Source organism: Solea solea, chromosome 9 (genome assembly GCF_958295425.1).
Source record: "Solea solea chromosome 9, fSolSol10.1, whole genome shotgun sequence".
Classification (NCBI taxonomy): Eukaryota; Metazoa; Chordata; class Actinopteri; order Pleuronectiformes; family Soleidae; genus Solea; species Solea solea.
In genome coordinates this window covers 19,624,274-19,746,169 of record NC_081142.1, presented here as the reverse complement: position 1 = coordinate 19,746,169, position 121,896 = coordinate 19,624,274, and the positions used below count along the sequence as shown (strand labels likewise).

The following is a 121,896-nucleotide window of genomic DNA, read 5'->3' as shown; positions in this document are numbered from 1 at the left end:
TATTTCAGGGATATATACAGAAGTGTACTGAATCCTGAGAGCTCCTTGTCTGATGTTTTGAGGTAGCAAAATTTCCCCCAAAACTCCCCTAAAAAATCTTGGAAAGTCAGACCCAGTCAGAAAAAAAAGTCTTTGTTTTTTTAATTTTAAGTGAATGCAATGCACTTTTTTCATTCAGTCTGTGAGTTTTATTGTATTTTAATATTTTTAAATTATGTGGTAACTGTGGACTGCATTTGGGACAAATACTGGGTTATGTTAGCGTAATCAGTGAGAAGTGACTCAATCATCAGGTCAGCGAAGAAAACAGAAGTTTGTAGTTGATTAGCTGATCAATCACATGAGCTGTGCATTTGTCTTATCAGCCTTCTTAACTGATTTCCCCCATAAGTGACCTCTGGAGGAAAAAAAAAATGTGAAATGTTTTAAGTCCAAAGATGTTGCTAAACCAATCAGAGCTTCTGAACTGTCCACCTCTGCAGTCACAGCCGGACTGGTGGACTGTGAGCCAATCAGAGCTTTGGACTCTGATCGATCTCACCTTGAGGAAATAAGACCTCAGATGTTTGGAAGGCCACCAACAGCCAAGAAGAACTTACAGGTTTGCCTGTTTTGTAAGGGGGCCTAAGGGAAGAAATGGACAGCAGGCAAGGAGACAACCAAGAAGCACAAGAAGACTGAGACCAAGGAGATAAATTAAAAATAAGAGAGGGTGAAAAAATAAAGGAAAGAGTCCAGAAAAGGTTGGGAGCTAAAAGTGAGAAGGCGATTGAGTTTTGACGCGACTGAACAACAAACCGAAAGCTGTCTTAATCTGAGAGGATGAAGTTGGGCGAGAGGAAGGCAACATTGCGGGCCATCAGAGATAACATTGAGATGGAGCTGTTCTCTTCAGAGGAACTCTGTGTGGTGATCCCAGTGCAGGAGGAGGTGGAGGAGCACATGTTTTACCAGGTGTGGCTTCTACACTATGTGACTGTTAGTCTCACACACACACACACACACACACACACACACAAATACACACTGAAAACAAGGAAGCATCACTGATCCTGAAAGTGTTTGTTGTTAAAACACACAGAGGAAAGTTAAGTTTGTGCTCAAATCTCAGAAAGAATGTGACACATGACCACAGGAATACACAGTTGAATTCATATTTTAGATTATATCTTAAAGTCTTTTCAAATCGCATATATATTTATTCCTGTAGTGGTACGATTGAGCCATGCTGACACTGAAAGAGATTCTTATTTTCTGCAGGTGAAAATAGTGTTTGAGCTTTAGCACCATGAGCTAAATTACATGGACCTCATTTGTTACAGATTTTGCCATCAGAATGATGTCAAAATCCAATAAGAAGCAGCTGGTGGATCCCAATTTGGGGCGATACATGTCCACAAATCTTGGACTAGCAATTATAGAGATATGTTTCCACATATGGGGGACATTTGAAATTGCCTAGAAATCAAAGATTCACATGAAAAACAATGAAAAGAAAATAATCTTTAGGTTAAACTGTTTTTTTTTTTTTCACCCAGTGTTTGGTTTTCAGTGGTTACGGAACAAAAATGCAAAGATCCACAGATAAGTTTTAGTGTGTGTGCATGCATGTGACATGCATCGCAAACATTCATCCATACATCAATTTGTTTCCACACACAAGTAGCCACTGTTGAGATTGTGGTGTTAGTCTAATTTATTCTTCTTCTTGATCTCAGAGACACCTGGAGCATCCTCTGTTCCCAGACCCAGAGAAGGAATCAGAGTCTGAGTCTGAGTCTGAGGTTCAGACCAGAACTAGAACTAGGCCCAGCCCAGAGCTTCCTGCAGGTGAAGTGACAAAGCACTACACCCCGATCCCAGGCTTCATGGAGGAAATAGAGATAGAAATGGAGGTTAGTGATAACAATAGGTGGAATGTGAGTGAGTTAAGAATGTAGGCTACGTAAACAAATAGCGCCACAGTCTGTCACAGTGACACATGCTTGTGATTGATTTATGGAATCTTAACTGTCAATGCTGCTTTCCTTGTATTTTCACAGGTCTTTCCTCCCTTCAAAGTCTCAAAGAGTGAACGAGTGAAGGTAAAGTTCCACCGTTCTTCCACCATGACCTCTGTTTGTAATAATGCTGAATAATTAGTTACAGCCGCATACTTCTAAATGATTTGTATCCATGCTTCTGTTTCCTTGTTCCCTGGTCTGACGTTGACCTCAGACTGCGATCGTATCATTTATATCAAACATGAAATAAATCCTAACGTGTGTTGCAGGCATCACAGCCAGACACTATGAGCCTTCTCAAATGGAGGAGAGCGACTCCGCAGAGGAGAGGCCTGGTGGTCAGGGACGTCGTCTGTCTGCCCGCGGCTCACGACCTGGCTCAGCCACAGCGGTGAGAGTTCTATTGTAACACGAGATAATCTGATAAACCCATTTCTCCCTCGTGAGAAACTGCTGTCCGTGCTTGTCTTCAGTTAAGATATCTTAAGTACTCGCCACACTGGTATGACATCTGATATTGTCCCTTATTACCACCTGTTTTTCACGACGTCCTCTTCTTTAAAACTCCATCACTATCAAGATGTAACTGACAGAATGCCGTCGAGTTCGCTGCAGACATTATCAGTTTCCCCCACTCAGTGATGGCCCCCTTTATTTTGGAAAGTAGGGACATTTCTCCTGTGCTACCACTGAGACAAAGAATGTCAACTTGTCCTTCTGTGATGTCACATTTAAGCGCAGACATGCACAGATAAACCTGACGTGGTGCTCAATCGCCTGTCCCTTTGCCCTCTGTGCAGAAAGCTCTCCTTGTCACTAATTTTATATACGTATTTTATAAATGTGCCCAAAAGTTGCATTTGAATTCCTATTTCTACACCTCACACCTCACTACACAAGGTAATTTGGTGATTCCAAATCACACGTGAAGCTACTAAGGTTTCTTTTCTACTAATGTTGCCCTTTGGCTACATAAACATTATCTATCCATCCATCCATCCATTTTTTTTACTGCTTTATCCTCCACAGAAGGGTCGTGGTGGGTGCTGTGCCAATCTCAGATGACTTGGGGCAATAGGCGGGGTACACCCTGGAGAGTTCGCCAGTCCATCGCAGGGCCACATATAGAGACAAACAACCATTCAACCATTCACACCTATGGTCATTTTAGAGTGACCCATCTACCTAACCCCTATATTGTTTGTTTGTGGGCTGTGGGAGGAAGCCAGAAAACCCACGCACACACGGGGAGAACATGCAAACTCCATGCAAAAAGGCCCTTGTTCCAACCGGGGCTCGAACCCACATATACGTTATGTCCTATTCGTTTCTTTTATTTACATTATGTATTTTAAATGTGGCTCGTGCCGTCAATTCCTAATTAAATCAAATATATCAAAAATCACATAATCAAGTATGAAACTGCTCGAGCTGAATGTTATTTTCTACTCACCTGATATAAGTTGGATTATGGAAACATTGTCTATTAACTCTGTCTGCAAATAATAATGAAAATAAACCTAACTGTGCAATAATGTATAGACGTTGGGCCCTAACACTTACAGTATAATCCTGTGAATCTGCAGTTGTAATGCACTGACTCTGTTGCCAAGCAGTCACTTAAAAACATCTCGTTTTACTGTTGCCGTGAAAACGTCAGGACAATGGAGCTGTGAGCTGTGTTGTGTGTCCATGTTGTCACAGACGAAGCAGAAATATCATGTTCAGTCAGTTGCAGAAAAAGGAGGGGGGATGATCCTCTATTTTCCTCCAAATAATTATGAAGGTGCCCTTGTTATTCACTTGAGCACTCCCCCCCCCCCCCTCCCCGCAATGTCTGTGTGTGCCACTGCATTTACCTTGAACATGATCGTAGTTTCTAAAAAAAACTTGAGCTGCATATTTTTATCCATGATCTCAAGTGACATAATCAGGAATTCTGATTTACTGTTTAAGATAAGATAAACTTTATTTATTCCTCATCGTGGGGGAATTCACCTGTTACAGCAGCAAAAACAGACAACACACAGTAAGGGAAAGTAAGGGATTACAGATGGGTAAAACAGAAAGGTCTTTGTACGTTATGTACAAGAATGAAGGCTATAGAAATATTGCATGTTGCAGGTACATGCGTAAATAAATATAGTGTACAGGCAGTTAACTGATATTCAGCATCAGCAAGGTAAATATTTTATATACAGACAGATTGTTCCACACGATGACGAAGGAGCTTCTCCAGGAACCGCGGCGATAACTGCTCGCATCACCATCGACGACGGCTGGTCAATCAGTCAGATGGAGAGTCGGCTGGCCATGCTTTTCAGAGGGAAGTTTGTAAGACGACCAGGACAAAGGTTCTCCTTCACATATCTGCAGGTGTGTGTAATTTCACATCACTATGTTCATATTTGAAATGTTCTTTGTTCTTTCTGGAAGTAAATGCTAGAATACATTTGCTGCACAATTTTGCTGTTTGACATCTACATTTGGGTTTATCTGTTTTTGGTGGTGTGTGTGTGTGTGTGTGTGCGAGTTATTGTTGTTGTTTCCAGTGTCTGCAGGGCTCCAGGGTTCTGTTTGTCCCAGATCCCCCCGCAGAGGGCTGGACGACAGAGCAGGTGCTCAGTATTTCCCAGCACGGCCCTTTGTATGTCTTTGCTCACCTGGAGGTTCCTCAGGTGAAACACACTCATCTTGATTCCATTATTGCTGTGTTATTATGGGATGGTTTTGTCATTTCAGCCAGTATGATTGCTGAAAATAATGTGTTTCATGACTTTTCCATATTAAATAGTTTTTTTCCTTTTCAAATCAAATCTTCCTTTAACATTTAACTTATCCATTATTGTAACATATTCGCTTTCTGAAGAGTGAAGTAGAGTTTTAATTCCAGTTGTGTGGATACTAACCGTCACTGTTGTGTGTGGTGTAAGTGTTGGATTCAGGACTGTATGTTGCTTAAAGTTCCTTTGTGTAAGGATGTGTGACATCAATGGCACCTGGTCAGTAGGGGTGGGCGATATGAGTGTCTAGTGTTAATGATGTAACTACATATAATTCACAGTAAAAAATGTGTGATGCAAAATAAATCTCTAAAAAAACGGCATGAATTCTGAGAAAGTCTGAGTTTAAAGATTCAGAGAGAAAAGTCAGAATTCTGAGATTAAAGAAAAAGTTAGAATTCTGACTTTCTTTAATCTCTGAATTCTGTATTCTGCCTGTGCTAAGGCTCTTTATGTTTGTGCAGTTATACTCTTATACAGACATACCTATGGGCAATATATTCAATTTCTAAATATTACAAACTGGACCTTTTCAAAGGCTAGATAAACGATAGCTACATCAGTGTTTGATTGTTCTTCTAAAATCTTAATTTTTATATTTCCTCAACAGGCAGAATGTGAGAGGCCTTCGAGTGTGACACCTGCGCTCAACAGGTTTGTTGGCACGAACGACTCCTTGCAGGAGATCTTGGAAACCTTTTTTGATCATAACCAAATGGTGAACCATGTGACTGAATTACACAAAGTTATGATTGTTGTCTCTTTTCAGGGAGGAGTTTTGTCTCCAGTCCAACACAGATGAAGACAATCAGCCAGGAGAAGAGACGCAGCCTGACTGTGGCAGGACCACAGAGGAGGTGAAATGATTTCACTGTTTCCTGCATGGTGAAAGCAGGGTTCCCACGGGTCCTTTTTAATCCTTGAAAGATTGTGAATTTGAACAAGTGAAGTTGATATTTAGGCAAATGTCTCCCTTGTTTGTTACGATAACACCGACTGTTTCATGCCTGATATTCGTAGACTTGTCCTACACAGGACAAGTCATAATTACTAGCTGTCTCTCAGCCGTTGAGGTCAGATTCCATGCAGAACAATGAGCGAGTTCCAGAGAGAGTGAGTGACGACATGATGCCTGAGAAATGCAAATTCCAAGATCTCTGTCGCACCGAAGAAAATTACAAAGACTGACTGTGACCAAGCTCCCAAGGACAGTCGCTTGTCCAGATGCAGAGTGTGCTGCAAATCAATAAAAGTGGACGTCATGGGTGACTCTTGCCCTCCCATTTTAAGCTGTGTCGGCACATTTCGTCCTTGAATTTGATGTCGACCAAGGTGTGGGAACCCTGTAAAAAGGGGCCGTCATGTCTGTCTTTGATTATTTATTTATTAATGTTTTTTAGTTAACGCTCGACCTGGACACTGTCCTGAGGCTGTTCAGGCAGGAGAACGTGGATGGAGACGTAGAAACCCACGTCCAGGTGAGGAGGACAGAGCTGCTGCACAGCGCTCTGGAGTGGCTGAGGAACCCAGCCTTCTGCTTCAGGGCGACGCCCATCATCTCCTTCAGCGGAGAGGAGACCAACGGCCATGAGGGGCCTCTCAGAGAATTCTTCAGGTTTTTTTTATTATTCATATTATATTTTACCTGAAGTCAACAGTATATAGAATGTGTTTGTCAAATGTCCTTGTCTTCAGAAAAGCATTTCCCAAGTGGAAGCTGTAGTGCGTAACTTTTCAATGTAAACGAACGCCTGTTACATTCAAACCAATCATCTCCACACAACTGGACGGCAACATTGCGCTCGTAAAGCGATGCCTGCTGACAGGTTGGAGTATGAATGGAAACACAACGAAACGGAAGTGAATTCTACTGCTCACACAGACACTCGGTGTCGATTGACCGAGCCCATGTTCAGCTAGGGATGGGGATCACAGGGTGCCATACGATACACGGTCCACGATCCCAATAATATCACGCTACAATGATTCTGTGAGAATCAATATATTATAAGATAATCTATAGTGATACATCACAATATCTGTCTAAGTCAGTGGTCTGCAACCTGCGGCTCTAATGACTGTATTTAAATGTTTGTCTTTCAAAGTAAACACATCTTATTTTGAGATCAAGGCGATGAATGAAAGTGTTTTTAATATTTCGTCAAGTAAAAATATGCATCGCATCCTATGTCTATGTTTTAAAAACCTCTCAGAGAATTCTTCCCACGGAAACTCAAACTCAACAAACCTGTGTTTGAAACATTAAATTAAATATAATTTGGGAAGCCACTCCCAACACTTGAATTAAGTCATGTGTATGTGAAGCAAGTGCTTATTTGGATCCACATGTTTTCTCTATTTATTTCAAAGTGGGTCACTTTTTATTTTAGCAATTTTCCACAACTCTGGCTGGAGAGGTCACAGTAAGATTCCGTGAAGAACAAAAACAAAACGTCGGTGAAAAGTTATAAAGTGCAGGGTTTCTCTGTTTATTCACAACATATAGAGAACAAAGTGCATAAATAAAGTAGTTTTCCTGCTGTAAACTCCCTCTTCTTTGAGCCGGGTAACTTCCACCTTAGTTTCCCCCATTCATTTGAGCAGCGCTGCCATGAGGAGACATGAAGTAGTGATGCCCGGCGAGTGAAACTGCCAGGGTGGGCCCATTTACTTTAGAATGCCTTAATTTGTGAATTAAAATGTATTTATTTATATAATATTATTGTATTGCACGAGGAACGCCGACGATATATCACCAACTTCATATATTGACCCACCCTTGATTAAAATACTGCAAAATTGGACTGAAATCACCCACTGAAGCTTTAAAGCACATGTGTCAAACTGGTGGCCCGGGGGCCACATGTGGCCCTCCAATCGATTACATGCGGCCCGCCCACCACTGTGCAAGGCGATTGAATAGAGACAGAATATAAGACTAAATGTATTTGTAATATAATAGTATAATAGTAATAAGACATTTGGTTGTAATCATTGCTTTATTAATTGTATTACACTCAACATGAAATCACATATATTTAAGCTGTTTTAATCACAATTATCTTCGTCATTATTTACTAAATTTTAAATGTAATTCTCCGTTTTTGTGCATCATAAATGTGTTTTTATTGTGAATAATTTTATATCAAAACAAGCACTTTTACTTTGCAATTCTTTTTAATATCATAATGAATATCTTATATTGCCCACCGGCTACTAAATAGTTGTTTTTTCCTCTATGTCGGCCCCTGCTTGACCAGACTATATGCTCATTGGCCCCCAGGTCATTTGAGTTTGACACTCCTGCTTTAAAGGAATCCTTGTATTACTAGAATAGGGATTGTGTAATATAAAAGTAGTATAATACAAAGCTAAATGCAAATCGGTGAAGTATTCCTTTAACTTTGTAAACCGCTCATTCTCCAAAGTACTCCAAAGTACATGCTGGCAAGCACCAGCACAGTTCTGGTTCCAGTGGGGAACCTTGGTTAAGTGAACCAACCAGTGTTCACACCAGTTAGGCGAAACCAAAGTTCCACTGCTGAGCTTCTCCTTCCTTCTTCCTCTCCACCACAGTTTATTGACACCCACTGATGACAGCTGGCATGGAGAAATGAACTATTTTGTAATTTTCACAGATAACCAACCTTTCAAATTCCAAATGGAATCGTTTTCAGCGTGAAGACACAGTTCTGTTTTGGTTCCCAGGCTGTTGATGTCTCACTATCTTTAAGCACCCAAATGTCTGTCATGTCAAGAGATTTAATATCTTGTCTCGCAGGTTGACTCTCCTCGAGCTGCAGCAAAGTTCTGTCTTCGAGGGTCATCCAGGACGCCTGTTTTTGACCTACGACCTTGCCGCACTTGAAGGTGGGAAGTATGCCGAAGCAGGCATTCTCATCAGCTGGTCTTTGGCTCAGGGTGGACCTGGACCTAGCTGTCTACACCCTGTCCTCTTCCAGGTTGTGCGCATGTTTTTGTTTTTTGTTGTTTTTGTTTGTGTGGCATTGCTACTGACTGGATATTCTTGTTTTCTTCAACTGACGCAGCAAGTCTCAATGGTTTAATGTTCTCTGCACTTCAATTTCAATTGTTTATATTGATATTCAGATTGTAGGTCGTCCTATTTCATGTCTGTTTATTCAAAACACTGGGCCTCAAGCAACATGATGTCAAGAGAAACTGGTTAGCAGAATGGCAGTGAATGCAATAATTTGCTGTTAATAACTGTAAGACTTTTTTTACTTTACGCCAACATGCAAACACGCTAGACCCAAATTCAGAAATGTACCTTCATTATTTAACATGGCTTTCTATTGAAATGCTCACTGATTTAAGTTATCGGTCAGTCACTACTGTGACGAGACCACTTACACGGCAACGACAAAAACTAACCCATGATATTGTAATTGTTTTATATTATTCGGCTGGTAATAACTTCACTCTTTATCTCTTGAGATAAAGCCGCCTTGTCTGATTTACTGATTTTTTTCAGTAGAGGGCATTTGAAACAAGCTCATTCATTCCTTTATTGAGAGCTCCATTTAATGGTAACAACATGGACGCCGTGTTTAGTTTGATCAAGTTTTACTTTGATCTGAGCCAGTATCAAGAGACTGGGAGATATTCCTGTCTTTAAGTCACATAAATGGCATTACCATTAGTTTGTCGACTTTACACAGGCACCTGAGGACTTTCAGAAGGTTGTTCAGAAGGAAAGCCCATTCAGATCTGCTAGCAATACATAGCAATGTTTCTCCAGGATCAGTTGGACAGATATGGCATGCTCCACGGAGGCAAGACGATGCATTTGAAATGTGTTCAGGCTCGCTACATGGTGACTCAAGAGATGTACAGTATGTGCGGGCAGGAGTCACCTTGGGTCCGTGCAGTCACTTGCAGATTGGAGGGTCTTGGGAGAGTTTAAAATGACCACGAAATACAGAAAAAAAATTACTTGGAAAAACGGAACGAAAAAAATTACCACAAAAAAAGAATTACTCAGAAAAATAGGAAAAAAATATATAAATTTTTTTGTGCTTCCATACTTTATAGAGTGCACTATATCACTGTAATGTATTGTGTGTATATACTCTGTGTACTGACAGCTGATGTGTGGCCACAATCCATCATTGGAAGATTTTACATGGAGAGACATTACTGACACTAAAGTGCAGAGCCGACTGCAACAGGTAACACACACACACACACACACACACACACACACGGAGTGCAGACATTTTGTGAAAGTGAGGACATTAAAGATGGCCCTCACATTCTGTCACCCCTTAAAAGAGGCTTTTTGAGGGTGAAGACTTGGTTTTAGCGTTAGTCACTAAGAATGCGGCACAGACACGAGATGAGTGTGACTGACTTGTATTTGTTACCTCTTCTTCAGGACCTTTTCTGGCATAAACACTGACCTTGTGGGTCGAGTGGGTGTCATGGAGACCAAAACCTGGTCCGAAAACCTCACTTTAGGGCACAGCCATCAAAACTAAATATCTAACCCTAACCAGTTAATGTCTAACCACAATTCATATCGTAGCCCTAAACTTAAACCAGTTCCTTAGAGATGATGATGATGATATACTTTACTGTCAGACAATTAAGTCTGAAATGCATTTGCATAACGACAAAGACAAGACGGAACAATCAGCGAGGACAGAAGAGGTCTTCAGTACACCCGATCTGGGATTAAGCTCCATGGTTAGTTTTAGAATTGACTGATGCACAAAAGAGTTCTTTCATCCGATCCGTTGAATCGTGGATAACCATGTATCTCCAGTGTCATGGTTCAGGACATGATCAGGGTTGGAGCGTTGTTGTTATTATTCATAATATTGTTAGCTAACTTTAACATGTTACTGAGATGGGCTGATTCAGTTTCTACAGCGGTTGACCTGCAATCTTTGACCAGGTTCTGCCACATTAGGACCAGCTTTTGGTCTCCATGACGACGACAAGGTCAAAACATGGATACATATAGATTTGTTTATTTGTCAAATGTAGGTTATGCATAAGCAGAACTGGTCAATTAAAAAACACAGTAAATGTACCAGAATATAGGAAAATATGATCATTAGATATATTAAAATAACTTGAAGAGCTAAAAATAACTACTGCTTCTCTTCCAGCTGCAAAGTTACACAGACGTGAAGCTGCTGTCTCCTGCTATGTGTGAGTGGGTGTCGAGCTGTGGGATCCCTGGCATCTATTCTGACTATTCTGATGAAATATCAGACCTCTATATCCGCCTTGTCAAACACTACATCTTCCACAGGTAGGCCATGAAGTGGTTTAGTGAGTTCTATTTAACCTATTGAACTGCCTTTCTTTTTGCCTTCTGATTTATTATTCCCATATGTTATCGTCGTTGTTGTTGTTGTTGTTAATAATGATAATATTATTTTAAGACCCACGTGTCCTCCTGCTGTCTGTCAGGGTTGCCAGTATGATCTCCCAGTTCAAGGCGGGCATGAACAGTTGCGGTGGCTTGTGGGATATAGTCATGTTGAACTGGAGGGTGTTTGTGCCGGCGATGACGAGCGCACACCAGACACCTCTGTCCCTCTTTGGCGTCTGCTACAGCCGTCAAGGCTGTGAGCTGAGGGCAGCAGAGGAGACAACAGTTAACCACTGGGAAACGGTCCTCGACATCATCAGCAGTAAGCAAGGAGGGTGTATTTCAGCAAATGATACAATTAACCGAGTGACTGACAATTTTTTTATTTTCCTCCAGGCGAGTGTTCTCACAAATGCTCTTTCAGATGTTTGTTTTGTAATTCCCTGTTCACATTTAGATGGCCAGGCAGATTTTTCTGTCAAAGACGTCCTCACCTTCATCACTGGGGCCGATCACCTGCCTCCTCATGGGTTCCCCAGGGTAATCTCCCTGCGTTTCTACACAGGGGTTAGTATTTCTCAGATTAGTATGAGACTTGTCAGTGTCCTCTTTTTAATGTCCTCTACTTTCATGGGATAAAGAAATCGTACGATTATTCGAATAATCTATGACTAAATCAATCGTCAACTATTTTGATTAATCAATTTGAGTGTTTGTTTTCAGATCATTTAGCTTCTTAAATATTGACGCGCGAATATTTTCTGATGTATTTGCTCCATATAAGAAAGAAATCGTTTCCACTGCATTATTTTGGTTGGCAGACAAAACAAGACATTTCAGAACAGAACGTCATCATTTCCAGGTTTGGGAAACACTGATCGACGTTGTTTCAACATTTTCTGAGCAAACAAGTACTCGATTAATCAAGAAAATGATCCGCCAGTAGATCAGCAGTTTTCTGCTGCCAACCACGCTACAGTCAGCGTCACTTAAGTCACTTTTCTTCCTCATGCTGATGCTTGGTGTGCTTTTCAGCCACGTATTTTGATCATAACCAAATGCCTAAATTCTTTAAGTTCCTGCCATGTGACTGGCCGAATAGATTTGTCTGTTAAGAGAGGAAATGTCCAGTAAATGTAACACGCCAGTTCGATCCAATGTTACTGACAAAGCTGCTACAATTCAATAATGGAATGTAAGTCTCTGGAGGAAATGACATTGCCATAATATCCATTCTGTCATTTGAGTGTGTTGATTCCTGATGGCATGTGTCTTTCCTTCTTTTTTCAAATCTATTCAAACATCACATTTTCAGGATGGTCTGCCCTATGCCTCCACCTGTGCTCTGGAGCTCTTCCTGCCGAGGTCAGTGGTGCGGGCTGTGGATCTCTTGGCGCTGCTGAGCAGAGCCGTACACAAGGCTCTGGGGTTTTCACGCGTCCAGAGAGGGGGAGACTGAGCCGATTACTCCACACGAGATGACAAGTCTGGGAACGGGAGGGTCTCCTGAAAACATTTCCCCCTCTAGCTGACTCTAAGTAGCACCGTACCTGTCTGAGCAGCTATTTGCTATTTACATTAGTCACTTGATGAGACGTGTCGGCCAGGTTTTATGTGTCATTGTTTTTGGAGGTGGCTGTGTAACAGCAGCTTTGCATGATTTCTTTTGTGTCAGGGAAACAATGTGTTTTAGAGCAGCTGGGAATGCTGACTGACTGTGATCATAGCAAAGGACAAGGTGTGGATCAGATGAGATGTCTTGACAGGATGTTTCAACACCCTGCACATGTTTTCCATTGTGTTACTTTACGTCACTCTGTTTTGTACTTATTTTAATTATTTACTGCAAAAAAGTATTAATTCTTAAGTCATGGACCTCCAATATATTTTCATACTTGGCTATCTAACAGAATAGGTTGTTTTATTATACGTCATTACATTTAACATTCTGTTATTTTCTAAATATTTTATGGGAGAAAAACATTTTTTATTAATGTATATGCTTTAAAATCAAATGCTGAATAAAGGTCATTTAAAAAAAACAAATGAAGACAATAGTATTAATAGACACAAACACAGATTTCTTTATTTGTCTTTCAAAGTGATATAAAGCTTAATAAACTAAAATCATTTTGTCACACAAACCTACTGGTAGGAAATCAAATGTTCAACATTTTGGTTCTACAGTTCAAGTGTCAGACATGTCAAACTTAATCTGGTTGTGCATTAAGTATTTAAGTACAAAAATAATTTGAGAAAATTGAAGACAGTACAAAACATTTTGACTGCAGGTAGAAAAATACTTGGAAGGTAATAATAAAAAAAAATAATCCTTTGCATTGAAATGGGGTTCTACGCACCTTGTGCTCGAACCCTAATAATATGCTCTAATCTCACAAGGTCTGTCATACTTAACATATTTTACACTTCACACACAAATGATACACATTCATTAATATGTGCCGTGAGCCAAAACCTTTAAAAGGTTTGCATGCACACGTGGAAACAAATGCAATATAAACACTTGTTGTTAATGGTCATTTCCAGAGAGAAATCAAGAGTTTTGTCTAATTTCACAAGGAGGGCTAATAATTTTGGCCTCAACTGTACATCTTTTATAAAGTGCAGGTGTTTTTCCCAACACAAAGCCAACCAGGAAACATGCTTTGGTACATGAAAGCATGTTCACTTGTAAAAACAAGTCTCATCGTGCTATTGATAATTCTTTAGGTACTTTAATTAGACTGGGAAACTGCGTTTTTCCAGGAATACACTGTCACTTCCTTGTCTTGTCATACACTTGGTATACGGAAGTCATCCAGGCATATTTGTTAAACAGGTTTTGACAATGTGCAGTCAAAGGGTAGGACTGAGGTGCAATAAGTTGAAGTGTTTCCTGGTAACTAGGCTTATCAGCAGATGAGCAGTTTCTCCAGTTACAAAGCATGTGCATAAACCACATACAACCTACTCCTTTGTCAGATCAGATTTCTTGGTTTTTACTTACTGTTTTGATGTGCAAATAACACTTAATTCCAATGTGCCTGTCAACAATGAATGTTTTAGATTTTATTTAAGTGCTAAATGATAAATTGATCCTTTCAAAATACCATTTCCTACAGTGGTTTACTAATGGCTCTTGGATAAAAACATTGATAAAACTAACGTAATATATGCTTATGTAGTCCATTGTCTACAGTTTGTGTCCAGGTGGTGTTTCTATGGTGCAACGACAACCCTTTGAATTTTTCTCACGTTGACCGTGTGGGCTGTGCCGTTTAGGAGATGGTCTCTCAAAAACTAAATGGGGAGAGAACAAAATAGAGGGTCAGTCCGACACTTAAATTGCATTCCATTAGTTGTCATTACTCATGATGAGCTTTGCCCAGGGTTGATGAGCTTTGCCCAGACAGTTATTTCAATTTTTGAGTTACGTACCTCTTTGACAAGCTCGACTATGGTTCCGTTGCTGAGCTCACCAGAAGAAGTTAGCTTAATCTCTAGACCTAGTATGATCACGGGGCCTGTGGGGATTAAGAACATGTCATAATTGATTAACAAATACCGTAAATAAGAATTATGTCAATGTTAAAAGACTCTTTGCCCGTGAGATCCCATTATTGGTACATACATTGTTTTCCAAGGCGTTAGAAATAGCAGTAATATTTAAAAGAACTTAAACAATTTAAATTAAAGCAGAATACATTTTCAAATCAAATAGCTGACTAGATTTTGTTTTTACCCTCCATGTCTGCTAGTTGGAAATCCACTAGGCTGATACGTATTAGAGTCACCTGTAACTGCATTGATGCTTAGCTCTTTTAAGAAAACTTTTATTGTTTGCTAATTTATCCTTCAAAGAGGTCTTTTACTATCAAGGTTATTTAACTTTTTTCATAAATTGTGTTCTGGTTTTACTTTTTCAGTATGCATGCTTTTATGGTTCAAAATATCTCCCCTATTGGATTTGAGCTATCCATTTGATAGAAACTAAAACCTCACCTTGGATTGTTGTAGAAGGAGTTGTGGATGGAGTGGTTGTGGTTGTGGCTGGAGTTGTGGTGGTTGGAGCAGTAGTTGTAGAGGTCGGTGCAGTAGTTGTTGTGGGTGGAGTAGTAGTTGTGGGTGGAGTAGTAGTAGTAGTAGTTGTGGTTGGTGCAGTACTTGTTGTGGTTGGTGCAGTGGTAGTTGTGGTTGGAGCAGTAGTTGTTGTGGTTGTGGTCGGAAGAGTAGAAGTTGTGGTTGGAGCAGTAGTTGTGGTTGGAGGAGTAGTTGTGGTTGGAGCAGTAGTAGTTGTGGTTGGAGCAGTAGTTGTTGTGGTTGTGGTCGGAAGAGTAGAAGTTGTGGTTGGAGCAGTAGTTGTGGTTGGAGCAGTAGTTGTTGTTGGAGCAGTAGTTGTTGTGGTTGGTGCAGTAGTTGTTGTTGGTGCAGTAGTAGTTGTGGTTGGAGCAGTAGTAGTTGTGGTTGAAGCAGTAGTTGTTGTTGCAGTAGTTGTTGTGGTTGATGCAGTAGTAGTTGTGGTTGGTGCAGTAGTAGTTGTGGTTCGTGCAGTAGTTGTGGTTGGAGCAGTAGTTGTTGTGGTTGTGGTCGGAAGAGTAGAAGTTGTGGTTGGAGCAGTAGTTGTTGTTGGAGCAGTAGTTGTTGTGGTTGGTGCAGTAGTTGTTGTTGGTGCAGTAGTAGTTGTGGTTGGAGCAGTAGTTGTTGTTGTTGGAGCAGTAGTAGTTGTGGTTGGTGCAGTAGTTGTTGTGGTTGGTGCAGTAGTTGTTGTTGGAGCAGTAGTAGTTGTGGTTGGTGCAGTAGTAGTTGTGGTTGGAGCAGTAGTAGTTGTGGTTGAAGCAGTAGTTGTTGTTGCAGTAGTTGTTGTGGTTGGTGCAGTAGTAGTTGTGGTTGGAGCAGTAGTTGTTGTGGTTGGTGCAGTAGTAGTACTGGTTGGAGCAGTAGTTGTTGTGGTTGGTGCAGTAGTAGTTGTGGTTCGTGCAGTAGTTGTTGTTGGAGCAGTAGTAGTTGTGGTTGGAGCAGTAGTTGTTGTGGTTGTGGTCGGAAGAGTAGAAGTTGTGGTTGGAGCAGTAGTTGTTGGAGCAGTGGTTGGTGCAGTAGTTGTTGTTGGTGCAGTAGTAGTTGTGGTTGGAGCAGTAGTAGTTGTGGTTGGTGCAGTAGTAGTTGTGGTTGGAGCAGTAGTAGTTGTGGTTGGAGCAGTAGTTGTTGTGGTTGGTGCAGTAGTTGTTGTTGGAGCAGTAGTAGTTGTGGTTGGTGCAGTAGTAGTTGTGGTTGGAGCAGTAGTAGTTGTGGTTGAAGCAGTAGTTGTTGTGGTTGGTGCAGTAGTAGTTGTGGTTGGAGCAGTAGTTGTTGTGGTTGGTGCAGTAGTAGTTGTGGTTGAAACAGTAGTTGTTGTTGCAGTAGTTGTTGTGGTTGGTGCAGTAGTAGTTGTGGTTGGAGCAGTAGTTGTTGTGGTTGGTGCAGTAGTTGTTGTGGTTGGTGCAGTAGTAGTTGTGGTTGGTGCAGTAGTAGTTGTGGTTGGAGCAGTAGTTGTTGTGGTTGGTGCAGTAGTTGTTGTGATTGGTGCAGTAGTAGTTGTGGTTGGTGCAGTAGTAGTTGTGGTTGGTGCAGTAGTAGTTGTGGTTGGAGCAGTAGTTGTTGTGGTTGGAGCAGTAGTTGTTGTGGTTGGTGCAGTAGTAGTTGTGGTTGGTGCAGTAGTAGTTGTGGTTGAAGCAGTAGTTGTTGTGGTTGGTGCAGTAGTTGTTGTTGTTGGAGCAGTAGTAGTTGTGGTTGGTGCAGTAGTAGTTGTTGTTGGAACAGTAGTTGTGGTTGGTGCAGTAGTTGTTGTGGTTGGTGCAGTAGTTGTTGTTGGAGCAGTAGTAGTTGTGGTTGGTACAGTAGTTGTTGTGGTTGGAGCAGTAGTAGTGGTTGGTGCAGTAGTTGTAGTCGTTGGTGCAGTAGTAGTTGTGGTTGGAGCAGTAGTTGTTGTGGTTGAAGCAGTAGTTGTAGTGGTTGGTGCAGTGGTTGTTGTGGTTTGAACAGTAGTAGTTGTGGTTGAAGCAGCAGTAGATGTTATTGGAGCAGTAGTTGTGGTTGGTGCAGTTGTGGTGGGTGCAGTAGTAGTTGTGGTTGGAGCAGTAGTTGTTGTGGTTGGTGCAGTAGTAGTTGTTGTTGGAGCAGTAGTAGTTGTGGTTGGAGCAGTAGTAGTTGTGGTTGGAGCAGTAGTTGTTGTGGTTGGTGCAGTAGTTGTTGTTGGAGCAGTAGTAGTTGTGGTTGGAGCAGTAGTTGTTGTGGTTGGTGCAGTAGTTGTTGTTGGAGCAGTAGTAGTTGTGGTTGGAGCAGTAGTTGTTGTGGTTGGTGCAGTAGTTGTTGTTGGAGCAGTAGTTGTTGTTGGAGCAGTAGTAGTTGTGGGTGGGGCAGTAGTTGTAGTGGTTGGTGCAGTAGTTGTGGTGGTTGGAGCAGTAGTTGTGGTTGGAGCAGTAGTTGTAGTGGTTGGTGCAGTAGTTGTTGGAGCAGTAGTAGTTGTGGTTGCTGCAATAGTTGTTGTGGTTGGAGCAATAGTAGTTGTGGTTGGAGCAGTAGTTGTAGTGGTTGGTGCAGTAGTTGTTAGAGCAGTAGTAGTTGTTGGAGCAGTAGTAGTTATGGTTGGTGCAGTAGTTGTTGTGGTTGGAGCAGTAGTAGTTGTGGTTGGGGCAGTAGTTATAGAGGTTGGGGCAGTAGTTGTTGTGGTTGGAGAAGTAGGAGTTGTGGTTGGTGCAGTAGATATAGAGGTTGGGGCAGTAGTTATAGAGGTTGGTGCAGTAGTTACAGAGGTTGGTGCAGTAGTTGTTGTGGTTGGAGCAGTAGTAGTTGTGGTTGGAGCAGTAGTTATAGAGGTTGGTGCAGTAGTTATAGAGGTTGGTGCAGTAGTTGTGGTTGGAGCAGTAGTAGTTGTGGTTGGAGCAGTAGTTATAGAGGTTGGTGCAGTAGTTATAGAGGTTGGGGCAGTAGTTATAGAGGTTGGTGCAGTAGTTACAGAGGTTGGTGCAGTAGTTGTTGTGGTTGGAGCAGTAGTAGTTGTGGTTGGAGCAGTAGTTATAGAGGTTGGTGCAGTAGTTGTGGTTGGAGCAGTAGTAGTTGTGGTTGGAGCAGTAGTTATAGAGGTTGGGACAGTAGTTATAGAGGTTGGTGCAGCAGTTGTTGTGGTTGGAGCGGTAGTAGTTGTGGTTGGAGCAGTAGTTATAGAGGTTGGAGCAGTAGTAGTTGTGGTTGGAGCAGTAGTTATAGAGGTTGGAGCAGTAGTTATAGAGGTTGGTGCAGTAGTTGTTGTGGTTGGAGCAGTAGTAGTTGTGGTTGGAGCAGTAGTTATAGAGGTTGGGGCGGTAGTTATAGAGGTTGGTGCAGTAGTTGTTGTGGTTGGAGCAGTAGTAGTTGTGGTTGGAGCAGTAGTAGTTGTGGTTGGAGCAGTAGTTATAGAGGTTGGAGCAGTAGTAGTGGTTGGAGCAGTATTAGTTGTGGTTGGAGAAGTAGGAGTGGTTGGAGCTGTAGTAGTCGTGGTTGGTGCAGTTGTGGTTGAAGCAGTAGTAGTTGTGGTTGGAGCAGTAGTAGTTGTGGTTGGAGCATTAGTAGTTGTGGTTGGTGCAGTAGTGGTTGTGGGTGGAGTCGTTGTGGTTGTAGCTGGAGTGGTCATGGTTGTGGCTGGAGTTGTGGTGGTTGTAGATGGAGTTGTTGTGGTTGTAGCTGGAGTTGTAGTTGTGCTTGTAGCTGTAGTTGTGGTTGTGGTTGGAGGTGTCATGGTAGTTGTAGGTGGAGTTGGGGTGGTTGTTCCTGCAAATGTCATGGTAGGAGACGGAGTTGAGAAGTGAGAGACAGTATTTGTAAATTGTATTTTTTGTCTAAAAACATTAACAATTTGGTAACAAATATGTAGCCCATTTAAATAGCTCCATCAATGCTACCACTGTAATTTCATCCTGGCTTAATCCGTTGAATGAACATCAAACAAGGATCAGAAGGCATTGTTTAGTTAAGCCAGGTATAACTTATCCTTGTAAATGAACATTCATGTCTCTTTGAAGTAGACCCTGAGGTCGATCACAGATGTACTAATGCAGAAATGGAGGAGACATTTGTCTCCAAGTGAGAAACTCTTGAAAAACTTGACGCGAGCCACGAGACGGGTGCTGCGCTCCCACTGCAAAATAAAACACCGTGCTTTCGATCAGCCTTCATTTGCAATCACCAGCAGTTGATCTTCTTCTTGCGACCCTGACATGTGACCGAGGCAAGCATCTTGACATGCTTCAAGAGTGAGTCATAGACAGATATGGCGGAGAGAATCCGGTAATTTTCCAAAATAAAACATCGTTCAGCATTAGATAATAAATAAAACGGAAATAATGTAAGTTATGTTAACTTTCTGTGCGTCTCGGTACCAATCGACCCACGGACCGGTACCGGTCCACTGGCATAGATGACTGTGTGCCAGTTCAGTGTGGGCTCTTCTTTATGATTCTCCATTGTCCGTGACAGTGAGAATTTCAAGCACCATGCCACATTGATAGTACACCAAATCATGTCAATAATCCTAAGTGAACGTAATTTTTGTCTTTTTAATTATACAGTTTTCATTTTTGTAATTATTTGATAATCATTTTAAAAATAATTGTAAAAAATATCATAACTGATAACTGTCTAACTGTTATTTGGTCTTGTTTGTTGGTGTTCACTAAAGGGAACATTTTGAATTTATGTCATTTACATTTTTTTAATAAGACATTCATAACAGCCAACAACCAAAGCCAAAAATTAAATATGAAAATTAAATGAATATTGACCTTGTCCACGGGATGCACAAAAATATCCAAGCAAAACGATCCAATAAAGACTTTTGCAGTCCATGATGAGTGGTGTTACTCAGTCCTCACTGCTGTAGGTACTGACATAATTTTGCACATCATGCTTGGATTTTGAATTGCTCCTCCTTCACTTACAGAGGGAGGTGACAGAGGGAGAGGCCCCTTTCATATAACCTGAAAAACCAGGTAAGTTTACAGTCGTGCTTGTTTACAAAATAAATTATACTACATAACTAAATAAAGAAACACATGTTTTTCATCAGAGAAACTATATATTCTCAAAGTATGTTCATATTTTAAGTTATAACAAACATGTGAAAAGTATGTTTTTTCACACATTGGCTGTTGGTTACTGTATTTCTTACTTTGTGTTCAAACTAGGGTTGATGGTGTTTTGTTTGATTCATCACAGATGAAAGATATTGAAAACTGATTTTAGCACCAATCTGAAACCATAATCTTTAATGTCACTGATGTATGAAGGCAGTGGATATCATGCATATTTCTATCCTGTAGACTATAATTAATGATACTTGTTTTGTAAATGCTCAGTAGAGTTGCTGCAGTTAAAACACAGTGGAAGACACATCAACATCAGCATAGAGGAATTTCCCACTACACACTGGAAACCCCAATTGTCATACAACCTGTATGACAACTGGAGACAGCACAACTCCCTGGGGTTCAAAGCAGGGATGAGCAAATATCTGATAATTTTAATGTTAACAGTTGTTTATGTTGTTTCCACATGTTTAACCTATAATGTGTTTTTTATGGTGAATGATGATTGTAGACAGGTAAACCAGCAAAGCATTGCATATGGTCATATTTATTACTTCACCCCACGGAGTGGGATTGAAGTATTGTTTTTGGTGGCTCTGTGTGTCTGTCTGCCTGTGCTTCCGCAGTTGCCAATATGAGCAACAGAGGCCTGTTAGAATTTGTGACACACCAGGCACATGTTTATACGCCACAGAGTCTGTTACACATTAAGGCCGACAGAGGCTTGTTGCATGAATGAGGTGAACTCTGCCACAATTGTCTATCACTTTATCCTCCACATGAGCTTGTGGGGCTGCTAGTGTCAATCCCAGTTTACACAGGGTGAAAGGCAGTGTACACTCTGGACAGGGTCGCTGGTCCTTTGCAGGCGCCAACAAATAAAGACTAACAATTATTCACTCACACAGTCACATTTACGGGCAATGTAGAGTGTTCAATCAACCCCTGCATGATTTTACACATGTGGAACACACACACACACACACAGGAAGAACATGCAAACTCCACATAGAAAGGCCCAGACTGGGACTCTTCTTATGTAGACTATTCTCCACATGGGCCTTGGACATGTAACTATTATGAATCTGCTTTTAAATTGTGTTGTGTTAATAGTAATTCAAGTAAGAGTCGACTGAATTTCTGTTTGGATGCTGTTTTCAGTCAGCATAACTCTCCAATAGAGTTCACAATCGCATCAGCATCCCTTACCTTGTATAGTTGTGGTTGTTGTAGGTGGAGTTGTGGTTGTAGCTGGAGTTGTAGTGGTTGGTGCAGTAATAGTTGTGGTTTGGGCAGTAGTTGCAGTTGGTGCAGTAGTTGTTGTGGTTGGAGCAGTAGTAATGGTTGGTGCAGTAGTTGTTGTTGTTGGAGCAGTAGTAGTTGTGGTTGGAGCAGTAGTAGTTGTGGTTGGTGCAGTAGTAGATGTGGTTGGAGCAGTAGTTGTGGTTGGAGCAGTAGTAATGGTTGGTGCAATAGTTGTTGTGGTTGGTGCAGTAGTTGTTGTGGTTGGAGCAGTAGTAGTTGTGGTTGGAGCAGTAGTAGTGGTTGGTGCAGTAGTTGTTGTGGTTGGAGCAGTAGTAATTGTGGTTGAAGCAGTAGCAGTGGTTGGAGCAGTAGTAGTTGTGGTTGGTGTAGTTGTAGTGGTTGGAGCATTAGTTGTGGTTGGGGCAGTAGTTGTTGTGGTTGGAGCAGCAGTAGTAGTTGTGGTTGGGGCAGTAGTTGTTGTGGTTGAAGCAGTAGTTATAGAGGTTGGTCCAGTTGTGGTTGGAGCAGTAATAGTTGTGGTTGGTGCAGTAGTAGTTGTGGTTGAAGCAGTAGTTGTAGTGGTTGGTGCAGTAGTTGTTGTGGTTGGAGCAGTAGTAGTTGTGGTTGGGGCAGTAGTTGTAGTGGTTGGTGCAGTAGTAGTTGTGGTTGGGGCAGTAGTTGTAGTGGTTGGTGCAGTAGTAGTTGTGGTTGGAACAGTAGTTATAGAGGTTGGTGTAGTTGTTGTGGTTGGAGCAGTAGTAGTTGTGGTTGGAACAGTAGTTGTAGAGGTTGGTGCAGTAGTAGTTGTGGTTGGAGCAGTAGTAGTGGTTGGTCCAGTAGTTGTTGTGGTTGGATCAGTAGTAGTTGTTGGGGCAGTAGTTATTGTGGTTGGTGCAGTAGTTGTTGTGGTTGGAGCAGTAGTAGTTGTGGTTGGAACAGTAGTTGTAGAGGTTGGTGCAGTAGTAGTTGTGGTTGGAGCAGTAGTAGTGGTTGGTCCAGTAGTTGTTGTGGTTGGAGCAGTAGTAGTTGTGGTCGGAGCAGTAGTAGTTGTGGTTGGTGCAGTAGTTGTTGTGGTTGGAGCAGTAGTAGTTGTGGTTGGAGCAGTAGTTGTAGTGGTTAGTGCAGTAGTAGTTGTGGTTGGAGCAGTAGTAGTGGATGGTGCAGTAGTTGTTGTGGTTGGAGCAGTAGTAGTTGTGGTTGGTGCAGTAGTTGTAGTGGTTGGTGCAGTAGTTGTGGTTGGAGCAGTAGCGGTTGTGGTTGGGGCAGTAGTTGTAGTGGGTGGTGCAGTTGTTGTGGTTGGAGCAGTAGTAGTTGTGGTTGGAACAGTAGTTGTAGAGGTTGGTGCAGTAGTAGTTGTGGTTGGAGCAGTAGTAGTGGTTGGTGCAGTAGTTGTTGTGGTTGGAGCAGTAGTAGTTGTGGTTGGAACAGTAGTTGTAGAGGTTGGTGCAGTAGTAGTTGTGGTTGGAGCAGTAGTAGTGGTTGGTCCAGTAGTTGTTGTGGTTGGAGCAGTAGTAGTTGTTGGGGCAGTAGTTATTGTGGTTGGTGCAGTAGTTGTTGTGGTTGGAGCAGTAGTAGTTGTGGTTGGAACAGTAGTTGTAGAGGTTGGAGCAGTAGTAGTTGTGGTTGGAGCAGTAGTTGTAGCGGTTAGTGCAGTAGAAGTTGTGGTTGGAGAAGTAGTAGTGGATGGTGCAGTAGTTGTTGTGGTTGGAGCAGTAGTAGTTGTGGTTGGTGCAGTAGTTGTTGTGGTTGGAGCAGTAGTAGTTGTGGTTGGAGCAGTAGTTGTAGTGGTTAGTGCAGTAGTAGTTGTGGTTGGAGAAGTAGTAGTGGATGGTGCAGTAGTTGTGGTTGGAGCAGTAGTAGTTGTGGTTGGTGCAGTAGTTGTAGTGGTTGGTGCAGTAGTTGTGGTTGGAGCAGTAGTAGTTGTGGTTTGGGCAGTAGTTGTAGTGGGTGGTGCAGTTGTTGTGGTTGGAGCAGTAGTAGTTGTGGTTGGAACAGTAGTTGTAGAGGTTGGTGCAGTAGTAGTTGTGGTTGGAGCAGTAGTAGTGGTTGGTGCAGTAGTTGTTGTGGTTGGAGCAGTAGTAGTTGTGGTCAGAACAGTAGTTGTAGTGGTTGGTGCAGTAGTTGTTGTGGTTGGAGCAGTAGTAGTTGTGGTTGGGGCAGTAGTTGTAGTGGTTGGTGCAGTAGTAGTTGTGGTTGGGGCAGTAGTTGTAGTGGTTGGTGCAGTAGTAGTTGTGGTTGGAACAGTAGTTATAGAGGTTGGAGCAGTAGTAGTTGTGGTTGGAACAGTAGTTGTAGAGGTTGGTGCAGTAGTAGTTGTGGTTGGAGCAGTAGTAGTGGTTGGTCCAGTAGTTGTTGTGGTTGGAGCAGTAGTAGTTGTGGTCGGAGCAGTAGTAGTTGTGGTTGGTGCAGTAGTTGTTGTGGTTGGAGCAGTAGTAGTTGTGGTTGGAACAGTAGTTGTAGAGGTTGGTGCAGTAGTAGTTGTGGTTGGAGCAGTAGTAGTGGTTGGTCCAGTAGTTGTTGTGGTTGGAGCAGTAGTAGTTGTGGTCGGAGCAGTAGTAGTTGTGGTTGGTGCAGTAGTTGTTGTGGTTGGAGCAGTAGTAGTTGTGGTTGGAGCAGAAGTTGTAGTGGTTAGTGCAGTAGTAGTTGTGGTTGGAGCAGTAGTAGTGGATGGTGCAGTAGTTGTTGTGGTTGGAGCAGTAGTAGTTGTGGTTGGTGCAGTAGTTGTAGTGGTTGGAGCAGTAGTTGTGGTTGGAGCAGTAGTAGTTGTGGTTGGGGCAGTAGTTGTAGTGGGTGGTGCAGTAGTAGTTGTGGTTGGAGCAGTAGTAGTGGTTGGTGCAGTAGTTGTTGTGGTTGGAGCAGTAGTAGTTGTGGTCAGAACAGTAGTTGTAGTGGTTGGTGCAGTAGTTGTTGTGGTTGGAGCAGTAGTAGTTGTGGTTGGGGCAGTAGTTGTAGTGGTTGGTGCAGTAGTAGTTGTGGTTGGGGCAGTAGTTGTAGTGGTTGGTGCAGTAGTAGTTGTGGTTGGAACAGTAGTTATAGAGGTTGGTGTAGTTGTTGTGGTTGGAGCAGTAGTAGTTGTGGTTGGAACAGTAGTTGTAGAGGTTGGTGCAGTAGTAGTTGTGGTTGGAGCAGTAGTAGTGGTTGGTCCAGTAGTTGTTGTGGTTGGAGCAGTAGTAGTTGTGGTCGGAGCAGTAGTAGTTGTGGTTGGTGCAGTAGTTGTTGTGGTTGGAGCAGTAGTAGTTGTGGTTGGAACAGTAGTTGTAGAGGTTGGTGCAGTAGTAGTTGTGGTTGGAGCAGTAGTAGTGGTTGGTCCAGTAGTTGTTGTGGTTGGAGCAGTAGTAGTTGTGGTCGGAGCAGTAGTAGTTGTGGTTGGTGCAGTAGTTGTTGTGGTTGGAGCAGTAGTAGTTGTGGTTGGAGCAGTAGTTGTAGTGGTTAGTGCAGTAGTAGTTGTGGTTGGAGCAGTAGTAGTGGATGGTGCAGTAGTTGTTGTGGTTGGAGCAGTAGTTGTAGTGGTTGGGGCAGTAGTTGTAGTGGTTGGTGCAGTAGTTGTGGTTGGAGCAGTAGTAGTTGTGGTCAGGGCAGTAGTTGTTGTGGTTGGAGCAGTAGTAGTTGTGGTTGGGGCAGTAGTTGTAGTGGTTGGTGCAGTAGTAGTTGTGGTTGGGGCAGTAGTTGTAGTGGTTGGTGCAGTAGTAGTTGTGGTTGGAACAGTAGTTATAGAGGTTGGTGTAGTTGTTGTGGTTGGAGCAGTAGTAGTTGTGGTTGGAACAGTAGTTGTAGAGGTTGGTGCAGTAGTAGTTGTGGTTGGAGCAGTAGTAGTGGTTGGTCCAGTAGTTGTTGTGGTTGGAGCAGTAGTAGTTGTGGTCGGAGCAGTAGTAGTTGTGGTTGGTGCAGTAGTTGTTGTGGTTGGAGCAGTAGTAGTTGTGGTTGGAACAGTAGTTGTAGAGGTTGGTGCAGTAGTAGTTGTGGTTGGAGCAGTAGTAGTGGTTGGTCCAGTAGTTGTTGTGGTTGGAGCAGTAGTAGTTGTGGTCGGAGCAGTAGTAGTTGTGGTTGGTGCAGTAGTTGTTGTGGTTGGAGCAGTAGTAGTTGTGGTTGGAGCAGTAGTTGTAGTGGTTAGTGCAGTAGTAGTTGTGGTTGGAGCAGTAGTAGTGGATGGTGCAGTAGTTGTTGTGGTTGGAGCAGTAGTAGTTGTGGTTGGTGCAGTAGTTGTAGTGGTTGGTGCAGTAGTTGTGGTTGTAGCAGTAGTAGTTGTGGTTGGGGCAGTAGTTGTAGTGGGTGGTGCAGTTGTTGTGGTTGGAGCAGTAGTAGTTGTGGTTGGAACAGTAGTTGTAGAGGTTGGTGCAGTAGTAGTTGTGGTTGGAGCAGTAGTAGTGGTTGGTGCAGTAGTTGTTGTGGTTGGAGCAGTAGTAGTTGTGGTCGGAACAGTAGTTGTAGTGGTTGGTGCAGTAGTTGTGGTTGGAGTAGTAGTTATAGAGGTTGATGCAGTAGTTGTAGTGGTTGGTGCAGTAGTTGTGGTTGGAGCAGTAGTTATAGAGGTTGGTGCAGTAGTTGTGGTTGGAACAGTAGTTGTAGAGGTTGGTGCATTAATAGTTGTGGTTGGAGCAGTAGTAGTGGTTGGTGCAGTAGTTGTTGTGGTTGGAGCAGTAGTAGTTGTGGTCGGAGCAGTTGTGGTTGGTTCAGTAGTTGTTGTGGTTGGAGCAGTAGTAGTGGTTGGTGCAGTAGTAGTTGTGGTCGGAGCAGTAGTAGTTGTGGTTGGAGCAGTAGTAGTGGTTGGTGCAGTAGTTGTTGTGGTTGGAGCAGTAGTAGTTGTGGTCGGAGCAGTAGTAGTTGTGGTTGGTGTAGTTGTAGTGGTTGGAGCAGTAGTTGTGGTTGGAGCAGCAGTAGTAGTTGTGGTTGGGGCAGTAGTTGTTGTGGTTGGAGCAGTAGTTATAGAGGTTGGTACAGTTGTTGTGGTTGGAGCAGTAGTAGTTGTGGTTGGGGCAGTAGTTGTAGTGGTTGGTGCAGTAGTAGTTGTGGTTAGAGCAGTAGAAGTTGTGGTTGGAGCTGTAGTAGTGGTTGGAGCAGTAGTAGTTGTGGTCGTAGCAGTCGTAGTTGTGGTTGGTGCAGTAGTTGTGGTTGGAGCAGTAATAGTTGTGGTTGGAGCAGTAGTAGTGCTTGGTGCAGTAGTTGTGGTTGGAGCAGTAGTTGTAGTGGTTGGTGCAGTAGTTGTTGTGGTTGGAGCAGTAGTTGTAGTGGTTGGGGCAGTAGTTGTAGTGGTTGGTGCAGTAGTTGTGGTTGGAGCAGTAGTAGTTGTGGTTGGAGCAGTAGTAGTTGTGGTTGGAGCAGTAGTTGTGGTTGGAGCAGTAGTAGTTGTGGTTGGAGCAGTAGTAGTGGTTGGTGCAGTGGTTGTTGTGGTTGGAGCAGTAGTAGTTGTGGTCGTAGCAGTAGTAGTTATGGTTGGTGCAGAAGTTGTTGTGGTTGGAGCAGTAGTAGTTGTGGTTGGAACAGTAGTTGTTGTGGTTGGAGCAGTAGTAGTTGTGGTTGGGGCAGTAGTTGTAGTGGTTGGTGCAGTAGTAGTTGTGGTTGGGGCAGTAGTTGTAGTGGTTGGTGCAGTAGTAGTTGTGGTTGGAACAGTAGTTATAGAGGTTGGTGTAGTTGTTGTGGTTGGAGCAGTAGTAGTTGTGGTTGGAACAGTAGTTGTAGAGGTTGGTGCAGAAGTAGTTGTGGTTGGAGCAGTAGTAGTGGTTGGTCCAGTAGTTGTTGTGGTTGGAGCAGTAGTAGTTGTGGTCGGAGCAGTAGTAGTTGTGGTTGGTGCAGTAGTTGTTGTGGTTGGAGCAGTAGTAGTTGTGGTTGGAACAGTAGTTGTAGAGGTTGGTGCAGTAGTAGTTGTGGTTGGAGCAGTAGTAGTGGTTGGTCCAGTAGTTGTTGTGGTTGGAGCAGTAGTAGTTGTGGTCGGAGCAGTAGTAGTTGTGGTTGGTGCAGTAGTTGTTGTGGTTGGAGCAGTAGTAGTTGTGGTTGGAGCAGTAGTTGTAGTGGTTAGTGCAGTAGTAGTTGTGGTTGGAGCAGTAGTAGTGGATGGTGCAGTAGTTGTTGTGGTTGGAGCAGTAGTTGTAGTGGTTGGGGCAGTAGTTGTAGTGGTTGGTGCAGTAGTTGTGGTTGGAGCAGTAGTAGTTGTGGTCAGGGCAGTAGTTGTAGTGGTTGGTGCAGTAGTTGTTGTGGTTGGAGCAGTAGTAGTTGTGGTTGGGGCAGTAGTTGTAGTGGTTGGTGCAGTAGTAGTTGTGGTTGGGGCAGTAGTTGTAGTGGTTGGTGCAGTAGTAGTTGTGGTTGGAACAGTAGTTATAGAGGTTGGTGTAGTTGTTGTGGTTGGAGCAGTAGTAGTTGTGGTTGGAACAGTAGTTGTAGAGGTTGGTGCAGTAGTAGTTGTGGTTGGAGCAGTAGTAGTGGTTGGTCCAGTAGTTGTTGTGGTTGGAGCAGTAGTAGTTGTGGTCGGAGCAGTAGTAGTTGTGGTTGGTGCAGTAGTTGTTGTGGTTGGAGCAGTAGTAGTTGTGGTTGGAACAGTAGTTGTAGAGGTTGGTGCAGTAGTAGTTGTGGTTGGAGCAGTAGTAGTGGTTGGTCCAGTAGTTGTTGTGGTTGGAGCAGTAGTAGTTGTGGTCGGAGCAGTAGTAGTTGTGGTTGGTGCAGTAGTTGTTGTGGTTGGAGCAGTAGTAGTTGTGGTTGGAGCAGTAGTTGTAGTGGTTAGTGCAGTAGTAGTTGTGGTTGGAGCAGTAGTAGTGGATGGTGCAGTAGTTGTTGTGGTTGGAGCAGTAGTAGTTGTGGTTGGTGCAGTAGTTGTAGTGGTTGGTGCAGTAGTTGTGGTTGTAGCAGTAGTAGTTGTGGTTGGGGCAGTAGTTGTAGTGGGTGGTGCAGTTGTTGTGGTTGGAGCAGTAGTAGTTGTGGTTGGAACAGTAGTTGTAGAGGTTGGTGCAGTAGTAGTTGTGGTTGGAGCAGTAGTAGTGGTTGGTGCAGTAGTTGTTGTGGTTGGAGCAGTAGTAGTTGTGGTCGGAACAGTAGTTGTAGTGGTTGTTGCAGTAGTTGTGGTTGGAGTAGTAGTTATAGAGGTTGATGCAGTAGTTGTAGTGGTTGGTGCAGTAGTTGTGGTTGGAGCAGTAGTTATAGAGGTTGGTGCAGTAGTTGTGGTTGGAGCAGTAGTAGTTGTGGTTGGAACAGTAGTTGTAGTGGTTGGTGCAGTAGTAGATGTGGTTGGAGCAGCAGTAGTAGTTGTGGTTGAAGCAGTAGTAGTGGTTGGGGCAGTAGTTGTTGTGGTTGGAGCAGTAGTAGTTGTTGGGGCAGTAGTTATTGTGGTTGGAGCAGTTGTAGTGGTTGGTGCGGTAGTTGTTGTGGTTGGAGCAGTAGTAGTAGTGGTTGGTGCAGTTGTGGTTGGAGCAGTAGTAATTGTGGCTGGAACAGTATTTGTAGTGGTTGGTGCAGTAGTTGTTGTGGTTGGAGCAGTAGTAGTGGTTGGTGCAGTAGTTGTGGTTGGAGCAGTAGTAGTTGTGGTTGGAGCAGTTGTGGTTGGTTCAGTAGTTGTAGTGGTTGGTGCAGTAGTAGTTGTGGTTGGAACAGTAGTTATAGAGGTTGGTGTAGTTGTTGTGGTTGGAGCAGTAGTAGTTGTGGTTGGAACAGTAGTTGTAGAGGTTGGTGCAGTAGTAGTTGTGGTTGGAGCAGTAGTAGTGGTTGGTCCAGTAGTTGTTGTGGTTGGAGCAGTAGTAGTTGTGGTCGGAGCAGTAGTAGTTGTGGTTGGTGCAGTAGTTGTTGTGGTTGGAGCAGTAGTAGTTGTGGTTGGAACAGTAGTTGTAGAGGTTGGTGCAGTAGTAGTTGTGGTTGGAGCAGTAGTAGTGGTTGGTCCAGTAGTTGTTGTGGTTGGAGCAGTAGTAGTTGTGGTCGGAGCAGTAGTAGTTGTGGTTGGTGCAGTAGTTGTTGTGGTTGGAGCAGTAGTAGTTGTGGTTGGAGCAGTAGTTGTAGTGGTTAGTGCAGTAGTAGTTGTGGTTGGAGCAGTAGTAGTGGATGGTGCAGTAGTTGTTGTGGTTGGAGCAGTAGTAGTTGTGGTTGGAACAGTAGTTGTAGAGGTTGGTGCAGTAGTAGTTGTGGTTGGAGCAGTAGTAGTGGTTGGTGCAGTAGTTGTTGTGGTTGGAGCAGTAGTAGTTGTGGTCGGAACAGTAGTTGTAGTGGTTGGTGCAGTAGTTGTGGTTGGAGTAGTAGTTATAGAGGTTGATGCAGTAGTTGTAGTGGTTGGTGCAGTAGTTGTGGTTGGAGCAGTAGTTATAGAGGTTGGTGCAGTAGTTGTGGTTGGAGCAGTAGTAGTTGTGGTTGGAACAGTAGTTGTAGTGGTTGGTGCAGTAGTAGATGTGGTTGGAGCAGCAGTAGTAGTTGTGGTTGAAGCAGTAGTAGTGGTTGGGGCAGTAGTTGTTGTGGTTGGAGCAGTAGTAGTTGTTGGGGCAGTAGTTATTGTGGTTGGATTAGTAGTTGTTGTGGTTGGAGCAGTAGTAGCTGTGGTTGGAGCAGTTGTAGTGGTTGGTGCGGTAGTTGTTGTGGTTGGAGCAGTAGTAGTAGTGGTTGGTTCAGTTGTGGTTGGAGCAGTAGTAATTGTGGCTGGAACAGTATTTGTAGTGGTTGGTGCAGTAGTTGTTGTGGTTGGAGCAGTAGTAGTGGTTGGTGCAGTAGTAGTTGTGGTCGGAGCAGTAGTAGTTGTGGTTGGAACAGTAGTTGTAGTGGTTGATGCAGTAGTAGTTGTGGTTGGAGCAGTAGTAGTGGTTGGTGCAGTAGTTGTTGTGGTTGGAGCAGTAGTAGTTGTGGTCGGAGCAGTAGTAGTTGTGGTTGGTGTAGTTGTAGTGGTTGGAGCAGTAGTTGTGGTTGGAGCAGCAGTAGTAGTTGTGGTTGGGGCAGTAGTTGTTGTGGTTGGAGCAGTAGTTATAGAGGTTGGTCCAGTTGTTGTGGTTGGAGCAGTAGTAGTTGTGGTTGGGGCAGTAGTTGTAGTGGTTGGTGCAGTAGTAGTTGTGGTTGGAGCAGTAGAAGTTGTGGTTGGAGCAGTAGTAGTGGTTGGAGCAGTAGTAGTTGTGGTCGGAGCAGTCGTAGTTGTGGTTGGTGCAGTAGTTGTGGTTGGAGCAGTAATAGTTGTGGTTGGAGCAGTAGTTGTGGTTGGAGCAGTAGTAGTTGTGGTTGGAGCAGTAATAGTTGTGGTTGGAGCAGTAGTAGTTGTGGTTGGAGCAGTAGTAGTGGTTGGTGCAGTGGTTGTTGTGGTTGGAGCAGTAGTAGTTGTGGTCGTAGCAGTAGTAGTTATGGTTGGTGCAGAAGTTGTTGTGGTTGGAGCAGTAGTAGTAGTGGTTGGAACAGTAGTTGTAGTGGTTGGTGCAGTAGTAGTTGTGGTTGGAGCAGTAGTAGTTGTGGTTGGTGCAGTAGTAGTTGTGGTTGGAGCAGTAGTAGTTGTGGTTGGTGCAGTAGTTGTGGTTGGATCAGTAGTAGTAGTGGTTGGTGCAGTAGTTGTTGTGGTTGGAGCAGTAGTAGTTGTGGTCGGAGCAGTAGTAGTTGTGGTTGGTGCAGTAGTTGTTGTGGTGGTTGGAGCAGTAGTAGTTGTGGTTGGAACAGTAGTTGTAGTGGTTGGTGCAGTAGTAGATGTGGTTGAAGCAGCAGTAGTAGTTGTGGTTGGAGCAGTAGTAGTGGTTGGGGCAGTAGTTGTTGTGGTTGGAGCAGTAGTTATTGTGGTTGGATTAGTAGTTGTGGTTGGAGCAGTAGTAGCTGTGGTTGGAGCAGTTGTAGTGGTTGGTGCGGTAGTTGTTGTGGTTGGAGCAGTAGTAGCTGTGGTTGGAGCAGTTGTAGTGGTTGGTGCGGTAGTTGTTGTGGTTGGAGCAGTAGTAGTAGTGGTTGGTGCAGTTGTGGTTGGAGCAGTAGTAATTGTGGCTGGAACAGTATTTGTAGTGGTTGGTGCAGTAGTTGTTGTGGTTGGAGCAGTAGTAGTTGTGGTCGTAGCAGTAGTTGTAAAGGTTGGTGCAGTTGTTGTGGTTGGAGCAATAGTAGTTGTGGTTGGAACAGTAGTTGTAGTGGTTGGTGCAGTAGTTGTTGTGGTTGGAGCAGTAGTAGTTGTGGTCGGAGCAGTAGTTGTAGAGGTTGGTGCAGATGTTGCTGTGGTTGGAACAATAGTTGTAGTCGTTGGTGCAGTAGTAGTTGTGATTGGAGCAGTAGTAGTTGTGATTGGAGCAGTAGTAGTGGTTGGTGCAGTAGTTGTTGTGGTTGGAGCAGTATTAGATGTGGTTGGAGTAGTAGTTGTGGTTGGTGCAGTAGTTGTTGTGATTGGAGCAGTAGTAGTGGTTGGAGCAGTAGTTGTGGTTGGAGCAGTAGTAGTTGTCGTTGGAGCAGTAGTTGTTGTGGTTGGAGCAGTAGTAGTTGTGGTTGGAACAGTAGTTGTAGAGGTTGGTGCAGTAGTAGTTGTGGTCGGAGCAGTAGTTGTCGTGGTCGGAGCAGTAGTAATGATTGGTGCAGTAGTTGTTGTGGTTAGAATGGTTGTGGTTGTGGCTGGAGTTGTCGTGGTGGTTGTAGATGTAGTTGTTGTGGTTGTAGCAGGAGTTGTGGTTGGAGTTGTCGTGGTTGTTGTGGAAGGAGTTGTTATGGTTGTAGCTGGAGTTGTGGTTGTGGGTAGAGGTGTTGTGGTTGTTGTAGATGGAGTTGTTGTGGTTGTGGCTGGAGTTGTGATTGGGATTGGAGTTGTTGTGGTTATTGTAGATGGAGTTGTTGTGGTTGTAGCTGGAGTTATGGTTGTGGTTGTGGTTGGAGGTGTCGTGGTTGTGGCTGGAGTGGTCATGGTTGTGGCTGGAGTTGTTGTGGTTGTTGTAGATGGAGTTGTTGTGGTTGTCGCTGGAGTTGTGATTGGGATTGGAGTTGTTGTGGTTGTTGTGGAAGGAGTTGTTGTGGTTATTGTAGAAGGAGTTGTGGTTAGAATGGTTGTGGTTGTCGCTGGAGTTATGGTTGTGGTTGTGGTTGGAGGTGTCGTGGTTGTGGCTGGAGTGGTCATGGTTGTGGCTGGAGTTGTCGTGGTGGTTGTAGATGGAGTTGTTGTGGTTGTTGTGGAAGGAGTTGTTGTGGTTATTGTAGAAGGAGTTGTGGTTAGAATGGTTGTGGTTGTCGCTGGAGTTGTGGTTGTGGTTAGAGGTGTCGTGGTTGTGGCTGGAGTGGTCATGGTTGTGGCTGGAGTTGTCGTGGTGGTTGTAGATGGAGTTGTTGTGGTTGTAGCTGGAGTTGTGGTTGGAGATGTCGTGGTTGTTGTGGAAGGAGTTGTTATGGTTGTAGCTGGAGTTGTGGTTGTGGGTGGAGTTGTTGTGGTTGTTGTAGATGGAGTTGTTGTGGTTGTGGCTGGAGTTGTGATTGGGATTGGAGTTGTTGTGGTTGTTGTGGAAGGAGTTGTGGTTATTGTAGAAGGAGTTGTGGTTAGAATGGTTGTGGTTGTTGCTGGAGTTGTCGTGGTGGTTGTAGATGGAGTTGTTGTGGTTGTAGCTGGAGTTGTGGTTGTAGTTGGAGGTGTCATGGTAGTTGTAGGTGGAGTTGGAGACAGAGTTGAGAAGTGAGAGACAGTATTTGTAAATTGTATTTTTTGTCTAATTATGTTAACAATTTGGTAACAAATATATAGCCCATTTAAATAGCTCTATCAGTGATACCACTGTCATTTCATCCTGGTTTAATCCATTGAATGAACATCAAACAAGGATGAGAAGGCATTGTTTAGTTAAGCCAGGTATAACTTATCCTGGTAAATGAACATTCATGTCTCTTTGAAGTAGACCCTGAGGTCGATCACAGATGTACTGATGCAGAAATGGATGAGACATTTGTCTCCAAGTGAGAAACTCTTGAAAGACTTGATACATATAAAGTTCAGAGACAAATCCTGGCAGATAATTGTGAATTAATGCACAAGCAGGCCAATATAAATATTTACAGAGCTCAGAGTGACAGCTGACTCAATGGACTGAGCAGCAGGAACTATGGTAAGCCTGGTCCGGACCGCACAGAATAAATTGCCATGGTAAATTATGAGCCACTGCTTTCGAGCGATTGGAGGAGCATTTATCATTGAAAATTCTTGTAAATATTTGTCAAAACTTCAATTTCAGATAGCTTAGTCCTAAGCTAAGTTAAAGAACAAAAGTGACCACACACCTGACATTGCTCTGAGAAAAAGAAATGACTGACCACATGACACAAGGACATTTTTTATGGGGGCAACAACAGGTGTGCAGGCACTTTGTCTAGTTTACGCTTTCTGATGCTCTTTGTCCAAATGTGGTTTGTATTGCTTTAATATATAACATTGAACTTTACTTGTTTTATGTCATGAGAAAACAATCATACATTTTTAATGAAACTTTCATCGCAGGCAAAAAGATGTTGCATTATTAGTGTAAGTCATCTGTATAGTGCATTAAAACACATGTACTTTGTATCTGGAAATACTCTGTCCTGATTCAAAATGCATCTAATGAAATATAAACAACCAAAGCCATAAAAGTATCACTTAAAATTATAAAATGTGTCATGAATACTGACCTTGTAGAGGAGATGGACAAATAGACCCAAGCAAAATTATCCAACAAAAGATTCTTCTCTCCATGATGAGAGGTGTACAGGTACAGAGAGTTCTTTCTTTCTGTGATCTCACATTATGCTTGGATTTTGAATTGCTCCTCCCTTAAGTTAAAGAGGTTGGTAACTATAATTTGGTGAGAGAGGCTCCTTTCATATAACCTGAAAAACCAGATGCGTACATAGTTAGGCCACTACAAACTAAATCAAGTGACATGTCATACTTTAAAAGACTGCAGTTGGTTAAAAAATTGATGGTGATTATTATTAAAATGTTGTGAATAGGACTGCAGCATCCTCAAACAATGGGTCTTTTTTTTAATGTTTTGAATGGCTGTGATGTGGTCATATAGGCATGAGTATCATGAATATCACGCCGGGTGTGATGTTGCTTTTAAACTTGTATTGCTTTTATTAGTTGAAAATTAGAAGATGCAACAGATTAAGATTTTTTAATTGTTTTTATTTCACCAGTTTAATGTGCCAACAAAAACAGTTCCCCAACCTGTTCAAAACAACCATATCCTACACAGGTTATGTTAATGTCCACTATTTTGACTCATCTGCATTTATTTGTTCATCTCAATTAATTCTGCAACCACAAAAGAAAGGTGGTTGTAGAGGTTGGTGCAGTAGTAGTTGTGGTTGGAGCAGTAGTAGTGGTTGGTCCAGTAGTTGTTGTGGTTGGAGCAGTAGTAGTTGTGGTCGGAGCAGTAGTAGTTGTGGTTGGTGCAGTAGTTGTTGTGGTTGGAGCAGTAGTAGTTGTGGTTGGAGCAGTAGTTGTAGTGGTTAGTGCAGTAGTAGTTGTGGTTGGAGCAGTAGTAGTGGATGGTGCAGTAGTTGTTGTGGTTGGAGCAGTAGTTGTAGTGGTTGGGGCAGTAGTTGTAGTGGTTGGTGCAGTAGTTGTGGTTGGAGCAGTAGTAGTTGTGGTCAGGGCAGTAGTTGTTGTGGTTGGAGCAGTAGTAGTTGTGGTTGGGGCAGTAGTTGTAGTGGTTGGTGCAGTAGTAGTTGTGGTTGGGGCAGTAGTTGTAGTGGTTGGTGCAGTAGTAGTTGTGGTTGGAACAGTAGTTATAGAGGTTGGTGTAGTTGTTGTGGTTGGAGCAGTAGTAGTTGTGGTTGGAACAGTAGTTGTAGAGGTTGGTGCAGTAGTAGTTGTGGTTGGAGCAGTAGTAGTGGTTGGTCCAGTAGTTGTTGTGGTTGGAGCAGTAGTAGTTGTGGTCGGAGCAGTAGTAGTTGTGGTTGGTGCAGTAGTTGTTGTGGTTGGAGCAGTAGTAGTTGTGGTTGGAACAGTAGTTGTAGAGGTTGGTGCAGTAGTAGTTGTGGTTGGAGCAGTAGTAGTGGTTGGTCCAGTAGTTGTTGTGGTTGGAGCAGTAGTAGTTGTGGTCGGAGCAGTAGTAGTTGTGGTTGGTGCAGTAGTTGTTGTGGTTGGAGCAGTAGTAGTTGTGGTTGGAGCAGTAGTTGTAGTGGTTAGTGCAGTAGTAGTTGTGGTTGGAGCAGTAGTAGTGGATGGTGCAGTAGTTGTTGTGGTTGGAGCAGTAGTAGTTGTGGTTGGTGCAGTAGTTGTAGTGGTTGGTGCAGTAGTTGTGGTTGTAGCAGTAGTAGTTGTGGTTGGGGCAGTAGTTGTAGTGGGTGGTGCAGTTGTTGTGGTTGGAGCAGTAGTAGTTGTGGTTGGAACAGTAGTTGTAGAGGTTGGTGCAGTAGTAGTTGTGGTTGGAGCAGTAGTAGTGGTTGGTGCAGTAGTTGTTGTGGTTGGAGCAGTAGTAGTTGTGGTCGGAACAGTAGTTGTAGTGGTTGGTGCAGTAGTTGTGGTTGGAGTAGTAGTTATAGAGGTTGATGCAGTAGTTGTAGTGGTTGGTGCAGTAGTTGTGGTTGGAGCAGTAGTTATAGAGGTTGGTGCAGTAGTTGTGGTTGGAACAGTAGTTGTAGAGGTTGGTGCATTAATAGTTGTGGTTGGAGCAGTAGTAGTGGTTGGTGCAGTAGTTGTTGTGGTTGGAGCAGTAGTAGTTGTGGTCGGAGCAGTTGTGGTTGGTTCAGTAGTTGTTGTGGTTGGAGCAGTAGTAGTGGTTGGTGCAGTAGTAGTTGTGGTCGGAGCAGTAGTAGTTGTGGTTGGAGCAGTAGTAGTGGTTGGTGCAGTAGTTGTTGTGGTTGGAGCAGTAGTAGTTGTGGTCGGAGCAGTAGTAGTTGTGGTTGGTGTAGTTGTAGTGGTTGGAGCAGTAGTTGTGGTTGGAGCAGCAGTAGTAGTTGTGGTTGGGGCAGTAGTTGTTGTGGTTGGAGCAGTAGTTATAGAGGTTGGTACAGTTGTTGTGGTTGGAGCAGTAGTAGTTGTGGTTGGGGCAGTAGTTGTAGTGGTTGGTGCAGTAGTAGTTGTGGTTAGAGCAGTAGAAGTTGTGGTTGGAGCTGTAGTAGTGGTTGGAGCAGTAGTAGTTGTGGTCGTAGCAGTCGTAGTTGTGGTTGGTGCAGTAGTTGTGGTTGGAGCAGTAATAGTTGTGGTTGGAGCAGTAGTAGTGCTTGGTGCAGTAGTTGTGGTTGGAGCAGTAGTTGTAGTGGTTGGTGCAGTAGTTGTTGTGGTTGGAGCAGTAGTTGTAGTGGTTGGGGCAGTAGTTGTAGTGGTTGGTGCAGTAGTTGTGGTTGGAGCAGTAGTAGTTGTGGTTGGAGCAGTAGTAGTTGTGGTTGGAGCAGTAGTTGTGGTTGGAGCAGTAGTAGTTGTGGTTGGAGCAGTAGTAGTGGTTGGTGCAGTGGTTGTTGTGGTTGGAGCAGTAGTAGTTGTGGTCGTAGCAGTAGTAGTTATGGTTGGTGCAGAAGTTGTTGTGGTTGGAGCAGTAGTAGTTGTGGTTGGAACAGTAGTTGTTGTGGTTGGAGCAGTAGTAGTTGTGGTTGGGGCAGTAGTTGTAGTGGTTGGTGCAGTAGTAGTTGTGGTTGGGGCAGTAGTTGTAGTGGTTGGTGCAGTAGTAGTTGTGGTTGGAACAGTAGTTATAGAGGTTGGTGTAGTTGTTGTGGTTGGAGCAGTAGTAGTTGTGGTTGGAACAGTAGTTGTAGAGGTTGGTGCAGAAGTAGTTGTGGTTGGAGCAGTAGTAGTGGTTGGTCCAGTAGTTGTTGTGGTTGGAGCAGTAGTAGTTGTGGTCGGAGCAGTAGTAGTTGTGGTTGGTGCAGTAGTTGTTGTGGTTGGAGCAGTAGTAGTTGTGGTTGGAACAGTAGTTGTAGAGGTTGGTGCAGTAGTAGTTGTGGTTGGAGCAGTAGTAGTGGTTGGTCCAGTAGTTGTTGTGGTTGGAGCAGTAGTAGTTGTGGTCGGAGCAGTAGTAGTTGTGGTTGGTGCAGTAGTTGTTGTGGTTGGAGCAGTAGTAGTTGTGGTTGGAGCAGTAGTTGTAGTGGTTAGTGCAGTAGTAGTTGTGGTTGGAGCAGTAGTAGTGGATGGTGCAGTAGTTGTTGTGGTTGGAGCAGTAGTTGTAGTGGTTGGGGCAGTAGTTGTAGTGGTTGGTGCAGTAGTTGTGGTTGGAGCAGTAGTAGTTGTGGTCAGGGCAGTAGTTGTAGTGGTTGGTGCAGTAGTTGTTGTGGTTGGAGCAGTAGTAGTTGTGGTTGGGGCAGTAGTTGTAGTGGTTGGTGCAGTAGTAGTTGTGGTTGGGGCAGTAGTTGTAGTGGTTGGTGCAGTAGTAGTTGTGGTTGGAACAGTAGTTATAGAGGTTGGTGTAGTTGTTGTGGTTGGAGCAGTAGTAGTTGTGGTTGGAACAGTAGTTGTAGAGGTTGGTGCAGTAGTAGTTGTGGTTGGAGCAGTAGTAGTGGTTGGTCCAGTAGTTGTTGTGGTTGGAGCAGTAGTAGTTGTGGTCGGAGCAGTAGTAGTTGTGGTTGGTGCAGTAGTTGTTGTGGTTGGAGCAGTAGTAGTTGTGGTTGGAACAGTAGTTGTAGAGGTTGGTGCAGTAGTAGTTGTGGTTGGAGCAGTAGTAGTGGTTGGTCCAGTAGTTGTTGTGGTTGGAGCAGTAGTAGTTGTGGTCGGAGCAGTAGTAGTTGTGGTTGGTGCAGTAGTTGTTGTGGTTGGAGCAGTAGTAGTTGTGGTTGGAGCAGTAGTTGTAGTGGTTAGTGCAGTAGTAGTTGTGGTTGGAGCAGTAGTAGTGGATGGTGCAGTAGTTGTTGTGGTTGGAGCAGTAGTAGTTGTGGTTGGTGCAGTAGTTGTAGTGGTTGGTGCAGTAGTTGTGGTTGTAGCAGTAGTAGTTGTGGTTGGGGCAGTAGTTGTAGTGGGTGGTGCAGTTGTTGTGGTTGGAGCAGTAGTAGTTGTGGTTGGAACAGTAGTTGTAGAGGTTGGTGCAGTAGTAGTTGTGGTTGGAGCAGTAGTAGTGGTTGGTGCAGTAGTTGTTGTGGTTGGAGCAGTAGTAGTTGTGGTCGGAACAGTAGTTGTAGTGGTTGTTGCAGTAGTTGTGGTTGGAGTAGTAGTTATAGAGGTTGATGCAGTAGTTGTAGTGGTTGGTGCAGTAGTTGTGGTTGGAGCAGTAGTTATAGAGGTTGGTGCAGTAGTTGTGGTTGGAGCAGTAGTAGTTGTGGTTGGAACAGTAGTTGTAGTGGTTGGTGCAGTAGTAGATGTGGTTGGAGCAGCAGTAGTAGTTGTGGTTGAAGCAGTAGTAGTGGTTGGGGCAGTAGTTGTTGTGGTTGGAGCAGTAGTAGTTGTTGGGGCAGTAGTTATTGTGGTTGGAGCAGTTGTAGTGGTTGGTGCGGTAGTTGTTGTGGTTGGAGCAGTAGTAGTAGTGGTTGGTGCAGTTGTGGTTGGAGCAGTAGTAATTGTGGCTGGAACAGTATTTGTAGTGGTTGGTGCAGTAGTTGTTGTGGTTGGAGCAGTAGTAGTGGTTGGTGCAGTAGTTGTGGTTGGAGCAGTAGTAGTTGTGGTTGGAGCAGTTGTGGTTGGTTCAGTAGTTGTAGTGGTTGGTGCAGTAGTAGTTGTGGTTGGAACAGTAGTTATAGAGGTTGGTGTAGTTGTTGTGGTTGGAGCAGTAGTAGTTGTGGTTGGAACAGTAGTTGTAGAGGTTGGTGCAGTAGTAGTTGTGGTTGGAGCAGTAGTAGTGGTTGGTCCAGTAGTTGTTGTGGTTGGAGCAGTAGTAGTTGTGGTCGGAGCAGTAGTAGTTGTGGTTGGTGCAGTAGTTGTTGTGGTTGGAGCAGTAGTAGTTGTGGTTGGAACAGTAGTTGTAGAGGTTGGTGCAGTAGTAGTTGTGGTTGGAGCAGTAGTAGTGGTTGGTCCAGTAGTTGTTGTGGTTGGAGCAGTAGTAGTTGTGGTCGGAGCAGTAGTAGTTGTGGTTGGTGCAGTAGTTGTTGTGGTTGGAGCAGTAGTAGTTGTGGTTGGAGCAGTAGTTGTAGTGGTTAGTGCAGTAGTAGTTGTGGTTGGAGCAGTAGTAGTGGATGGTGCAGTAGTTGTTGTGGTTGGAGCAGTAGTAGTTGTGGTTGGTGCAGTAGTTGTAGTGGTTGGTGCAGTAGTTGTGGTTGTAGCAGTAGTAGTTGTGGTTGGGGCAGTAGTTGTAGTGGGTGGTGCAGTTGTTGTGGTTGGAGCAGTAGTAGTTGTGGTTGGAACAGTAGTTGTAGAGGTTGGTGCAGTAGTAGTTGTGGTTGGAGCAGTAGTAGTGGTTGGTGCAGTAGTTGTTGTGGTTGGAGCAGTAGTAGTTGTGGTCGGAACAGTAGTTGTAGTGGTTGGTGCAGTAGTTGTGGTTGGAGTAGTAGTTATAGAGGTTGATGCAGTAGTTGTAGTGGTTGGTGCAGTAGTTGTGGTTGGAGCAGTAGTTATAGAGGTTGGTGCAGTAGTTGTGGTTGGAGCAGTAGTAGTTGTGGTTGGAACAGTAGTTGTAGTGGTTGGTGCAGTAGTAGATGTGGTTGGAGCAGCAGTAGTAGTTGTGGTTGAAGCAGTAGTAGTGGTTGGGGCAGTAGTTGTTGTGGTTGGAGCAGTAGTAGTTGTTGGGGCAGTAGTTATTGTGGTTGGATTAGTAGTTGTTGTGGTTGGAGCAGTAGTAGCTGTGGTTGGAGCAGTTGTAGTGGTTGGTGCGGTAGTTGTTGTGGTTGGAGCAGTAGTAGTAGTGGTTGGTTCAGTTGTGGTTGGAGCAGTAGTAATTGTGGCTGGAACAGTATTTGTAGTGGTTGGTGCAGTAGTTGTTGTGGTTGGAGCAGCAGTAGTGGTTGGTGCAGTAGTTGTGGTTGGAGCAGTAGTAGTTGTGGTTGGAGCAGTTGTGGTTGGTTCAGTAGTTGTTGTGGTTGGAGCAGTAGTAGTGGTTGGTGCAGTAGTAGTTGTGGTCGGAGCAGTAGTAGTTGTGGTTGGAACAGTAGTTGTAGTGGTTGATGCAGTAGTAGTTGTGGTTGGAGCAGTAGTAGTGGTTGGTGCAGTAGTTGTTGTGGTTGGAGCAGTAGTAGTTGTGGTCGGAGCAGTAGTAGTTGTGGTTGGTGTAGTTGTAGTGGTTGGAGCAGTAGTTGTGGTTGGAGCAGCAGTAGTAGTTGTGGTTGGGGCAGTAGTTGTTGTGGTTGGAGCAGTAGTTATAGAGGTTGGTCCAGTTGTTGTGGTTGGAGCAGTAGTAGTTGTGGTTGGGGCAGTAGTTGTAGTGGTTGGTGCAGTAGTAGTTGTGGTTGGAGCAGTAGAAGTTGTGGTTGGAGCAGTAGTAGTGGTTGGAGCAGTAGTAGTTGTGGTCGGAGCAGTCGTAGTTGTGGTTGGTGCAGTAGTTGTGGTTGGAGCAGTAATAGTTGTGGTTGGAGCAGTAGTTGTGGTTGGAGCAGTAGTAGTTGTGGTTGGAGCAGTAATAGTTGTGGTTGGAGCAGTAGTAGTTGTGGTTGGAGCAGTAGTAGTGGTTGGTGCAGTGGTTGTTGTGGTTGGAGCAGTAGTAGTTGTGGTCGTAGCAGTAGTAGTTATGGTTGGTGCAGAAGTTGTTGTGGTTGGAGCAGTAGTAGTAGTGGTTGGAACAGTAGTTGTAGTGGTTGGTGCAGTAGTAGTTGTGGTTGGAGCAGTAGTAGTTGTGGTTGGTGCAGTAGTAGTTGTGGTTGGAGCAGTAGTAGTTGTGGTTGGTGCAGTAGTTGTGGTTGGATCAGTAGTAGTAGTGGTTGGTGCAGTAGTTGTTGTGGTTGGAGCAGTAGTAGTTGTGGTCGGAGCAGTAGTAGTTGTGGTTGGTGCAGTAGTTGTTGTGGTGGTTGGAGCAGTAGTAGTTGTGGTTGGAACAGTAGTTGTAGTGGTTGGTGCAGTAGTAGATGTGGTTGAAGCAGCAGTAGTAGTTGTGGTTGGAGCAGTAGTAGTGGTTGGGGCAGTAGTTGTTGTGGTTGGAGCAGTAGTTATTGTGGTTGGATTAGTAGTTGTGGTTGGAGCAGTAGTAGCTGTGGTTGGAGCAGTTGTAGTGGTTGGTGCGGTAGTTGTTGTGGTTGGAGCAGTAGTAGCTGTGGTTGGAGCAGTTGTAGTGGTTGGTGCGGTAGTTGTTGTGGTTGGAGCAGTAGTAGTAGTGGTTGGTGCAGTTGTGGTTGGAGCAGTAGTAATTGTGGCTGGAACAGTATTTGTAGTGGTTGGTGCAGTAGTTGTTGTGGTTGGAGCAGTAGTAGTTGTGGTCGTAGCAGTAGTTGTAAAGGTTGGTGCAGTTGTTGTGGTTGGAGCAATAGTAGTTGTGGTTGGAACAGTAGTTGTAGTGGTTGGTGCAGTAGTTGTTGTGGTTGGAGCAGTAGTAGTTGTGGTCGGAGCAGTAGTTGTAGAGGTTGGTGCAGATGTTGCTGTGGTTGGAACAATAGTTGTAGTCGTTGGTGCAGTAGTAGTTGTGATTGGAGCAGTAGTAGTTGTGATTGGAGCAGTAGTAGTGGTTGGTGCAGTAGTTGTTGTGGTTGGAGCAGTATTAGATGTGGTTGGAGTAGTAGTTGTGGTTGGTGCAGTAGTTGTTGTGATTGGAGCAGTAGTAGTGGTTGGAGCAGTAGTTGTGGTTGGAGCAGTAGTAGTTGTCGTTGGAGCAGTAGTTGTTGTGGTTGGAGCAGTAGTAGTTGTGGTTGGAACAGTAGTTGTAGAGGTTGGTGCAGTAGTAGTTGTGGTCGGAGCAGTAGTTGTCGTGGTCGGAGCAGTAGTAATGATTGGTGCAGTAGTTGTTGTGGTTAGAATGGTTGTGGTTGTGGCTGGAGTTGTCGTGGTGGTTGTAGATGTAGTTGTTGTGGTTGTAGCAGGAGTTGTGGTTGGAGTTGTCGTGGTTGTTGTGGAAGGAGTTGTTATGGTTGTAGCTGGAGTTGTGGTTGTGGGTAGAGGTGTTGTGGTTGTTGTAGATGGAGTTGTTGTGGTTGTGGCTGGAGTTGTGATTGGGATTGGAGTTGTTGTGGTTATTGTAGATGGAGTTGTTGTGGTTGTAGCTGGAGTTATGGTTGTGGTTGTGGTTGGAGGTGTCGTGGTTGTGGCTGGAGTGGTCATGGTTGTGGCTGGAGTTGTTGTGGTTGTTGTAGATGGAGTTGTTGTGGTTGTCGCTGGAGTTGTGATTGGGATTGGAGTTGTTGTGGTTGTTGTGGAAGGAGTTGTTGTGGTTATTGTAGAAGGAGTTGTGGTTAGAATGGTTGTGGTTGTCGCTGGAGTTATGGTTGTGGTTGTGGTTGGAGGTGTCGTGGTTGTGGCTGGAGTGGTCATGGTTGTGGCTGGAGTTGTCGTGGTGGTTGTAGATGGAGTTGTTGTGGTTGTTGTGGAAGGAGTTGTTGTGGTTATTGTAGAAGGAGTTGTGGTTAGAATGGTTGTGGTTGTCGCTGGAGTTGTGGTTGTGGTTAGAGGTGTCGTGGTTGTGGCTGGAGTGGTCATGGTTGTGGCTGGAGTTGTCGTGGTGGTTGTAGATGGAGTTGTTGTGGTTGTAGCTGGAGTTGTGGTTGGAGATGTCGTGGTTGTTGTGGAAGGAGTTGTTATGGTTGTAGCTGGAGTTGTGGTTGTGGGTGGAGTTGTTGTGGTTGTTGTAGATGGAGTTGTTGTGGTTGTGGCTGGAGTTGTGATTGGGATTGGAGTTGTTGTGGTTGTTGTGGAAGGAGTTGTGGTTATTGTAGAAGGAGTTGTGGTTAGAATGGTTGTGGTTGTTGCTGGAGTTGTCGTGGTGGTTGTAGATGGAGTTGTTGTGGTTGTAGCTGGAGTTGTGGTTGTAGTTGGAGGTGTCATGGTAGTTGTAGGTGGAGTTGGAGACAGAGTTGAGAAGTGAGAGACAGTATTTGTAAATTGTATTTTTTGTCTAATTATGTTAACAATTTGGTAACAAATATATAGCCCATTTAAATAGCTCTATCAGTGATACCACTGTCATTTCATCCTGGTTTAATCCATTGAATGAACATCAAACAAGGATGAGAAGGCATTGTTTAGTTAAGCCAGGTATAACTTATCCTGGTAAATGAACATTCATGTCTCTTTGAAGTAGACCCTGAGGTCGATCACAGATGTACTGATGCAGAAATGGATGAGACATTTGTCTCCAAGTGAGAAACTCTTGAAAGACTTGATACATATAAAGTTCAGAGACAAATCCTGGCAGATAATTGTGAATTAATGCACAAGCAGGCCAATATAAATATTTACAGAGCTCAGAGTGACAGCTGACTCAATGGACTGAGCAGCAGGAACTATGGTAAGCCTGGTCCGGACCGCACAGAATAAATTGCCATGGTAAATTATGAGCCACTGCTTTCGAGCGATTGGAGGAGCATTTATCATTGAAAATTCTTGTAAATATTTGTCAAAACTTCAATTTCAGATAGCTTAGTCCTAAGCTAAGTTAAAGAACAAAAGTGACCACACACCTGACATTGCTCTGAGAAAAAGAAATGACTGACCACATGACACAAGGACATTTTTTATGGGGGCAACAACAGGTGTGCAGGCACTTTGTCTAGTTTACGCTTTCTGATGCTCTTTGTCCAAATGTGGTTTGTATTGCTTTAATATATAACATTGAACTTTACTTGTTTTATGTCATGAGAAAACAATCATACATTTTTAATGAAACTTTCATCGCAGGCAAAAAGATGTTGCATTATTAGTGTAAGTCATCTGTATAGTGCATTAAAACACATGTACTTTGTATCTGGAAATACTCTGTCCTGATTCAAAATGCATCTAATGAAATATAAACAACCAAAGCCATAAAAGTATCACTTAAAATTATAAAATGTGTCATGAATACTGACCTTGTAGAGGAGATGGACAAATAGACCCAAGCAAAATTATCCAACAAAAGATTCTTCTCTCCATGATGAGAGGTGTACAGGTACAGAGAGTTCTTTCTTTCTGTGATCTCACATTATGCTTGGATTTTGAATTGCTCCTCCCTTAAGTTAAAGAGGTTGGTAACTATAATTTGGTGAGAGAGGCTCCTTTCATATAACCTGAAAAACCAGATGCGTACATAGTTAGGCCACTACAAACTAAATCAAGTGACATGTCATACTTTAAAAGACTGCAGTTGGTTAAAAAATTGATGGTGATTATTATTAAAATGTTGTGAATAGGACTGCAGCATCCTCAAACAATGGGTCTTTTTTTTAATGTTTTGAATGGCTGTGATGTGGTCATATAGGCATGAGTATCATGAATATCACGCCGGGTGTGATGTTGCTTTTAAACTTGTATTGCTTTTATTAGTTGAAAATTAGAAGATGCAACAGATTAAGATTTTTTAATTGTTTTTATTTCACCAGTTTAATGTGCCAACAAAAACAGTTCCCCAACCTGTTCAAAACAACCATATCCTACACAGGTTATGTTAATGTCCACTATTTTGACTCATCTGCATTTATTTGTTCATCTCAATTAATTCTGCAACCACAAAAGAAAGTGTCTGTTGAGAGTTGCGTTGTATGAATGGTTTGTATGAATCTGACTAGATTGCATTTCGATCTGAGAGGTCACTGCTCCATCATTTCCTGCTCTCTGTCGTTTGATCTCCAGTAGTATTTTTTAATGAACTGTGTGAACAGTTTGATCCTGTTTTCTCATCAGGCATCAAAAAATGCTGTATGAAAAGCTTCATGAAAATAATCACAGAAATCTCTAAACAAATTATTTTCCTTCCTAGAATTTCCAGACTACTCAGACAATTTTACATAAAAATGTTGCTATGGTTGTTGTCTAACCCTGTGTGTTGTTTCCTTTTTCATGTGACTTGCAGTTTTTCTTAAAAATCATCTAAAAGCACAGAGGGTTTTGATCAAACCTCCCATTGACTCTCATGTTAAAAAAGATGAGGGTGATTTTAAAGCTGTAATTTCTCTGTCAATTCATACCCGTTTTTCACAAATTTAAATGTGGGAGCTCCCTAAAGCCTCCCGACACTCACAAATCAGAACTTTTATCTGTATCATCTGTATCATCTGTATCATTGAAATATGACAACTTGAAAACATGTTGCTTTCTGTTTTTCAATGGCATGTTTCCACTGGCTCTACTCACCTCGCCTCGGCACGGTTAAGTTGCGTTTCCGCTAGCATAGTACCAGGTACCAGGTACTTTTTTAGTACTTGCTCTGGCGAGTTTCCAAGCGTGCTGAGTAGTCACTATGTGTGACGTCGCCAGACTTCCGGCCACTGATTGGCCAGAGTGCCGTCACAGGAAGAGACGGCCGACACAAAAATCAAATTTCAATGAATTTCACTGCATAATTTTCTAGTTTTGTTTTATTGTTGAGCTCATTTAGTGCACATTTGCACACCTGTTCTAAGTTTTAAAAACCAGAGTTATTGAAGTGGTTTACTTGTTAAATTCAAGTTCAGTATCACCACACTTAGTGCTTCACTTGAAAGTGCAAATTAATATTAGGCCACTTTTGTGATTTTACTGCCTTCTAAGGTAAAAAAACAAAAACGAAAGTGACACGGGTTTAGTGTAAATAACAGTAAATGCAATTTACAGTTTTAAATTTGTATCAGTATATTCAAGCGTGTGTTGAGAAGGGCATGGCAATCATGGGCGTGCACATCCACTGGTAGTGCTCATGGCACTGCAGTGGATAACAAAGGGAAACAAAGGTCACAACATTCCTTAATTTGTTCTGATTCTGTTTCAGTTCTAACAAGCCTGAAATCATTTAAATACAGCCGTCCAAGATATCCTGTTCAAAATACTACAAGTTCATTCAAGTTTAATTCACCGAGGTAGGTAGTTAGGTTCTTATGGGTGTCGGCACCTGCGGGACTTACATTCAAAATCAGGTCGTTCCAATTTAAACAGCACGCTCAGAATAATTGGATAACATCCAACAGATTTATGTGAGTGCTGCCAAGTTGTGGAACCTGTTGCACAGGCAAAAAAAAAAAAATTACATTACATTGTGCAAGAGAAAAATAAGTGTTCAGTAGAGTTTTGGCAGCTGGATAAATGTAGGCCTTTTTAAAATTACATTTATTTCACTGTGGGTGGATCTGGCCATTTAACATAGTTACAATGTGCATTTAATAGCAGCAATCTAATTCGGCTTAGGACATCCATGCTTCAGACCCATATATAGGCATTTCTGTCAAGTGATCCATTGGTTCCTAAACGGAGCTTGTTTCTGCGGAAATCTGCAGTGTAACACACCACGCAGGCGCATTAAATCTACTAGCTACGCGGATGTAGTGGCCTGTATTTTGTCAACGGTTAGTAGAAAGAAAGTTGCGTTTTGTTTTCTTATGTAGGGGGCGAAACAATAATAATACTTATGTTAAAGTATCGGAATGTTTTTTTTGTGAAGATATCAAACCATAAATGGGAAAAAGTCGGAGTCGTGGCATGGCACTCGTTTGTTTTGCTACCCCGCTAGCATCACTGACTAACGTTGCTACTTACTGTTTATAAACTATATTTATCTACGTGTGCACAGGATACCATTGATTCATACGACTCTACACTCAGACCTGCTGCGTGGTACGATTTTGAAACTAAATCTATCTTGCTAAGGTAACGGATAAACCGCGTCCAAGTAATGTGAGTGCAGTGTTGTACAAACAGAATGGACAGAGACTTGTTAAGGCAGTCTCTTTTGTATCATGGAGAGTCCTTGTTCAACACACTCAAATGTGAGCAAACGGAAAACCCAGACTTCCAAGCTGTGCTACCTGACTTGTGCAAGGTCACGAGTGAAAGGTAAGCGAGAAAGTTGTGACTCTGTCTTTTTTTCATTGCTCCAACATATGACTGCTTTTCGTGTCTGGCAAATTCTGTGATCACTGGTATTTGGGTTGAAATGATGTGACTGAAAGTTGGCCTTTTATGCACTATAAGGACAAAAGTATTCAGCTACCTGACCTTTACACCAGCAGGGACTGTAATGACGTAGTCAAATACATATACAGGACTTTAACATAGAGTTAGCCAGCTATAATATACATATAAGTATAGCTTCCACTCTTCTCGAAGTGTACCCATTCATTCTATAATTCATTGGTTCGTTTTATTTCAATCAAGTACTACTTAGCTCTTGAAGTAACACCATTATCGCCAACGTTAAAATACAGTGGTGTAAATAAGCCGAGCAAGATAATTTGCTCTAGTGAGAGATAAGGTGACATTTATTATTATTTAACTAATACATTTTTGGGAATCAAATCCACAACCCACCACTGAGCTACTATCACCCCAAAAGAATAAATAAATAATAAAAATAATAATATTGGACATATATTGATATCTTTCATCTGAGTTCTGTTACTCCTCAGAACAAAGAATGTATGTTTTGATGAATGCTCTGTCAAGGCCTGCACAGACTCCTGAAAGAAGTGTACATACTTGGTGAATCAAGTGTGTGCTGAATCTTTAAATCTTATCTGATTTTAACATCCCTTGTAGATAAGAAACTGAAATCTTGCATAGCCCATGTCTTTGCTTCAGTTAGATCACTTAGATGGTAAAGTATAAATATAGGGCTGCAACTAATAACGTTTAGTATCAGCAGATATCCAAATTCATTTCTTGGAATTGTCTCAGATATTTGCAATGAAGTTTCCTTTTTGTAACAGTTTGTTGTGTCATGTTTTGTTTAAAATAAAAGAAATTATCTTTTAGTTACTTTGGTAAGCTACTTTTTTCCAACAAAGTAATCAATGATTATTGTTGTGCAGGAATTAACCTTTTTGCCATGTCTGTCGGTCATGTGAGCAGCAAGAATAAAAAAAGAAAAATGTAGTTAAGTAAAAGTACAAGTACATTTTCTGTGGGTGTAGGGAATGTACCAAGAAATTAGTTATTAGTGTTTGGTGGTGATACAAATCTGGAGTCAGGGTTTAAAAAAAAGTTATCATTACAACAAGGGGGAATGTTTGAAACTGCATGAAACTAAGCAGTCTTGGCAAAGCTTTTTTGCTCTCTGATCTCTAGTTTTTGTCAGAGAAGCACATGGTTACCAGGATGGAATAAAAGCAGCTGCTTTGTGTGTAGCAGGGGTGAAGAGCAGGGCAGCCCACTTGTGGAACAGTTTATTGCCAGGAAGGCAGACATCCTGTTCAGTCCGGCGTGGAAGACAGCCACTCTTCAGCGAGAGGAGCACGATGAGGAGGAGGAAGAGGCTGCAGGTCAGTGCTCTTTTGGCAAAATGCGTCGGGCTCCGTTTTCATGAAGTAGTCATATTATAAATGTGCACTTGCCAGACCACAGTGAAAGATTTGAACACTAATAAGGCACACACTGTTTGGCCCTCAGCTGCTCTTTATCCAACCCTACTGTGTTTCATATGTGTTTTAGTTTGTCAGGGCTGCAACTAATGGTTATTTTCATTATTCATTGTTTAATTTTTGTGAATTAATATTGATTTTCTTAGTATTTTCTCTCTCTAATGTGTCAGAACATCATCTTCAGTTATGCTGTTAGGACACCCAAAGATCTGCATGGCTGAATAAAAAAGGTCTAAAGTCATAATGTTTTGCGTAGATGTACTCCCAACGAAATAAAGAATTTTCAAATTTCAAAAGTGAATTTTCTCTCACTTTAGTTCAGCGTAATTGCTGCTGCTGTAGTACTTATTTTCACATGCTCTGTTTCTGTGTCAGACAGAAGGATAACTTTGTAATATTGTGTTATACTTTTAGCAAACATACTGTGGTAGGAAGACAAGTTGACTTTTCCACATCCTTGCAAATGTTGTTCATGTTTAAAGCATTTTCTCTTTCTGTTGGTCACACACAGAACAATTTGTGACCATATTATGATGCATATTAATGAATTAATACTTAGTAATGGATGAATTAAAATCATAAACACAGGTTCAGACATATGAGATGACAAACAGCACCTTTTATATATAGCAACTATTCAAAAAGATGAGACATGACTGAACAACTTTGTTTTCTGTCATTTGTGTGTGTCAGTAGCTCATTTCACCTGAGGGAGCAGGCCCTGTGAATTATTATCGGAAAAAAGTGGGGTCATGATGCATTTGAGGGGAACAGAACAGCAGGAGCCTAAAATGAAAGCAATAAAGTGGTTTTATCCTTATCTCTCATGGACAAAAGCTCAGACCATCATTTGACTGAGTAGATAGCCAAAGGTAATCCAGAGCTGGAGCTTTAAGAAAGTTAGAGGACATTACTTTGCTGAGGTGCTGATTAAATCGTTATTTTGTCATTGCTTTCCCTAGAGCCCTATGCCATCATGCCACCACTGGAGATATTCATGGAGGTGTCCTATCAAGAGAGAAGATCTGTAATGTACAGGGATTTGGAGAGAGGAGATGTGGTGGTGGGGAGGATCAACAACATAAGAGATTATGGTTTCTTTCTCACTCTGCTGTGCATGGCAGGAGGATTGAAGAGAGACATAGAAGACCTCGACTTGTCGGTAAGTCAGCAGGCTAATCAAACCAAATTTGGGTGACCCCTCATAAATCTCATCACATATCAAAAATAAACCAACAGTTAAAAAAAATGGGGTAGTTGGATTGTCACTGGGTGGTTCTGTGAGTTTCTAAGGTCCTGTTCAGAAGTGGTCAGATATTGTGGTGGTGGCCACAGATGAGTCAGCGTATTTGAAATGGATGGATCTTAGACTACATTCAGACAGTATATATTATTTTATAATAAAAACTTTATTTATATAGCATTTTTCTTACAAAATGTTACAGTGCTTAACAGTCCAATCAGGCCTTATCAGATATTACAAGATGTCTTGCCTGGTCGCTGCAAGGAAAGAAAAAAGCCCCACTCATCTCACAGTGAGCAAGCACTATGAAACTTTGAACAGCATAAGTCTCGTGGAATCAGCCCTTTTTCAAATTTTGGGCTACATATGAAATGGACTCAAATCAGAGTGGGAAAAAAAGCAAATCCACATGTGACATTTGCTGTTCACACTGACCACATATGATTAGTCGAGTAGAAATCAAATAAATAAATAAATTTTGGCCACTTTAGCCTGCAGTCTGTGGGTAATTTTGAAGTGATAGTTCGTTTTCAGCACTGTCAGAAGACTCACCAAATAAAATGCAAGGACCACACACTGTGTAGATAGTACGGACTGTGTCAGTAACTCATACAACCACACCTTGGATCAACTCATCCATCTGAGTGCATCAGTCGTGTGTCTCGGGTGTGTCCACACCTCTACTTGGAGATGGATACTACCTTTGAACAGAACTGGAATGACTGCTACTGACATTTCTTTTGTGTCTTTTATTAAACTACACAGTAATAGATCCAACCTAAAAATGCTACAATGAAACCTACCTGACTTCTTCTTTATTGATTAATAAAGATAATTTATTAAGCATATTCTCCTTTCTGCTTTCAGGCTCTATGTCACGTTAAAGAAATACCTTCCACTGGCAGCCATGATGATCCTCTGTCCTACTACCAGATTGGGGACTTCATCAGAGGTCAGTGTCAGCAGAGTGTAGTGTAGACATGGTCAGTGTCAAACGTAACGCATAAAGATCAAGTTATTACAAAATCTTATGTCTTTTGTTTTGTCACTAAAGCAACCAAACAGTTGATCGATCAACTTCAGATGTATCTCAGACATTTAACGTGTCTCTTTTGGGTTCTACAACTCATCAATTTATTGATGACTAAGTTAAGAAAATCGAGAAAATAACCGACACATGAGTCGGTTATGAAATGAATCGTTAGCTGCAGCCCTACACTCACTCATGTAAGTTCAACCACTGTGTTGTCACAGTGCAAAAGACTTTAAAATGCTCAAAATGTATTTTATACTCCCCTGAGCTTTCTTTTTAAAACACAGGGCCAGTGTTTTAGGTTTCAACACTGTTTTGTGTCAAAAACAAAGTTTTCAACAATCAGTGAATTCTCTGGAATTTCACATATGATGAACTTAGTGGGAGATTTTTGTTAGTTTAGCTGTTTTGTCATTTGTAACAAATCTCCTACATTTTCTGGTTCTCTAGCTGGAGTGAAAGACATTGACCGCTTCCAGGAGAAAATCACAGTGTCCCTCCTCCAGTCCTGTCTTTCTCCAGGCCTGGACCACATCAAACTGGGAGTCCTTACCAAGGAGGAGCTGCCCATACATTACAGGTAACAACATATATCACAATCTTTGACAAACGTATTGTTTTTATTTGAAGAAGAACAATGATTGATGTTCAGATGAGCATTTCAGCTCCATGTCAGAAGTCATCTGCATCCATAGAAACTCTTAAAAATGTATATGACTTGACCCTTCAGTTACACTGTGCAGGTGTGTGCTTGTGTAAACAGGAAGTGGATTGTCTCCTCTGTAGTTGTTCAGAAAATATAACTTTCGAGAAACAACAATATCTAGTCGGAAAGCAAATGTGAGAAACTGTGTCTCTGTTTCTGCCTGTCCAGACAAAAATGCTGCGAGTTCCTGGCTTAACTGGGACCACATTTATGCATTTTAACCAAAATCTGGACGCAGGCACACACTCCGTGAAATCATGGCTGCTAGTACCTGAAGACTGTTGAGTTCATGGAGACAATCAGCACATAGAGCACAGCCAGCTCCTGACTCATAGTCACTATATTTTTATTGTTATACAATCACTAGAGGGAAAAAAAAAATTCACTTTATTTAAAAAAATATATTGAGTTTATATCATGATGGAATTTAAAAATTGTTGCATCATAGCAACCATTTTGTTCCGCCTTGTACTAGATTTGCATTATTTTCCCGTTGACACTTTTTTTTCTGGTATTTTTTAAATTCTGGTATGGTGAGATTCTTGTCACTTCCAGTGAAGATAAACAACCCCACCAACTTTATTGTGACATAAATCACTGTAACCTTTGTCGTTTTCCCTCATTCTTTGTGTGTTCAGTTCTAGGAGTCGTTTCATGTGTGTTGAATCTGACAGATCGGAAGATAATGCCACTCTAATGTTTTTTCCTCTCAGCCGTGGCACCCGTGCATCCAATGACTCCAGTCAGACATATGAGCGGATACTAAGGACCTGTCATGGCTACCACAACCCCTGTGTAGTGGACTACCTGCTGGAGAAGGTGCAAATTAGTGACATCCATCCACCGTCGATGATGAGAGGACTACAGAGGTAAACATGTTGACTGGTAGAACCTCTAAGAGTTTATAGTATTTGGTTATTTTGGCATTGGGCTCGTAACCGGAAGGTGGTCGGTTCTATCACTGGAAGGGCCAAGGGCTGGGGTGCCCCTGAGCAGGGCACCCAATTGTTCCCAGGTGCAGATAAGTGCTGCCCACTGCTCCGGCGCCCGGCTTGTGTGTGTTCACTACTGGTGTGTAAAAAGGATGGTTTTAGGATTCCTGATTTTATCAACTGTTCATTTGATAATTGTAACCCAAGGCCACCAATGTGGTGTTCAGCCTCTTACAACACCTTTTGGTTTGGAGACAAAACAAAACATTTGTTTTAAGTATGTCCGTTTACTAATATAGTTCTTACTTGTGTCTCCTCTCTATAGTAAACTTTTCAAGGAGGAGGATTTTGCTTCTTCAATTAGGAAAAAACAATCTGCATCCTGGGCCTTAAAGTGGTGAGGCTAAACTTTACATTTCCTGCTTTTGTCTTGACATGTTCAATGTGAACGTAAACTTGACTTTTAGTTGTCCCTTTGTCTTCTTTTGTCTTCAGCGTGCGTGCAGGTGTGGACCACTTCAAACACGGTCGACATGTGGAAGCCATGAATGAATACAACAAGGCTTTAGAAATTGACACCAACAATGTGGAAGCACTGGTGGCACGGGGAGCTCTGTGAGTTGATTTTCATTTGTACTTATATTTCCTTAAGCCATTTACTTGTATCTATATATTTTTCTGAGTTTTCTTGAATAAGATGAAATGTTTTCCAAAATATGTAACACTAGAAAATGTGAGTGGTACAGAGAAGGTAAATGTGGACAATATAAGCATACATATATGACATTTTGAACAGTTATTCTTGTTCAACCCTTAAGTGTGATTGTCACAGTCAGATTTTGTTTCCCTTAGATTTGACTAATTTCTGTGTGCAGATGAGTAAAATGTTCAACCTGGAATTAGTAAGACTTAGTAAGCAGTCTTACAAGATTTGTATTTGAATATTTTTCTTCCCACTGAATGTTTTCATTGTTTGCTCAGGTATGCTAACAAAGGCAGCCTCCTCAAAGCTATAACCAACTTTGAACAGGCTCTAGAAAGCTGTTCAGATCACCGCAACGCCAAGAAGTACCTCTGCCAGACACTGGTGGAGAGAGGAAAACAGTAAGCGGTTTCTTTTGTGCATTGACACCACAGTAGTGAAATAAAATAATGAGATTGATGTGGACAGTGGTTTCTCCCTGTGGTTTTGTTCACACTGACAAAGGGTTTGTTTGTTTAAAAACAAACAAAAAAAAAACATTTATTCTCAAATTTACTACATGCATACTTGTGATACCTAAACCAGTAAACAGCTATGGGATGTTTTTCCTCTTCATTTGCTTCCTCCACTGCCTCTGAAATTATGTTTACAATTTGATCATCATTTCTCTTCCCGTCAGTACCTCCCCTTTCAAACTCTGGTCAAATAATCCAAAATAGTTAGGACTGTTTTCAGACAGAGGTTATGCAGGTAGCTCAATAAAGTGACAGAATATGACAGAAATGCTGTTTTGGAACAGATGAGGGAACATCAACCGGTCTGATTTGTTTTAAAAACAACAACAGATCACTGTAGATTTGGGAGTGGCAACATAAATACATTTATTATGGCTGGTTGTTGTTGATAAAATATTTCTATGATTAGTTTTTTTATGTATGTACATGTGTGATTGTTAGTTTGTTTATTCATTTATTTATTTTTCAAGGCTTGAAGAGCAGGAGAAACTTGTGACAGCGGAGGGATTGTACAGGAGAGCGTTGTCTCTTGATGACTCAAATCCTGAGGCACAAGATGCCCTGCACAAGATCAGAGACACTATACAGGTGAGTGGGCCACAATGCGCGCACACACAGACACCAATGGTTTGGGGGAGCTGGCGAGTTTGCACTGTGCAATATCACCAAGCTTTTTCACTGTAGTGTCATGTATGACTTCAGGAAAACGATGCATAAATAAATAAAACGCAAGCTAAAGCCAAAACGCATCACTCCGTGTTTTTGTTGGAGCCTTTTGGATGATTCACAGTTTGGCACGATCATGGTGAACAACAACTCCGCCGCTGCTCGCTGCTTTAACAGCAGTTGAAACTTTCAGCCTCACTTTCCCGTGTATACTTGTTGCTGTGTGAGATAGTTTTGTCGATTACACAGTTACACTGTATGGACAAAGGTATTATTTGGCCACACCTGTTAAGCACCATCTTAACACTTCAGCATACTGACACATTTTGGACAATGCTATGCTTCCAACTTTGTGGCAACATTTTAAGAAGATGACTGTGCCCCAGTGCACAAAGCAAGGACTATAAAGACATGGTTTGACCCCCATCGCGCACCTTTGGGATGAACTGAGACAGTCAGTGCCTGAGCTCATACGTGCTATACAGAATGAATGAAACACTTACAAATCAAGAAGTGTGGAAGCTGTTAAAGCTGCAAAAGGAAGGCCAGTTTCATGTCAGGCGTCTGAATACTTTTGTCCATATAAGTGTGTCGTACCTTGAGCATTTTTGCCAGGGGTTTTTAATCTAGATTTTAGACTTTAGCTGTAGAAGAAAAATAAATATGATACACTAAAGTGACACAATGAACCTTTATGTAATGTCTCCCATGTTTGTTTTGATAATACATGAATTTACAACTTGTTGTTTTGGGTCCCCGCCACAAAAATAACCACAACATTCTACTTTATGGCATACACACATATTTTCTGAAATTGTTAAAAAACAGTTTGGTTGTTTGTTTTTTCTTAATTGTACTTTTATTTGTGCCTCTTACTCGAACACAATCCCATTTTATTATACACAGGAAAGAGCACTGATCTCGCTGACTCGGGTCAAAGCTGAACACTAAATGTTCTGTTCCTGAAGTTATAATGATTTGCTCTTTATAATTAGTTAAAACTGCGTGTGTGAGACTAGCAGTTGAATCAAGTCTAACAGCATTTACATCATGCTTTTACACCTGTAGATACTATACTGAAAGCATGTCTTCTTCTCTTTTACCATGAGCAACATTGTCTTAGTCCGTGTAAGAAGCACACACACATGCAGTTAATGTGGTGGTTTGTAATACTGATCAAGTGTTTTGGTGTGTGTTTGTCTGCAATCCTGGGACTCTGCCCCTTGACCTTCCGACTGCCACTGCCTTGTCACCTGTCCTGTGGGGGTTAAACAAAATAAAACAAAACAAAACAAAAAAAACTGCACAAATGACAACGACTCAACTCCTGGAACACTGGGTGTGTGGTGCCATGTCGCTGGTCCGTCACGGTAACGTTGCAACCCGTCTCAAATTGTGTGTTTTTTTGTCTGCCTGCACCTCTGTCCGTCCATCTATCTGCTTGTCCTCCAACTACCTCGCTCTTGTATGGCACCACTTTCTCTGTGGTAATAATGTGACTGTATATTCCTCCATCATTCCTGTTTCCCCTGGTATTTAACTGTCTCTTTTAAAAATGTTTTGAATTCATCTGCACTCTTCTTTCTGCTCTTACTCTCACCACATGAACGAATGACTTGAATAACTGAATGAATGACTTTTCGGGCGGTCTCGGTTGCATGTGTGTCTTAAATGTCTCTTGTGGACTCCTGTGTGCCATTGTCATGCATTGTCTCATTCGGCAACCGTGAAGAAATCAATTCGCCTCCGAGAAGAAGCGCTAGCTAAGGAGCAGACGAAGCCTAAGAGCGGCCAAACCAGCGCTGACAAATTGCGTAAGATCTTAAAAGAAGATAAGAGGTGAGTTGGTTCCGATCTTCTACAGGAAAGGCAGGTGTGTACACTGGTCAGCCACAACATTAAAACAGGGACCTGGTTTTAATGTCATGGTTTATCAGTGTATTTCTTTGCCCCGTTTATTCTGAAGCAATCATTTATGAGACTTAAAGGGGCTAAATGTAAGAAAAATGTCTGCCTGTTGCTGAAAATAGGTCCAGTTCCATTTGTGTTTCCATGTTCTAGAAACTTAAGCAACCATGTTTTGAATTGAGTTTGTGGGAGCTGTTCAAAATGCTAAAGGTCGCTGTTGTACATATTTTACATTTATCCCCTTTAAAACTTACTTTGGTTGTGCTAAAATGTAAAAGCATGTCATCGACTATTTGATCAGAATGAATTCAGCAGTGGTCGTCTTCCCTTCCTCAGGATGAAGAAAAAACGGAAGAGGTCTACCTCCTCCTTGTCATCATCTTCCACGTCTTCCAGGAACTCCTCTGCTTCTTCATCCTCCTCGTCCTCCCGCAGGAAATCCAAAAAGAAGAAAAAGAAGCACCGGAGGTCCGAGCGTAGAAGTAAACGCCGGAGCAGGATCTCCTCAAGGGACAGCAGGAGAAGTGAGGAGGGTAAGAATGAGAAAGATGGGAGGAGGGAGGAGGAGGAGGAGGTAGAGTGGTATCCAGCGCCTCCCAACACCTCTGCTACCTTCCTCAACCAGAAGGGGGGCCCGGGGTTTAGGGTGGATGAGGAGGAGGAGTTGGAAGCGAAGGAGTCTGATGAAAGAAGGATCTGTCATTTGTATTCTCTGTCAGCAGCCTCAGATAACGAAGATTCAGACTCGTCACGTAGAGAAAGAAAGAGAAGGTCAAAGACGAGGAAAAGTAGCCAGAGTAGAAGCCCAGGGAAAGAGAGTAGACACAGCAGGAGTAAAGAAAGGAGGGATAAAAACAGGGAAAGAGGGAAGGAAGAGAGCAGGAGGAACAGCGACTCCAAAAGGAGAAGCAGCTTGGACGAGAACAGAAAGCGAAAAGTATCTTGTTCGTCGGCCGACTCAGAGTTTTCCCGTAAATCGAGTTTCCAGTCTGAATATTCAGGAAACGGCAGCTCTGCCTCCAAACACCTGGAGAAGAGGGAGAGACACGAGTCTTCAAAGAGGAACTCCTTTGACGGTGGTAGGTATAAGACGGAAGACGCGGATAGAGAGAAGGAAAGTAGTAAGAGGAGAGTGGAGGAAGAGGGCAGCAGGTCAGCTGGGAGAATCCGCAAAACATCGGAAAGTGCTGGAAATGCTAACGGTCCAGGGGAAAGTGCCAAAAAAGAACTTCCTCCTCATCTGCTCAATATTTTCGACCAGATTGCCCAGTTTGAGAAGGAGAAAGGAGCCGGGCCCAAAAAATAAAATGAACAACAAACCCCACAGGTTTTGAAAAAGGGGACTTCCAAATTGACGCCTATACATTTAATTCATTGTCCAAGTTTAAAACAATTAAGTGAAAAAACCCGCTGTGCTGCTGCTGCTGCTGCTGCTGATGCTGATGATGATGAATGAATGAAAAGGTCTGATCTAAGTTACCTTGATTGTGAATGTGAAAATGAGTCCAGTATTTGTTTGAAACGTCTTAATTTGTTGTGGTGGATTTAAGGCCTGTGGTCAGCTGTAGTGAGACTGCCAGAGAATCTGAAGTCAGTGTTGTAATATTTTAGTTTGAAAAGATAAAAAACTTCCTTAATTAACTCTCTCAAATGTGATAACACATCATTATCCTTTAATGGTGGCTCTGAATGTAATTCACACAACTTGTATCAATGCCTTTGGTTGTTAAATTGTAGACAATAATCGTGACATCACCTGTGGTCATTTCAATCGTCTTTTTATACATTCATGTGTTGCAGCAGTTGATACAGGCTTTAATATCCGTGTCTTTGTTCAACTTGAGCTTTTTCCTGTTAAAGGTTATAAATATGATGTTCACCGTGTGCTTTGACAGCAACGGGTTGCCTTCACAAGTCTGTAGGGGTTGAAGGTCGAGTGAAAGCGTCTTTTAAGGGGATAGTTGAGGTTTTTTTTTTAAAGTGGGGTCTATGAGGCATTGACACGTTATCAACAGTGACCTCGGAGAGTGCACCGTGGTTTCTGTGGACAATTCTGGGAGCTGGACACACATCTGTCACTGATAACACAGCTGGTAAAAATTATTTAAGCCACTTAAATAAAACGCTAATTTCTCATCCAACCACACTTAAAACCTCAACTGTCCAGCTCATGTACGAACGTTATAAGAGTCTCTGCAGGGTGTGTTTATGTTGTCCAACATTTGTGTCAGATTAACATTGTGTGTCATTGGTTTTACAGTGATCTACAAAGAGTTCATCATCACAGGATATTGTAAATGTACACCCAAAACAAATGTGTGGACGCTGAATGTTCACATCTCATATTTATAACCTTTAAGAAGATACTGCCTTCTGCTCATTTATGCTTTCTGTCTCTGTGTGTGTGGTGTGTTCAATATCTGACTGTTATTAGTGCCAATACACCCTCCCCCCCCTCCCCCATCTTTAAATAGATGTAGTACAAATGTTCCCCTGTTGTCCCACACATGAAAGGTTCTCAATCAATAAAACATTTAAAGTGTCACTAGTGTCATGTTATTATTCTTATTTCAATTTTTGTGTTGTGAGGAACCTAGTTTTTACATAAGAGTAAATGTGTCATTTAGTGAATTAATAACAAATAACTGGTGTCTCAATGTCATGACTAGAATAAAACATTCATTACATTACCTGATAGGTGTGTATATATTCCTTTTTTTCAAATGAAGAAATTGTTTTTTTTCCTTTACTGGTACAGTATTGTGAAAGTATTATTGAGAGTACTTTGATTAAATACTGTCCTCTAAGGTCCTTGAATTTGTAACAAATTTGCATCAAAGTCAGACTTTGAATATTACAATTTTTTATAGTTTGTCTTAAAACTTCAGTAAAAAAAATATTTGATGTCTCAAAAAATTGTCTGAAAAAAATCAATCAAAGGTGGTTTTTTTTAGATGTTTAATTTTTTTGCACTGAATTTCTTTGGAGACGTTGAGTGTTTTCACACAACATTGAAAACAATGGAAGGCCAAAAAATGCAGTGCTTGAAATTTGATATCTCTCAAAATTCAAATTCTGATTTTGATGCAAAAAAAAATCAGAGTTAAAAATTCAAATTCAAACTATTCCATAAAACTCATCTCCCTGTCTCTTATCAAATTAAGCAAATGGAACTAAATGTGTGCCATGTGGCTTGTTGGTGCTTTAAGCTTCTTGGTGTCATATTTTTGATTTAATAAGTGGACACACACACACGCACACACAGTGTGACCAGTCGAGCCAAAGTAGCTTACTTTAGGCTTAGCTGCCAACCTTTCGCTTTCCACCTCAGTCATTACTGGTCCCATCATCAGTGACGCAGCACATGCAGTCACAGTCGATCTTGTTAAGGCAGATTAACCACTAATATACAGGCAGCCTCTTTATCTAATAGTGACGGCACAGACTCAGACTGATCCTGTCCTTTCTGTCTCAGATGCCTGACGTTTTAATCTTTATAAATACTGAAATGTTGGAGATGCTGCAGCTGGTTCTCACTGAGTTTCTCAGCCTGTGGTCACCGTAAAGAATACAGAATCTATATACAGGGGGGCAAGATGCATCACTGAGCACGTGGATTATCCTGCTGGCTTTTCTCATCCATGAGATTAATTTTTATTTTTCAATTAGTTGTTCAATTTGTCTTGGGTTTGGCATGTTATTTATTCTTGTCTATTGAATATGTGGGTTCAAAAAAATAAATAAATTAAAGACAGCATGAATTCTGAGAATAAAGTCAGAATTTTGACTTTAATCTCAGAATTTTGACTTTAATTTCCGAATTATGACTTTAATCTCAGAATTCAGACTTTTTTCTCCAAAATTCTGACTTTCAGATTTTCTGACTTTAATCTCAGAATTATGACTTTCTGATTTAAATCTCAGAATTATGAGTTTTTTCTCCAAAATTCTGACTCTAATCTCAGAATTTTGACTTTATTCTCAGAAATTTTGACTTTATTTCTCAGAATTCAGACTTTGTGGCTTTAATCTCAGAATTCAGACTTTCTGACCAGTCTCAGAATTATCACTTTTTACATGTGTGTTCTTCATACTCTTCTGTACAAAGACACCTGTGAGTGAAAAGGTTAGTCTCCAAATGTTTTTAAATGAAGTATGTTCATGGCAAGTTAATAAGGCATACCAATTCAATGGCTTATTCACAGTAACTCACATGATTAAGACGACCTGGTGAAGTACAAACCCAGCATCACAATGAGGAAGGCAGTTTAAATGAGTTTGAGCATGGCTTTCTAGTTGGTGCCAGACAATGTGGCCTGAATATTTCAGAAAGTCCGGATGGACTGGAATAATTACACACAACCATCCCTAGAATTTACAGATGACTCAATCAATCAATCATTATTAAAACAAGTTTTCTGTTTTTTCCACTTCTTAAATGTGAATATTTTCTGCTTTCTTTGCGCCGTATAACAAAGAAATCAACTTTTTGTTCCGATAAAACGGCCAGATCATGAGAAAATATCACCGATGTCAACAGTTACTCAAAATAGTAAGTCAAATAACCACATCAGCAGAAGAACACATCAGACACTTCATTAGGTACACTGTATATAATACAGTGAGTTTATTTTTCCGTAACCTGAACTTTCACTGGACACTTAAACAACAGAGAGAAAGAACCACAACAGATGTGTGAGTGTAAATCTGTTGACAAGTCAGTGCATGTTTTACATAGTTCCCATTCATAGATTCTTCCGCCTTTGAAGGAATGTAAGGCATTTTGGAGAGGGGACATGTGACTGACTTGCCTGGTCTTTGACCTTGATGTTGACCTCAGTGCTCTGGAGGCCAGGACATCAGTTACACACCTCCTTCTTGTTCTTCTTGTTCTGGAGCTGGTCAGTAAGACAGATGGTCTTAGGTGCTGCATAATCACGACTGTACATCTGCAACTTTTTATCCACATATGGTTTTATTATGACATTACATTATTATGCAACATTCATCCGCTTTGTCCAACCTCACCTTCTTTCTTCTATTCAGTCAGCGTGATCTGAGTGAGCAATCCCTAATACTTCTCACACTTTAGACTAAAGAGGAAATACTCACTGCACGATGAAAACTCTGACCTGCAGCTCTGTAGTTCTCCACTGGAGGGCAGTAGAATACTGTCTGAAGGCAGGGCCATGTGTATTTTTTTTCTTCTTTCAGAGACAGAGCAGAACTCTTCCATGCTGCAGCAGCCTGTGTGTTTGAGTGAATCATTTCATTTTACATAGAATAAACATACTTTTTAATACATAATGAGGTATAATTGGAACATATAATACAAAACTAATATATAACGTGAAACTCAGTTATTCCTGTCAGAAGGGCCACTGTAGTTGGTTGAATGAAGTGTTTGAATCACACTTTATTCGTCACATCCAGCTAAAACTAATCCAATTCCAACATATTTGTGATAAGACATCTATAATGTACATTATTACTTTGAATTGTCTTAAATAGTATTTATATACATATAGTATGATTGTGTTTCTTTTTTTACAATGTTTTATTATTATTTGTTGTTGTTTTTTCCTGCCACAAAATAATTGAATTCATTTTCTTTCTTATTTTTTTAGCTGATATTTTTGTATTGCCTTCATGATTATTTGATATAAAAAATATGGTCAATAATACTATTAATTTCCATTTATTTATGTATATATACATATATACCACCATATTTATACTACCATATTTATTTATACTCATACCACTCATGCAACCTGCTTGTTTTTACACATTCTGTTTCAATTTGTACATACTGCCATATTTATAGTCATATCACTTACTCCTTTTATTATTCTTGTATATAATCTCATATCTACACTGCCATATTTATACTTTATTTCCCCTCATAACCATATGTACATAACACTGCACCTCTGGTTAGATGCCTTCTGCATTTCGTTACCTTGTACTTACTTGATAATACATTTGAGTCTAATCTAATAATAATAATAACAATGTTATTATTGTTTTTATTATATTATCATTATTATTACTATTATTATTATTATTATTATTAATAATAATAATAATAATAATAATAATAATAATAATGATGATGTGATGATAAGGCTACAAGTCTTATCCGAAAAACAAAATAATGATTTTCCAAAGACTAATTTCAGTATTTCTGCTCCTGCTCCTGATGCCTTATTTTTTTGCCTCATAAAGAAGGTCACCGTTTATTTATTTTTTTGGCCAAACTACTTGAAAACAAAGTGTGTGCAGCTCACTGAGCTCTACAACACACATCCATGTTCTACTGTATTTGAGCCTCACACAAACCTTTATCATTGTCCTTCTCTGAGGACCTGAAGGTTTCTTTTCTTTTTTTATCATCATTATTATTATTATCATCATTTCTCAGCGAGGTTAAGTCCTAACCTTGCACTTTTGCAATATGCTGAGAGTGGAAAAAGTGGCAGAGAAAAGAAAAGAAAAGAAAACAAAAAAGAATGACGGATGGAGGGAAAGTGGTGTGACTGCTGCAGGGGAAATAATAAGAAGACCTTTAGTCCTTGAAGGTGTGGGTCTCTCCACTATAGTTCCTGAGGTCAACGGCGGCAGCAGATGTCCTGCTTGACCGACTCTGATGAAGCTGCAGATTTTTGCCTTTTCGTGAATCATCCCACTCCATTTTCCTCCTCCACCTCCTCTGCTCCCACCTGGTCTCCTTTTCACAAAGAGAGGGGATTCCTCCTCTTAGGCCTCTTTCTTCAGCACTGAGGCAATCAGACTGTTGAACACGCAGAGGGAGATGAGACATTTTAAATTAGTGTTAGGAGAGAGGCAGAGAGAGAGAGAGAGAAGGGGGGGTGACATTTTTCATTTTCTACAATAAAAGGTACTACATTGAATTCTCAGAGCATGACAATACGCAGGGGTAAGTAATGGAATAGGAGCAGACGTGTTGCCTGTGCGTTAGTGGATAATGAGGAATTTAAAAATGTAGGGTCCTCCCTGCCATTCAATCACACTCTCAGTTCTGTCACTGGCCCTTGTCTCAGCGCTGTCACAATACTTCCTCACACACTCTTAACTTCTTAAAATAATTGATGTCATCATCCTGAACTTGTCTTGAGCCATTTTTTTTGGCCTTCATATAATCCGACAAGGTGCACCATGTTTGCATCCTGCTAACTAAAAGTAAAAAATAAATAAAAATCCTCTCCTGACTTAAAATTAGGTTTCAAATCATGTAAAAGTCTGAGACACACACACACACTCATAAGCTTTAGTGGCAATAACACATGTTTACAAGCTACTAGTAAAAATAAAAAAAAATTACTTAAGGATTACAAAGTCCAATTGTCTACATCCTTTAATATGGACTCAAGTGTTTCTTTAGGCTCACATTAGACATTACATTATTTGTAGTAGACAATGTTTTAGATGATTAGTTTGCTCCGATGAGACATTTTTACAAGATGCTACACTGATTGACCATGAAAACAAGCCTTTAAAGACCCCACAAAATGAAGGTCACTGCTGTATCCATGAAAGATCCAGTGCATGAGAGCGCGGGACAGTGACACAGAGTCCAGTGTATTGAGTTGAGAGGTGCATTCAGTGAATCTCTTCAAATGCACATTGTAGTAATTATTAAGTAGTTATAAAACATGACATAAGTCCATAGTGACAGTCGTGGAGCCCAAAGTGTGTTGAGCTTAGAGGTGCATTCAGTGAACCTTGTAAATTTCATTACTCCTGGAAACCTGCGCACAGAGTCCACTACAATTTTATTTAATATCAATACAACATTCAATCCATCTTGTTGGTTAATCGAGGATTAGAAAGTCTAATCTTGCCACGATGTATATGATTACCTCACACATGGACACAAGTGTTTCTTTAGGCTCACATCGTACTAAGTCAACCAGCTTCACTGTTTGTCCGTTTTTATCCAGAATATAAGCGTGAACGAGTTAACGTATTAAAGCACTGGCTCCACAGAGGCAAAGATAAGTGACGTTCACCTGCTTTAGTGCCACATAAAGTGCGTACGTGAGTCCGTGTTAGGAGGAAAATGTACGGTCACACTAATACTGTTGTTGCCACTCACTGAAGTGTGTCTTTTGAGAGAGGAGGAAGAGGGCATGCGTGCTGCATTTTTGTCCATTAGGGCACTGATAGTGGCATATTTTTAAAATAAATACATAGAATAAGGCATATATACAGTATATACTGTGTTGAGGACTGTGTTAGTTTGGGTTAACAGATTGTTATTGTGGCATAAGTGGCCGGCAGTCTGTTGACGTCACATTTTGGTATCAACTCAGCTCGCTTGGAACCTCGCTACTTGAACATAGCAAAAAAAAAAAGTGTATGTGTTGTAAGGGTTAAAATAGACGTCGAATGGTGACGTGTCGACACAATAGAACGTCTTCAAGGTCCTTGTTCAGTCGCCATGCTGTAATAATAATAATGATAGTGACCGTAGTATTTGTCATGTAGGAACATGAGGTAGTGACATCATCACAAAGCGCCACCGTAATTTCAACCTCGGAATTGCCGTCATGTAGCGCGGCGCCCGCTTTTCACGTGACAGACATTATTCTTTACTGCCACAAATATAAACACTGTTTTGACATAATTGCTGCCCTGAAAGTGCGTGGACTGCAGAGTGGAGCTGCTTTATTAGAGTCTTAACATCCCCCGGGGGCCATTTTCTTCACAGCGAGCAGTCATTAGAGAGCACGCACACAGCAGGGGGCCCCCCAAGACAGAATGCATGTGCGTCATTGTTCGGCGTGTCCCCGGAGTTATTCATCACAGCCCGAATGTTTAACAATGTTTATTTTAATTATTTTCTCTTCACACAGTGTTTAACATGTTCCGCACTGTTTTATTAATCTAAATAACACAAAAAATATTGTTGTTGACATGTGGTTTTGACATCTCTGTTATCTTTGTGTGAACCCAGTCGTGTCTTTTTATTTATTTTAAACATTTTTGCATTATGTCAGGATGTCACCTATGTACGACGGAGTATTAGGGCCAAAAGACTAAAGTTGTGATATTATACAAATAAAGTCATTATATTTAAAAAGTCATAGTATCACAACAAAAATGTCAATATTATGAGAATATGAGTCGTAATATTACATGGAAAAAAGTTTTTCTGATTTTTTCTATCACTATTTAATTAAATTGTGTAGAGTTCACTTCAAAATTTACGTTTTTCTTTTCACTAATGAGCAGAGGTCTCAAACTCTAGGTCCGTGGATCAGATGTGGCCCTCCTTCAGCACCCTCTACTGACAAGGGGTGGAACATGCAGTGTGTAAAAAGTATGTTGAATTCTGAGATTAAACTCGGAATTCTTATGAGTGAAATTTCAGAATTCTGAGATTAAAGTCAGGAAATTGAAATTCTGTGAAAAAAGTCAGAGTTAAAGTCAGAATTCTGATAGTAATATCGAGAAATTGGAATTCCGAGAAAGAAGTCAGAATTCATCTGAGATTAAATTCAGAATTTTGAGAAAAAAGTCAAGAAGTTGGAATTCTGAGAAAAAAGGTAGAATTCTGAGGGGAAAAAGGCAGAATTTTTATATTAAAGTCAGGAAATTGGAATTCTGAGAAAAAAGTCAGAATTAATCTGAGATTAAAGTCAGAATTAATCTGAGATTAAAGTCAGAGTAATTCTGAGATTAAAGTCAGAATTTACTTTCAGGCCCACTCCTCACCAGACTAGATAACTCTGTGGCCTCCAGGGTCATTTGAGTTTGAGAACCCCTGCTAATGAGTTCTAGTTTGAATGTTCTTGATCGTTTTTCTCTGCTCTCTCCACTGAATCAGAGTGATGATGAGGCAGACGTTCAGGTTCAGAGAGAGGCTGCACAGCCGAAAACACCCTTTAAACTTTTGTCGAGAAAGAAAAACAGAATGAGTGTTCTGCAAAGTGTTCATGGCCAAAGTGAGTGATGAAAGGAGTGTGTTGATTTGCTAATGGAGCGGCGCACAGTGTGTCCTGTGTACACAAAACACTCCTGCTCTGACCCCCCCCCCACATCTATATATTTAAATATTCCCGTCACCATTTATGCCCGGTATTTTCCGAGGCACCGGCATCCATTTGTCACGTCCTCGGCTCCTTCCGAAGAGGCACAGACAAGCACATTGTGCTGCACATTTTCCCCCTGCGACAACAACAACTACTTTACACTCGGATACAAAACAAGTGTGCACATGTACACACACACACATACACACACACACACACACACACAGACCCTCATAGGAACGTCTTACAAAGCTTGTAAATTCCATTAGACTATATAAAAACTTGCCTCTCCAAAGAAAGATTTTGGATTAATTTAGTAAACACAGGGTCAGAGCTGCAACAAGAGCTGTGGGGAGGTGAGGTGTGTGTGTGTGTGTGTGTGTGTGTGTAAAAGAACTGCTGACTGTGTGAAGCAGAGAGTCCTGGCAGCAGCAGCAGCAGCAGCAGCAGTCGTCGTCGTCGTCTAAACCCAGCCACTCTCTCCAGAGATAGCACTTCTTTCTCATTTGCTCTGGTCGTATTTTAATAATAGCTGTGCATAAGTAATTTCTAAAAGGCCAAGCAGGCACATGGGAGCGGGTGTGTGGGGGGTGGATGTGTGTGGGGGGGGAAATTAAACTCATTTTATCTGTGAGCAGGTGGATTCCTATTTATCATTAACATGCATAGAATTTGCACAATGTTATTTCTTTGCTGCTGCCACTGATGGAACGTCATCCAAATAATGTTGGAGGAGGGTCTGCCTTTTTTTTTTTTTTTTTTTTTGCTTATGCTGGAGTGAAATTCATAGATAAAAGTACAAGGTTTTTTTCTCCTCTCCTTCGTCTTCTTCCTCTGCCTCTTCTTCTTCTTCGTCTTCCTTCTTTCTCGCAATTTTCTGCAAACGGAAACTAATTCTGGGGAAGCTTCTTATTACAGCGCAGCCTCATTTGGTTTGCATTAAAAGTATGTGTGTGTGTGTGTGTGTGTGGGGTTCTGCCAGATTTCCAGGAGATGCTTCAACATTCGCTCTTATATCATTAGTAACGCCCCTGCCCTTCCTCCCTTCCTCCCCCCCTCACCACCCCCCACTCTCTACTTACAGAGGCCCTTTTCCTCTTTTAACTGGCATTAAACAATCTCTACTCATTACCGGGGCCAATAATAAGACTGGAATATATTTGACTTCCTGATTTAGATCCTATCAAAATATTGGAATGTAAATGTGTAACTCAGTCTGCGCACATGATACGGACGGTTTTATAATTGCTGGATATTCTCTGTGTCATTTTATGATAATTCAACAGCGGGATTACTGGTCATTTATTTAAAACTGGGATTGTGCCTTTTTAATTTGTTTTGGGGAGTTAATCTTTTTTAGCTGTTTCTACTTTAGTTTCTTTCACTCTTTTTAAGTATATACACTTTAGCCATGTGTTATATGGGCTTCAGTTTTTCATGATTTTTAATTATTTTCTTGATTTCTTTTGTTATTTGATCTAGAAAATGATAAGAAGACATGAGTGAGTCCACAGAGTCAGGTCAAAATTATTTTATTTTAAAATAAGCGTTGAAAATGATTATTTTCTACAACTTTTACAGTTGAAACAAACCAAAATATTTGATATTTCCCCTTGAATTATGTGAAGTTTTTTGATTTTAATCTGACTTTAAAGGAAGAAATTGTTACCAACTGAATAATAGACATTTCACTGTTTCCTGTTTGATCAAGGCTATTTCTATTGTGTATGATTGTGTTATAGCTGTTTTGTATGATTTTGTGTCTGTTTTTTTTATCAGTTTTGCAGCAATATTCCCCTGAATTCTTTGTTAATGTTTGGGGGTCATTATGAAATGGGATTGTGGAAAGTATTTTTCCTTCTTAAACACTCACTTAAAGTCATAAGCTATGAAAAAATAACTGTTATAACTATATTTCAGCAACTTTTATATCTATAATCTAACTTCACATGTCAAAATCATCATTGCCACGCTCAATTAGAGCTGCAACTAACGATTATTTTCATAATCGATTAATCGAGTCATCGTTTGGTCTATAAAATGTCAGAAAATGTTTAAAAAAAACGTTGATCAGTGTTTGTCAAACCTGGAAATGATGATGTTCTCGAACCAAAACGATTAACTTTGGGCAAAAGAGTCCAGAGTATATTCACATTTAAGAAGCTGAAACACTCAGAAATCTTGTTTTAATCACGAAAAAAGCTTCTAACCGATTAATCAAAGTCGAGGAAATTGGTTTCAGCTCCACTCTCAGTTACATATGACAAACAAAAACAAGTGAGACACTTAAGCTCAAGATCAAACCACACTGAAGTAAAATCCACACTTCCTGTCACCTTTACATCCACATCCGTGTTGTTATCATGTGTCACACACACACACACACACACACACACTATACTCTTCCAGAGGGGGATGATGGGAGCTGCAGTGCGTCTGCAGGCCGGATTAGACTCGCTGTGACCAGTCATTCACACCCGTGTTTACGCTGATGCCGACGACGGCAGTGATGATGATGATGATGATGATGATGATGCTGTGGTGTGTCTCTGTCTTCTTTTCTCTCCCCTGACAAATAACAGCATGGCAGCTCATGGCAGCTCCTGACAGGCAGTCAGCCATTGTTTTGTAATGTGTTTCACTCTGCCAGCTCTGATCCTTGCTAAGGTACTTACCACGCCATTGTTGTCTAAGTATGCTATTTTCTGGCTGGGCACCTCCACTATAGAATAGGCTGCTTTCACTTCCCCCCACCCCATCCCCCCCCCCAACCCTACACCACCACCACACACCATTCTTTCTTTTCTTTTCATTTTTTTTTTAGGTTTGTTACAGTCACCGTCATGCTAATCCCACTGTGTGATATGTATATGTGTCAACACAAGAGGAAGAGGCGGGGAGTCACAGACACACAAGTCCCATTCACTCCCTACTGTCGTCCATGACACCAAATGACTGTTTATCAAAACGTAAGACCAGCGTTATAGTAAGGATCCTTTAGGAGTGTATCGTCTAATGCGTCTCTCCGCTGTGTTGAGGCCTTACATTATGTTGGTGTTTGTACGGAGGTCACAGGGCGACTTTAAGCTGCTGCACTGACTGGTTTTTCACCTATTTACACGCACACTAGAGCTTTAGGTCACGTTTTTCAGAAACAATGTTTCAGTCTGTGATGTCGAGCTCATGAGACGATTGACGCCGCACTCACATGTTAGCTCGGCTCAAAGACTGAAAGTTAAGGGGCGAAGAAACCCATTAGCCCTGCTCTGTTCAATCTTCTCATCAAACTTTTGTCAAAGAGACAAAAATATAGAACATGATTTTGATACAGTAAGTGTCATGAGTTGAAATGAACCGACTGTTGAATTAGATCTTTTTTTTTAAGAATTAAAGGTACTTTAAAGGAAGTTATGGTATGATAATTGAAGGTAAAAAATTATTCAACACAGAGGAAAGTATGTTTCCTGGTTAAAGAAAAATCACTTAAAGCTATGAAATAAGCAATGAAAATGATTATTTTCTACAACTTTTGCAACAAACTAAAACATTTGATATAAATGTTGAATAAACACACATTTAACTTAGCTCATAGACTGAAAGTTAAGGGGGAAAAAAATTAGCCCTGCTCTGCTCAATCTTCTCTGGAAGAGAAAAACTTGAACGGTACAAAAGTATATAATATGGCAGGCGGAATTTTAATACAATAAGTGTCAGTGTTGAAACAAACCAATACTGTAAATAAATGATTGAATTAGATCATTTCTTAAAACGTAAAGGTACTTTAAAGGAAGAAACTGTATGTTAAGCAGGTATAAAAGAATCATACAACAATTAAAAACAAATACATTATGAAAATGATTGTTTTCTACAACTTTTGTTAAAACAAACCAAAACATTTCATATAAATGTTGATTTAGAGTTTAATGGCACTTTAAAGGAAGAAACTGTATGTTAAGGAGTTACCCACTGAATAATAAACATTTTTTTTTGTTCTGAATGATTGTGTGTCTGGTTTAATTTCTCTTTTTGCTGCCTGGTTTTCTTTGTTTCGTTGTTTGGCGTTGAAAATGAGGGTCATTGGGCCAATGAAATGTTTCTAATCCTCGTCATGATAGTTCAAATGTTTCACTGTTGACTGACTATAATTGCGATGTACAAATGATTTCTTTGGTTTAAACAAAAGTATGAAGATTGATTTCATATACGAGAATGAGCTGTAAAATAAAACTTGCTAAGAGTCGTGAATGAGATGTATAAAAGTGCAGATACTTTGTCCTCGGCGTCTTTAACAGTTGTGTTTTGGTGCGTCTTAAAACTCCCTGCTGTGATGCATCTCTGCACAATCCCCGCTCAAATTAATCATCAACTCTCAAGCCCTTTATTTCTTTTTCCCAAAGTCTGCATATTCCTCTCGCCCATTCTGATGGAGGAACAGAAAATCTGTGGGAGCCTTAATAAACCTAATATAGAAACATATTTGAACCCTGGGTCCTATTCTAAGTAGATTATAAACATTTATTATAGCATGTTATCATAATATCCTGCACAGCATATTGCAAAACTTGTGTGGACCAGGTTTTCTTCCCGGTGCAGAGAGAAGATCATAGTTAATTCAGCAGCGTTATGGTAATGTAGAAGGTCCCTATCAGTGCCGGCATCACACATACTAACAAGCTTAGGATAAGCCCAGGCTGGAATGGTATGAGGTTTGAATTTCTGGAACCAACGCGGTCTCTGCAGCCAAATCTCACTTCAGCAGAAACCAGTGGGGTGATTCCTCTGCTTAAAAAAATTAGTGCTAGTGCATATATATTTTTTTGCAAGGAAAGGAGGTTTGGTACCTTGTGAGGGAGGGGGCGAAAAAATATGCACTGTATGTAAGAAAAAAAATGTTTTAAGGACGGCTAAAAATCGCCTTGAGAGGGCTAATCAGCCGGCAACTCTGAAAAGCCCGTAACGTGCATTAAAAGATTTACACACAGTGTCGAGGTAAAGCTTTCGCAAACATTGTTGACTCATTTAAAGATGCCAACATCTCAACTTTGCTCGCGCGGGAACAAACAAGCACACGTTAAGTTGGTGTACTCTGCACTTCTCCTGTCTCTGCAAATCGCAGTGGATCTGCTCTAAGCGCGTTATGTAGCCGCGTCTCATCATCAGCCCCCGTGTGATGATCCAACAGGCTGTGCTTACGCTGCTGCTGCTGCTGCTACTGCTGCTGCTGCTGCTGCTTCTGCTGCTGCTGCTGCTGTGAGACAACATGATAAATCCTATTTGTGAGACTTGGCTGCTCTCAGCTCTTACACTAATCTAACCACCCTCAACCTCAAGCACAGGAAGAGGAGAGTGTGTCGATCTGAGAGGAGAGGAGCGAGGAGCGGTGCATTAATATAACATTCAAATTTTGCTGTAAGAAACAAAAAAGGGTGCTTTTAACCCTTAGTGCTTGCACGGCACAGATCTGTGCCGCAGGTGCAACTCCTTATATGGACATCCTGGGCGTGTGTGTTTATAGGTCACATATTCAAGCTTTAATTTTTTTTGATTTTGAGTCAAAGTTAGAGCTGCAACTAACGATTATTTTTATCAATTAATCGAGTAATCGTTAAAAAACGTTGATCAGTGTTTGTCAAACCTAGAAATTATGATGTTCTCAAACGTCTTGTTTTTGTCCACGAACCAAAACGATTTGATTTTAATGATTTATTTGTTATATGGAGCAAAGAAACCAGAACTTATTCACATTTAAGAAGCTAAAACAATCAGAAATCTTGTTTTAATAATGAAAAAAACCTTCACTCTCATTAATCGATCGAGTAATTGATTCACCTCTAGTCAAAGTTATGATTCATTTTATATCGCATTTTTAGTACTGATATAAAGTATAGCAATAATTGTGCAGAAGTCACAAAATGTGTTTTTCTTTTCTTTTTGTGAACTTTGAACTGTGACATATTTCCAAATTTCGCAAATTCAATCCGATTTTAAACATTTTGAGTACATTTTGCACAGGCGTGTTTATAGAGTTGGTGAAATGAATTTTGTGGAAAAAAAAAAGGATATAAGACACTCAAAATCGCACATTCTTACAGCCTCTGTTTATACCGTATTTTTAACAGTCTACTGTGTTCTCAGGGTTAAACTGGATACTTGCCTCTTTCTCAGTAAACAGCTGATGGGTGAACAACAATAATTGGAAAGGAAGCTGCTTTACAAAGTAAACTGCACACCGTCTTGGACCTACTAGTGTTTTTTTTTGTTTTTTTTTGATAATAACTCAAATAGAGCAAAACATGTACATGACACAGCAGCTCATAAAAATGACCAAGAAGCTGCTTATCCAGGGAGACAAAAATACTAATGGTAGTGTAGGTGCTCACGACAATAGCACTGCCAAGCTCTATTATTCCCATCCTTTTAGAGCAAGAATCTGTTTGTGTCACATCTAACCAAAAACATCTTGCCACAATGGTGCCAACAAACACGAGCGTCCCGCAGCTAAAAGGCTGTGACAATCTGTACAAATAGCGTTGTGGAGTGTTGCTTCGTCTCCCTCAGAACTACAGAGGATCCTGTCACATTAGCGTGATGTGACATGACTTAAAATAAGTGGAAAAGATTTTATATGAGTGTAGCTGTTGGATGTTGGATGTCACTTCATTTCAGGTATGAGGTGTACCTAATAAAGTGGACAATGTGGTCTGCTTCACTTTGATGTGTTTAGAGACAGTTTTGTTTGTGGACCTTGGTTGTAATGAGTGATAATTAAAATTTCTATCATCTCAAACCAGTTGGGTCATTCTTGTCTGACCTCTGGCATCAATGACTGGATATCTTTTTTAAACTGTAGAGATAATTGTGCATGAAAACAATCTTTTCTTCTCCATTCTGATGCTTGGTTTGAACTTCAACAGGTCGTCTTAACCATGACTACAAGAAATTAAACAGGTGTACCTAATAAAGTGGTCATTGAGTGTCAGTATCCCTGACCAATTAGTCACTTTGTCTATCAACTAAATGAAGAGTTTTTAGTTAAACTCTTCAAATGCCCGAGAGCTTTTTTATACCAACAACCACCTGAGAAAATATCAAGCTCTTGAAGTAACACCGTTAACACCAACGTTAAAATACAATGGTGTAAATAGGCCGAGCAGAGTCAGCTACAGACTTGAGGCAGATTTATTCCCAATAAGATAATTTGCTCTCTCATCATCCTCCTCTTCCTCACATATACTTCACACACTGGTATAGAGAAATTAGATTAAGATGGAAACAAGAGATAAGGTGACTCAAATTATTAATATTAAATGTATATAATACAGCACCTAATTCTATATAATTTATATTTATTCACTCCAGTCAAAAACCCTGGTTTATACAGTAGAACAGTATTTATGATGTTCCTCCACCAGTACCACCAGAGGAAGCTTGTGTACCACTGGTGCTACACGTACCACAGTTTGTGAACCATGGCCTTGGAGTCAAACAAGGTCAAAATCCAAAGAAATGCCATTTCAAAGAGAGAGAGAGCACACCCTAAAACTAATGTTTTAACACTGTAGACATGAGAATATCATATAAAAATCATGCATTTCTTTTAATATTTGAATTTGTTGACTATATTAAATACTTCATATGTGACGTTATGTCCCCTGAGTTTGACTTTGTGAGGACGCCAAACATAAACACGCAATGTAACGTCATATCAGAAGAAGGGATGATGTATAAACTTAAAAGATGTGTGTAGTTTGTCCCACTTTTAGTCTCTGTCACTGCTTTAGTAAGTGTCTGTCTGTCTGTTCGTCCACATGTCTGTCTGTCTGTCTGTCTGTCTGTCTGTCCTTTTCTTTCCTTTCTCTCCAAATGATAATTCCGAACATCACAGATTTGGCACTTGTTTCGCAGAAAAATTAATTAATGCGAACTCCAAGTGCTATCAAAATTATACATTTGGAGCACGAGCAGATACAGAGAGGGGGGGGGGGGGGGGGGGGGGGAGAGAGATGTGAGGACGCTCTGGTCTCATTAAGGGAGCAGGCAGAGTGGAATTAGTCTGAATATAATGACAGGCCACACTATCTCATGTAAAAACAGCCCTGTTTTCCTTTCTCATTCATTGGCACTAGTAATTAGTTTTGGCCCTAAAACTGTCACCCTTACTCTAGAAAAGGCAGATGTGATTTGAGGTGCAATTTAATCTTGCTTTAATGAAGAACTAATGGACGCATTGCAAATTACTCACCCCCCCCCCCCCCCCACACACACACACACACACCAACACCCCCTGTGTGATTGAACAGGGGGGAGAGAGAGAGAGAGAGAGAGAGAGAGAGAGAGAGAGAGAGAGAGAGAGAGAGAGAGAGAGAGAGAAATCTATTTCCTGCTTTTGAAAAGATCAAGAGTATCTTTGATAATGGTGAGAACGTCACCAGCAGCTTCATCGCGTCCAGCCAACAAGCTCTTTTACCCAAATCACAATTCAGTGGAGAGGAGGCCACAATTAGTGACAAAGCAGAAAGAGTACTGCGGGGGTCTGGGTTTGTGCAGAAAGCCTCGTGGTGCTCCAGGAGCTCCTTGTTAGAAACAGGTCCTGGAGGTGTCACGCGGGAACAATAAGGACTCATAAATTACCCTCTGAGGGGGAGAAAAAAAAGAGAAAAAGATGTACAGCTAATTTTCAATTACATCTATAATGCATTGGCTATTGGGGAGGAAAATTGGACGTGTGTGTATGAGAACAAACAGTCATAGGCTCAATACACCTCTGTGTGTTTGTAAGAGCCTATAATACCAGGAGGGTATTAGCAATAAATTACACGGTGTTTAATTCAGCAGTTTGTGCTTGTGATTTCGGGCTCCGCCGAGACGCAGAGGGAGAGAGAGAGAAAGAAGTGGGAATGAGTTTCCATCCACGTCACACAATGTCTCACCATTAGCTCCGATTAGGATGACAAAATTGCATTCTTACCTAATTTGGCCTTATTTTTTTTAACATAAAAAAACATGTTTTGTGGAGGGAGTGTGTGTGTGTGTGTGTGTGTGTGTGTGTGTGTGTGTGTGTGTGTGTGTGTGAGACAGAACTCTCTAAACCACTTAAGGAACAGTATGTTTCAAACTGGCATCGCTAACGCCTCATGTTGTGGAGAATATATCAAGGCCAAATAATAGTCCTTGAAGTGGGTGAAAGGGGATGTGAGAAATGAGGAGGGTCAGACATGTGGAACATGTGTATCTGTCTTCCCACATGTGTGTGTGTGTGAGCAAAAAGCCTAATGGGAGTGGGCTTAACTCTTGCACACAGCCCCTCGCTACATATCTGATTACTGGGACCAGTAATTTTCTTCCCTTAAATAAGGAAAGAAATTGGATAGGATGAATGAAATTTGGCTGTCATATTGCAGTGATGGTGCAGCATGGAGATTATGTGTTTCACATAATCGTTCATCATTTCCCCCCAAACCAGTGTTTGGGCTTAGCATAATGGAATTGGTAAACTGGTTTGAATCAGAACGTGGAGGACGGACTATCAGGGCAGACTGTGAGGCTCTGTGGTAATGTCTTCAAAGCAGGCATTTTCACCACAGAGCGCTGCACGCACACACACACACACACACACACACACAAACTTGTTTTATATCTTAGTGTGGACACCCCATAGACATAATGCATTCCCTAGCCCCCTTTCCCTAACCTTAACCTTTACAACAAAGTGACTAATTCTCAACCCTTTAAAGTTAAGGGCTCCTGCTCCTGACAAGGTAAGTGTTTTTGCTAGACAAAGTCCTAAAGAGGCAACAAATATATACATGTTTGTGCAGCATCCACAGAGGACCCTCATAGACATAATGCATTCCTTAGCCCCTTACCTTAACCATCACAACTAAGTGCCTAATTCTAACCCCTTACCCTAAAACCAGGTCTTAACCCTGAAAAAGCCTTTTATTTCCCCACAAGATCAAAATGTCCTCACACATATATAAATACAACCACACACAGAGGTTTGTGCAGTCATCATTTTATGGACACTTATCCCTTAACCACAATTTAAATCTTAACCCTAAACTTAACTAATTAAGGGCTCCTGGTCCTGACAATGTAAGTGCTTAGACAAAGTCCTAAAGAAAGAAACGAATACACACATGTTTGCACAGCAGTCGCAGTTGAGGGCAGGACCCTCATAGACATAATGCATTCCCTATCCCTTTACCCTAACCTAAACCATCCAACTGCAGTTTTGAGGACCAGCTAAAATGTTCTCACTTTCCCAAAATAATGTCCTCACTCCCTATGGTTTATACATCTCTTGGTCCTCACGAAGACACACATACAAGATCAAGCACACACACACACACAGTCTGCATCTCATTAAATCTGATGGATTAAATCCGGGTTCAAAACATTTCTATTCTCATATTCTATGACTGAGCTCTTTTAAAACACTTTAAATTCTAATGTGTTGCGGCACTGCACATTCTTTCAATCATTTCATACCGGAATTATTAATCAACACATATTAAGGTTCCATAAAAATTCCTAATCATAACAGAAAATATAGACATTACCGGCTGAAAATGTCTCACAGCATCGCGCTTATAATAAATATATATTATACCTAATAGAGTAGGTAATATTCGTGCAATAATCTGTATGTTTAAGGACCCGTCAAAGTCATTTTGGAGCCTTTTACAGCTGTCTAAATTCCGATGTTGCCCTTGTATAGTAATTTGTAATTATTATTATTGTTTATTTAATTTTTTTTACATTTGTGCCTAAACAAGGACTTTTTGATTGACCAAATCCAAAATTGCTTCACTGATTTTACAGTAATCAATTGTAAATACATACATTTCCACAGATATAACTTTTAGTTTATTTTAAAGTTTATTTACACATCCATGCGTTGTAGTGTATTTGGTGTTGTCTCATGGTGGAGCCACATCTGTCTTTTTCTCTGTGTGAAGCAGAAAGCAGTAAAGGTCACAGTTGGCCACTAGGTGTCACAGTGGCTGTTTGTAAAAAATGAGGCAGAGGCTGTTTTCTGTCTCATGGACAGAACACTGTACAGTCTAATCAGTATCTGTTTGCCAAATGTAAACAAAGGTTGTTATTAAAACATTAATAAATAATTAATCATTTATAGGTTATCAATCATAATAATAACCTATAAACCACCCACTGGTTTTATGTTCACAATACATTTTACAGTTTTTTATGGTTCTACATTCTGCAAGACATGACATTGCTTCACATATCATCTTTTTTCAACTGACTTGCATTTGAAAGGAATCACTGGACCAAATCCACACACCTGTAAGATATAGAGCAGAGCGACTAAAATGCTTCACAGAAAATCAAATATAGGGTCCAGAGCTGCAACTAGTGATTATATTCAAAATAGATTAATCTGTTGATTTTTTTCTCGATTGATCGAGTACTTGTTTGGGCCGTAAAATGTCAGTAAATGTTGATCAATGTGTTTACCAAACCTGGAACTGCATGTTCTCAAATTTCTTGTTGTTATTCAGCTTTAATGATTTCTTCACATTTAAGAAGCTAAACAATCAGATAAACGTATTCATTTAGTCTATTTCACGTCTCCCACCCACCCACCACAAACAAAATGTTTTTTGAAATGTATAGATTTTGCATCATAAATATCATGAATTGTATAAACAGTTCCATATCAAAACGAGGTATACTAAATAAATTAATATTATTAGGTATAAGTCCTTTATTTGTCCTGCTGTGGGGAAATTCACATTTACAGCAGCAAAGACAGTTAGGATAACGATAATATATAATAAACATGCATTACCAAAAAGATGAGTTGAAATAGAATGTAGAATGTACATTATAGACAGTTTGCAGAATAAACACAGTATGGACTTGATATTTACAGTATAAATAAACAAATGTTGAACGTGGGAAATTATGTAAGTATATCGCACTTGAGAAAATGTACAGTATATTACATGGAAGGGAGGAATGAGGAGCCTGGTTATGTGTGGTCTACTGAGAGCAGTGCTTATTGTACAGTCTAACAGCTGCAGGGAGGAATGAGCTGTGATAACGCTCTTCAGACATTTAGGATGATTTAGTCTGTTACTGAAGGAGCTGCTCAGTGCTGTGATGGTGTCCGGCAGGGGGTGGGAGAGATTGTCCATCAGAGATGACAGCTTGGTAGCCATTCTCCTCTCTCCCACCACCTCCACTAGGTCAAGGGGACAGTGGAGGTATCATGGGGACAAATTTATCATTTTAAACTCCTCCCATTCATACCAAACATTATTTATTTATTAAACCATTTTTTCACTTTATTGGCCTCTACTGGCCAGACTAAAGATATAGTGGCCCCCAGGTCATTTGAGTTTGAGACCCCTGATGTAGGGGGGTGTAAAAACAAATATAATGACATTGTCGTTTATAACATCATTTTAAAATGTATACACAATATAATACTTAAGTGGATTTACTGCATTTGCTGTGTTATCACTATGTGGTGACACTTAAATAAGAAAAAAAATATTTTTTCTTCATATTTTACTTTCATATTATTTGCAAATGTTTTCCTTACATGTCTTCACTTCAGTTGGAGCTGCAAATGTGCTCAGCTAATGAGGACATTATTGACATTACTGCGTTATTGCCCTGCAGCAGCTTCAGTTACGTCACGTCTCACCTGCCCACTCTTCTCTGACGCTAGAAGGAGCACCTGTCGTCCCAGCATCCTTTGCGTGTCCAATATGGAAGAACTGGCGGTGGAGGTCCGTGGCTCCAACGGGGCTTTTTATAAGGTAAATACTGGAGTGTGTGCTCAGCTTCTGCAACGAAAGCCCGCCAAGAGATGCAACATATTGGTCTAAGCCTCGCGGAAAATAGCGGCGTGTTCCGAATCGCTCCGAAACATCTTAATTGCCTTCCGTTAGCTCGCACTAGCAATGCTAGCCACAGTTAGCATGCTAAGCTAGCATCGCTGGCCAGTCTTGTGTCAAGTTTTAGCTATATTTCTTTAAACTCAGGCACACGTACACACGCACACGATGTCTTATGGTGAAAGTGAAATATTACACACATGGTTACATATAAGATATGCGTATGTTGCTTTGACGTTTTGGTTGCCGCTTCGCAGAGGCGAAAGTTAGCCAGGTTGCTAGATAGGGTTAGAGTAAATGTGTTTATTTGTGACAAACTGCCTGATTTATTCGGTTTCCTGGCTTGTATAACACACATATGAGACATCTTAACACCCCCGAGTCGGACTACATGCATATCTCAGTAAAGTATGCGACACGTAAGGGGTAATAAAGGTAGTAATGACGGTGTTTTTGTCCCTCTAACACGTCTGCCTGCCTGGCTGTCACTGTCTATTATTTGATACCACATCATGCCCGAGCTATTTTTTTCTATGCGTGTGTGTTTGAGACAGCTGTTCCTTGTCAATCCCGAAATCCTGACCAACTGGCTCGGCAGTAGAGGGTCATTGATACCATAGACTCTCATGCTATTTTTAAATCCTGCTGTCCATGGTCCCCTCTCTTCCTTCAACTCCCGTCTTCCTCTCTCTTTCTCTCGTCGCTTTTATTCTTTCTTTCGTAGTCGATGAAGGAGGCCCCCTCATTTTACTGTTTTTATGGTTTCCCATGCCATTCAGTGACCATTGTTTTTGTTGTTTTTCTGCAAGACTGGCTGAAATTGCTTCACATTATCATTGTTTTGAACTGACTTGCAAACTAAGAATGAGAAAGGAATCACTGGTCCAGATGAAGTGGGGTCAAGAGCTGCAACTAGTGATTAGTATCATAATCAACACATCAAACAGATCAGTTTGAAATTTCAAAAAGTTGCTTGTCTTTTTTTTTTTAGGAGATTTAACCTCACATTACAGAATAAATTATGAAAACTGATTTATTTACATGACCAAACAACAGCATTTAATTAATTCTGTGTACAAGTGAGTAGTCAAGAATGTATTAAGCTTTTCTTGTGCTGCAGGCTTGGAACAGTGTGCTCTGGAATTACAAATACCAGTCAAGTCATTTTCGGTATGCTAGATTTGGCTTAAACCAAGACAGTCCACTTGGAATACCACTGCAGATTCCCCTGCCCCTCAGTTTTGTCCACTTAGCCATGCGGATGATTTCAGTTCATGTGCTCAGTTTTTGGTCTTTTGATTTATTACTTTTCCCTCATAAATATGATGTGACTGATTTTTGGTGCGCAGAGCATTCGTACTTGATATTTGTAACAGGAAGCCAAATTTGTTACTCTGACAATAAACAGAAATGGCTTGATTGTTGACATCAGTCATTCATGTCATTCATGCTGCTCTCTTTATCATGTGTAAATTATTTCTTTGGCCCGTCTTCCTTCGGTCTAACATAAATATGTTGCTCTTCATTTGTCATGCATCATGTCATTCTGTATGTGCTCACACCTGTCTGTCTTTGTCCTGCAGGGCTTTGTCAAAGACATCCATGATGACTCTCTCACCGTTGCCTTTGAGAACAAGTGAGTTTTCCTTTTTATTGTGTTCCAGCTACAGTGATAAAACACGGCGAGTTTAAATAGATTAAAACAATCAAAGAAACCACCGTATTTTAACCAAGTATGATTTTACTGTCATTATTTCAGTTGGCAGCCAGAACGCCAGGTGCCCTTCAGCGATGTCCGCTTGTTACCACCCCCTGATGCCAAGAAGGACATTGGAGAGGGCGAGGAGGTGGAGGTTAGGAGGACAAACACACATCATTCTTGGTTTCCTTATGGCGTATTTCCACCGGCTCTACTCGCCTCGGCACGACACGGTTTAAGTAGCGTTTCCACTAGCATAGTACCTGGTACCAGGTACTATATTTTTACGAGGTTCCAGAAGTGTGCTGAGTAGGTACTATTCGATGATTGGTCAGACTGCCGGCACAGGAAGAGAGGTCCCACACAAATCAAGCCGAACAGTGCTGTAGATCGGTTAAAATGTGGGTTTATCTCCAACAACTACCAGGACTCTTGTGTAAAGTCACAAGTCACTTGTGGAAATATGCCATTAGTCTTTCCTTACTCTTTGCTTTCTATTGATGTTGTACTTTGTCTTTATCACCTGGCAGATCTTGTCCAGAGCCAATGAACAGGAGCCTTGTGGTTGGTGGCTGGCTAAAGTCCGCATGATGAAGGGAGATGTGAGTAGTACTCTATATAATGACAGATTTGTGGACTGCAGACTATTTATCAAGGATACATTCTTACCAATATCCTATTTAATCACTTGTATCACCTTATTATTCCTGCCTTACTCTACATGCTGAAATTATTATTTTTATTTATTCCACACAATGAAATTGTCTGTTTTTCCAGTTCTATGTCATTGAGTATGCGGCCTGTGATGCCACCTACAACGAGATAGTGACCTTTGAGCGCCTGCGTCCAGTAAACACCAACAAGGTCATCACCAAGAACACCTTTCACAAGTGCACTGTCCCTGTTCCTCAGGATCTACAAGAAATGTATGTACAGCACATTTACACCAACAATAATGTGCTTCATCAGTGACACACACTTATAGCTTGTACTGTTTATTGCAGGATGTGCATATAATCAGTACACAGAGAGCTTAACATTTCTCTCTCTATAAGCTGTAAGTCAGATGAAGGATTTGTTAAGTGTAAAGTTTGACATTTTAAGTGTTGAATGGATCCTGTATCATAGGTGCCAGAGTGAGAATGCCCATAAGGATTTCAAGAAAGCTGTGAAAGCCTGTCGCATCACATACTGCCCCGAGACCAGCCAACTAGTGATTGTGGTAACTATAGTCTTTGTATGGTCAATGCATAGTGATTATCTGTTTCTTTTTTTAGTCATCATCAACATGTGTTTGCATGTGTGTTTTTAGTCCACCAATGAGTCAACAGTGAAACGCGTGTCTTTGCTGAGTGACATGCATCTGCGCAGCCTCAGGACAAAGCTGCTGCTGATGTCACGCAACCAGGAGGCTACAAAACACCTGGAGGTCAGTTGATAATTATGCCATGGTTTAGGTTCTGTGGTGATCTACTTAGGGTAGGTCACATTGGCAGCCAAGTACCCTTTGGGAGGTGTCAGACAGTTACCTTGGCAGGCTAAAAGCCAGTTGGTCACCATGATAATATGATATGAATAATATGCAGAGAAATTAAAAGTAAAAACTTAATTTCTTCCTATGATTTGGTATTTTTAACATAAACCCCCCAAAAAAATTAACCACAAATCATTCTATTTTTTAGAGCTCAAGGCAGCTGGTGTCGTCCTTCCAGGAGGAGTTCACAGTGAGACTGGATCTGATGGGCCTGGCCATTGGCAGCCATGGTAGCAACATTCAGCAAGCTCGGAAAGTTCCAGGAGTCACTGCCATTGAACTTGATGAGGAGACTGGCACTTTCAGGATTTATGGGGAGGTATGGCAGTGTGTTTGTGGTGTAGAGTGTTTATTTCATTGTTTAGGAAATCATAAGTCTTGGGAGGAATAGTGTTGACATATTTGAACTTGTCTGTGTATCAAAACAAGCTGGTATGTGTGTGGGAGTGTGTGCACATATGTTTCTAATCATAAATGGAAGATACATATTCACACTGCTTACTATGCCAGTGTGTAATAGTTTAATAGATGAAGTATCTTTGTGTTGACTTGTAGACGGCAGAGGCAGTGAAGAAGGCCAGAAACTACCTAGAATTTCTAGAGGATTTTGTCCAGGTGCCAAGGAACCTTGTTGGTATGTAGACACGCATGTTTTCCTGTCTTGAGTGTCGAAATACTTTACTAGACAGACTAGTGGGTTGATTGGTACCACATGTTATAAGTTATACAGGGTAATTTGTTATATACATACATATATAGTTATTTCTCCTAAGTTCTTTCAGTTTGACTAGTAAATCAGCTTTTTGAACTTGTAACTGTTCCCCTGATTTGTCTCCAGGCAAAGTGATCGGTAAGAATGGTAAGGTCATCCAGGAGATTGTGGACAAGTCTGGTGTGGTGAGGGTCAGGATAGAGGGAGACAATGACACCAAACAGCCCCGACAAGAAGTAAGCTTGCTACTGCTGTGTTTACTGCCACTGAAGTGACTTGTAGAGCATCGAGTGTCACCAGTTTCATACGACTTTACAAATGAGGTGATTATGTTTCAGTCCTGTACTAACATGTGGGCTGTGTTTTTGTGTTTTGTTGACACAGGGAATGGTCCCCTTCACCTTTGTTGGTACGAAGGAGAGCATTGGCAATGTCCAGGTCTTGCTTGAGTACCACATCTCTTACCTAAATGTAAGTAGTGTGTGTGTGTGTGTGTGTGAGAGAGACGTATGCAATATGTTGATCTGAATTGATGACATTGACTTAATTCACAGCAATTTCAGGTAGCCTGTTTCATGTTAATCGGTATGCATGTTTTGATCTGCATAGCTTAATTCCTAAGCTTGAGATTTATGTTTTAACTGCATATATAAAAGAAGCTGTGTTGAACACCAGGGCATACCAGATAGCTTAGATCATAGAACCACTACATTAGCATTATGTATATATAGCATCACACACCCATAGTATTATTTTGTGGAAATGTGTTCTTGGTGGACTTGTATTTGAGAGTTTGGGTGACTGATAACAAGTGAAAAAGAAAGAATGGCACTTTTCTTACTTGGGTTGTCATTGCTCTGTGGTGTGTTTAGGGGTTGTGCTTCGCTCTCTCTTAGAGGATGATTCCATAGGCGTCTCGATACATGGGTTTCAAATTGATTCAATAATGATATTTCTTAGGGAATGATTAGATTTGGTTCGATTTATAGCAAATACTTTTGATGCAGGTCAATTCTTTGTTCAGCAAAGGCTCTCATTTTCAATTGGTGCTTTTTTTTTTTTTTAACGTTCTTTATTTAAAATTATGCATATAAAAACAACATCAGAGAGAAAACAAAAACGAGGAACAATTAGTGTCTCGTAAAACATACAAACCTAGTCAAGATCTACTACACATTTGGACATCCCATATAAATTAAACCCTCAATAGGGGGGAGAAAGTACATTTTCGACAGGCGACCCCCACAAAAAGACAAAAACAGACACAGCTTCTTACAACAAGTCACTACCAGTTCATCTGTCTGGCCATCCAAAGTGGGAAATGGCGGGGGCCAACCAAACCAAAAACAAGTCCTTTTCAATTGGTGCTTTATATGTGTGTTTGTTTTGCACTGTGTGTTGAACATTGTGGAGTTTCACAGTCAATGTGATGTAGATGTATGTGTGATGATGCATGTGTATCCAGTGCTTTATGAAAATAACTTCTCAGAAATGTGATTATCACACATTGTTTCTTGCTTTTGCTTCATTTTGATTTTCTGTCCCTGTAATCTTAACCTTTTTCCATATTTCTTTTTTTTTTCCCACATAGGAGGTTGAGCAGCTTCGTCTGGAGCGAATGCAGATTGATGATCAGTTGCGTCAGATCACCCAGGGTCACCGACCAGCTGACAGGGAGCGAGGAGAGCGAGGAGAGAGAGGAGGTGGTTATAATGCAGAGAGCAATGCCAATGCCTCTTCATCCACCTCGCACGGCAGCCGCTCCTACAACAGTCGCGGCCGTGGACGCAGAGGCCATGGCTACAACCCTGGATATGGTACCCACCTTTAACATTATATACAAAATCAGCTTATATGTTTCCAGAAACTGTGTTAAAGTGTTTTGTGCAACAGTGCCTCATTATGTTAGCATCTGTTAAACATTTAATTATTGTTTGAAATCAGGCACCAACTCGGAGCAGTCCAATGCCTCTGAGACTGATTCGGAGCGCAGGGATGAACTCAGTGACTGGTCACTGGCTGGAGAGGACCAGGACAGGTGAATTTCTTTTTTATAAATATTAATTAAATGTCCACATAACTGTAGTGGAAGACATTGAAAATTCAACTAACTAACTTCCAGGGACAGGGAGAGAGGCTCACGGCCACAGAGAGATGGTCGCCGCAGGCCAGGACCCGGCCGAGGCCGTGGAGGACCTGGAGGAAGGGGAAGAGGTGGAAGAGGATACAGCAACAGCAACAGCTCTGGTAAAATATACTATTATCCACTCTCTCCCTGAAAAGGAGCTCATACAAGCAATTTTCTTTTAAACATGAATAAACCTGCCACAAAAAGAGGCAGTTGTTTTTTTCCCCCATTCCTAATTTACATGTTTGCCCGTGTCCTTTTTTCCCCCCTAAAGTATCACATTTGCTGTCACGAATGTGCAGGAAACATTAAGTAAACCTTTAAAAGCGGTATGGATGCCACTCACTATGTTCTCACCAGTTAATATTTAATGCCTCTGCACTGGGTGAAGCTGTGACTGTTCATGTGACACAAAACATCACAAGATGATTTGGGCTGAATAGGTTTTATTGGTCAAAGTTCACTGTAGCCTCATAAAACATACTATTTTTCATGAAAGCGTTGTCTTTGGAATACCTTTTAAGAATTTTCTTTCAAATCTGACACAAGTATTCACTTGGGAACAAGGATAAAATGAATAGACGTTGGTGGTCAAAGTTCAAAGGTGGTCAGCTGTGTGGGCATAACTTAATAATGAATGTGCTAATTACTTATTGGATAAACTAAACTTGGTAATAGTTTAGTTTTCAGAGGTCATTGAAACATTGTACTGGTGGTTAATAATAATTTCTTCAACTTTTCTCAAACTCAGTGATGCCTGGGATGTTTACCCACTGATGTAGATGATAGTATTTGTTGCTAAGATGTTTGGAGACATTGCCAAACTAGACTTCATTGCCTCCATAATATGTCATAACATGGTGCTACTGTTGTTTCCATTTCTCTGACTACTGCAGAGTAATTTCACCGAGAAAAAAATTGGAATTGCACCTTTTCTCTATGAGAACAAAGCCGGTTGTTAGTGGATTTTTTGTCCCAGTGCAAACGGGGCTTTAGAATACATAGAGATGAAGAGGAAAAAGACACACTTTTCTGTTTTCCTAATAGCGTTTTAACATGTCTGTATCCCTTTTCTGTCTCAAACCATAACTCCGCAGCAGGGCTTCAGGACCATGAGGACAACCAAGCCTATGCAGTCTTGGAGACAAACACGGAAACAGACCAGACAGCCGATACAGACGCAAGCGAGTCCAACTTGCCCGCAAACCGCCGCAGGAGGTCTCGGAGGCGCAGGACAGACGAGGATGCCACTCTGATGGATGGCATGAGCGAGTCAGACAACGCTTCAATGAGTGAAAATGGAATGGGTATGGAGGTCACTTGATTTATAATTATGATGTTCTGCATCTTTATTTGTGTAGCATGTCACTTAACAAGGTTACACAAGAGGAAAACAAATACAATATGACTAACTGTAAGAAATTACAGATACAATGCAGATTTAGCATTTGGAAAGATAATTAAACAAACTTCACAGACAAATACAGGTCAATGTGCACCTCACATTTTTCAGAATGTAGTAGTGAAACACAGACCTTCAATAGAATAATGAACACTGTTTTCCAAGGATGCTCTGAATTCTTTTTCTTTGAGCTGGCAGTTCTTAGCTGCCAGAGTTGTCTGGAATGTGGAGCAGTGCATAATTTCCAAAAGGAAAATGAAAAAAGCCAGTGTAGTTAAAAAAAAAAAGAAAGAAGTAATTTAAGCCCCGAATCACTCTCTCTGTGATGACCCAACACCCCTAGATGATTCAGAAGCTAAACCTCAGCGCCGTAACCGTAGCCGGCGTCGCCGCCTCCGCCTGCCTGAGGAGAGGCAGCCAGGTAACCATGGCAACCTGCAGTGTGTTTTACCCCGGCCGATGCTCTGAATGGCTTTTCTGAATAAGTTGTGCTTCAGGGCTCGTTTTGTCTACGTGTCACCAACATACTAAACCAAAACATTCAAATCTAATGTTTACTCTGTTATAGTCATTATTTGTTCTCTTTGGCTAACTCTCAATAATTACATGTGTCTGTAAAAAAATGCTGTTTACTGCATAAACATAACAGCCTCATGAATCTAACAAAGTTAGCTGTATAAGGTCACACTGTTGCAGAGTAACCAAGCTGCATTTTTCGTATTTTGTCGGCACTATAATTGTTTACTAATAAGTACAACTTGTATCGTAATTTGCACCAATAACCTTCATAACTACAACCTTATTATGGTGCTTCATGATTTACTCTCCAACCTTTTACAATTTTCTGAAACAAAAAAAAGATGTGTGCACAGGTGTGAATATTCCTCTGACTGCTTTTGCTCCCAGTGTTTTGTGTTTTTAACTAATGTACAGTGAAATATGTCACATCTGAACATGGAGCAGCATCTGTCAGAAGCTCAGCAGTACTACTTCTCACATTATTGTCCCAATGTCTGTGCAGTGACTGTGGCCGACTTCATATCCAGGGCTGAATCTCAGAGCAGACAGACGAACTCCAAGGAACCCAAGAAAAACAAGGATGTGGTGAGTATTCAAATGTCATGAGTTAGCAGTTTACTTGAATTAAGTTCTCTTCCATGAAAGGCTTATTTTTGAAAATACTACCCATAAGTATGTTTGTGTTGTATAATCTCAAAAATCTCACCATCTTGCACTGCCATGTTTTACAGCATTTTGTGCATTGCATTTTGAGCAGCAGCAGCTTCCAGTGCAGGTGTAGTGGTTAGCACTCTTGCCTTTGCAGCAATAAGACTCGGGTCTGCGACCCGGTCGTAATGGAATTTGCATGTTCTACCGTGTGTGTGTGGGTTTCCTCCCACAGTCAAAAAACATGCAGATTTGGGGATAAGGCAAATTGGACACTCTAAATTGACCGCAAGTGTGATGGCCTGGTAACCTGTCAAGGGTGTAGCCAAGCCTTTGGCCTGATGTGTAGGTAGAAGATGAGTGTGTGAGTCAGCTTCCAATTCAAACAAGGTAAAACATAAACCTGATGCATGTACCAATGAAGAAGGAGAGAATAGTTGAGAGGAAGAGTTGTTTTAAAAGTTGATGTGTGAAGGGCCACCTTAGTTCCCACTTGCACCTAAAAAAGAGAGCTCAGTTTGTTACACTTTGAAATCTCATCTTTAGATGGTGCTATTCCTTGCACCATGGACCTTTTTTTAAAACTTATTTATCCTAAGTTTTTTTCCCTTTCTCTTCAGGGTCAGGTGGACACCATCGCCGAGCACAGCCCGCAGCCTGCCACGGACACCGCAGCCACCAACGGCTCCAACAACGACTCCAAAAACAATGACGTGGACGATGCTGATGCCCCCAACGGTGAAGGCAACAGTACGGACAGAACTCCCAGGTCTTCCAATAAGAGGCCAACCCACGTGTCGTACGACGACTCTGACCCACAGCTTGTGGTTAACGGTGTCTCCTAGTCAGACCACTGCAAAGGAAATGATTTCAAATATTTGAGATTCTGTGGCTGCACTGAATGTCCCTGTCTTTTGAAGCAGCCTGGGGAAACATCTTAGACACAAAGCACTGTCCTTTTTTTACTTTTCAAATATTTGAAATCTCTTTCACTGCTCAAGTTTTTGTGGTCTGAACCCAAACTCACAGTAACACGTGTTCAACCTTCCACTTTATTACATTTTATACAATAGTTCTTCCTGTATGAGCTTGCCAAAGATAGTCAATCATACACACACACATACATGCGTACTAACAGCTCCTCTTAACTGTATCTTTCAGTCCGCTCTTCACTGAGAGGTGGGACTGAACGCAGTATTTAAAAAAAAAAAAAAAAATGCAGACAGGGACTCCACTCAAACCCATACAGTGGTGTCAATGCAGCAGTACTGTTTTTATTGGTCTAAATATCACAGGGTTTTAGCGTATGAAAGTCCACATTTTACGAGGTGTACGCAGAAAAAGATGCTTCCACGACCTTTTTTGTCAGAACATTTTTTGTTCCATCTGAGGTAGTTCAGTAACTTCAGTGTTCTGCATGAACAAGTACCACGGTGCAGACAGGTTTGTCGGAAACCCCAACGTACAGTATGTTTAACATACGTGTGATCAGCTGTTGTGCCTTGAGTAGATTCAACATGTCGTTGCCTGGCTCTGCACACCGTCTGAGATCCTCTCTGTGTTAACTTGGTTGCCTTTTGTCCGTCACGGTTGAAGCAGACGAGCTGTAGACGGGTGCAGGTTAACGCTGAAAGTCCCAGAAAGAATTTCAGAGGCATAATCTTTTTAAATTCAGGTGTGTCTATTCTTAATGTTTGTGGGGCAATTATGCCCAATTATCCTTTATATATACAGTATATATAAATATATATATCTGTTGAGGAGTTTGACATTAGCTGCTTTGTTTTTCAATATGCAACCACTTGGGTCATAGAGGAATTGTGATTATAGAGTGTCTGGAGATGAAACAAACTAGAAGAGTTGTTTTCTTTGCACTGAAATGTAACCCTGTCTTTTTTCTTTTTTTTTGTCTAAAACAATGATTGTAGTCGAGTTTGGAGACTGACCTGTTACTGTTAAGTGCTGGACAGATGTAGCCATCATTGCTGGGTCTCCTAGAAACATCTCAGTATGACAAAAGGGACAGTGATGCCAGGCCCTCCCAGAAATTGAACATAATCATTGAATCCAACATATGGTCGTCTTTTGAAATCAGTATTTATTTTACAGAATTCTAATTGAAGCAGGAATAAACCAGAACTATGCTGAGATGTTTCTGGAAAACCAAGCCGAGTTGATGACGATGACACTTTTGATTCTTCCACAGACTGACTGGCTGGAAACTGGTCCTGACTGTTCCACATAGGAAGATTTATTTGGTTTATTTATTTAAAACAATGTACAGTATTTAAAAAAACAAAACAAAACAAAAAATCAAGAAGCTCTTTTTCTTTACACTAAACCATGACACCTAGGGGTTACTTTGGAGACAAATGACAATTTGGACTACTGAGTGTTGTGACATCCAGTATGTTTTTTTTAAAGGATCATTCTGGTTGGTTGATGTGCAATATGTTTTGTATGCACGTAGTTCTTAAATAAACTTGATCTTTCATGTAGATCCAAGACCTGGCTGTGTCGAGCTCTGATGAAAACAAACAGCACATTAAAATATACTTTTCAGTTAAATGCAGCGCAATTATCAGAGATTTTCAAATGTGGGTTAATGTAGGTACTTAACGGATTAAAAAAAAAAAAAAATGCAATTCAAGTTAATTTGCTGTAAAGGGTGCATTAGGATTAAAAACAGAAAATTGTGAGCGCAATTAAGAATTTGTACAGTACGATTTTATTGGCAAACAATCAGTTTATAAAAAGGTGTTATTTGCTCAGTTTGTCACTAGCATCTTCAAGACTGTTTTTTTGTCTGGCCGTCCATCAGATCCTTAGCCTCGTTTATCTTCGCTGCAAGGTAAGGAGATCCACCTGAGACACAGACACACAGTTGTGAAATATTACTGCACCTGTGTAAAGCCACATAACTCAATTATGCTATACTACAGTACTGCCATTTTAATATCGACTGTAAAAACCTATCTGACACCAATCAGTCTACCTTATTCCAAAGATCTTTGTTTTGATTACATCAACATGATTTGCTTTCTCCAGAATAATCCAATGGTCACTTTGCACAACAGCCATTTTGACATGTTTTAGCAGCAAACCACATTAACGATGGCTCTGGTAAGCCAGCATGAGAAATGGATCTCAGCCATCATTCAGTGATTATTTACACCTGTGATTTTCCTACCATCTGGTAAAAATGGCTGCTGTGCAAAGGGCCCATTATAACTCGCTTTTAAAAGACATCCACTGCTGTGAGAACTCTGGTAAGACTTAATATGATAAAGCAGGCTGCAACTAAAATCAGAATACACATCTCGTAACAGCCGCTTAATCTGATTATGATCCCACTCAGGTTCAGGTAAATAAGAAAAAAAGTTTACATGACGGGGTCTATCATCTTAATACTGTCAATATTGTTAAGTTCATGTACTGGGCAATCGAATGAGGTAATTTATTTAGTTGAAAAAGTCATCTCTAACCAGGAGAAACCAGCTGACAATATACATCTACAGTACAGGAAACCGTTATTGCTTCCACTCACCTCTGTCTGGATGGTTTAGGATCATCAGTTTTCTATGAGCTTCTCTGATTTTGTTTCTATTGGCTGTGGGACTGAAACATCATACTAATCAGTAGGAATAGTCGTAATTCTAACATTTTATTTTATAATAAAGACATGGTGGACAAGCAGCCAGACAGATAAAGTGGTAGACTTTACGGAGAAGCAATGTTGGGTGGTGGAGAGATTTGCTTGAGTGAGGAAACTGTCCACATACCTGACTCCTAAAACAAGAGCCGCTTCTCTCTTGGTCATCTTTGGGTCAAACCCACCTTTGTAGTAGCCTCCAAAAGTCTACAACAACATATACAAGAAACACCTCACCATAATGGACACTCACTTCCCATTTATTTCCTCTAAAGTGAGAGGTTTGGACGTATTAAGCATAGGAGCATTTGGAGAACAAGATGTTCACTTGTGTGCTTGTTTTTCTTCTTACCGTCTTGGGGAAGCTCTGGAGAGCTTGTTTCATCTGGGGCTCTATCTGCCTCATGGCCTGCATGGCATAGCGACCTGGATAATAAAAAAATAAATAAAATAATGGTGGTCATGAAGTTACTCTGCCCAACTCGACCTATGACATTCTGATTTGCCAACACTTGCTGCTGATTCTGTGGTTTCTATAATCAACAAATGTGGTTCTGAACAAAGAGTTGTACAAACAACCATGACATCTGTTTTACCTGCTGCAGCTGTGCATCATCTATGAATCTTTCCTAATAAGTTGAGAGTGTTATGAAAGACAGATAACACATAATATTAAACAGCTAGTGCTGATAATACAACCAATGCCAACACTAACAACCAGCTGGATTTGCTTACATGGAGTAGTTTAACCAATTCTGGGTTTAAGTTAAAAAATAGCTCAAAAAAGAGAAAAGTCTAGTTGAAGCATGACAATTAACTGAAATCAAAATGGGGTCCAACCCAATATGAGCAAGATGTACCTAATAAAGTGACATGTGAGGGTTTGCTGAGTGCTTCGCTGTCTGTAGAAGTCAGTCTGACTGTACTGCATGTTTGATAATCATTCACCTGTATGACTGCCTGTCTGCCACTTTAATAGGTACACTTACCTGAAAGGAAACCGAGTGTGGCGTTATATCAACTAAATACTCTGAAGAATGTAATTTGAGCTGCTGTTGAATCACACAGAAAACTGCACCTGTTATTTAGTCCACCACTGACAGCATTGGGGTACAAATACATAGATGCATCACATTTTTGTGCATTTACCTGCAAATCCGGCTGCTGCCAGAGCCAGTCCCACGGCCACCATGGAACTGGCCTGCAGTAGGACAGAGGGGACAGGAGAGACATGTGCCGATTAGCTGCTACTGTTGCAATGTCAACAATCAATCTGCAGCATATTGTACTACCAAATAAACTAAATAGCACCCCCATACATGTCTCAGAGCGCTACTTTCAACAGTTTAACACGAGGTGTCGTGGTTAATTAGAGTGCTAAACCACATGTGAACTGGGTTTTAAACACGTCGTGCACATTAGAGGGGGAGCTAACATTAGCTTAGCCACTCAGAATGAACATTATGACTGTAGAGTTAAAGCCTCCTGGGCACGCGGCTGTTCCAAGATCGTTCTTCCGAGTATTCGAATAGAAGGCTTATTCGACCTACCATGACTGTGCGTTATGTGCCGTGTTCGATACAGAAGATTGGGATCATAACTTTTGACCTCTTATGATGCTCCTGTCGTTCCTGCCTGGACGTCCGTGTGTTTATGCCGGAAATTGCATTTAACTGTCGTAAAACAGGCGACGCCAAATTAAAACTGAAGAAACTTATTTAGACACATATTTATAAATGTGGAGAAAGGAGCAACACGGAACACCACTATCAAAAACAAGAAAAACTAAAAACATTACAATAACAATTACATTAAGTAAGTTTGGACAATTAGTTATTTTAATGCGTCAAAAAAATATCGGTTCCAACTATTTACGACAAATAACGACATATTAGATAATATCGTTCGTAATATATATATTTTTTTTAAATATAAACCGACTTTGGCCCCGCCCCCGCCTCTTCACCTGTCTTGTGCTGGCGGCTCTTCCAGATGAAAACGAGGTGGAGAAGGAGCTAGTTTCGACGGTTGGTACAGTTTAACACTAAATAAATACCATTCAGCTTATTAATTACAGTAACTTTTTAACAAAACTATGAGTGAAGTAGGAGCGAGAATGTCCCACATTTGCTGAAGGTTTTGATGTGTGAACTGTTGTAATTTACTGAAAAATGTAGGAGATAGCACTTAAAACAATGTGAAAATGCTAACTCACCACTCACAAGTTCAACAGGAACACTATAGTTAGAAATGCCAACTCAACATTCACAAATATAGGTCAACAGTAATACTATAGTTTAAAATGATAACTTACCATTCCCTATGAACTAGTTCCTTGTGGGCATGTGGGATGCTGCTGTTAGCTAACTATTTTGTATTAGCTACCGTAAGGAAGCAAACAGTCACAGGTGTAGTAACACTTTATGCTACAATGATAATATTTCTTGACATGTTATATTTACTTTTACTCAGAAAAAAACTGTATATGTTAGGGCTGCAATTAACTTTAAAATGTCAGAAAATGTTGCTCAGTGTTAACCAAACATGGACATGTTGATGTTCTTAAATGTCTTCTTGTTTTGGCCTCCAAACCAAAATTATTCAGTTTGAATGATTTCTTTGTTTTATGGACCAAGGAACCAGAACATATTCACGTTAAAGAAGAAAGAAACAAACTTTGAATAACCACTTAACCTATTCATCAATAGGGTGTAACGAGTCTCCAAATCCTTGATTGGATTCGATTTTTGAAAATGTTTTCTTCTCATTTAGATTTAGACTTTTTTTTAAGCCTAGGATCATTGGATTTATGTCATGATAATTTACCAATAATTGACTAACTATTTTTTTAATTCCCATTTGATTATCTACGTGGTATCACAAGTGATATACATGTCCATCATTTGTTTGCAATGTACCACACTAAGGCCTTGTAAAATATAAATAATTTATTAACCATATGAATGTAACAATAATTGGAAACCAAGTGTAAAATGAAGGGAAGTCATAGAGAGTCATGTAGCTCTGTGTTGCTCTGAAGGTCCAGCTATCTGTTGTTAAGGCAACTAAATCTGCACTGACCTCCAATAACGTTATCATACATGGAAGGCAACACCTTTGTATAGTAAGATGTGACCTGCTTGGCATGGTTCTAGTTTGTTAATTAAATGTTAAAAATCACGGTTTTCTACCACTGAATAGGGTCCCATGTCTGATGTTACAAACACATCTATAGCACTAGTTATCACTGAGTTGAATTTTGAGGATTGTTCGCTCCAAATGACGGAAGGGTTGTCTGTACATAGTTGTTTTCTGATTATTCGAATAATCGTTGCAGCCCTAGTATTGAGACTGTTTGTATATTATATTCCATTGATTAAGAGTTTTTTTCAATTATTTAACTTCTTTGTATACATTCTAAAAAAAGTGAGAAATGAGAGTGATATTGGTTCTGATAATGAGATAATAATAATGGGTGGTGGTGGTGCTGACATGTCAGAGGAGAGCTGTTACTGATGTTCTATTGAACCAACATTTTTAGTCATCTTTTGACAGGCAGGTCATTGCATTTAAAGGTTCAAGCAGAATGAGTGGTCATCAAAATTTAAATGGTGAGTTGCCAAAGATGGACTTATATCATTTGTTACAGCATATCAAATGATAAAGTTGGATTTTTATGTCCAGACATAACCTATCTTAATGGGTTTGCTTTAGTAAAAATGTAGGCGTAAAGTACACACAGGAAAAATTTAGGTGCCTCATTTTGCTCTCCACCAAAAAGCCCTGTGAATTTGTGGTTCAGAGATTCTTTTAAGATGGAGGAAAATCATTTCATTCACTTCTGTCACAGGTTTTGATGTGGATTGTGTGTGGAGGACTAAAAAGACAATGTTAAATAAGTTACAATGATCAGAAAAGTATTTCACTGTACTCCAATGCTTGTTTTTGTCTTAACCAGTGACACTTTGTTACAGTTATAGATGGATACAGCTGATGTCATACTGTAACATGCATAACATACAACTAGGATACAATGCAGTTTGTCTAACCACCAAGATGTGTGGTTCCCAAACTGTGGTACATGTACCACCAGTGGTACTGTATGTGAGCTTCCTCTGGTGGTAGGAAGTTCTACTGTATATACTAAGGTATGTGATCGGAGTGGAGCTGAGGAATTTTGACGATTGTGTGGAAAATATTTTAATAATTTCAGTATTTTCTCAGGTTATACTTTGTATAAAAAGTCGTGGCCTCTTCTGTAGATTAGACAGATGAACCAGAGTCTGCTGGACAGTAGCCGGAAAAGGTTCTTCATTCTGAAAAAGATTTGTTCCGATTGGCATTTACAATTCCATCGCTTACATGGACACAACATGAAATGATCAGATTGTGGTCTGTGTTCAGTCTGAATGGACTAAGCTTTTATTCTGATTCTGTAAACATAGCTGGTGTCATATAATGGTCACACCCCGTCTCAGGTGATGGCTAGTTTTTGGACCGAGTTTGCCTTGAACATCTGCAGGCTGTCTGTAAGGAGTAATTTAAACCCGAACATGCCCTGCTACGTCTCTTGGTGCCACTGGACTGAAACACGACAGCAGCAGCGAACACAATAGGACAGTGAAGGGCCTAATTATTGCCCCTATCATTTGCATAATTACACTGTTTTTCCGAAGCACGGGCAGTATAGAAATTGTAAATTGTAGTGGACTCGCTGTCTCTCTTTAGCGGAAGTCACATTTAAATGGAGCGAGCCTGGCTCTGCTATAGCCAGGCAGCCAGACAGCCAGGCTCAGGCACGAGGTCCCAATCATCCAGCCTCACAGACTGCTCATTCAATAGGATTTAAAAAGCCAACTGTGTGGAGAAATGAGAGTTTTTTTCCCCTTGAAATCATATGGAATTACAGTGCTGGTTGCATATGGGGGGAGCCAGTGGCAGGCACAAAAGCCCACAGGAAGCAGCTATTTCTGTGTGTTTTATTAACCCAACCAAGCAATTTAATTCTTTTGTTCGGGGGAGTTCTACTTCATTGATTAACAAAAGCGGGGATATAATTTTTTCAGCCCCTTTTGAAAAGCCTGAAATGTCAAGCCTTTTAAAGGAGATTATTCTGCCTGTGTGCGATGAATAGAGCCCAGAGTAACCTTTTGTCTACAATTAAATATTCCAGCATAAATATAAAAGAAAATCAGAGATGGGGAAGATTGAGTCAGGAGAGATTGGAGAGGTAGATCCTCTGCCTGATAGTGGCAACAGCCTGGCTCTAATTAGATATGCCAGGCGGGCTGTGAGCAGTCACTCTCCACAGCACGCCGAGAGAGGAGGCAGCCTGAGAGAGGAGGACACAGGGACACCTATCTGCTCATCTGTCTGTCCAGCGCCTTCCTCTGGGCATCCGCAAGGTATTTCAGCAGACTTTTTGTTTTGTTTTCTAGCCGTTGTTTGTTTTCCTGCAACATCTTTTGCTGCCAGAGACGGAGAGTCTGAAAGGCAATGCCTTCTGGGAAATGCATAAACAGAGAGGGCTGAATATAATGAAATCAGAAAAAAAAGTTGTGAGTTTGTTTATGATTCTGAGGAGTGATTGGTAATGACAATGCGGTGCTTGAGGGACAGAGAGGGTTTTTAGTCACTGTAGAGACGGTGTCTGGTGAGATGAAGGGGAACGATATTAAGTTTTCATTTCTCTGTTTTGTGAGTTGCAATTGGACGCTGTGTTGACATTGTTCACTGAAGAGACAGAGATTTTTGCAATGTTGCTTTTAAATCCCTCAAAAGTTTTGTTGTCACGTGTGTTTGAGATCTTTTCCTGCAGTTTAATTCCATTTGAATTTAAAAGTAAAGGAGATATATGTACAGATGAAGAACGATCACTCTCCTGTTCATTAGTGACAAGTGTTTTGCTGCTGTCAGGTGTTGAAGGTTGGTGCTGTGACTTCGTCCCAGGGGATTATTTTCCTGTCCAATCATTTTTCTGCTGTGACTTCATAAGAATGACTCATTTCTGCCAATAGGCATTAAGCTCCTGTTGCATTTTGGACATGGTTTGAAGAGACACGTGTGATTTTTTTTTTTCCCTTTTCTTCTGACGTATAAGTTCAGTTTCAGTCTAGAGCCACCTTTATGCTGGTAATTTTTCTAATTATATTATTCTAAATTATAGTTTTTTCCTCTTCAATTCAAATTGAAACCTGACATTTTAAAGACGCCTTTTACTCTTGTTACATAAGTTGAGCACTTGGGTCTCACAGATGTGCTGTTTTTTTATTTTATTCCACTGATAAATATTATATATTTCATGATTTCGTGATAAGTTGGGAGACTGTTGTGTGCTTGTTGTTTTTTTTCAATCAGGTTTGTCTGTCTCTTTACATTTCTAGTGTCAGTTTCCTTAACACCCAAAATAATGTGAAAGTTGATGAACAGTAGAACAATTTTTCAGTCAAGTCACAAACCACCTTGTCTTAACATACCAATATATTGAGTGTATCTGTGTGTCAGTTAATGTTTTTGTCTCAAATAATATGATATGATTTCACAACAATGATGTATAAGATAAAAGCAGCAAACTCCACATCCACAGAGAATGAAATGCCCTTTTTCCCCTTGGTTTTCTCACCTTTCAAAGACACATTTATCCACAAAAGTTTTCATCACAGTTAAAACACAGATGTAAAGTTTGTTATTTTATTCACCAAACAGTTATATTTGTGTCATAGTCTGTCAGTACAAGTGAGGGAAAACCATAGAGCTGAAACAATTACTCAATTAATTGATTAATCGATTACTAAATCAATAGTCAAGTATTTTGATAATCGTTTGATCTGTTTGAAGCTTTTTTCATGATCAAAACAAGATTTCTGATTGTTTCAGCTTCTTAAATGTGAATATTTTCTGGTTTCTTTGCCCCATATTACAAAGAAATCATTAAAAACTGAATCATTTGGTCATCATTATTTCCAGGTTAGTTGCAGCTCTAAAAAAGCCACAAAAAACCTTTTTAATATGACACATTTGGAATAGTAACTTTTTATATCTTTATATTGCGAGAAAGTAACGTCATTGCAATTATCTTGGCTACAGTCACACACATTATTATTACTGTGTGTGTCTTTTAACTGAACTTGACAGTATGTCACCTGTCCTGCCCTTGAACTTCAGTGGCATTTGTGAACCTGTTGGACTAAAAGATAATACATTCTTATTTTACACCAATGCAACATGTACTCATCTTTCTTTTAAATCCAGTTGAATCAATCCCAAATGTTTGCCGCTGTATTAACTGTTTAACCTGAACCCTGAAGTTCTGACTGTGCTCGCCCTCATTTTTTTTTAACCCCATTCCTAACATGGGTGCCTACTGTTTAATCTAAATTCTTATCTTAACCCTCAACCAAAAAGTGTTAATCCTAAACTAAGCCCTTCAAGAACCCAATTGCATCAAAATACACCCTCGATGGGTCGGTCCTCATAAGTACAGGACCACGACAGAGATGTTACTAACACACACACACGCCTAATTCTAATGTCACCTCTATTTCAGCAGCCTGTTTCCTCCCTGGAGGTTTTATCAGAGCGTTGGGGAGCTGATTGGAGGCGACTGCAGTAATGACTGCAGGTCGTGAGGTCACAACCCTGTTATGATAACTCTAAACTCTGAGGTCAAAAGGCTAAACGGCAGCACACACCGACGGCTGATGATGATGCCTGATAACAGCAAGCATATTCTGCTTTGTTATTTTAGCTGTTTAAGCCAAAATCAGCTCACAACTTAGAATTGCTTTTTTATTTTTCCCCTTAGATAAGTTAGAAAAAAAGAGCTTAGATAAAATTTTTTCATTTTGAATTATTTAAGAACTGAACCAAGAGTGGAAATATTTATGGTAAATATATACATATATGTATGTATGTATAAATATATATACATAAAAGTACACTAGCAGTTGACAATTGACTTAAAATAGTATTGGAAGTTTACTACGGCTGCAATTGAAGATTATTTTCATGATTGATTAATCTGTCGATTGTTTCCCAATTTATCGAGTAATGCTTAGTTCAGGAAATGTCAAAAAAAAACTCAAAAACGATGATGTTTTGTCCACAAACCAAACATATTCAGTCTGAGATCAAACCTCTGTTATATGAAGCAAGTAAAACCAGAACATATTCACTATTAAGAAGCTGGGAAAAAACCTGAGAACTTGTTTTCATTATTAAAAAAAACTAAACAAAAACATTCAAAGCAATTATCGACTTAAAACTTAATTGACGACTAATTTAGTAATCACTGCAGCCTTAACTTCAGTCTGTTGGTGAAAGCTGCAATCCAGTGTTTTAAAAAACACATTATTTGGTTAAATCTGAAGCATTTATTTTGAAAACTCACATTTGTTCTGTATACTGTTTTACGAGGTTTTTTCATTTTGGCCCAGCATTTTATTTTGTTGTCTGGGCAAAAGTAGGCAAAGCAAAGAAAATCCCCTAACACTTGCCCTTGTCCTTCCTCTAGTACGAATACAATATGCCACAAAGCCTGTTTAAAAATGTAGTCAGGACCAAGGAAAACATAATGGAAATGTTTTTTTTATTGTGTGTTACAACTTGACATGAGAGCAGACAGACATGCAGTGTAGTATATAGACAGACTGGCTTCTACAAACGGACAGACAGACATGTATAAATCTGGAATAATGCTGATTTTTGACTTTTCCCAAAGAGGACTGCCAGCCCGGCAGAAAGGAAACAAGAATTATTCAATCAAACACCTCTCCTTCCATATCCAGATTTGACTCCAGCCGCATAAAGCTGGCTGCATAATCCTTTTATCAAACCCTTCGATGGAATACTCTTATTGGAAATACCCAGTGAGAGAAATAATATTAAGGTCAGTTTTATCTCTGGTTTATTTTCTCCTTTAAAAAAAAAAAAAATCACCCCCTACTTTCCGTTTTTATCTTGAGACAATAATTACTTCAGGGTTTTTTGCGGATGGAGACTCAACTGCTGATCATGAATGTTCTCTGACCACTGAGGGAATCTCTGGCCTCATCAGTAATAACAGGATGAAATTGTCCTCATTTAAAAAAAAAAAGTGTGTGGACTGTCGGTAGCCTCTGTCAGACAGGTTGGCGGGAAAATGTAATGTGGTTTGGCTGGTGATGATGGCTGTTTGTATAAATATCTGCAGATATGGGGGCTGCAAGAGCTGCCATTCTGTTGTGTCAGCGTTTTTACAGCTGTATACTTATACTATACTGTGTGAGAGTGTGTTTTCCCAGGCTGAAACAATATTCTCCACTGGAAGTGACTTTTTAACAATATTTGCTCTTCAGAAAAGGCTGCGACTAATGATTAATTATCTTATCCATTCATCTGTTGATAATTTTCTCAATTAATCAAGTGCTTAAAATGGCAGAAATTGTTGAAAAATTAGGTTCTCGAATGTCTTGTTTTGTCCAAAAACCAAAATAAATCAGTTTTAAGGATTTGTGTCTTATACGGAGCAAAGAAAGTAAACAATATTCACATTTAAGGAGCTGAAATATCAGAAAGCTTGCTCCACTCAAACCAATGAATCGATTACATAGATGAAGATTAATGTAGTAATTGATTAATAATTGATTAATCGAATAATCATTGCAGCCTTATTTTGCAGCATTAATTATTATCAGATACTTTAATTTTAAGCATAAAGTTTTAGTTACTAAGTTAGTTTTCAATGTTTTTAGCAGGTGTGGTTAAAGCCCAATGTGAATTACATTTAGGGCAAAACAAGATGTTTGAGAACATTGATCAACATTTTTCAGCAATTAGTTGAGAAAATAATCAACAGATTAATGTATTGTGATGAAGCAAGTGAAGGGGTAAAAATACAAGGTTTAAAAAAATAAAATAATAATTCCATCTTTATATGCAACATTTATGGCATTTACATTTTAAAAGTAAAATGTGTAAAAAAAAATAAATACAAAATTACCAATACTAATACTTCCTGTGACAATTTCAAAATAAAAGTCTTGATCTGTTTTCCGAAGGTAAAAAAAAATGTATTTACATTAACTAAGTGCTGCACAGATCCTCAGTATCGTCTCTTAGAGTTTAGTGTGAAATATATATTTAGATGTCCACTCTTGGTTTAAAAAAGTGACATTCTGGGGTAACTGTTTCTGAGGTTGTTTCTCATCTTAGCTTCAGTTCTGTGGTCGATCTTCTCTTGAGCTGAGCAACAGTCAACTTGACCAGAGGTGACCAGTGAGGACATCGCTGGCCAGGTAAAACTGGTTTGCCGGCCACATGTTGCCCTTGAGTGCTGTTGATGCAGTTGTATATGTATTTTGTAATACATATGAACTGATCTTTATTTTTTATTTTTTTATTTTAATATACTGTATATTCAAGGTCTTTTGGAATCGGTACACTTAAATGTTTAATCAGTTAGGGAGCATGCTGTTGACCAGTGGTTCTCAAACTTTTTACACCAAGTACCACCTGAGAAAATGTTAGTTCTTGAATTTACACCAGCATTAAAACACAGTGGTGTAAATAGGCTGAGGAAAGTCAGCTACAGACTTTCACAAGAGGCTAGAGGCAGATGTATTCCAATATGATAATGAAAACGTGAAAATGTAACAGAAAGAAAACAGAACAGAAAGAAAAGCAGACTGAGACAGAGAGCAGCTGTGTTTGTGTACAGTATGTCTTTGCAGTTTATTTTCTTGTTGGGGTGATAAAGTTGAAAGTGACATTTTCTTTATCACCTTATTCAGACTTTCATGTATCTACATGACAAATGCCATCTCCATTGACTTCTACTGTACTTTGTATTTAGGGCTAATTAGCTAATGTCATTATTCTAAGTTGCTATATAGAACTGCAACTAACGATTATTTTAATAATCAATTGATCTGTCGATTATTTTCACGATTAATTGAGTAATCGTTTAGTCCATAAAATGTCAGAAAACGTTAAAAAACGTTGATCAGTGTTTGTCGAACCTGGATATGATGATGTTCTGTCTTGTTCTGTCCACAAACCAGAATGATTCACTTTTAATGATTTCTTTGTTTTATGGATAAATAAATGAAGAATATATTCACATTTAAGAAGCTGAAACAATTAATTATTAATTTAGTAATCGATTAATCGAGTAATTGTTTCAGCTTTAGTGCTATATTAAGATTTTGAACATTATATCTGTTTAAATCAACATGTTAGCATTAACAATATTAATGTTACTGACTACTGACGCTTTTTCATTAGACAGTTCTAGCACTACTCTCGGCTTAATGTGACGTCGACAAACTCCCGGCCACTGATTGGTCAGAGAGTGTCGTCAGTGGAAGAGTCATGAGCGCGACGTCCGACAGGAATCAAACCCATTTTTATAAAACAGCAAGAGCGATTGATCGAGCATATATAAACTATATAAAATATATAAAATGATGTCTGGACAGTGCTATGACGACCCCGCCCACGTTGAGGATGTACTATGAAGTGTGTGAACGTGAATGTGTCTGATACCCAAACCGAGTAGAGCCGAGTCTTGGTAGAACTATACAAGGAAAAGTGTCATTAGACAGTTTGGCTAACTGTACCTGATCCTGTGTGTTTGACAGGTGTAACCATATGGGGACCACTTTCACAGTCTCACACTCTCAGACGGTTCAGCCGCTGCACAATCTGTGAGTCCAACCTCATATCAGACAGAAAGTGAAACTGCACAATGATAACAGTTCTGCCTGTGGAAGATGTCCAGACCGGGTGTTGTGTGCGATTAACCTCGGTGGAGGCTAACGTTTCATCACACTGATGGAACTGACACCGTTTGAGACCCGGTCATTCAGTCCGGGAATTAACTGACTTCTGTCCATTAGTGTCTCTGACCACAGTGGCCGTCAGTGTGATGACCTGGTAATGGGATAAGAAGTCACAGTTCACTCTGCTCCATATTTGTGTTCGTGCACTGAGTGTGTTCCAGACAGTAAGCTGTAGACGCCACGTGTGTGTCTTCTTGTTTTTGTATCCCTTTTAGGACATTTTTTCTAGCATATACACTAACATTGTCACAGGACCAGTTGTCCTCCTAGAGACCAAAACCTGGTCCTAATGATGCAGAACCTCATTCTTGAGGAACTGGTTAAAATTTGTGCTAAGATTTGGATTGTGGTTGTGGCTAAGGTTCAGGATAAAGCTTAGTTTAGGTTGCCTGAATGAATGGAAGTCAAAGCAAGTGTCCTAAGAAGAATGGCTATGCAAACCTGTGAGAGTGTGTGTGTGTGTGTGTGTGTGTGTGTGTGTGTGTACAGACCTATAATTATCCGTCTAAGGAAAACAAGTACAGAGTGAGTGGTCCATTGTGGAAACAGGATTATAGCCTTTGAGAGAACAGAATGCTCTGCGCTTTGTGTTATGTTTTCAAGTTCAGTCTGAGCTGTTTCATTTGAGAGGTGTGTGTGTGTGTGTGTGTGTGTGTATTATCAATCCCAAGGCTTGCAGTGTGTCTCATTTTTTATTAATTCCCTCCATGAACAGTTATATACACCTGTGAATATGCTGCTTTGTTGTCTTGGTATGTGACCCAGTGTAGGCCCCGGGGGCAGGCAGTTATTAATATGACCAATGCATGCAAACACACACACAGATGCACACGAGCAAACAATCTCTTTCTCTCGCAATCAAACATCTCATTTAGTTTGTTTTGATCAAGGTGTAAGACCCAGAGAGAGAGAGAGAGAGAGAGAGAGAGAGTGTGAGCTGCAGAGACAAAGCGTGTGAAAGAAAGAGAGAAAGAGGAGGCAGGCTTTTCTTCCTCAGAGTTCACCGTGTCACTTGTGTAAGAAAGCCGCCAAACCAATAATTTTGTCAAGTTCTTTTTTTAGCGGAGCGGCTGAAGCGTCTTTGGATTGCCACATGTATAAAGGCAGCCCGTATAAAGCCATTCACAGTGCTGAATGAACACGCCATCTGTGGGGCTTTCTTATTTCCTCTTCTCCTTTCTTCTCCTCCTTTTTCAAGCCTTGTAATCAAATTTGAGCAAAATCAAATGGCGGGAGGATAGAGGCAGAGCAGTGGGAGGGGGGGGTGAGGGCGGGGGGGTTCAATGAAAGTACCTTTTGTTGGTCTGAAACGAGCAAGTAATTTACAAAATGCCCTCCCTTTGTGCAGGGGGCTAAGGGAAGAAAGAAATCAGTAGCTTTTAGAAGCTAGGCCTTGTGCTGCAACGGGCAAGATAATGAAAGCCGTCTTGTGTTTGTGGGCTAGAGAGCATCTCAAAGGCAGACCGGGCCCCGGCTCAGGGTTAGCATGGCTGCTGAAGAAGAAAAAAAAAAAAAATCACAACACTCTCCTCTGTGTATGTGCGTGTATGTGTGTTTATGTTTGTGTGTTTGGCAAAGAGCGGCAAAACAGGACGGCTGTGCCCGGCTACTCTTGGCAGAGACACTCGGAGCATCAGACAGAGTTGTGAGATGCTGAGGAGGAGAGAAGAGGGAGCAAAGAATGGTTTCATCTGCACTGGAGGAGACTGCTGATCTCCTGTTACCTGTTGTCCCATTGCAGGTGCGTGTGGCCGGCCTTGCACTCGGAGGTCCAACTCCTCCTTGGATGAGCGTAAAGGAGAGATGAAGGTGCAGCAGAGGAGGAGGAGGAGGAGAAGCACTCTGCAAGGATCATTGTGCTGACGGATTACGAGGCACATGAAGAGGATTTTATCTGACTGTTTTCATCCCCCTGTTCCTCCGTGTGAACGCCTCGGGACGAGATCACCTGACTGCTGGAGGACACTCTCCGTTTACCTGCAGGGATTATTACCTGAGTGACACCTGAGCAGACTGCTTTATTACAGGTCAGATCCTCTGGAATATTAGTTCATTTCTAATTGTTGACTCTGAATAACAAGTCATTGAATATGATTGACACATACACAGTGAGACGCCGCCAGGCAGGTAATTTACCGTGCTCACCTGTGAAGAAGTCAGTGACAGTTTGTTCCACGTGTTCAAGATGTTGACAGCTGCATCACAGGAGAGTTTCAGCTGCGATGTGGGGAAATGAGTGGCAGACATTGTTGGAATTGTAATAATCAACAAATTAGCCCTGACAACATGTCGCTATGAAGTGCGTTTCATTTCAAGTGTGTTTATGTCTGGCCTGCAGACTTGCTCCCTGTGTACACCGAGTGGACCGAGTTTTCTTCCTGCCTTACAGAGACGGGTGAGTTTAAAACTATTTCTATTATACAATGTCATGTACACACACTCTGTCTCAGTCTAAAACAGTATATATACATATATATGTATTACTTTTACACATTTGTTTCACCTTATACTTTTTCTCTTTATGCATTTATATCTTCCCCTTCAGTCACTTTCCAGCTCATGTGGCATCTGAATTGCTTGAATGGGTTTAAATTAAATTAGGTTAAGTGCCTGAAGAGTGTGTAGTGTGTTTACACCATCAATGAAACGTGTGCTTCTCAAACTAAGTTTGTGTGTGATAACTGCAAAAAAACCACCACCTTCATTTTCTTAAATTCATAGATTTTGGTACAGTAGTTTGTCTTAGTTATCGTCACAACATGCAACTGTTCCTTCAGTACCTGTTGGTTGTCAGCATCACTCACAGCTGGTTCAATCTTATATCAGATTTTCTATTTTAGCTTTCACAATAGTCGGTAACCATATGATAATGTACAAAGAGGTCTTTCACCATATTTGTTATCTTAATCTCATAATTTAAACATCTTTTTGTGAAGATACAACTAATTATTCAAGTGTGCAGGGCCAAACTTCAGCCAGTGGAATGAGAGTTTTCACAGTTTTGTTTTTAAGTTGCTAAAAAAATATTGTGGGATGTGGAGAAGCAGGAAGTGCCCAAATCCCACCATGTTACCAAGTTTTTTTTTTTTTTTTTTTTAAATAATAACAACATTTCGTTGTTATACTGCCTCTAAACTTTGTCGCTCATCCCAGATTATATCATTATCACACGGAACATTTACCGTAACAGAAGTTTACTGTCAATAATATAGTAAATTAGGAACAAGAGGAGAATCGTGACATGATTGAGACTCTGGGGTTGTTTATTGCCGGTCAGACTACATCCGTGCGACTTTTATGACGCGGTGAGATGTCACACAGGAAATGTCAGATGATGTCATCACTGGAGAAGAGAGAGCGTGCTGGAAAGCCACAGGTTAAACGAGCAGTGCGGCATGCGTGTCAGTTGGAATTTATTATTGATTAATTGATTAATTTGTTATCAGATTTTTCTGTAAAGTAGCCGGTGAGACACTACAAATAGACACAATAACTCCAATGTTCTGTTTTTTGTCTAGATTTTGCTCGATAAATGACTGAGATGACTGATGAGTCTTAATTCTCAGCCACTGTCATTACGACAAAACACTTCCAACATTGTCTTTTTCACTGTGTAGATGTGAATATGCATTTAATAGTTTATTTTACTACATGTTCCTACTTTTATTCTTTTTTATTTAAATATTTACAAATACAAATTGGACGCAGACTTGGGTAACTTGATTGAGAATTCAATTTATCTAGTAACTTAATTTTATTGTTTGAAAATGAATCTTTGAATTTCAGTCAAATCATAAATAATTTCAGATTATTTTCTATATTATTTTCTGTGCAAAATGTACACACTGTATATCATCCTCTAACATTCCTATGGGACGTTTACTACCTTCTGCTCACAGCAGTAGTCAAACAATGAATAATTATAAACCATTTCACTTATCAGTGATGAAAGTTGATTTTGAAGCGACAAGAAGCGATTGTTTTTGTCTAATATAGTAAATTCTGGGTTACCATAGCAACACAGAAAAACATTTTTCTAGTTGTTTCTTTGCTTTCATGCAGGACTATGCATATCTAGTAAATTTGACAGCACACACAAGAAGAAAAGAGACGGTGGACACAATAATCTGTTAACGACTAATGGCCAAATGTCACTTTCAGCAAAACATGTCATTATTTTTCATATATTTAACCCTTTCTGTTGATTTTCTGCCCCTAATCTGCACCAAAGCCACATGAATCAGCTGCATTAATATGTGACTCATTTAAGAAATATGTCAAAGACAAGACACTGTTATTCAAACATATACACCTGTAGGTCAGAGTAGAATAATACAGTAAATCAATCAATTTAACAAATCAACCTTCCTGATATTTTATTTTTCAAGGCTTTAGACAAACAGGTAACAAACTTATAGATATTAAACTGAACCAACCTTCAATTCAGTTTTTTTTTCATTTGGTGAAGGTGATTTTAATTTAATGGATGATAATGAGGACAATACAGTGTCACTCATTCTCTGTTCATTCATCTATTTTATAACATCTCTGACATCTTGATAAGTTTGCTTTAACAGAAGCCTGGTTTGAATATTTGTTCACAATCTGGTTTGAACAAAAATCGGTTTTTGACCCAATAATTCAGTAATGAAGTAATAAGTTGTTGCAATAAATATATTTTATAAATGAGTGTTGCTTACTGCACAACTGTGTGATATAAACACCAAAAATATGAGTGGAAGTAAAAGTCTGTTGGAGTAGATTTCGCTCCACCTAAGTGTAACCATCACATGTTTAGTAATTTCCCATTCCTTTTTCTTTAAAAAAATAGATAAAAATACTTTATTGAGGGGAACAATAAACACGAGCTGTATTCAAATGAGCTGAATCCTCTAATGGGTTATTGAAATGTCAGAATTTGCACTGCAACAAATACGCTGGTTAAAATTCAATTGGAACAGAATGAGTAATGAGCTATCTCACTGTTGCCACATCCTAACAGGCAGAGTCTCTGTGGGTCTGGAGGGTCACAGTCACTTAGTCACAGTCACACAACATGCATCGCTGCCTTTATTGTTGCCAACAAACCAGTCCAGGTGTGTGTGTGTGTGTGTGTGTGAAATATTCAAGCCTTGTTTTGCTTTAGCTTGATTTTTTCTATCTTTATTGAGGAAATATAAAACTGTTCACATTATAATATTATTGTATTTTCAATTACCCTTTAAAACAGGATTCTCCATTGTTATTAACAGTTGTGCATCTTGAGTCACTGATATAATTCCCTTTTATACTAAATCTGTAAAGTGTAAACATTCTGTTTATTCTGACTTTTCATCATTTAAAAAATACAGCAGCTTCTCACAAACTACTGTTTCATCCTGGACATTAATAGATTGAGAAGCTGCGGTCACATTTTTGTCTCTGCTGACCTTTTTCTCAATGAGGTTTTTGAAAAATAAATAAATAAACAAGTATAGTACACTAAGTAGGAGTTACAGATTCATTAAAATGTTTTTACATCTGCAGTAATCTTGTTTTCTTTACAGGATTTTCCTGTAAAGAAGTGTCATGCTTAATAGATGTGCGAAATGTACGATGTTTAAAATTTGTAGTGCATTTACTCATCAGAAGGTTGGTTACACCTGTGTGTAGTACAATGCACAAGGTTTTTGGAAACTGGCAATTTAAAGTCTGACCCTCTATTTCAAAACGTAGTAACCCTGAACAGGTTTAAATCTCCAGTGTAGAATTTGGTATTTTTGGATATTTGGATTTTAGTATTCTGAATGTGTGCTTTATATGAGCAATATTCAATGCTTGTGTCACTAACCCCCTCAGATTTACCTGACGCCTTATCCAGCCTTCTATCCAGCAGCGCCCATTGTGATCATGTGGTCTCTGCATGTTGGATGCATGTAGAGCCCACATGATCACAACAGCGTGTGTGTGTGCTACTTCTATTTCACAGGTTAAACATTTTTCTTTAACCTCTGAAATCAGAGGCTACAAAGCTACACAGTGAGCTAGCCGTTAGCACCACGCTAGTTCATCCCGAGGCAAGCTGCTAAAACAACATTATTTCATAAACCTGCGCCTCCTGTCGACTATCAACAGCCTCTGTTTATTAATTATACCCCAAAAACCAGCCATGCCAAGAGCTTTCTGTGTTTTAAATGTGTGTTGAAGCTCCACACTCGGAGTACGTCTGTGGGGCCGGGCTCCAGGTTTACCTGCGAGTCACTCACCCTGTGTGGGTTGGGCTTATCCAAAATAGTACCTGGTGATAATTCTTAAACCTAAAGTTTGCTGCTGTTTCACTACTCGTGCGGTTGTTATTCTTCCACCACTTACCTGCGTAGATAAGTCCTGCCCACTGCTCCTGCGCCCGGTTTGTGTGTGTGTTCACTACTGGTGTGTAAAAAAGATGAGTTAAATGCAGAGGACAAATACTCTAGCACTAATTGGTGTGCAAAAAGTTATTAATTGTAATTCTAAGGTCTCCCTTGTAAAAGAGATCATTGATCTTTATGGGACTAACCTACTTAAATAAAGTAGAGGTGGGAATCACCAGCAATATTACAATGATATTTAAGTTGCGATACGATATTACGATATTGCTAATCACTAGCAATAATATATTGCTAATCACAGTATTAATGTATTGAGAGTGAGCACTTGGCACCATCTAGTGGACTGAAATCTCAATAGATTTTTTATGCTAGTCCACAAAACGTTTAATGTTTATGTATCAGTTAAAAATGTATACACAAAATATTGCGACTATTTCACTCTATAGATTTTCCCCCGACCTCTACGAAATAGAAAAGATAAAAAATATAGCTGAAAGTAGGTTCATATTGTTTGTTTTTTAGACATTCATGTTAAAACTATACCTGAAAACGGCAAATGTTACTTGAATATAAATAAATATGTTCCAGCTTCATTTTGTCTCTTATTTAAACCCTTAGTTTTCTTTTTTTTTTAGTGCCATATATTGTTTCTTTTTTATCATTCAATCACAGTGGCATTATGCTTATTAAATCTCATGGGTTATTAATCTCTGCGAGGTTAGCAGGGTGCTGTGACCCGTACAGCTCCCCGAGGACCCTCTAATAACTGCTGATGGGCTGTTAAACTGGTGGGTGGGACCTGAGATGCTGGATGGTTGGGTCTCACCACCAATTACAGCTCACTGAACAGGCGAGACGGATGATTTCATCTGTAATCTGTGAGTGTGTGTGTGTGCGCAAGTGATGAGTGAGTGCACCTGCATGTGTGTATCTGTCATTCTGGCTCCTCTTCCACCCAACTAGCGACATACAGGCAGTCATTTGCAGCAGCAGCAGCCAGTCATTATGCCCATCATTTACTCTGTCAACTGTCTGACCCACTGATTTGGACGGCCTCTCTTCTTAACCTTTGATCTCTACTCTACTCCACACGAGCTGGAGTGCAAATTAGTTTGTGAAGCGCTGGACAATTGTGTGTAGGTTTAATTAAATAGGAAGTAGAGGAGATGCATCTTTAATACTATTCTATCCACCTGTGTGCTAATGGGGTACTCATGTTTAAAAACATGTTTAAATGTATTAAATCCTTTTGCAATATTGTTTTGCAATAACATTTTAATAGTTTTTCCTTCCTTCTTGTCCTTTCTTCCTTCTTCCCTGTGTATAAAATCAACACACGGACATGATGAAAGACCATAAATATTACCTTGTCTTCAAGACTGACATTAATGGCAGGGTACTTCAAGTGAGACCTGTTATAAAACATGCACTTTTCCCGCATGCAGGTAAACAAAAACAGTATGTGAATGAGAACACCTGTATATTCTAGTCATCACAAAAGAGGTTGAGCTGGAATTTCACTCACTGGCATCAAGCATCTTGTCATTTGTGTGTATAACAGTTGTGTGTATGTCTGTGTGTGTGCGTGTGTGTATATTTATGTATATGTATATGTATATATATATGTATGTATATATATATATATACACATATATATATATATATATGGCATGTTACTTCTGAATATAATGAATTTCTGTTTCAGTCAAATTATCTCTGTGTTTCTCCATATGCCTGTGGCAACGTTCCCACAAAACATAAAGAGTGTAACCCATTATATGAAACAACTCAGCAAGTGAGGTGGAATAAGCACACAGCATAAATAAAGCAGATAGATTCATACAACAGCTGCACAAAAGTATGTATGATGTTCTCAAAGTGTCCACAAACCAAAAATGATTCCGTGTTTTTTCATAATTTCTTTCTGATATGGAGTAAAGAAAGCCGAAAATATTCACAAAATCAATGAGCTTGTTTTAAATATTAAAACCCCCCACTTGATTATCAAAATAGTTAAACCAGTTCATGCCTAACCCCAACCTTAATCTAACCACAATTAAATAACTTAACTTAATCTTAACTAGTTCCTCAGAAATGAGGTTTTACCTCATGAGGACCAGGTTTTGGGCTCCATGTGGACTACTGTTCCTTTACAAAGTCGTGTTTATGTTTATGCCAGAAAATTCAGTTGCAACTTATTAGACATCTATCATGCAACTAAGGATTTTTTTCGTAATTGATTAACCTAATTGATTATTTTCTTGATTAATCAAATACTTGTTTGTTTCATAAAATGTAATAAAATGTGGAAAATTGTTGATCGCTGTTGAACCTGGAAGTGATGATGTTCTTAGCCCTCCTGCTCAGTTTGACCCGCTCGGTTCAGAATTACACTGTTCCCCCTGGCTGTGGGATTTGGAGGTAGCAGGAGGGTTAATGTCTTGTTTTGACCACAAACCACAATTATTCAGTTTTAATGATTTCTTTATTGTATGGAGCAAAGAAATCAGAAAATATTCACATTTAAGAAGCTAAAAAAACGGAGAAACTTGATTTTCAAAATAGTTGATGATTCATTTAGTAATTGATTAATAAGCCAATAATTGAATAATCCTTGCAGCCCTATCGACCAATTTGAGGATTTGGCTATATTTGTCAGCCCAAATTTAAACAAAATAGTTGCCAGTTGTGCATCGTGTTTTCCTTTTTCCCTTTTGAATCCAAACCTGAAGTGAAATATGGCAAAGAACCTTCAAGTGTAATTTCCATGGCTTGTTTTTCCTCATGTTCTTTTACTACAAAATCCCACAAATATCCCAATTTAATTCAAACATATCCCGTGCTGCATAATTACTTTGTGACTCAGTTTTGTGTGCTTACACATGCATCTTTAATGGCCTGCAGCCAAAATAATCTAAGTTCACATACAGTGAAGAAACAGGTGTGAGTCAGTCCCTTCATTTAAATACCCACTAATACCTCCTGACTACTCCATTGCTGGGATTAACCTCGTGCTACTTTGTCTTAGCAGCCGCTCATGGTGGCTCTAACTAAAGCCTCATGAAGCCCTGCTAACGGCGATAGAGGCTGAAATTAGGCAGCTTTCTGCCATAAAGCTGCCACATTAATGCAGCCCTCACCTTGGCCTGCAGGAGCCACGTTAGCCGCACAGCTAATCCAAACGCTAGCAAAGTCAATCAGTCACACATTAAGCTAACTAAAGCTACCCCTGCTCTGCCTTGTCCTCTTGTGATAAGGTAATGAGGACCCAGAAAGGGTGAAGGTGAAGTTTGGAGGTCATGTATTTGAGTTTCAGGTGCCATATGTGATGGATGACCACTGGGAACCTTGGTAAATACACCCACTCTGGTGGTAGAAGGTTAGGGAGGAGGGCATTGTCTCAAGATGATACGGCAATGAGAGGCTTACGGAGTTGTATCAGTGCACAAGGACGGCGAGAATCATCTAAGTGTGACACCTCGGCTGCATAAACGGTGTTAATATTCCCCTTTTGTCTTGTCCTGATAAGCTAATGAGGGTTCTAGCAAGAGGTAACAATGGTGTTAAGCGAAGAACCAGGGACAGTGGAGCAGTTAAACCTCCTGGGTATACACTGCAGGGTGGCTCCCATCTCCAGGTGTCTCCTGCCATCAGGAGTTGTTTCATTTCAACTTCCCTGGTAAAAGTTGATTAATGCTGAGGGAGTAGAAAGGGTGATGGTCACACAAAAAAATATGGTCTGTCCCAAACCGAACCTTTCCGTGGAAATACAGCTTATACTGCAGAAAAGTATAAGTAAGTACCACATCTTCAAATAATATTGTTTTAAAGATGCAGTAGTAGCAAGACACCTATAAAGACAGGTGTGCTTTCTCAAAACTATTATCCTTATTATTTAAGATCCAGAATAACACAATCCATTTGAGCCAGAAATCAGGTTATAGTTTGTCTATTAAAATCTGTTCTTAGTGGTAAGATAATGGTGGTTAAGATAATGAAAACATTGGACATCAGTTTTCTGGTTTTGGCCAAAAATACATATTTCAGACTTAAGCTGTTAGTTCTCAAGAATCTGCAAAAAAAGAGTAAAGATTAGCTTGATGCACATGGTGCGTGTATTCTTCTCGGTTTTTGGTGGCAGCGTTACAGTGCCACATACAGGCCTGGCATATACATATGCTACAGTGTTTAGAGCCAGTTTGTGTGTGTGTGTGTGTGCATGCACATGAATGTGTGTGTAACGTCTATAACTAATGGTCCAGATGATGAGCCAGAGGATGAGGCCTCATTTAATCGTCTGCCATCCATCAAACGACAAGCTGTGACAGCCTCACAGTGCACAGTGTGTAGGGAGGGGAGGGACAAACACACACACACACATAAAAACACACAATGCAGTGTCAGACACACACAATGATGTAATCAAAAGAAGAATTATGTATAAAACAAGCAGATCCTACACACACACACACTCACTCTTCATGTGTTTGAGCATTTTAGCTTGAGTTATTTTTTAAATCTGAGTGCTTCCGCTGTGATATTCATAACTCAATACATAGTGTTTTTCCCGTCTTTATATTTTCTTTCTCAGTCTTACTTGGACATAACACTGACATGGTTTGACATAGAGTTTGAATAGACCTACATCGATTGGAAGAGAGAGAGACAGAGACAGACAGAGAGAGAGAGAGAGAGAGAGAGAGAGAGAGAGAGAGAGAGAGAGAGAGAGAGAGAGAGAGAGAGAGAGAGAGAGAGAGAGAGAGAGAGAGAGAGAGAGAGAGAGAGAGAGAGCCTCTTGTCCATCTCAGACAGACGCACACACACACACACAGAGCTTCACACAGCTGCACACACACACACACACACACACACACACACACACACACCCATCAACTGGCACCCTGCTCTGCTTTTAGAGCCATTACTGTCAAACAGCTGTTAGCACGTCAAGAGAAGTGGTTTTGATGGGATAGAGCGAAGGAGGGATCGAGGCTGAGGGATAAATGGTCAGGGCCAATAGATAGATGGATAGATGGATGGATAATTGGAAAGAGGGAGGGGTGTGAGGCATGAAGTGGTGGATAGATGAATGGCAGTGTGGAGAAGGGCTGGGCCGAGCCTCCGTTTAAGTGAGGACAGATTTATGTGGGTGTTAGAGAGGACTCCAGAGAGGAACAACCCTTTATTTGGCAGTCAATTATCAGATAGACCCAGTGGCATTGCAGTCGACGGCCATCACCCCGAGACGGTTCAAGAGTGAGCTTCAAACAGTGGCTCAGCGCACAGAGGTGGACAACTGAATGATTAAATGAGGCCTCAAGAGAAAAAAAATGATGGTTTCAATTGCTGAAGGTGCTGCAGTCGACTTAAGTTTTTGTCAGAGCACTGCGTATCATGCTGTAGCCGCCGCTGCCTCTCTGTGTCTCTGTGTCAAACCAGAATAATGGCACAACTGTATAAAAGAGAAGCATCCTATGGCAATGGACAGTGGGACATAATGTGGTTTTTACAAGACCGGCTTTAACACGAGAAGGGAGTAAATCAAAAGATTAAAAGATGACATTTAAAATATATAATACTGTACCTGTAGAGGTTGGCATATGTGGATAAATGTTAGCATTGTACAAATCATTGTAAAGATGTAAGGGATAATGTAATGACAAAGCAAAGTAAGGACAAATTGTGCATATGTCTTTGTTGTTTGACCCTCTAAGTCTGTGATCGTTGGCATTTTTTTTTTACTGGAATTCTGGGACTGAAAGTTGGTCTTGTATATTTGCAAACTATCAATGACTTTAACTTGTACAAATGTGTATGTGATGTCTTGAATAAGCCTAGTGTAATTTGCTCTTTCTATCGTCATCTGCTGCTTTATCCTCCACATGAGGGTCAAAGGGAGCTTGAGCCACAGGGCGTCACAGGGCAAAGGGTGGGGGCCACACCCATGGATAGGTCAACAGTCCATCACAAAGACAAACAATAGATAGATAGATAGATAGATAGATAACTTTATTTATCCCTGAGGGGAAATTGGGTAGCCATACACTCTCACATTCACACTTACAGTACGGATATTTTGGAGTTCTAATTTCATAGCAGATATTTGTTAACATGAAATAGTACTTTAAATTTAACCTTGACAAGTTTTTTTTCTTCTGAAATTTTTTTTATTTTACACGTTTCCCGTATTTTCCGGATGTGTTCAAGTAAAGTAATTGAAACATAATGATACTGTATGGTCATTATAACATTGCAGCTTGCTGTATGTTTCATCTTTGAATATACTTGGAGTTTAGGTTATTGTGTCCCAGTCATTTGAAACTCTATCATCTCTTGACCTGTATAGCAATTTTTTGTAATTCTTCAAAGAGTTTTGTTCACCAAGTGACTTAAATACTGATTGGTGCAAGTGTGACTCATATAGGAGTGAAATTTCCTCTTTAAAGTTCCATTATTGCAAATGTAAGAAATAATTCTGCATTCTTTGAATGGTTTTAACGGCTCTTTAGTTTGGCCTAGGTTTTGTTTTCCTGTAGATGCATAGAAGTGCATATTCTCCAGTTCACAGGAGGAAATCTATGTTTCTATGCACAGATCCAGACGAATTCACACTGACACACTGAGAAATCAATGTTTCCGTTTTTATCATCTTGACAAATGATGCTTCCAGTGTTGCTGGTTGTCTTTGTGAAGCACAGTAGAAAATGCTCTTCATAGGGATGAGGATGTTTCTGAAGGGTCCTTAGGAAGCACGGCAGCCTTGCAGCAAGGCCAGTACAGTTCTGTTTCTATTGGCTAAGAGTGGCGCTTGAGGATGGAAGCCTCATGTGTGCTATTCAGTGTTTAGCCTTGAGCTGGGAAGTGTGGTGTGTGTGTGTGTATATACGCAGAAAATGTCAATATTTGTGTCTGGAGGAACAACTATAAGAACAAATGTATATTTTTAATGTTTTAATGGTGTAACTTGTGATTGTGGTCCATTTAAACCACAGTGAACAGACGAACAAAACTGAATTAAATACTGTCATCAGACACTAGCTTTGTCAAATTTGACACGGATGCATAGTTTTTTTTTCATTTAGGGCTGCAATGACTATTTGATTAATCATTTACTAAATGAATCATCACTGATTTTTCAATAATTAGTACGTTTTCAGATTTCTCTTAAATGTGAATTATTGTAGGTTTTTTTTTTACGCTCCATATAACAAAGAAATCATTAAAACTGAATCATTTCCAGATTTGGTAAACACCGATCATCAGATAAATTGTTTATGGAAATAATCATTAGCTGCATCCGTTTTTTTCCATTCAAATGCGCTGATTCCATATAGATATGGAAGAATAATGCTGCCTTCATGTGTTATCGGAAAGATGAGACTTCCCGTTTGTGAAATCGGAACTAAGAGCGCGTTACGTTTAAGTGCTTTTGTTGTTGGAGCCAAATGAAATATGACCCTTACCTGCTTCTTGGGTAACAATTTTTGAATTGTTACTTCACCTGCTAGAGCATTAACTGTAACATTCTACACCATCAGCAATAAAGGAATTAGGTAGGTGGGAGAACACTACGTAGTATGTACATGTAAGGGGCGTGATTGAGCAGCTGAACTAGCCTTGTAGGCTCAGAGAGAAGCGGTCGGCTTTATTAAATAGCGTTTGTAAGGCAACATAAAAATAATATATAATATACCGGTATGGATATTGTCTCAACTACATGTCTCTTTCAAAAATATACCGGTATTACTCTTACTACTGGTATATCGCCCAGCCCTAGTATGGGTGACACATTTAGAAATGCCACATGTTGGCCAAATGCCAATCAGTTAAAACTGTGACTTGAAACCAAGTAGCAACCCCACTGTGACATTAAACATTGTTTTGTGAATTCACGTTTCGTGTTTTCGCCAGCACCTTGTTGTTTGTTTGTTTGTTTGTTTTTACAAACCAGAAGTAACCATAATAACTCCAAGTCCACCTACACCCACTGTACCAGCTGTCAATTACAGGGTGTTCCGGTCCTAATTCATGTTGCGCTTTATGGTCTGTTTCACCCTAACTGGGGCCATCATTTACAAAATGGACACCATGCTGTAGTCAACAACACTTAAACTAGTGATTGAGACTGTGAATGTTTTCTCACTGATATTATAAAGATAAAATAGCGTTAAAAGAAAATAGAGTTAGTGTCCATTCAATAGAATTCTGGTTTCAGAGGCTTCATTTTGTCTCCAAACTATGTCCATTTTATATACGGTCTAGTCTGTCTAGGGGTACAATGGTACATCTCTATACATTTGATTTTCATACTCGCATTACACAAGGTGAAGTTTGAAACTTGACCTTGATCTGACCTCAAATGTGTGTCTTTAAAAGAGAAAGAGGGTGATTTTTTTGTACACAGGTGCTGTCCATGGTCCTGAACACCCAGGAAAACCCTGGCTAAACATTTGAGTTGTATGAGCTTCATAATAATAACATTTGCCTTAAGGAAAGCAACAGTTGCTCAGAGAGAGGAACTTACTCAAGCTTCTGAATAAAACTCAATATTAAAAATGCATATTTAATGTTATTTTTACATTATTTGTTATGATTTTGAAGTGCTGCCAAAATGAATCAAATAGTGTTCTGTCAGAAAAGTGTCAGAAAATGTTGATTTGATGATTTTTCTGTGTTTTATATGGAGCAAAGAAACCAGAAAATATTCACAAGAAGCTGAAAAATCTGAAAACATATTTATTATTGAAAAAACTCTCAAACCGATTAATTGATTATCAAAATAGTTGACGATTATAAAAATTCAATTACTGTATTTCCCCCCCTTATTTTGAGGTTTATGGACAGAAAATGTTCCATCTTTTTAAACCTTTGGGTATTAAAATAAAATGTTGTCAATTTAATACTGAAGTCATTTTTCATAAGGCAATTACACTAATTGTTTTTAAACACTGTAGATTACCTATCTATCTGTTTTTCATGAGCTTTAGCTGCAGCACATTTGCTAAAGTGTGTCGATAAATTTAGTACATTATTACTTTTAAACATAAGTAATGAGTAATATGTATTGTATTGTATTATTTTTTAAAGTGACTTAACCAACACTGGATTACTGATCCACTGTGGTGACCCCTAGAGAGGGAGAAGCCGAAAGAGCCGACATTACATTTTAGATTTTCTCTGTATGGTATTTCTTTATATTTCTGTAGTCAGTGTTCTGATATGTTTGTTATTTGTATTTATTGTGTGTGCGTGTGCGTGTGCGTGTGCGTGCGCGTGCGCGTGCGTGCGTGTGTGTGTGTGTCAGCAGTGTGCTATCAGTGCCCCCTGCAGTAAAACCAAAGGGAATAAAGAGTTGAGGGAGGGAGTGAGTGTGAGTGAGTGTGTGTGTGAGAGAGAGAGAGGGACACGGAGAGAGATCATGGAGGAAAGATAGTGCGAGAATGAGAACAAGAGGATCATTTTCATTATCTCCAGCACACAGAGAAACTTAATCACACTCCTACTACATAGAGGTCTTTAAAACCAAAGACTGGATCCTGAACACTGAGGTGCTGGAATCGCACAAGAAACATACACACAAGAAATCACTCTCACACGAAAAACTACTCAAACCTACTCCAATATTCTTCTTTTTTTTAGATTTAATGTATGTGCAGACGTTTACGAGCTACGCTGAAGAAGCTCCAGATCACTTTTTTTAAATCTTAAACATCAGCGGAGTCAGTGAGTGTTGTTTCCAGTTAATTTAATGTTTAATTGAATTGCTCCGTGATATCACTGTGTATTAATTAACGTAAAGAGGCCGTACTCAGTCCAGTCCAGTCGTTTTAACCTTGGAGTGTTTTTGTTCCGTGTCTGTCTGAGAAGCAGCTCAGAGTTTGAAGTGAAGACCTTTATTCACAGGTCAGTAAAGAAACCAGATATTCTCTCATTGTCCACTCACGCTGCTGAAACCTATAGTCACATTCACCCATTCACACGCCTATTCATGCTGAGCTTTTTGTGATACATTCATGCATACACTTACTACACGGATACATACAACACTTTTTGAATAAAAACACACACTCACACACTAATGGTTATGTATATTCAGTGTCTTGCTCAAGGACACTCAGAAATGCAGAGTGAAGGAGCCGGGGATCAGAACCCTGACCTTCCGACCTCCAGCTCTATCCCAACCCAACGCACCTCGTCAAGATTTAGATCACACGTTTTTTTTTTGTCTTTTTTTTTATTGATGTGAAATATTCTCGTAAATTCCACTTATGTGTAATTAAGAATACGAGAAGAATGTCACTTAATGGCCCATTACAGACGACGCCACAGTTTGTTTGTCGATGATTTTTCCCTCATGCAGTTCGACGACAAAGCTTCCAGCATCTGAGGGAGATGAGGTGTAAAAAATGATGATATGAATGAAAAAACATGTGACACAGTTAAAACACTAAATATCACCTTTGTGTGTGAGACGTAAGGATTTTACAGACCTCTGTTGTAATCCTGGAAATAAAATGTCTTATTTTTCTTGTGTAGTTCAGAATTCTGCTGATTTTTTTTTTTCTCACTGATATTTTTCAAGGTTTTATAGATTCCTGTTGCAGTTTTAGCTCTGTTCTTATAGTCTAATATTCTAATATGTATATGTGTACATATATATATATATACATATATATACATATACACAGTGGCTCCCATTTAAATTTACCACAGGGCCACAGGGGAACGGGTTGTGTCAATTTATTCTGTGCAAATAAATCACTTAAATAATGTTGTAATTGAGGACAGTGGCAGTTTACAGCCTTAAAAACCCACAGCATTGCAGATGAATATTAGACTATAAGAAAATAATCTATAAAACCTTGAAAAATATCAGTGAGAAAAAATATATCAGCAGAATTCTGAATAAGACATTTTATTTCCGGGATTACAACAGAGATCTGTAAAATCCTTATGTCTCACACACAAAGGTGATATTTAGTGTTTTAACTGTGTCACATATTTTTTCATTCATATCATAATTTTTTCAATCATATTGATTTAAAAATTATGAGACAATGTGCTCTGTTGTCTTTACTCATCTCTTAATTTATAGGCTAAAATCAAATCTGTGGTCTCTGGCTCTGTCTGCTTCTCCTCTCTCTGTCTGGTGCTGTGATGGAAGCAGCTGTAGCTCCAATAGATGGCATCACAGCACTAGACTTCAGTCGTCCTCCCCGCTCTGCTCTGCTCTGCTCTGCTGTTTTCTGCTGAGCTGCTGCTCATGAGCCGTGAGCCAAACTCAGACGCATTTCATTTCTAAACAGAAACAAAAACAAAAAAATTCTTCAAACATAATCAAATCAAAGCAGATTCATTTTACTCCTTAAACAGTGAAGCCAAGAAATAAAAATAAAAGAAACGTCATGTGATTTGATACCAAATCCAGCTGCAGCTCATTTATAATAGACTGTAATTTGTATTTATTTATTTAAAGATAATAACCTAATGCTTTCTTCCTGTGCTGTTTTATTAATTGTAGAATAAAAGCGTTATCACGGTCATATTAAAGCACAACAGTTGCTCGCTCTTGCGTAAATAAAATTGGGGGAATTAATTGTATTTGACACAAGAAATATGGCTCCATGTCACCTTTGATTTCCCTGCTAATTTGAGTATTATTTTATTATGGAGTGGCCTGTTTGAAGAAGACGCTCCCTCCTGTAACTCACTGTGATCCACTCGACTGCTGACACTTATGACTCAGAATTATAACCTGTGTGTGTGTGTGTGAGTGTGAGCAGCCGTGTCACCGCCACCAAACCATGTCTCTGTAATGTGATTAATCACACTCCATTATACCACCCTCATTTGTCCCACAGTGCACTGTTTTATAGGGAATTAACATAGGTTTTTATTGGCCCGGGCAATAAATCAACATCATGCAACCTCACCGCTCACACAGGGAAAAAATATTATTTTGGCGAACGTGAAGAAGGGTTTATGTTGGTCTGGCTGCGGCAGAGCAGGAGCCGTCCTCAAGTCTGTCACTGACTGTCGCTTTCAGGGGGAGAAATGTGTGTCGTTTGACTATAACATGTTTTCTTTATTGTTGTTTTGTTGGTGTATGTGTGTGTGTGTGTGTGAATCCTCTGCTGGTCTGTTTCGAGCAGACACTCCAGACGGGAGA

General features: G+C 40.5%; 6 protein-coding genes and 1 long non-coding RNA gene across 14 annotated transcripts in view; 4 read left to right on the top strand and 3 right to left on the bottom strand.

The window, feature by feature from the left end:
* The first annotated feature begins 608 nt into the window (after positions 1-608).
* Positions 609-13,034, top strand: LOC131466129 (uncharacterized). The gene is made up of 15 exons (XM_058639288.1): positions 609-954; positions 1,719-1,895; positions 2,043-2,084; positions 2,273-2,394; positions 4,205-4,379; positions 4,556-4,681; positions 5,397-5,440; positions 5,556-5,643; positions 6,187-6,401; positions 8,568-8,748; positions 9,895-9,978; positions 10,924-11,069; positions 11,231-11,454; positions 11,590-11,699; positions 12,448-13,034. The coding sequence occupies exons 1-15, from the start codon at positions 823-825 to the stop codon at positions 12,589-12,591; spliced, it is 2,010 nt and encodes a 669-aa protein (XP_058495271.1). The 5' UTR covers positions 609-822; the 3' UTR covers positions 12,592-13,034.
* An 18,594-nt stretch (positions 13,035-31,628) lies between these two features.
* On the bottom strand, positions 31,629-34,238 carry LOC131465700 (GATA zinc finger domain-containing protein 14-like). Its single transcript, XM_058638566.1, has 3 exons — positions 34,217-34,238; positions 34,019-34,118; positions 31,629-32,965 (listed from the first exon to the last, which is right to left on the bottom strand). The coding sequence occupies exons 1-3, from the start codon at positions 34,236-34,238 to the stop codon at positions 31,720-31,722; spliced, it is 1,368 nt and encodes a 455-aa protein (XP_058494549.1). The 3' UTR covers positions 31,629-31,719.
* Positions 34,239-41,783: 7,545 nt separating this feature from the next.
* On the bottom strand, positions 41,784-44,393 carry LOC131465699 (GATA zinc finger domain-containing protein 14-like). The gene is made up of 3 exons (XM_058638565.1): positions 44,372-44,393; positions 44,174-44,273; positions 41,784-43,120 (listed from the first exon to the last, which is right to left on the bottom strand). Exons 1-3 carry the CDS (start codon positions 44,391-44,393, stop codon positions 41,875-41,877), a joined length of 1,368 nt encoding a protein of 455 aa, XP_058494548.1. The 3' UTR covers positions 41,784-41,874.
* A 2,165-nt stretch (positions 44,394-46,558) lies between these two features.
* On the top strand, positions 46,559-58,879 carry ttc14 (tetratricopeptide repeat domain 14). 3 transcript variants are annotated; one of them, XM_058638448.1, is made up of 13 exons: positions 46,600-46,618; positions 48,396-48,529; positions 49,325-49,500; positions 49,591-49,790; positions 50,739-50,823; positions 51,355-51,484; positions 52,324-52,479; positions 52,868-52,939; positions 53,038-53,157; positions 53,524-53,646; positions 54,231-54,348; positions 56,159-56,265; positions 56,671-58,879. In XM_058638448.1, exons 4-13 carry the CDS (start codon positions 49,605-49,607, stop codon positions 57,638-57,640), a joined length of 2,067 nt encoding a protein of 688 aa, XP_058494431.1. In that variant the 5' UTR covers positions 46,600-46,618; positions 48,396-48,529; positions 49,325-49,500; positions 49,591-49,604; the 3' UTR covers positions 57,641-58,879. The 3 variants fall into 3 exon arrangements, with proteins under 3 accessions (XP_058494429.1, XP_058494428.1, XP_058494431.1); XM_058638446.1 differs by lacking the exon at positions 49,325-49,500 and having other exon boundaries at positions 46,559-47,105; positions 48,399-48,529; XM_058638445.1 differs by lacking the exon at positions 49,325-49,500 and having other exon boundaries at positions 46,560-47,105.
* A 20,204-nt stretch (positions 58,880-79,083) lies between these two features.
* fxr1 (FMR1 autosomal homolog 1) lies at positions 79,084-90,413 on the top strand. Of its 4 annotated transcripts, none has more exons than XM_058638349.1 (18): positions 79,084-79,186; positions 80,848-80,900; positions 81,024-81,117; positions 81,494-81,565; positions 81,741-81,889; positions 82,092-82,185; positions 82,276-82,392; positions 82,646-82,816; positions 83,053-83,131; positions 83,336-83,445; positions 83,594-83,680; positions 84,801-85,026; positions 85,154-85,247; positions 85,332-85,456; positions 86,435-86,644; positions 87,083-87,160; positions 87,761-87,843; positions 88,527-90,413. In XM_058638349.1, exons 1-18 carry the CDS (start codon positions 79,136-79,138, stop codon positions 88,749-88,751), a joined length of 2,118 nt encoding a protein of 705 aa, XP_058494332.1. In that variant the 5' UTR covers positions 79,084-79,135; the 3' UTR covers positions 88,752-90,413. The 4 variants fall into 4 exon arrangements, with proteins under 4 accessions (XP_058494332.1, XP_058494331.1, XP_058494330.1 ...); XM_058638348.1 differs by having other exon boundaries at positions 83,588-83,680; XM_058638347.1 differs by having other exon boundaries at positions 83,585-83,680.
* Positions 90,414-90,611: 198 nt separating this feature from the next.
* dnajc19 (DnaJ (Hsp40) homolog, subfamily C, member 19) lies at positions 90,612-93,243 on the bottom strand. The gene is made up of 6 exons (XM_058638351.1): positions 93,109-93,243; positions 92,708-92,759; positions 91,911-91,984; positions 91,689-91,765; positions 91,454-91,524; positions 90,612-90,771 (listed from the first exon to the last, which is right to left on the bottom strand). The coding sequence occupies exons 1-6, from the start codon at positions 93,109-93,111 to the stop codon at positions 90,695-90,697; spliced, it is 354 nt and encodes a 117-aa protein (XP_058494334.1). The 5' UTR covers positions 93,112-93,243; the 3' UTR covers positions 90,612-90,694.
* A 272-nt stretch (positions 93,244-93,515) lies between these two features.
* Positions 93,516-121,896, top strand: part of LOC131465553 (uncharacterized) — a 166,456-nt gene continuing 138,075 nt past the window's right edge. The window contains exons 1-3 of one of the 3 annotated variants that reach the window (XR_009241324.1): positions 93,516-93,585; positions 105,119-105,404; positions 105,716-105,772. This is a non-coding gene — a long non-coding RNA (uncharacterized LOC131465553). Of the gene's footprint in view, positions 93,586-96,868; positions 96,964-104,959; positions 105,405-105,715; positions 105,773-121,896 lie in introns of those variants that run through there. The other 2 variants (XR_009241325.1, XR_009241326.1) reach the window with 2 other exon arrangements.

Bases quoted from the DNA above. Each gene is read 5' to 3' on its own strand.
- LOC131466129 (XM_058639288.1), top strand. From the start codon at position 823: ATGAAGTTGGGCGAGAGGAAGGCAACATTGCGGGCCATCAGAGATAAC. The intron at 6,402-8,567 runs GTTTTTTTTATT...CTTGTCTCGCAG, and splicing joins CCTCTCAGAGAATTCTTCAG to GTTGACTCTCCTCGAGCTGC. The intron at 8,749-9,894 runs GTTGTGCGCATG...GTGTACTGACAG, and splicing joins TACACCCTGTCCTCTTCCAG to CTGATGTGTGGCCACAATCC.
- LOC131465700 (XM_058638566.1), bottom strand. From the start codon at position 34,238: ATGTACGCATCTGGTTTTTCAG. The intron at 34,119-34,216 runs GTTATATGAAAG...GTGAGATCACAG, and splicing joins GTACGCATCTGGTTTTTCAG to AAAGAAAGAACTCTCTGTAC. The intron at 32,966-34,018 runs GTCAGTATTCAT...CCACAACTCCAG, and splicing joins TTGTCCATCTCCTCTACAAG to CTACAACCACAACAACTCCA.
- LOC131465699 (XM_058638565.1), bottom strand. From the start codon at position 44,393: ATGTACGCATCTGGTTTTTCAG. The intron at 44,274-44,371 runs GTTATATGAAAG...GTGAGATCACAG, and splicing joins GTACGCATCTGGTTTTTCAG to AAAGAAAGAACTCTCTGTAC. The intron at 43,121-44,173 runs GTCAGTATTCAT...CCACAACTCCAG, and splicing joins TTGTCCATCTCCTCTACAAG to CTACAACCACAACAACTCCA.
- ttc14 (XM_058638445.1), top strand. From the start codon at position 46,972: ATGGACAGAGACTTGTTAAGGCAGTCTCTTTTGTATCATGGAGAGTCC. The intron at 52,940-53,037 runs GTGAGGCTAAAC...TTTTGTCTTCAG, and splicing joins GCATCCTGGGCCTTAAAGTG to CGTGCGTGCAGGTGTGGACC. The intron at 53,158-53,523 runs GTGAGTTGATTT...TTGTTTGCTCAG, and splicing joins CTGGTGGCACGGGGAGCTCT to GTATGCTAACAAAGGCAGCC.
- fxr1 (XM_058638347.1), top strand. From the start codon at position 79,136: ATGGAAGAACTGGCGGTGGAGGTCCGTGGCTCCAACGGGGCTTTTTAT. The intron at 81,566-81,740 runs GTGAGTAGTACT...CTGTTTTTCCAG, and splicing joins TCCGCATGATGAAGGGAGAT to TTCTATGTCATTGAGTATGC. The intron at 81,890-82,091 runs GTATGTACAGCA...CCTGTATCATAG, and splicing joins CCTCAGGATCTACAAGAAAT to GTGCCAGAGTGAGAATGCCC.
- dnajc19 (XM_058638351.1), bottom strand. The intron at 91,985-92,707 runs GTAAATGCACAA...TTTATTATCCAG, and splicing joins GGCAGCAGCCGGATTTGCAG to GTCGCTATGCCATGCAGGCC. The intron at 91,766-91,910 runs GTAAGAAGAAAA...ATGTTGTTGTAG, and splicing joins TCCAGAGCTTCCCCAAGACG to ACTTTTGGAGGCTACTACAA.